Here is a 144179-nt window from a genome sequence, read left to right as displayed (position 1 = left end):
CCGTGAAATCTGAAATCATATTGCCGTGGGGGAGAATACTTACCGTAAATACTTACCTGGAACACACCACCTGTAAGAACAACCTAGAAAGAAGAAGTAATTATACTATCACTAAATCAACTTCATTACCTTCAGATACTGCTGCTTGCAAACTAATAAGCAGCTAGAAAGAGTTGAGAAGTTGAATGAGATAAGAAGAGCAGGAAAATCAATAAACGAAAGTTATTATTAAGATTATGTAAACACAATTAGTAACACACAAATGAATTGTAATTCTAGGATTTTTTTAATACATCTACTATTAATCAAACGGAATCGTCTGCTGCCTCACTCAACGTCACAAACTCACAGTGATAAAAATATGACACAATTTTGACAAATATGTAACATTGTCAAAATCATGAATGAGTTTTGCAGCAAAACGAAGCTTTGAAGACTCCAGGGTTTGAGAAATTCAAAAATGACCCAAATCTGAGGTCTAATGATTATGTATTGATTAAATTGCCTACGAGAGTTTTTGGTAGTTTTAAACACTTGTATTTTACTTCACAGATTGAAAAATGTAGACTGACATTCTTGTGAAAAGTTAATCACATCTTTATGAAAATTAGACATTTCTTATATTTCCGTTTATATTAAAGCTTTGCTTTCCCATTCAACTTAAAAATATCTTTTAAAGTATTGTGATGAAAATTGTACATAAATTAACACAAATATGAAACAAGCTCTAAGATAAGAGGACATGGCGCACTTTGCCCCGCCATGACATTTTTATTTAAAATCGCTAAAATAATATTAATAATAACTGAGTTAGGAAATATTTTGTTTTTTGATGAATGTTAAGACCCATGTTTATCATTAGAACAGATGACAGGCGGTTTTTTTGCTTTTAGTTGACGTTATTCCTTACGAGAAATTTGTAAAATTGCAAGAATAACTACAAAAATTTTTTTTTCGTTTTTCGTTGAATTTACGTGATATAAAAAACTCAGAAGATCACAGAAGGTCAGAGTTAATGAACACATAAAAGTGTAAATAGAACAAACTGGCATTATCAGAAATGTTGAAAAATGTTTGATAAGTGAAATACTGATGATGGCGCATTTTGCCCGCTCTGAGCAGTTCCCCTACTTTCATGATTAAACAAACACCCGCTAATTGCATACGTGGGAGATCCACAGTACTAAACAAAAAATATGCTCATACGCTTATGATCTTAGTTTTGTCATGTTCTTTCGCGTGGACAAGGAATTGTTGATGAAACATCAATAAGTCATACAAACGCAAGCAATGGGGAATCGTGAGCCACATTTTGTGGGGTATTTTGGGCTACCTATATTTTGTGTTTTTATTCACATTCAGAACTATCATTAGACTGAGTCAATTTGAGGTTGTGAAAATTTAATATTTTGTATTGAAAAATCAACATCATTTTTGCTTTTTATGTGGAACCGAGCAGACAAATAGATTTTTTGCCAGTTTTAAAATCTCTCAAGGAAATTTTCCGTTGAACAACTTTGTCCAAGACCATAACTTCGTATCTTATTTGACAAAAAAGTCATTAGCTGTTTGACAGGGGTATTTCTTTTGGCATAGATAAATACTTAATTTAATTGACAGCAAGTTCAAATTTACTCATGTAATCGTCACTTAAAAATTCTGCAAAAAATCATGGAGAACTTTTGAACCCAAATGATGCTTTCAAAACCCCAGGGTTTGAGAAATTCAAAAATGACCTCAAATTGACTCAGTCTAATGATACAATAATGATAAAAATTGGACGATAAAATTTCAATAACCTGACAGAACTAAAATAAAAAATTGGCAAAAAATTTACAAATTTTTGACACAATAACAACAATTTTTTTTTAAATAAAATCACAAAAATCTGACAAACATATGATAAAACCATAGAGAACATAAAACTATGAAAATTTGAAAAAACGTGGTAAAAATGTGGCAAAAGTTTGACATTAAAATGAAAAAATATTACAAATGTGCTATAATATGACAAAATTCTGTCAAAACTATAACAAAAATCTGGCAAAATATGAAAATTGGGATAAAAAACTACAAAATTCTGACAAAAATTGGTCAAAAATGACAAAATGATGACATAAACGACAATCAAATGACAAAAATTTAACAACATATGACAAAAAACCGGAAAAAAAATCAGAAAAATATGTTACAAAAACATGACAAATGTGATAAAAATATGACAAAATAATGACAAAACAATGACAAAATATGACAAAATCAAGATAACGCTAAATGCTTGAGATTTAAGTAGCACAGTTGGCAGTAATTTTTCGCAAACTGTATCGTTGAGAATGAGCAATACCTATTTCGGAAGTATTTTGCTCAGAAAAAATGTTTTAGTTTTGTACCTTGAACTTAACCTAAAGATAGAACATTTTCAAAAATCGCACTCAATATTCAAAGCCGATCATCTTGGGATAGGGTGGACAAAATTGCAAAATTTGAGTTTCTCAAAACACAATAAAATAAATTTGTGCAAAGATGTTAGAATGTACTTTAAATTAATAAAGTAGACACTTAAGGGGGGTGTAGGGTCTAACACTTTCAAAAAATCGATTTTTTTATTTTTTTATTTTCTTATTGTAAAACATTTCAAGAATGTTGTGTCAAATTTTCAAGTCAATTGAAGCAAAACTGTAGAAGTTATAGGCCTTTATCTCCTCCTATCTAATACTGCAAGAAAGCAAGAGCAGAAACTTCAAACGCGTTTTTCTCGAAAGCACATTTTTAAAGTCCGTGGACATCGTCATTTGAAAACGTCTTATCCGATTCTTTTCAAATTTGGAACATATTTTCTACATATAAAATACCAGACCCCAACGTTTTTCTTTTTTGATTTTTTTTACTTTGGGGAGATTTTACAGGTGAAAAATGACGAATTTTTAAGTGAAAAATCGTAGTTTTTACTTCAAACAGCCACAACAATTTCATAAAAATATTTTTAAGTTAAACAAAAACGTTGGGGTCCAGAAAAACATCTATTAAAAATATTTTGCTCTGATTTTTTGACTTCAGATGATTCTGTGCTGAGATACAGTGTCCACCGCAAATCCTGTTTTCTAAAAGGCATCCTCGAAAGCGCTCCGTCACCGGCTCATTTTTCAATATTTTTCTACGAAAAAATTACTAAATGTTCTTTTAACAATGCTTTGTATAATGCAAAAAATTTGAATACATTTGTTTGAACGATAGCTCTAGGAAAAAATCGTGAAAATGGTGTTTTTTTTATACCCGTTAGACCCTACCCCCCCCCTTAAGTTATCGTCCAAAGGTTTGGAAACCCCTTATTATGGTGTATTGGCCAAAAGTTTGGGATCATTTTTTAAAAACAAACAAATTTATCTCATTCATATCTTTCTCATCTAACATCGTATAACAGATCTGAAGGGTTCATTTGGAAGCTTAGGAATTGTTGTTTTTTTTTCCATATATCATTCAAAAATTATATTTTGAAGTTATAACCATAAAAAAATCACCTGAAATCTACTGTTTTTTGAAAATTTACACTTATGATTCTGAATTTTTATGATTATAACTTCAAAATATAACTTTTGGATGGATTTATGAAAAAAACGTCAATTCCTAAGCTCCATATGAACCCTACAGATCTGCAATACAATATTAGATGAGAAAGATATGAATGAGATAAATTAGCATCCCAAACTTTTGACCGATACACCATACTAAGGGGTGATCCCAAACTTTTGGACGATGACTTAAGTGTCTATTTTAATAATTAAAAGAACATTTAAAAGTAAAGAATAAAGATTCCAACGCAACTCAAATTTTGCAATTTTGTCCACCCTAGCTTTGAATATTGAAAGAGCCGTGGACTGTATTTTGCTCGTATTTGGGGACCGTTCGAAAATCCGAAGACACAATTTACCGGATGTGTTGAAAGGGATTTACTTAAATAATGAACCACTGAAATGTTCTCTATTTACACTTTTATTTACACTATATACATTCACTTAATTTAATAGGAGGAAACAAAACTTAAAGGAGGAAGGAAACTTAACTTGGAAGGAATTAAAGGAGGAAGGAAACTTAACTTAGCAGGAACAAACTCGTAGGAAGGAATCTTTACTTGGAGGAACACTCGGCTTAACTCAAATCGACGTCTTAACTTGTCGACGGATGGAATGGATCTGAATCGAGTGGCGAACACGCCGGTTGCTTGGATTGGATGATTGTTTTATTCATAAGCATACACACATCTGTGTGCGCAACGGAAATTTCCACTGGCGGCTGGCTGACGCAACTGCATGCAATTGTTGTTGTACGCCGGCCGGCGTTTACCGGCGTTTACCGGCGTTTTTTATGCGCACGTATGAATTCATGGCCTTGAATGGACAAACAACACACAGGCGGTGATCGGTGATGATTCTTTCGTTGGTGGCAAAATTGCGACGTTGCCAATTCTTCGAGTTTGGCTCGAACAAATATTGAGTGCGATTTTTTGAAAATGTTCTAACTTTAGGTTTAGTTTAAGGTACAAAACAAAAATATTATTTCTAGGCAAAATACTTCCAAAATAGCTATTGCTCATTATCTTTCAAATGAGATCAGAAGATTTGCAATATGTCCTAAGACGGCTGAGATATGAACGATCAAAATTTACATGCTGTTTAGCGGGTGATCCCAAACTTTTGGCCGGCAGTGTCGTGAACGACATGAAGATTGACAAAACGAAACAATCAAAAAATTATGACAATGAAATGAAAAAAAAATCAGACAGACCTATAACAAAAATTCGACAAAGGAAAAATAATAAAATCATGACAAAATTTGACAATAAATGACAAAAATCTGACAGAACTGTAACAAAGCTTCGTCATATTTTTTATCATAACTTTGTCATGTTATTGTCATATTTTTATTACATTTCTAATATTTTTGTCATAGTATTGTCAGACTTGTATCATTCAATTACCAAATTTTGTCAAATTTGTAACTTTTTATGAGTTATTATAGTTATTATATTTCTATCACCAATACTGATGTTATGAAATCGCTTGGTACATCTTTGTACCTGAAAATGATCACATTTTCATATGTGATGAAAGAAATTAGAGAAACATGAACTATCAAAGAACGAAAGAACATAAGCCGTAAATATCACGAAAATTTCGAAAAAGATACAACGGCTCACCGACAGGACTTGAACCTGCAATCTCCGCTTCGGTACAACGGCGCGTTAGCCAATTCCACCACGGTGAACGTGATGGAACCGGCGAACACGAGCAATCGAGCTCTGCCGATCAACTGCTGGACCTTCTATCGAAACACCATGTATATCCCGCATGTGATCTTTCCCACTTTTGATCTCTCTTGTTTCTCTAACCCCACCCATCGACTCGGGATTTTAGTTGTACCGAAGCGGAGATTGCAGGTTCAAGTCCTGTCGGTGAGCCGTTGTATCTTTTTCGAAATTTTCATGATATTTACGGCTTATGTTCTTTCGTTCTTTGATAGTTCATGTTTCTCTAATTTCTTTCATCACATATGAAAATGATTTCTATCACATTTATCATATTTTCAACAATTTTAGTCGAATTTTTCAAATTTGTAATTTTTTTGTAATTTTTTTTATTATTTTGTCAGATTTTTTTTTTCATTCTATTGTCAAATTTCTGCCATGTGTCAGTTGTTCGATAGATTAATAGTTCCTAATAAATAAATAAACTAATTAATTCATATTTTTTTATTTTTTCTATTTTGGTCATGGCTTCGTCATTTTATTGTTAAAATTTATAAAAGTTTTGCTTTAGTTTTGTCATAACTTTGTCATATTTTTATCACATTTTTCTTATATGTCTCATTTTTTTTCAAAATATTGTTATGTTTTATTTTGTTATATTTTAGTCATTAATTTCAGATTTTTTTTCAAGCGATTTTCAGTATTTTACAATATTTCAAAGTTGAGCGGAAACCGCCATATTGGATTTCAAGTTGGCGTACGATAGCATCATCCAACAAACATGTTTGCTGCTTAAAAATGCTAATTTTCTGAACATATGCTGTGTTAAGGTACTGATTGCTGTTTCAACTTGCTGGCTGAGTTAAGTAAAAAATACTTTTGTGCTCTTTCAGCGTGTAAGGAAGTTTTATTTCAGCGAATAAAAAGTTTAGGAGAAAATTGACTGAAGAATAACTTGTTCAGCCTTTGTTTACCCATTTTTGACATCATCTAAATTTGACAGGCGTCAAGTGTGCAAGGGTAACTTTGAAAGCGCTTTTCAACTACGTATTAATCAATCTGTTATTCTGTTATTGATCAATCAAAGCATGTTAGCGAATGTATCAAAATAAGAGTTTTCTTTATCTTCTAAATTTGAAATCTCTACTTTACCTCATTAAATGGTCTAGCCGAAAATTGACGTTTTATTCCCGAAGCATTTTGATTTCAGTTTCAATTTCTTCATATGAAATTGACCTTGGTTGGGAGATATTTCGGTCGCTTAAGAACAACACTTTTCACATGCTCCACACATTTCATAGTTGGTTCTGCTTTCTTCGGCATAAGACCAACAAGTCAAAGGTTCAAAGTTCGAGACATGTTTAAATGAATAAAAAAAAAAACAACAAGAGAGGAGAAAAGTTGCTGGTAAACATCGGAATGACGTCGGACATAATTCTTTTTGGTTTTTTTTTTGTTGATCCGTCAACTGACGTTTCATGTCATCTTCGCTGATTAATTTCTCCAAATCCAGATGTTTAAGAGCTGAACAGCTGCTTCTTCGTATATTTTGGTTGCCTTCTTTCAGCCAGCTAGTTGATTTAAAATATTAAAGAGATATTGTTTGTCTTGCAATTTTCAGTCATTTAAAGCATTTTGAAGTTAGGCAGAAATTGCCATCTTAGATTTCAAAATGGCTTTCAAAAACTATTTTCCGGTATCCTCCCAAGGTCCGGGCACCGTGTGTTCATTTCCTAAAGATTCTTCTTCATATCCCTTGCCGTGGAAACAATGGTCCTTGAATTCGCGAGGGCGAGGAATTAACGCGGATTGTTTTTTGTCCGTCCGTATGATTCATTTCAACCAAAAATCAAACCGACGACGAACCAATTTCAAGCACACCGGGACGACGGCTGACCAGGAGTACCTTCTGTTTTTTCTTTTTTTTTTTTTTTTTTTTTGATAATATTCGAAAATTGATTACTTTCTATCTATTTTAAATACAGTTTTTCTGAAGAAGGCTGAAGTTCAGTAGGCCGAAACGTAAAAACAGCAATTTCAACTTCGTCTTACATAAATCACCTGAAAAGGGAATCCAACGAAAAAAAAAAACAATTTTTTGAAATAATTGAAAAAACAGATAAATTTAAAAATATTTCTTTATGTTGATTTTATCTTCATTTTCAAAATATTCACCATCAACAAGAAATATTTTGGAAATCATACAGTGTATACAAAGCATGATCATTAACGTTACAATTAAAATTAAGAGCCAAATTATTCTTTAGTGCAGCATTAAAAAAATCGAAATTCAGTACGTTTTTTTTTCTTCATTTCATCAATTTTTGTCAGTATACTTACAATTTGGAATTTTATCACAGATGAAATTTTAAACCTTGAATCAAATTTGTTGTAATTGTCAGGTATTTTGTCTGAAGTTTCCAAGTGTTCAAGATTGGTATTTTTACTATAAAGTATAAAGTATATGAAAAGTGTCGAATTTTCAATTCTAACTTATAAATTAAGTTTCAGAAAATACTACTCGTACTTCGTTTGTTTCTCTGAAATAACTATCCGAATTTAATGTTGTTCAAATGGAAGATTTAAACTCCATTTCTGAGTTCGACGATTATTTGCAAATGAGCGTGCGTGGAGATAGAAGATCTTAGATTCTTTCCGTCATATAACATTGTTTCAACAGCGCATTTGTTTAGAAGGTAAGTTTGTAAATATTTTAATTACATTTTTAATAATGTTACAAAATATGGTTTCCTCTGCTGATTCGATCGAAATTTTCTAACAATTTTTTCATCCTTAGAACCCTTACCCTCTTTTTGTACTCCGTTTGTAGCGTAGAAAAGTAGATGCAGCCAGAGTATTGCTCATTGAACGCGTTTTTTGAAATTGTTTTCTTTTTCGATATTTGTTTCTTTTTCTGTCGTTTTTTGCCAAAATTGTAATTACCATCGCTGCTTGGTGGGGAACACGACATTCTGCCGGAATGAATCCTTCCATACAAAACTGCCACATCCCATCCATCCATCCATTGATCCATCTCATGAAACCGTCCACAAAACCACCCCCTTTTTTAAACTTCCGTAGAACCATTCCTTACGGACCGATTCGACCCATGTAGGACTTCCCCAATGATGCTACGACCTGATCTCGTGCGGCCGGTGCTGCTCCGGCCTCTGGAACGCGTGGGTGGATGCATGGCAGGGTGCTTCCGGTCCCGGTCAGCCGATCCACTCGACCGACAGCAGCCTCCTCAGCAATCAGAAGCCGAGACATTCTCTCAAACTCGATCACCTCCAACACGAACACAAACACCGACATCGATCTTTTCGAACAGCCGGAACAGCAGCAGCCGAGCGAATCACCGAGCATTCCGACGATGACGACGACGACGACAATGACGACAACTTTGATAGCAGCGTCGGTTCCCGAAGAGATGCCGTCAATGGATCTACGAGGAAGAAGCCTCGAAGACAGCAACAGCAACTCTTCGAAGACTCCTTTGTCGATCAGCCGATCATTATCGAAGCCGTCCTCTCGAATGGCCTCGATGATGGCGAAGGCCAGCAGCCGATTTCGACGGCGGATTCCGATGGCTTTCGTTCGGAAGAATCCCAACAGCAAGCGAGATTGTCCAAGGGATCGTCTTAGTGAGGTTGATCACGACGACGACGACGATGAAGATGAAGACGATGACGAAACAACGACCTTCACCAACACCTGTGATGAGTTCGCTTCGACGGCTACGGCTGTCACTTTTGCCCCTTCGACGGTATATTTTGTCGAAGGAGATGAGGCGGATCATCCAATGTAAGGTGCTCTATTGATTCATGCTATACGTAACGTTCTATCACAAGCTGGAACTTGAACTCAATTATTGAACGAACTTAATATGATGGGTGATTGATTATTTTTAGTGATTCTAACAATTGGAGCTAAAAAAAACTAACTTGAACATAAGACAAAAAAATCAACTTATTATTTTTTTCATCACTATAAGTTTTCTACCAACAAAAACATTCTTAGTAAATTAAAATTAACATTTCTTGCAGCATCAACCACATGAAACATTAACTTAAATGATAAAGAACAACCCTGTTTGCGAGTTTAATGTACTGTAAGGGAGATAAGGGCATAACGAGCACCCAGGGCATAATAAGCACTCCTTTTTTTCTACAAAAATACGTATTTTCTCAATCAAATTTTCATGGGGTTTTGTTTCGTACTACCTTTCATGGGGATTTGTTTCGTACTACCTAAATATATTAATTTTTCATCAAAAAAGAGATATCCTTTTCATCTTTACAGCAATATTAAATAATAACCAGCTAGGTTCTCAAGTGACGAAAATATTATTATTTTTGAGCACCACCAAATAACTTTTATGACCTTTAAATCATCTTGATCTGAAATGTACGCACTGCAACATGATTTACACATTGTTTCATAATTCATATAATCATAAAATTTTTGATTTTTCACTTTAATAAATTTTAAAACGCGTTTTTACTTAAAATTGTTGACCTAGGGAGAACAGAGCACTTTTAATCAGAGCACAATGAGCGTTTTCTGCTGTATAATCAAGCAGCGAATTCGACTCGGTGAAGTCAACTGAATAATAGAGCTACAGCTTGACTTGTTTCATCTGTCGATTTGGCCTATTGGTAAGATATCGGAGAGGTAATCAGTAGACTCGAGTTCGATTCCTGTTCGAGGGAATTTTTTTCCACATACCATTCATGATTGATAGTCGAATTATCAAAACAGATAGCAAAGTCCTAATAAAAACAGGAAAGTATTGAAGCTTAAGCCATATTTTTGCAACTTTTTTACAATACTCTTAAAAAGTGTTTCATTCAAGTTTAAGAAAAAAATTTAAGAGCTCTTTTAAAGTACACAATAAATGAGGTATTTCCTATGTTACAATAAAAAAGTTTTAAAAATTGGATGCTTTGGAAAAGTCTTCATAAAGCAATAATAAAACTCGAAAAAGCCAGTTTGCTTAATCTTCCCAATTCCCGTAGGTAAATTATACGTTTGGAATAAAAAGTAAATAAATGAAAAAAGGTTCAATTTATTAATATAGCTGAAACAAAAGACTGACCTAATAAGGGAAAGATTCGCTGGAAGCTGAATTAGAGAGCATTCAGATTTACTTTTTTATAACTTAAAAGAATCAATAAAAACTTTAATTAAGAGCTGCATTGAACATGAGGAATAAATTTTAAAAAAACCCACTTTCATTTGTAAATAACTTTTGGATGCTTGGATGGAAATTTATGAAATTTTACGTGAGCTGCCTATAGTATTGTGATGTGTACATGTGCAAATTTTCGTGACAATCTGTCAAGTTATTTTTGAGATAGCGTCCAATAAAGAAGTTTTTCAACTTTAATTTATGTGCACCACATACTCCGTCTACAATATTTAGGGGAAAATGAGAATACATGATCCCATTTTTTTTTATTTTTATCATTTCTTTTTAGAAAAATTTAGCAACCCATTGTCATTTTCTCACAGCATTTTCTGATTTCAAGTTTCTATGTTTCAAAACTTGGATCGATACTTGAAAACATAGATGAACTAGAAGAATTTTCGTGGGAGTAAAAAAATACAATATTTTTAATTGAACTAGATTTGATTTTTTATTCCGGGGGCCAAATTCCTTGGAAAAAAATCAGACAACATTTCGAAATAGAATGTCAACTGACTATTTCGGAATATTTTTACTCATTTCACAATTTAAAAAGGTTTGAAGAATAAAATTCTAAAGCTTTATCTCAACCCTTGCGTCGTTGCATACTTTAAGGCGCAATTTTCTAAATTTAAGAAAAAAAACAGTTTTCTCAGCACTTTTAGCCAGACAATTATTGGATGAATATAGGTGATTGGATAAATATTAGTAGTCTCGTAATCCGCAATCAAAACGATCTATTTAGAAGAAAAATATTCCTTTTTGAAATCTAGGGATCAATTGAACCCATAATAAACGTTTTAGAAAACTTAGTCTGTAAAAATGATGAGAGTTTACCATTGCTTTGAAATTATGGTATCATGGAGTTCTCATTACACTCTAAGAGCGACTGCAACGGTACAGACATATATTGTTGTTATATATACCAGTTTTAGCACAAATTTCAATTTTGGAATCGGCAAAAACACGCACTCCTCACCAAGGTTGCCGAAATCACAGAAAAATCTGTAATTTCACAGAAATTTGAGCAAATTTTCATCACAGAATCTGTGTCACAAAACACAGAATTTTCGAAATATTCACAGATTTTTTTTAATTTTTGAATTGATTTACAATATTATAATTTATTTGGCCAATATAAAATTAATATTTCTTACTTTGAATAAGAAAAAAATGATGAGATTGCTAATGTTAATGGATTTATCCCAAATAGAATGTAAAAAAAATACCCAATTTATCACGCATTTTGAATGATATTGAAGGAAATAGCATCACAGAAAACCATCACAGAATTTTTGGGTAAAATCACAGAAAACCAGTTTTTTTTATTTAAAAAAAAACTTTTTTTTCGGCAACCTTGAAAAATAACTTTAAAAAATTCATAAGTTTTAAGTTTTACGGTTTGATTGTCTAAGAATACATCTTAAGAATATTATTTTTGGTCGAACCATCATTTAATTTACTATATCAGGATTCCAATAACTATTAAGCCGAAATGACAGCACAGGTCAATTGAAACAAAACAAAATTTTATTTTATTTCATTAAATAAATCAAATTTCTTCAAATCAATGGTTTTAATTTTTTTTTAAACCCCAAATATTATTTCCTATGTACAAGTTATTTTTGACATTGATGAAGGCAATGTGACATTATTATCCCAAAGTCAATGGAAAAATCAAAAAATTTATGTTAATTTCTAAGAAGAAACAACTATTACACCCAATTTTAACCAAACATGTGTAAAATAATCATCATTTTCAAAAATTAGCTCACCGTGAACCCCAACGTCAAAATTGGTCCGTCCTATTTTAAAAAATTCTTTTCCAAATTTGCATGAGTTTTGAACAAAGAAGTATAACAGTTGGGAATTTTGAAATCGATAACTGTGCTAAAACAGCAATATAGACAAACCCGCGTTTTGCATACACCGTTGGGACCGGTCTAACGATCTATCTATTATATAAAATTCTCTTGTAACGGTGTTTGTAGTACTACTCCTCCGAAATTACCCAAAAGATACAAGTGAAATTATTTTTAAAATATTCTGTGGGCATGCGAATCGGTTTATATTTAATAAAAATAACAAAAAGTAGCATCAATTGTCCGTTATAATTAAATTTGTAGTTTTTTGAATGAAATTAAAGTCATGACATCCATTTTCGGAGATTTTCTTTACTCCGGGCGCCGGGTGATTTGTTATTTGTCTCCATGGTCGTCCAAGGCGTCGCAGGCAAACACCAAGAGAGGATGGTAACGATGGCATAGCATACTGATTAGTTGAAATATTTGGGCGCGTATTTCTAAACCAAGCATAATTTCAATGCATGTGCGGTATGAAGCCTAGATGTGTTTTTTTTTTCTTCTTGATTCCTAGATCATTTGTACAGCACATAGTAATGAATGACACCCAGATTGATATTTTGCCGATCAAATCAATACCATTTAAACAGTTAAAAAAAACTATTTTAAGTTCAGCAGAAATTGTTGTCTGAAAATATTAATTTAGTACTGATGCACATAAAATTATGGTATGACTCCTTGCGGACATTTGCAAAAAGAAAGTGGGAAGATTTACATACAATTTTATAATCCAATACCCCTAGAAACATTTTTCGAACATGTACAAATGTGCTTAACTGAAAATGTTTTGGGTGCTTTAAATTTACAGAGCAACAACAAAATCCATTGAGGATGATTAGACACAAGAGCCTGTCCTTTAAAAAAGATGATATAGGATTGATGTTTATTTTAAGGCCTAATGCAAAGAATTTTTTGAAAGTTATCAATAAAAATGAAAGAATTTTCAGTTAAAAGATACACTAGAGCAAGTGCTAACGTTCAAAATTTACAAAAAAAAATATAAATTACTCATGTATACATGTTCACATTATTTCTTCATCTTTAAATCTTTGAGCCCAATTAAACAATCTGACTAAATAAACTCAACTTTTTTTTTTAATTCATTCACAGAAAAACTGTTCACAGGTTCACTGTTTGTTTACACAGAATTCGAGTTCGTACTTAACATGAAAGTGTGTTTATGTTTAACATATTTTGGCTACATAGAAGAGACTTTTGATCCGCTTTTTTGTTGAAAAGTTTTTCTGTGATTGATATTCTAGAAGCATTATTTTTTTGATAGCAGAAACTTTTTATAAGTTTTTATTATGACCTGAAAATGTCGAAAATGATATTAACTCCTGTCATTTCACACGGTGAAACAAGTGGCAACGCTCCTTTTAGTCATGAATCATATACCTTTTAAGAATTATTTCTCCAAAATGATAAGAAAGGGTATACCGAATGTTAAATCTGAAGCGGATATTCAAAATTACTAAATGTCTTTGTAAATGAAGGTCTTATGGTTAAACAGTGTGCAGTGAAATTGAAGTACCAAGCATTATTTTATTCTGTTGAAAAACTGCAGATATATCAATGAAAGTTGATAAAAAAGACAAACAGGAAAATGTATTTAATTTATTTTAAAGTCTTTACACTGACGCATCTGAAAAAGAGCAATGTGTTTTCACTTGCATAAGTAAATGGGGAAAATGTACCTTTACTTAGATATTTTTTTTTGAAAGAATATGAAAGTTGAACTGTGATGATAGCCGAAAGACACATATATGTTTTTATAGGTTTCGAGGTACATGTACATGAAAACTTCCAAAAAAAAAAAACGAATGAACTCATGGAACTCATTGTAGCCATACTTTTTCCTTCTTTCAAACCCGATCGTTTTTTTTAATTAGGTAAATGTTCAAAGGAATTTAATAAGCATGTTTTGCTGAAATAAATAATAAAACGGTAAACTTTTTTTTTTACATGGTTTTGATGAAAATATGGATATTATTTAATTACCACTGCTTCCAAGGGTGAAAATAGTGAACAAAAAGCTGCTTGAAAATGGTTAGTAAAAAATCTTCTCTCCGAAGAAACTCGGGAGCTGAAAGTACTACGTAAGGCATAATATTGGGCAAATACTCCTTAAATGGTCCCGATATTCAAAATTCTTTTTCCATAAAGTTTCATGTGCAATAAATTCCAATTAATGAGAAACTTTTGATTCCGATTTCAACCTTAATGTGAACTCGAGCAAAGTGGAGTAAATCAACTAAATGGCATTCAATAAATGAAACATAGATATTATCAACATAAAGTTATTTATGGAACAAGCTACAAAGAGTGGATTTTTTAAGCATGCTGCATGAGGCTCGCCAAGTTTGATGGTCACGTTGAGTGTTGAAAAACTCAAATTTTCAACGGGAAGCTGATACCTGACACCATTCGGCAATAATCAAAGCATCCGACTCAAAAAAAAGTAGATTAAAAATTTTCCTGTAAGATGCATGTAAGATTGATTGAAGGTAATGTTTTGATAATCTATGAAAATACCCGAAAAATTGAGTTAAAATTTTTAGGGTTGATTCCGATAGAATTAATCGTGGCAATTCGAGTAAACGGAAAAAAGGAGATGTGAAAAAACTAGGACATGTTCACAAAAGCGAGACGCCAAGTTAAACATGGTAAGACGAAGTTTACCGGGTCTGCTAGTATCTATATATATAAAAATGAATGTTTGTCTGTCTGTCTGTTCCCTATAGACTCGGAAACTACTGAACCGATCATCGTCAAAACTGGCATCTGAGGGTTTTTGAGGCCGGGGATGGTTTCTGTAATAGTCAAAACTTCATCCGACTTAAGGAAGGAGAGGCTTCCATACAAAATTTGTAGTTTTTCGAAACAAATTAAAGTCATGACATCCATTTTCTTGAGATTTTTTTTCCTTTGGGCGGTTTGTTTTTCGTCTCTATGGTCGAGGCGTCGCAACAGGCATAGCATACTGATCTGTGGGAATATTTTGGCGCGTATTTCTCAACCTGGGGTTTGTTTTTCGTCTCCATGGGCGAGCAAACGTCGACGCAAGAGGATAGTAACCAAAGCACACTGTTCATTGATTGCTGGAAAATTTAACAATAAGGCGCCTGTTTCTCAAACACGTGGGGCGATATGCAACATATGTAGATGTGTTTTTTTCTTGCTTATTTGATTTGTACACAGCACGTGGTAATAAATGACGCCTAGATGTGACACGGATTGGTATTTTATCAATCGAATCAAAACCAATTGAAAGATTTGCAAAAGTACTTCCATATTTAGTTCATGTTAATGTAGGTAGCATTCGACTTTTCATTCAAGGAACATTAGAACATGTTCAAACGTTCAACTTTTTCTGTTAAATAAAATTAAAAATTATGTTTTCTTCTAGAAATTGTTACTCCGGCCCAAATACACTACTGAAACGAATTTAGAAATGAAAATGGAAGCTTTTTATTTTTAATAATTCTGAAAAAACCATCGTACTTTTTCCTTCATACCAATTCAAGTGCGTACTTAACATGAAAAGTGTTTTTGTGTTACATGGATGCATAAAAGTGACTTTTGATCCGCTTCGTTTTTGAAAAGTGAGACTTTAGAACTAATATTAAAATGGACGCAAAATTTTTAAGGGAAATTTGTAGTTTACCCTTAAAGTGTTAAAAACAATATTCCCTTCTGTCAACTTACACGGTGGGGCAAGGGCAAACGTCGAACTTTTAAGAAATTCATCTTCAAAATGATTCAATATGTTGGAAAGACCAGAAGGGGTATTCCGAATGTTGAAACTGCTGCGAATATTGAAAATTTCTTAAATGTCTTTGTAAATGAAGGTCATTCCCTTTGAACAGCATTCCTTAAAAGTGGAGTAACAAACATAAATTTATATTGCAGGAATACTGCAGATATATCAGTGAAACTTGATAGAACAAAAAACAGGAAATCGTATTAAATCCATTTTAAAGCCATTACTCTGACGCATCTGTAAATAAGCTTTGCATTGACACTTGCCCCAATATACGGGACAAATGTAAACTTAGACATTTGTTTTTGCCTACATTTTTGAATATTTGACTTTCAAAGAGAAAATTAAAAAAAAAACGCTGAGAACTTATTTAGTGATGCAACTGATATTTTTATTAAATATTTATATGTTTACCGTAGTAAATTTATTTAAAAAAAAAAAGAAATTTGCACTGTATTTAATACATATCTAATTTAATATATTTTTCATTACCATGATAAGTGCTGTTTGGGTATCGAGCCGGTTAAATTTGCCTACCTTCTTCAAGCAGTGGGGGACAAAATTGAAAAAGATGGGAGAGCTCCCATGTAAATTTAAGATAAAGAGCTTTTCAAAGAAGGGACCATATTTAAAAAGGTTTTTTAGGGTACAGAGTACAAATTTCAGATCTTGAAAAACAAGTTTAGAGATCAAGTTTCAGTAAATAATATATACCATTCCCAAGTAACAATTTTAGTTTTATAAGAATCTACAAGAGATCTATAAAACCTCGCCTGAAATCAACACCAAATTTCATAAGTTCCTTCAAAACATTTATAAAACGCTTATATATACAAAAAGGCCCACCTACAGGAGGTTTTCCAGACAGGAATTAAAATACTTTATAAAACCATGGGAATATATAAGGCCTTTACCAAAAACTCTTCTAAGACCATGAATTCTCGTGATAGAAAAAAACTTCTTGATTGAATCAATTCTCTCCAATAGATGGTTTAAAAATGTTTATAACAAATCAAATCATTGTGACTTAATGTTTTTATATTTTCTCTATCCAATAATCAAAACTCATAAAGTTACATTAGATTTTTTCAAGTTCTTCTCGCATAAAGATATTGCGCTTCTGATTTTATCGATTAATTTTTTGAAAAACTAGCAATGAAAATGCGCCCCACATTAAACCTTCGAAATTAACTAAAACAAATCAATTAATTTTCTTGATAATAGCATTCCGTTTTGTGAAAATGTATTTTTCCTTGTTTTCTTCGTCATAATTTGATTTAACATTCTGCGAAATTAATATTTTTCTTCAAAATACTGTAAAAAATTGCTTTTAACGCAATAACATTCAATAAAAAAAAATATTTTTTTTACATTTTCCCTTTAAAAAATGGGGAATGAACAATAATTCCTATTTGATTTATAAAAGTCAGTTATAAAACTAGATTGTCTAGATAAATTCCTTTTCTGGAATAATTGGACTTGGTTAAATCCCTTATGCATCTTATAGAACATTTTATCTACATTTTTTCTTGAAGAAAACCATATCCGGAGAAATTTGTTGGCTATAAAACTATTATGTTTTATGCAAAGCTTCCTTTTTTAAGGTTATTTGACGTTTAACTAGAGCGTACAGAAGAACCCAGATGGGTTTTGGTGATTTATCCGGGAAAATAATATACCAAAGTCCAGCCCGTTACTACGGCAAACCGGTTACTCATTTCGGACAAGTGAAGCTGAACGAACTCGGATCTTGGATTGTGCGCCGCGAAAAGAGTCCCAAAGCCGAAGCCGGGACTGTGGTCACTCGCGCCTTGTGGCGATGATAGCACAAATAGTGGCCACCAAAGCGGATGGGATCCGCTCTGTTTTTGAAGGCCATCGTTTAAAGAATGGTTTTACGGTACTACGGTAAACTGAAGCATCATCGGAACAACAAGTACCTCTAAAAAGGAAGAAATGGAGCACAGGAATGGACCAGTGAATGTGGGTGCTGTGGAGTCGATGTGTTATGTAAGATCAAGAACGTCACAGCCTTCCGGCGGGCATTTTCGATTCAAAACATGCTTGATGGAATCAATGTTAGCCATAATTGAAAACGAACGAACTCCCTAAAAGTTAGATTATACATTTTGTAACTGGTGTGAAGATAAAAAAGGAAATATTGACAATAAATTTTACAATATATCAAAATGCAAAAAGTTTGTTTACATTCTGTTTGGCGTTGTACATTTTTTTCTTGACGAAGACCTCATACGGAGTTATTTGCTACCTAAATATAAAACTATTAAGTTTTATTCAAAGCTTTCTTTCTTAAAAAGGGTTATTTAATGGTATTTTAAAAGACAATTTGTAATACTATTAAACTATAAGGTTTTAATTGGGACTTTTTATATTCATAAGGGTTATTTAAGGGTATTTTGACTGTCAATTTGTAATACTATTAAACTATTAGGTTATAATCAAAGTTTTCTTTCTTTATAAGGGTCACAGTCAATTTGTACTATATAAAAGCAATTATGATTTTATTCGGAAGATATTTCAGATTTCATAAGGAAGTGTGGAAATGGTTTTATAGAACTCTTGAAATCTCTTACAAAAACATCAAAAGAAACATAATTGACACTTTTGTAAAAAGTTTTATAAAGGTTTTGTAGCTATCTTGAAGAACGTTTTTATAGAGTTCTTATCGAAATACCTCAAAGGATAACAAAGACTTTTTGAATCTTTTATAAAACAACCTCATTTGCTTACAAAGCCTATTGGAATTTAAATTGTTACTGGGGATTGCTATTCAGAACTGCAGCTGCAGCTCTCATTTCAAAGTTGTTGGTTCCGAAGTATGATGAGGTTTGATTTAAAACAATGCTCTCTAAAATCTTAATTTTAATAAATTTTTACAAATTAAATTTATTTCCGGAAGGTGTAGCAAAGCACAACGGGTCAGCTAGTATTGTAATAAATATTTTTGTTATAATTTTTTCATGTAAGAGACATAATTGTAAAGTCATAAAAACATATCTTCAAGTCGCATTTTGTGAATTTTTTCACAAAAAAGTTCAATAACTCAAAAAATTGTGTTGTTTAAATTTTTTGAACAGATTGCATAAATGTTTGGCTCCGTTTGGCTAATTTTTCTAGAACATTTGATCCATGTAAGTCATTTCAGTTTCGAGAAGGAATCAAGGAATCAAGTATGCTCATTCTCCCCTACTCTGAATCACCGTTTTTTTTTTCAAATCAAGGTTGTTTTTGATAACGTTTTCTGCATTTTCATATGTGATGAAAGAAATTAGAGAAACATGAACTATCAAAGAACGAAAGAACATAAGCCGTAAATATCATGAAAATTTCGAAAAAGATACAACGGCTCACCGACAGGACTTGAACCTGCAATCTCCGCTTAGGTACAACGGCGCGTTAGCCAATTCCACCACGGTGAACGTGATGGAACCGGCGAACACGAGCAATCGAGCTCTGCCGATCAACTGCTGGACCTTCTATCGAAACACCATGTATATCCCGCATGTGATCTTTCCCTCTATTGATCTCTCTTGTTTCTCTAACCCCACCCATCGACTCGGGATTTTAGCCGAGCGAGCACATGGTCGATTGCTTCGGGTTTGCCGCAACTTACGGTCAGATGAAGAAGCAATCAGTGCCGCTCCTTCTTCATCTGACCGTAAGTTGCGGCAAACCCGAAGCAATCGACCATGTGCTCGCTCGGCTAAAATCCCGAGTCGATGGGTGGGGTTAGAGAAACAAGAGAGATCAATAGAGGGAAAGATCACATGCGGGATATACATGGTGTTTCGATAGAAGGTCCAGCAGTTGATCGGCAGAGCTCGATTGCTCGTGTTCGCCGGTTCCATCACGTTCACCGTGGTGGAATTGGCTAACGCGCCGTTGTACCGAAGCGGAGATTGCAGGTTCAAGTCCTGTCGGTGAGCCGTTGTATCTTTTTCGAAATTTTCATGATATTTACGGCTTATGTTCTTTCGTTCTTTGATAGTTCATGTTTCTCTAATTTCTTTCATCACATATGAAAATGTGATCATTTTCAGGTACAAAGATGTACCAAGCGATTTCATAACATCAGTATTGAACGTTTTCTGTTTCCTGATATATTTTTTATTTGGTCCAAATTATGACAAATTTAGCCGATTGTCCTCCTTTGGCAAAAAATCTACATATTTGACATTGTATCACTCCACTACAGTTTTCCAACCCAAACAGAGAATCCAATTTAATCGATCCATTGAAGTGCTATGCACGGAAAGCTCTCGCATTTGGAAGCTGTCTTCTTTGTATATTTTAACCATTCATTGGAAATGGTTATAATTGGTTGATTGATTTGCTGCTTCCACATATTTTGAGCTTCCTCTGGTACTAATTGTGTCCACAATGAAATTGCCTCACACAAAATTGATTCGCATAATTCGAGTTTTCATCCGATTGCCATCAAATTTTCAGGGATTGAAAACTAACTATTAAACTCAAGTTTACCATTTTACTCGTATTTTATTTACAGTTCATACGCAAATGCCTGCACCTTGGCCTTAAACCCGGCCATAAGGTTCTTCACAACCCGTGAATCAACTGATTTTTGCATGTAAACCCATACTTTCTTCAATTCCTCGACTACGTTCGGTCGTTTAAAAAGGTGCTGCTTCATAATCGCTCAGTACTTCTCGATGGGGCGGAGTGTTGAGAAGGTTGAAAATTTTCGGCATGAAATTGACTTCATTGTCCGCATACCACTTCAGCACGTCCTTGGAGTAGTGGAATGAGGCCAAATCCGGCCAGAAGATTGTTGAGACGTTGTGGGCTTTCAGGAGAGGAAGCAGCTGCTTCATTTTTTTTGTTGATCACCTAGGTGGTAAATCCTTTTTACAGATTGCATTCCAAGGCACGGCGAGCGACCGAGTCCCCCCAGTATGCTTCTCTGGGTCCATGGGTGGAATTGGACGACTCATGATACTAAGTACCCCTACGCCATAAGGTCCACCTGGGGCCGCAGACCTGGTTCCCACCTCGAGATGTTTAGTACACTATGCTTCAATAGTGAGAGGTCTATTCGCGCTAATGCGCTCCAAGGCAATACTCATTAACGAGACCGCTTTCAGCAAAACCACTTATCCTTACGACTCGACGCCTGAACTCTCCTCTAACGACTCGAGATCCGACCTCTCCTCGCATCGACTCGAGGTTAACCTCTCTTCTGCACGATTCAAGGCCAGATCTCTCCTCTAACGACTTGAAATCTGACCTCTCCTCGTAATGTCTCGAGGTGACCACTTGTACTCCTCCTCATGTTGATAAGGGGCCAGATCCCTCCTCTTACGACTCGAGACCCGACCCCTTATCATAAAGACTCGGGGTTGACCAAACAAACCTCTCCGCCTGAAGGTTTGAGGCCTGACCTCTCCTCTAATGACTCGAGGCCTGACCTCTTATCTTCAGGGTTCGAGGTTTGCCACCTTATCCGTCGTGTGCCTGGACTCCATTTCAGCGAGTTTTGATCACAGGACTATAAAACTTGCAGGATGTAAACAATGCACTATGAACTGAATCCACCCAAATTTTCATTCAATTTTACCCAACGGTTAAAAAGTTAGAGCATTTTCTTAGTGTAGCAATTTCATCGTGGACACCCTTTAGACATCAAATTATATTTTTTTTCCTTCTTGTTTTTCCTCTAAAGAGTACGTTTTACTGTCCATCACGAAATATTTTATAATATCTGCCTGCTAGCTTTCCATTTATTTTGAATTGCTAAGGTTTCTTTAATTAGCTTATGTGTGACTTTCAAAGCCTTAATTAGCCTAAGCAGATTCTTGAGAACACTTAGATAATTCCGTTGGGTTTGCACTTTCAAAATATCTATATTTATATAAAGCAATTTCTGTATGTTTGTTTGTATGTTTGTTTATTTGTTTGTCCTCTATAATCTCAACTGTCTTAAGAGCTAGAGATTTAAAATTTGGCATGGATGCTCATTAGGACCAGGAATGATGAAACAGGTTTTCAGATTTCCTGATGACCCCTACTAAGGGGGTCTTCCATACAAGACAAATATTGTTTTCGCGATATTGACAATATTTTTCGACGAATTTTGATGCAAATTTGCTCATAAGTGTTTCGGAAGACGAGCAATTGATTTCAGATGTCAAATTTGGTGTAAGGGGTCAGCCAAAGGGGTCGTCCATATTAACTGTTCGCTGTTTTTACGATTTTGACGTTATTATACATCGGATTCAGATGAAAATTGGTACACGAGAGTTTTGAGGGACGGACAATCGATTTCAGGTATTGAATCCAGTGCAAGGGGCCGGCAAAGGGGGTCGTCCATATTAACCTTTCAATGTTTTTGTAATATCGTCGTTATCAAATATCGGATTGGGATGAAATTTTGCACACGGTAGTTTTCAGAGACGGGCAATCGATTTGAGATGTCAAATGTTTTCCAGGGGTTGACGAAAGGGTCGTTCATATAAATTATTTTTTCACTGCTTTTAGCAATATTGACGTTATTACGCAATCGATTGCTTTAAATTTACATACGGGAGTTTTGAAGGAAGGGAAATCGATTTCAGATATCAAAGACTGAATAAGAGGCCACCGAAAGGGGTTTAACTTTTTAGCAATGATTACGTTGTAATACAACGATCGAATCGAAATTTATACACGGGGGTTTTTTGGCATGTTCAATTAATGCCTGATTTAAAATTTAAAAGCAGACGACAGAAAAAAGTGATCGTTCAATATTTTTGCAATTAGGTATTACTAAACAATGAATTCGGATATGCATCTGGAAAATGCTTGGCAGTCCGCTTATTCATACAAACTGTTCATGACATATTCTAAGTTGTAAGTGACGGAGTTCGTATGGGATCAGCTAGTACGTCTTATAAATTTTAAGTGGACTTACCGATTAAAACAATAAAACATAAGTCGTTCTCATACTGCCTATAAAAATGATTTCTCCCTTTTTCGTGAAAGATTCTTAACCTGATAATTGGATACCATTCATTGGTCAGCCTTCGTTACAAATAACCAACTTTCTGGGGATCATTCATTAACATATAATATCGAAACAAAAATTGGATTGTCTGGAACATTTGGCACTTCCATTAGCGTTACAGCAGCAGCTTTTACAACCCCACACTCGAAAAGGTCTTATTGAGGGTAAGCCGATTTAATTGAATAGCATGAATAATATCTCACTAGTCACTTAGAACAGTTTGAAACCCGTCGCTAGAAAACATGGAACGATCTTAACAAAACAAATCTGCTGCCGCTACTTCGTAAGAAATAAATGAAAGTGCGGCAAAATGGCTTGGCCGAAAGTTTCGTCATTAATTACGGATTTGATAAAGTTCCCTCCCTAATAGAAACTTCCGGCGCGGCAAAGGTTGAAACGGTTAATTAATTTTTCGGCCGAAGATGAGCAGTTAGCAGCGAGGATGGCGAGGAAAGGGAATCAATCGTCCAGCAGCCATCGAAACGCCCCACCGCAATCATAGCAACCGCAGCGGAAGTTTTCGTTCGTTGATTCATTTCCACGTGCCGGGAATTGAACTTCGATGCCGGGACTAAGAGCAATCGAAATTTATGCAAACATGTTTGCATGAGCATAACTATAGGGGTATTTCCAATGGTGCTGGATTGATCAAATCGATTTGAAGCATACAAGCATAAATGACTGAAGGAAGACAAATTTTTATTGTTCGAATTAATTTTTTTTTAAATTTAATCATTTGGGTTCCATTAAATAAACTTGACTAGTTCTGTTTTACATTATTTCCAAAAACATGGAATTTTGGAGGTTGATGCTGCATGAAATAATTCAGGAGAACAATCCAGTGAATCAAATATCTTTTACCTGACGCCATTAAATTTACTAAAATTCAATAGAAAACCTACAAAACTCACAGTGTACAGTGAAAGAAACACTAAAATTTCCGGAAAGGATCATCAAATCAAAACGAAGAGTCACAATTTCATACCACTAAACAATACTGTGATAAGTGAATGAACAAAATGGATGTAAACGAAAGAGTTTAAAAGGAAAAGTAAAGTATTACAAATCAACTCTTGTAGCGGAATACCACGAGGGAAAATAATCAAGTTCAACAATATGTAAAACAATACCAACTGACTAACCAGGTTGTTTGAACTGTCAAAAGAGACAGTTTTATCATGTCACGTAGAAAAAAAAAACCAAATATAAAAACTAATAAAAATTGCCAAGCGCATTACGCTAATACCTAAAACATCGTAGTTGAATCCAACCAAAAACGTAATTTTTCATATTTCTGTGTTAGCATCTAGAAGTTGAGCGAATGGCATCAGAAAAATAAACAAGAGAGAGAGCCACAATATTTACAAGGCCACCCAATGAAGAGACGTAGAGAACTACTGTGGAACTTGAGCTAGTAAATTCCCATTTAAATGCAGTATTAATTGTAAAAATAAATTTACAAAAAATACAAATGTAAATCAAACCCATAACGTAGTAAGAAAAAACGAACAAAAAATCAACGAGCAAGTTAGATGTTTGGTTTTGATATAAATATATGTGCTTATTTACTTAACGAGAGACGGAGCAATCAGCCAGGAGATGCCAAAACAAAGTTAAAATAAATCAGAAACGGGACAAGGAAATTGAAATTGATTCAGGGTTTGAAATACAACAACGGAGCGATGAAGTTAACTGTTCGGGTATGTAGTAGGTATCAGAATCTGATAAAGGAAAGCCACGCCGCACATATTGTGTGGAATTTGGGGTGTGACGGAAAAATATTTTGTATCAACTATTTATTTGTTTGTTACCAAAGAGAATAAAGAGTTTTAATAAAGGTAATGGTAAGTGGGAATCATTCATCCGAAATCCTTGATTTTGAATCTTCAACATGAAACTGTTGTGCTTTGATTGATATTAGAGATTTGTGTATCCAAATAACACATATTGAAGCTTTCTGTGAAAGGTTAGTTAAGTTTTGTTCTTCAGGTCCTTCAAATGTTTATAAATGTTACTGCATACAATCTCTTTTAATTTTTTTTCTAATGTCTTGCTTGGTTTGATCAAATTCCTTAAGACTGAACAAGGAAAAGGAAAACTCGTTTGGGAAAACCTTAATCGCCTCAATTTGTTTGTTTTTTTCCTTTGCTCAATTGAGTTCGTCTTGAAGTGCATTGTAGCACTTCGTAGTTCAGCCTACGTCGGGGACTCAATTCATGTTTCTGAAATTAAATAGACCGCATCTTAATGAATTTTTCAGAGGGGTTTTCGAAAAGTGATTAAAAATCACAAAACTGATCTCTAGGATTTTTTTTCGGAAATACATTGAGAAACGTTTAGTTCCATCCAGTGCAAGAGAGCCCAAAAATTGATTTCCATTCTACAATTCCCCTGGATGGAGCCAAAAATCTCTCGAAAGGTTCTTCCTGGAAGGAATGAAACTCTAAGGCTTCGCAAAATTGTCACCCTTTTAGCGGAGGCTCTTTGTAGCAGCTTTCCGGATTAAAGGCGGATGGGACTTCGGAATTCTGAGTTCAATTCACCGAACGAAATGTGCTGTCAACTGAGGGGATAGCTGGAAAATTGTGGCAAAACCTAGCAATGCTTTCTTTTTTGTTTGTTTCTCTACCAGACCCCTAAACAATTGATGGTATTTTTGATTGACAGCTGGGGAAATAAAGACAGGATTATTGATTTTGATATTTATTGTATTTAAGCTCAACTTTGAAGGTGTTATTCGACGAGCGGTGGGCGAAATGCGGGGTAGGATTTTCAGCAAATCCGGTCAACTTATCTGCTTTGCCGACGACATTGATATAGTCGGCGGATCATCTGCGGCGGATGCAGGAAATCTACCGCAAACTAAAACGCGAAGCAGGAAGGATTGGGTTGATGATTATTAATACGTCCAAGACGAAGTACATATATGCCGGCCTATCAACCGAACCCGCTTGTCCAGTAATAACAAGGACACGATCGACGACGACGAGCTGGAGATAGTCGAAGACTTTGTCTATCTTGGCTCACTGGTGCGGAAGTCCACAAGCAACTGAGGTCGAGAAGACTTAGCCCTCACACGAAGTGTATATGACGCTTATTAGACCGGTTGTTCTCTACGGGCACGAGACATGCATATTGCTCGAGGAGGACCTGCGTACACTCGGAGTATTCGAGCGACGAGTGTTAAGAACCATCTTTGGCGGGGTGCAGGAGAACGGAGTGAGGAGGCGAAGGATGAACTACGAGCTCGAGGATGCTGGAATACGATCGTTAATCCCGGGAATTTCCAAACCCAAAAAAGAAGAGCTCAATCTGCTGCTGATGATGAAGATAAATAGACATATACATTAGACTGAGTCGATTTGGGGTCATTTTTTAATTTCTCAAACCCTGGGGTCTTAAAAGCTTCGTTTTGGTACAAAACTCATTCATGATTTTTTGCAGAATTTTTAAGTTACGTTTACATGAGTAAATTTGAACTTTGAAGTTTGTATGGGAAAATTGAATATTTCGTACTGAAAAATCAACATCAATTTTGTTTCTTCTGTGGAACCAAGCCTGCTTATGGTTTTTGTGCCAATTTATAAATTCTCTAAAGGAAATTTTCCGCTGAACAACTTTGTCGAATGACATAACTTCGTATCTTTTTAGACAAAAAAGTTATTAGCTGTTTAACAGGTGCTTGTCTTTTTGCATTGATAAACAATAAATTCAATTGACATCACTGCTTGTGCCCCACGAAGTATTGCATGAAAAATGGTCATGCAGTACCTCGCTAGACACCCAGCAGTGGTGTCAATTGAATTCATTGTGTATCAGTGCCAAAAGACATACACCTGTTAAACAGCTAATAGCTATTTTGTCTAAAAAGATACGAAGTTATGACATTCGACAAAGTTGTTCAGCGGAGAAATTTTTTTAGAGAATTTATGAATTGACACGAAAACCATAAGCAGGCTTGGTTCCACAGAAGAAACAAAATTGATGTTGATTTTGCAGTACAAAATATTCAATTTTCCCATAAAAACTTAAAAGTTAGAATTTACTCATGTAAACCTAACTTCAAAATTCTGCAAAAAATCATGGATGAGTTTTGGACCAAAACGAAGCTTTTAAGACCCCATGGTTTGAGAAATTCATAAATGACCCCATATCGACTCAGTCTAATATACATATGCTGTACATTAGCTACTAAAACTAATACAACTCCTTCAATTCATATCTTTTTTTCTCCCACACGAGAAAACCGAAATTCATACAAATTTGCTCAGTCTTCTTTCCATATATCTACATGACCTTTATTGGAAAAATGGGTCAGATTCAGCAAGAAAATGATTGTTCTAACTTGTTTTGTTTTATCTACCTCGATATACGGATTTTGATTTATTATAGTAACCATAATCACTAAAGCTTTGCAAATTTTATAGCTTTATACCAGCATTCAAGTGCTAAACTACACTATATCAGCACATGAAGTGCAATTTTGCCTTACAACAGCCCTGCGACTGCTAAATCATGGGTCACGTTAAATCTGGACGCATTAAAAAGGATCTATATCGGAGCTATGTAAACGAAATAAAAATGTTTTGTATTCAAAATGTAGGATTTTTATTGCACTTTAAGGAAAAAATAACAAAAAAAAATTTCCGATGGTTTTTTTATGAAATTTTGAAATTTTTGTCGAGTACCACTCATCATAGTTTGGACACCCTATTCGCTGACCTCAGCAGCCATTTTGCTTAATGTTTAATGTTTAATGTTTATTGTTAGGAGTACGTGAGCCACAATCTCTTCAACTCTGTTGCATCCCAAGTCGTCCTACCATTCTTCTTCATCTTCTGCTTGACAATTGCCCAAAATTTTTCGATAGGGCGGAATTGAGGACAAATGAGTGGGTTGATGTTCCTTTCGACAAAATCCTCCCGTTGGCCCAATACCACTGTAGTACCTCCTAGCTGTAGCGGCAGCATACCAAATCTAGCGAAAACTTTACTGGTCCTTTGTGAGATCTAATGTACGAAAAAAAGAGTTTTTCAGGCATTCCTCCTTGTCTATTTCGGAGTTCATGGTCTTGTTTTTCACAAAAAAAAAACCGGGGTTTTTCGTACGCAGCTGCAAATACCTTTCCAGATCAAACACTTTCTTGCAAACTTATCGGCAAAAACGAATTTAATCTTTGCGGGGATATCACCCCGACCAGTGGCTTTGTAAAATTTTTGGCCAAGAAGCCGCTCAAAATCCATCTTCACGTACGTTTCGTCATCCATGAGGATGCATCCGTCGAACTTCGTTAGAACCTTGTAATATAACTTCCAGGCACGTCCTTTGGCTACTACATTCTGCTTCAATGTTCGTATTGGTTGCTTACTGGCCCGATAAGATCGTATTCCTTCGTGCAGACGAATCCTTCTGACGGTCGGCATTGAATTTCCTGGCGATGTGATAGTCCGACTGCCCTGGGTTTACCTTGATCGTTTTCGACACTTTCAAATGCAGTTTCCGATTCTTAGTTTCATTATGACGCTTGGTATCAACCTGCCGATCGAGTGTATGCATCTCATGGAAACGTTTAAGAAGGCTTCTGCTTTTCCAAATCCGAATTGCCGGGCCTTACGCCTCACCCCTGCCTTCAGATTTTGTACAGCCACCTTGTCCACCTTTTTCGCCGCAGAAAGCCAGTTTGCCTTGAACTGCTGCTCGTCCTTAGCATTTTTTTTCGGTCTTCTTTAGGTTCCGCTTGGCAATAGCCCAGTATTTCCAATTGGGGGGAGCTCTGGCGTGTTGGGCGTATCACTCCATGGCCTTTTTACCGTAATAGCAATATGCCAAATCCGGCCAAAACAGTATGGAACAACCGTGTTTCTTCAGGAAAGGCAGCAGACGTAGGTTTCGTCGTCCATTACCACGCAGTCAAACTTCTTCAGCATCGTCGTATACAGCCTCCGGGATCGCGCTTTGGCCGTCGTATTTTGTTTATCATTGCGATTTGGAATCATTACCTTCTTGTAAGTCGATTGTCCGGCTCGTTTTTTGGCTCGATTCACGTCTGTACACGATACACCCAGCTTATTTGCGGCATCTCGGAAAGAGAGAGGTTAGGGTTTCGCTTGAAACTAACGGCAACTCTCTTTGTCGCCTCAGCGGCTTCCGGTTTTCGATTTCTCCCCGATCCATACTTCCTGGCTGTCGACAAACCTTCCCCAAACACTTTAATTACATTTGTAACGGTTGATTTGGTAACTTTTAGCGATTTTGCCAGCTTTGCGTGCGAGTCGCTCGGATTGTCGCGATGCGCGAGCAAAATGTTGATACGCTGCTCTTCTTCCTTGGACGGCATTTTGACAACTGAAGAGTGAATTTCAAAATCAAAACAGGAGCAACATTCTACACACACACACACCTTCAAAATGAGGGGTGTTCAGGTTTTTAAATGCAAAATTGAAAGCAATTCGTCAAGTTGATATTGACCAAATTTTGACCGTATCACCCTTTACTGTATCTCCCTCATAATAATCTCTGACATCACTGGCAATCTTTGTTGAGATTTCAGTATTTCAGATGTGAACTTATTATGCAACTTTGTTGAAGACCGCAATACGTTTGACTTTTGGTTTAAGGATATAGGAGATTTCTTTTTGGTTTTATTATGCAATGTTTTTCTTCAAAGTCCCTAACTCTACCGACCGCCAAAAAAAACCTTCTATAACTTTTTTCAGAAAACAAAATAACTCGGTCATTTCAATTAGATCTTTTATTGAAATTGTAAAAGCATGGTCGTATGAACCTGAGGGGGGGGGGGGGGGGCTTGTTGGTTAAACTACTCCCTCTTACATGGAGATTCTGGAAAAGCAAGCAAGCTATTCTGGTCTGCCACACAGGGGAAAACGATGTAAAAAGGTGATCAAAATTGTTTACGCCAAAACGGAGCGTTTTAGACCCATAGTGTCTTCGGGACATTTTACCTACATTCAAAGCACTTTAAAATGAGCTTTTGATAAAAATGATTAAATCACCTAGCAGTGAGATAGAAAAATTATTTTTTGTATTTTTCATTTTAGAGCACTTATGTCTTTGGTAAGTTTTTAGATTGTAAAAAATGTAGCAATTTTGTTGAAAATGTCAACATCGTAGAAGCTAACCCAAAAAAGTTAGAAAGGCTCAAAATAAAAAAATACTTTTTTAACAAAATTTTCAGTATTTTAATGATATCTTTCCAGGCCGAGCTTATTCGAGCAAGATATGATGAATTAAAGTTTATCACCGGTACTTTTTATACGGTTTTTTTCTTATTGAGTTTTTTCGGTGAGTGAAAAGATATGTTTGAAAGAGTTTTGAGTCACTTAAAATCAAAGAGTTTTGTGGAACACACTTAATAAAAATATTAAGACTGAAACGAGTTAGATTGGAAAAACTAAGAAAAAATAGCTGTTTTCGAACACCTGTATCTTTCTAGTTCGGTTGAGTTCGGTTCATTTTTTGGTTGCATTTGAATCAGGCAGGTTTCAACGTTATAAAAACATGAAGTTTATAACGTTAAGTTGTTTATTTTGTAGCTTTATAAGTGACTAGCTGTTCCCATACGAACTCCGTTTCGCTTTCAACTTGGAATATGTTATGAACAGTTTGTATGAAAGTCAATAGCCAAATATTTTCCTAATGCATTTCCGAATTAATTGTTAAGTTATAATTGCAAAAATATTGAACGAACACCTCTTCTGTCGTCTGCTACATCATTTGAAATCAGGAATTGATTGCCCGTGCCAAAAAAAACCCCGTGTAAAAATTTCGAGTCGATCGTTGCATAACAACGCAATTATTGCCAAAAGGTTAAACTCCTTTTGGTGGCCTCTTATACAATCTTTGATATCTGAAGTCGATTGTCCGTCTCTGAAAACTACCGTGTGCAAATTTTCATCCCAATCCGATGTTTAATAACGACGATATTTCAAAAATATTGTAAGGTTAATATGGACGACCCTTTTGCCGGTCCCTTACGCTGATCGTCGACGATTGATCGTCCCTCAAAATGTATAATAACGACAAAATCACAAAAACAGTGAATAGTTAATATGGACGACCCCTTAGGCCGACCCCTGATTTTAATTTGGATAAGTGAATTCAATTGTTTGTCCCAAATAACCCCATATGTGCCAATTTTCAAACCAACCCGATGTATAAAAACAGCAAGATGACTAAGATATTGAAAACTTAATATAGAAAAAACATCATTTCTTAGGAAGCTTGAATAGATTTGGCCTAATAGTTTTATCTTCAAAAGATTAAACTGCTTTTTTATCTTTTCCATCCCTTATCTAATGAAAATATCTGTTGAAGATTATCCCACTTTTCAATATGGATGATTTTGTTGAGCATGTTGAAAACTCACTTTGCATGTTTTCAACTGCATGTGTGTATTTTTTTCGCTTTTCAATTTCGCACTGTTTAATTTAGTTTACCTTAAATGTTGGAAGTTCTACTAATAGCTTTTTGAAGTTATCGAAGACAAATAATTTCGAAAACACCATTTCTGTCTTATGAAAAAGGTTTTTTTTAGTTCTGTTTTTTTTTTCATGGGCACAAACATCCCAATAATAGATGGTAGAATCGACCACATTGGTCATCAATGATAACTTAGAAGTTAGAAATTGGTCAGTGAAATCGAATTGGATAAAACTCAAAAACCTCAAATTTTATTATCTTATCAATTTTCTAATCCCCCATCAAAATTCCAATTGAAGCATTAAAATCGCAGCCTTGAACTTATAAACTCTGAATCTATTTTTTTTTTCTCTATGAGGAATTCCAAAAATATAAAAATGGTTGACCTTCAAAGCCCCCCAGCAGCGGTAAAGAGCACTTTGAAAGCCACTACCATTCTAGTAAATATATTCCTAACAGGCTAGTTGTATTTTTCAATCAAAATGTAGGCTTATAATTGTATCCAAATATCTCGTACCGGTAGCATGTGCTTTGAACAGTAGAAGGTACAAAAAACACCCGCCAAAATTTCCACTTTCAAATTTTTAATGCTCAGCAAGCTTCGATTTGCTATCCAGTACATGTGAGCTCTGGATGGTCGTTTCTATTAGCTTGCCATGGTGATGGTGAAAATAATCCCGCCAACGAAACGAACGGAAACGAAAGTCGGTTCACAAAATGGGTGCCATGACTTTTGGTTCGGGGGAATAAAACCGTTGTTGTATGGACGACCGCCTTCAAAAGGGGTCATTCGAAAATCTAAAAACATTTTTCATCATTCCTTGTCCTAATGAGCACCCATGCCAAATTTCAGCTCTCTAGCTCTTAAGGCAGCTGAGCCTATTGAAGACAAACATACAAACGAACAAACGGAAATGACTTTTTATATATATAGAAGATTAAAGTTAGCTATTTTCAAGGAATCTAGAGGACAAATTCCAAGTTTATTTATACTGACAATTAGCAACCGTTTTCATTTTGGTGAAACTTAAGCCAAATCATTCTCTCGCTCGCGTATGACGTTTTTAAGCCTGCATTGACGAACCTCATCATCTACCTTTCCACTTACAATACAATATACTTGATGAGTTTGTTTTTCGATTAGCTAGTTTTAAATGCAAAAAAAAAAATTTCCTATAGATTCCTTGAAAATAGCTAACTTTAATCACTTATAAAGCTACAAAATAAACAACTTAACGTTATAAACTTCATGTTTTTATAACGTTGAAACCTGCCTGATTCAAATGCAACCAAAAAATGAACCGAACTCAACCGAACTAGAAAGATACAGGTGTTCGAAAACAGCTATTTTTTCTTAGTTTTTCCGATTTAACTCGTTTCAATCTAAATATTTTTATTAAGTGAGTTCCACAAAACTCTTTGATTTTAAGTGACTCAAAACTCTTTCAAACATATCTTGCTCGAATAAGCTCGGCCTGGAAAGATATCGTTAAAATACTGAAAATTTTGATAAAAAAATATTTTTTTATTTTGAACCTTTCTAACTTTTTTGGGTTAGCTTCTACGATGTTGACATTTTCAACAAAATTGCTACATTTTTTACAATCTAAAAACTTGCCAAGGACATAAGTGCTCTAAAATGAAAAATACAAAAAATAATTTTTCTATCTCACTGCTAGGTGATTTAATCATTTTTATCAAAAGCTCATTTTAAAGTGCTTTGAATGTAGGTAAAATGTCCCGAAGACACTATGGGTCTAAAACGCTCCGTTTTGGCGTAAACAATTTTGATCACCTTTTTACATCGTTTTCCCCTGTGTGCTGCGGTTCAAATTTAAAATTTTCAATGAAATTTTCAAAAGTAACAATCTTGGCTCAGAACTGATGCCAAAACCATCAAAAACGTATTCCAGGTTAAGAATTCGGCTAAAGTTTTTCAAAGTTGTCTCACATGTTGATTTAAATTGAGTTATTAATATTTTTGATTTTGTATACAGTTTAAGATTTTCGATTTTCAATTCCAATCATTAGCAAAAATAAGAAATAAATATCTTACATGTAATTTTATCTCGCATTTTCAACAAAATTTGATTCATGATTTCCAAAACGCAGAAACCATCCAGAGTTTTTGTTTCATAATCATATTCAAAGCATGATTCTTATGCAGAATTCCAAAATAATAAATCTTGTAAATGGCGATCCAGAAATATAGATCATCTATTGAAATTTTTACTTGAATTAAATACTGATTGAAACCCAAAAATTCAAACAGATTCAAAATTAAAACTTTGAATGCCGGCTCAAAATTCAGAATAAATATTGAAAATCAAAGATCGGATTCAGCTGGTAAATGAATATTAAAATCGAGATAAAAATTTCAAGTATTCGTTGAAGAAGCCAAAAGAACAAGATTGCAGACTTTAAATTTGGATTGTTTTTTTAGTTTTAAAATTTTAAAACCACAAATATGAAGTAGAATTGAAGTTTATTTTTCAAGTTTTGTTTTTTTTAAAAAGTCTGAATTTGAAACAACGAATTTTAACTATGAGTTCTACTATTATTTTTTAACTAAGTATACTGAAAATCACTTTTATTGTGAAATCAGGCACTAAATCCTAAAATGAAATTCAAAAAATCTCAGAAAAACAGTTTTTTAGTAATGCTCCCAATATGACATTTTTAAAAAATAAAAAAAGTACTTGTACTTACATTATATCGGACTGCGTCACATTAATTTGAAATCTCTTTTTTGCATATTAAAGGTGAATGAGTTTGCTATCGATCATCTGAACTTCATTTCTGCGTATGATCAACAGTATTGTTGATCTTTGTAAAGTTGTGATTGAAAAAAAATAATTAAAAAAAGGCAAATTTTGAGAAAAAAGGTTTTATTGACAGGTTTGGACTCGATTGTAACATTTTCTTAAACCTGATTTTCTATGGATCGAAAAAATCAATTCAAAACAAAGATTTTAAGTTGTTAAAGCTATGATCATTTAGTATTCGGACACTTCACTTCGGTGATAGCTATATTACTAAAGATTGGATATGCAAAACTTCAGTAGCGTTGTGCTGGTTATGACTATCTTGTCTATTTTTGTCAGATTTATAAGTACACGTGTGTTTGAGATATTTATGTTTCAAAAATACATGGTAAATATAATTTTGCACAAATTTGCGCCTTTTCCGCCCCAAAATTTCTTCATTGTCGACTTGAAAACTCATGAAATGTTGATTCTTTCTGATTTTTTTTTTGGACCAAACGGTTAAGAAGTATAAGGAGCCACTCTAGGATCCACACGAAGTTCAAACCAAGCATCAGAGTGGAACCCTTGATCTTAAATATGGTAAAAAGTCTATGATTATTTAGGAAAACTGAATGCAGACCCCTTAAATAATGCAATAAATCCATTTCAAGCAGGCAAAAATTAATGCCTAACTAGTAGACACCATGTATGTAAATAACTAGTAGGGTGATTTGCCAATCGTTGCACAGCTAAGCACATGATTTTGGTGTTTATGCTGTATTTTAGTCATTTCAACCAAATTCACTCGATTTTTTTTGTCGATGCACTCATACAGGATTGGTCAACAAGATCCAAAAGTTCAAGTGTTTGAAAAAAGTGACATAAAAATTTAAAAAATCATTTAAAACAGCTTGTCTGTGCCCAATAGTTGCACAGGCAAATTTGGTGTCGTGCATAATGTTGTCCGATTTTTTCCAATGGTTGCACATTTAAAAAATCAGTCACCATGAGGTCGAATAGGCTGATATTTGTTACGAAAGCTTATTTTGAGAACTTCTAGTTCAAATGCAATCTAATTTTTAGACGGCCCCTTCTAAGGGGGGGAGGGGGAGGGGGGTCTTCCATATAAACCGTCCAATGCACTTTCCAATTCCAATTCGGCCAAAAAAAAACACAAAGCCGCCGGTTTGAGTGTCTGGAATAGCATTTATCACACGTGAAGTTTTCTCAGAAACTCAAATCCACCTCTTAATTTACCCGAAGCCATTTGAGTGGAGTGTTATTTAACTTAATTTACCCAGTGTTGAGCTTTTTTCTTTATATGTCCTACCAACATAAAATTTTATGTCTTTCAAATCCCATAGAATGAACTGAAAAGTATTTAATGCTTAATTTTTAAGTGGCTATTAACAGGTGAAAAGATAAGAGAACGTGATCTGTTTTGCCCCCTTTTACCCCTATGAAGAAGATGCGATTTTATAAAACAAATGTTTTAGAACTCACTTGAAAGTCGATCGATTTTTACATAATGAATCTAAATTTAAAACTTTAAAATGGACACAACCATGCCCAAAGTTTCAAATCGTTTGACTGATTTATGCTCATGATATACAATTTCGTATAAGATTTTTTTTTTTCGAAAAGTTAATTGATTTAAACTTCTTTTTCATATTTGAGTTTATTTGTAATTAATGTAACCTCTGTAGCATTTCATCAATTTTCAGGAAACAATCACATCACATAGAAATGCTTCCCAAGAGTTGTCCGGCTGAAAAACTGTTTTGGATCAAATTAAGTTTCACAAAGCTATGACTGTTTAATTTTCTGGATGATAAGGGCCAAATAAAGCTACACATAGATGTCTCCAGTGACGGCAACTCGACGACAGATTCGAATTCCTGAGAAAATTGCACGTTAGATAAGTAATATTTCGGGTCTTCCAACCTTCGACTTCTGCTTTTTTGGGATTGAGGGTCGTAGTTTTCCTCATGTACAATATTCTGACAATATTAATAACAATATCAAGGGGATCGTTGTTGACATGGAATAAAATTCTTTTAGATATTTCGTCACGAAATTGGAGAAACAGATTTTTTCAGAACAGCTTTTAGATTCTTTGCATAAAATGTTGAGTAAATGGTCGGGATAAAGGATTTCAAAATAAATCTGATAAAAAAGTAGTTTCTCAAAGCCAATGCAGTTGAGTTGACTTTGACACTTTCCAGACAATGCAAATTGCCCGACTTTCATACATACATAAGTTTTTTGAACGAGTTTAATAATTTCAACACTTCATTTGCTTTACGGATTTTACGGTAGAAAAATAAACTTATGGATATATAAAGTGTTTTTCAATTATTGAATTAATTATTAAAAATCAACATTGAGTGCATAAAATGTGAAAATTCTGAGTGGAAAATAAATAATTGAAGCACAGAATTTACTAGAATTACTAGTTAAACATAAATATCCACTTATTCAGAAAAAAAACATGTAATATCAATAGACAATTCGAGTTGTTTTGCATGTAGTCAATGAACGTGTTTAATTTTGTATGACAATTTGTATGCAAGAAGAAATTTTCGCATATACAAGAAATTCAAATAAGTTTGAAATGAAATTGGTTTGAAGTTATTGATTTTGCCCATTCTTAAGATTAATTGTTTGCCAGTATAAGAAGAAGCAAAGTATTTCATGAAAAAAGTTATAACCATTGTGAAATAAAAAATCGTAATCCATTGAAAAGTATTGTAAAATGGCAGGATTTGCTTTCAGAAGCTTTCAATAATTTCATGACATGTTTTTGCGAAAGTTTTAAATCATCACACTTATTGGCTGTGCAAAGCAGTATAATGCGATTCTTATTTTCATCTGGTTAACCAGCTTTCAAGTTAGCTGTCAAAACACTAAAATTAAAAAATATTTACATATTTTGAATTTTTTGTATGACAACGAATATCATCTCTGGGGTACAAGTTAGGTTTAGTTTTTGTTCACATGCAATGTATTGCAAGAACCAAGAAATATTTTAAAAATACAAAATTATGTTTTTTGAACTTTCAGTACGTCTCTGATGGATTTTGAATGAAAATTTTGATTTTTCCGTACAAGCCGCCTTACTAATTAAAAAAACACGTTGTTATAATTCAGGACTTAATCAATCGCTTCCAAAATTTTTAATGCTTTTTTTAGCTGTTAAAACAACCAAACAAAGTTATTGGAGGCAAACGAATTAATAAATTTGAAATTTCCAAACCAATTTTGCAGCGGAATTATGTACAACAATGGGGCAGGAGGAGATTGAGCGGACTAATTGTTGCACGATCCAACATATTTTCTGGTTAAGTATGGATTATAATTTTTTTTTCAAAATAATGGTGTTAAAATTGTCCAACAAACGTTTCGTATAGAAAACTGATACGAAAGATGAAAGAAAAAAAAATTAAAATAAATACGATTTTTCCATTAATTAATTGTTGCAAATTTGTTACTTTATGAAACGAAAAGTTATTGCGGTTCAAATATTACGGCCAAGTTTTTTTTTTCAATCACAACTTCACAAATATCAACAATACTGTTGATCATAAGAAAAAATGAAGTTCAAATGATTGATAAAAAAATTGTTCACCTTTAATATGCAAAAAATAGATTTCAAATATTTGTAATGCAGTCCAAGATATTTTAATATAAGTTAGCACAAGTACATTTTTAATATTTTCAAAATCTCATATTTGGAGCATAACTCAAAAACTGTTTTAATGAGATTTTTTTAATTTTCATTTTCAGATTCAGGGCCTGATTTTACATCAAACATTTGGCCAAGTTCACGATTTTTTTTTTAATTTTGTAATCTAGTGTTTCTAATGAAATTTATTTGCTTATTAAGAAACATACAATTTTCACGTTAAAAACTTCATGAAATTTCATATTTTCTCGGCTCATTGTTTAACGTTGTTAATATTTTAGTCAAATTTAAAACTGAAATCTTAAATTTCGATCAATTACAAGAATTTTGTTACTTAAAGGTTCATTAAAAAAAATAGCTTACCATTTTAACGATGTTAGAACGTATTTTCAAAAGTTAAGATTTAATACGAAGCTACCTGACGTTAAAGTATTAAAAAATTAATAAACAAATGGAACAAAATACTTTTTTTTTTCATTAATGAAGTGTTTGAACAGAAACATCATTGATAAAAATCAAGGACAAAAATTTCCTCCATGAGGCGGTTCTTCCTACGGCCCTGTGCTTAAGTACATAATTTTTATCCAATTCATTTCCACGATAATTCTATGAAATTAAAATTTAAACATTTAAGCCCGTATAAGAATAGTTTCTTTGTGATAGACACATTCAATTTACGTGAATTTCTATTGGGTCAACGCGATGTACAATGGGAAATTAGGACACAAAATCTTAAGAAATTCGAAGCCGCAGGGCACAGAGTTGTACTTTTCTGTTTTGAAAAGTTCCCTGAAATTCAATTCCACCAGAGCCGTCTGAGTTGAGTATTATTGGATCTTATTTACCCAGAAATGAGTTTTTTCATATGAAATTGTTACGATAGTTGTATTGAAGGACTGTGATATATGAAACAAAGAAAAAATAATTTTTAAAATGACGTTTTATTTTTATTTTCACAAAGAAAACTTTAAACAGATATAAAATAAATTACAATCCATAGTTGGGAATATATTAGTTTATAAAACTCTGAATTTAGGTCAAAAAACAAAAGGTACAATCTTGCGTTTTCTTTCAAAACCGATCATCGATTGACAATATTTCTAATTATTTTATGACACAATATTTTCAAAAACCACTTTTTTTGTTGCTGTTCTGATCTGCTCTTAAATCTTTATTTTTTTTTTTTTTTGGGAGTTAATCTGACCTTTTATTAGACAGAGAAGTTTACAGAAAATTATGAATGTACATGATGAAGTTGTCTAATTTAAGTAAGTTGGATTGGATTTTGTATTTGCCCTTGACAAACCTTTGTTTCTTTTAATATTTGTAAGTGTTCTTTTTGTCTTACTGTTTTTGCCTAACTTTGTTATATTCAATGAATATGGCACAATTATTCGCCTTAAGAATAACTTAAGCTCCATTCGCTCCAATTGGGTTTTGCTATTGATTGATTCTGGATACCGCACCAGACTTAGGATGTCGAAATCCACCCTGGAAACATCCTCTGATTAAAATAGAAAACAATATCTTTTTGACACTCTTCAGGAAGGAAAGCTGAATTTAATTTTTGTTGACACAAAACGTTTCCTGTCGTCAACTTGAGGATTGATTCCATTAAAAAGACAAATTTAGAATGATATTTCATTTAAACTGTATCGATTTGAATGATGCTTCGAAAGACATGGCTACAAAAATCAGTTTTATGTTGACAAGGGGAGTTGTTTGTTTGCAAATGAAACATTAATTGTCAACAGGAATTCATTTCACTTAAGAAATCTAGGATCTGAACAATCCTATTGATAATGGAAATAAAATAAGAAATTATCATAGTCAAGCATCAACCAGCCAACGATTTTTTGGATAAAAAACTCATACTTCTGTTCGAGGTATCGAGAGAATTCTAATTCCAAGAAATCCTAAAGATCAACCAGTAGTAGTAAAATTAAGCTCCTATCAATAACCCTTCTGAGCTGCGATTTTACTTTTATTTTCAAATTCAGTTCATCGTATCCAACAGTACCTGGATTAGGTTGGGAATAAGAAAAATCTTGTATACAGTATCTATTCGTTTCTTGAAGATTGATGCTGACGCTGAAACTTTTCCAATGTGGGAAATGAAAGGAGGAAAAAAGCGCCCGGCTCCAAAGAAATTCAACCAACCACAAATTCCGTGGAAAGCACCTTCAAAGTTGGTCCTTTTTTTCCCCAGAGACCCTTGGCTTAGCCACACAAAACTCTCCACCACTTATTCAAACGTAACTCTCCTGCCGGTTCTTGTCCAGCATAATGATGCCCCCGCCATTTGGTCGATGCTCGATGGTTAATCTCGTTACGTAGGGATTTCGAACCACTGGAGCCGGTGTGGGAACAACCGTAACAATCTGATCCGATTCCTGGAAAGCTGAAGCGGAACCAGAAGAAGGTGCTGATCCCGCTTGACCTCGGCTCTCGTTCAAACGGCGCTGCAGGCAGCTCAGGTCCCGGAAATGTTCACTTCGATCGTCCAGCAGCTGCGGATGGCGTCCTACCCGGGCAAAGATGGGGACAATCGTCGATTCGAGCAGCTCGTCATGACCGCTGATGGCTCCACTCGCCAGAAGTCGGATAAGCACCTGCAGGATGTGCCGGATGGTTTTCCGCTGGGCTTCCGCCTCAACCCGACTCTGCTCCTCCCCAGGTCTCGCGTAGAACTTTTGGTTGAAAGTTCCGGTCAGGAAATGGATCAGCGGCCGGCTGTTGGCCAGGTGATGGTGGCACTTTTTGTTCGAGGACATGTTGAACAGCATCGCGGTGATTTGTTCCTGTCAAAGAGATAACAAGGGAAAAAAGCGGAATTAATTGATTTGTTCTTTGGGGGACTGGTGCACATTTCAAAATATTTGAACGTTTTGGAATTTCAACTCTGAGTTGTTTTTAATTTTAATATAAATTAATTCTAGAAATTTAAAGGAACATCTTTTTGACCTTACTTATTTTCTTTGACAATTGATATGAACGACTGATTGTTTAATCTTTGGTTTGTTAAACATATTGAATCAATCCCACGCGAGTGCCACTTTTGGCACTCCAAATAGTTTTGAATCGACTGATCCTGGGGGCATTGGAGAAAGTTTCTTAATGTGTAACAATTGGCTCTGAAATGTAACAAAGTAAAGCACAAGATCATGATTTAAATTTTAAATTAAAGCTCTGGAAGAGAGAAAAAACTCTTGTGTAAGGGAACAATTTTACTAAATAACCTGAAGTTTTTTTTTCAAAACCATAATAACAATGGTAAAACTTAAGCAGTTCAAAATCGTCTTATAATCGATAAAATTGCATTGTGTCTGGATTCCAAATGAAATCAACCTTCAAATGAATAAAAGTCTGAGGAGTAAGAAACAAAACTTAATCTGGCAACTCAGAAAAATGATTTTTACAGGTTGTACAGATTTGATTTTATTTTAAAGATTTTCCACTCCACTCCATTAAAATAACCAGATCTTAAAAAAATTATCCCTAATCGCCCTAATCCCATTTTTTTCTCGCAACGTTACGTTTTCAAGTAATAATTTGACTGAAAACCTCTCATACTGCATGTCAGGGCCGTTGGAAGAACCGACTTTACCGACTTTTACCGATTTTTACATATGATTTTTTGCCCAACAATGCATGAGTACAAAAAATTTAAACAAATTATATTTGTAACTAGGGTAGAAGCACTAGTTATTGAACAGGTACCAGATATTGAACACTAGTGAAACATTAACCGATTAAAACAATAATATACAGTAGAAAAATGAATCAAAATTCGTTGTGCCACTGTTGAAGCATTTTCTACCTCTCTTCAAATTTTTATCAAGAATCTCGGACTCTTAAAGCCAGAATCCCCGAAACTTGAATATGTGGTCAAATTTTGGCATGGTTTTTCGACTGGATTAAGAAAACAGCCTATTTTTGATTAAGGGAAAAATTGGATAAAAGACAAATAAACGTCTAAGATAATGATATGAGTGGTTTTAACTAAGTCTTTTTAAATGATTTCTGGAAGAGTGGCAGCCTTTATAATCCTAAATTTCTTAAAATTTAACAAATTAAAGTGTTCAATCATTGGATCACAGAAAACGCCAATATTTCAATTATTGAACGTTCAATCTTGCAGTACTCGTTTCGTAAAGAAAGGCATGTACCACTTATTGAACAAACATCGGTTGGTGTTTAGAAATGTAAACAAACTGTTTCTCGGTACGCTATCAAATTTCATCAGAAAAACCTTTCGTTATTATTTATTGGCCACAAATGTGTTGAATCCCAAAGATGGTGTTCAATATATAGTGTTCTTACCCTATATGATTAAAAGTTTAAATTTTTCGTATTAAATCCTAACCTTATAAAATTGGTCGTATACCTCGAAGGTAAGCTAAATTCATCGATGGTCAAAATGATTGAATTTGTTTATGAGTCTAGTAGATCAAACTTAGTTGGTTTGAGCATAAAATAAGCATTTTTTAGAAGAGCCTTCCATTTCTTAAAAAAAAAAACTTATTCTTTACTCAATCAAACAAACCCAATCTTCCAAACTGTTTTGTAAATTCAGTGACGGTAACCTTCGATGAAAATTAATCAAATTAAAAAGTAAGGGAAAAAATCTGATTTTTGGATCACTTTACTTGATGCAAACTTAAACCAAATCAATGATTATAGTTTGAAATTTGGCTTTGGAAAAAATTTAATATTAACGCATTGCGGACCAAATACGAGATACCTCGTTTTTTTTTTGCTTGCCGTTAATATGCTCCATTAAAAAGCGTAATTCAAAAGTTATGAATCTAATAATGAAACCTCATTCTACAATTTAAACACAACACTCCCCGTAACTCAAATGAATTGAATTAGCAGAACTTTGTCTGTTGATCTCTGAAATATAAAATGCCGAATTTTGGTGTCTGACTGTTTAGATTTTCTAGCGGTTATTAATGTGTTGATAATGTTAAGCAATAGACCGAAAAAAATATAGATTTTTTTTGCTGATTTTTAAGGTGAAGATCAGGTACATGTCTCTTTAACAACAATTTTTTCATAAAGAATCGATTCCATTATGAAAATCCTGTGGTTTATTTTTTAAAAGAAAATTTGGGTTTTTCGCAATACACAAAGAACTCAACTTCTTCGTTTTATTTGTGTTTTTCAGCTGAATTGTGTTTATAAAAATTTGAAAAAACTTTGAAATCTGGAAATTGAATTGACAAGCAATCTTAAGAGTATCTTGAATTTCTGGACAAATTATGTTGATTGTAAAATTCATTTTGAAGCTTAATCTTTTTCTGAATTTTGAATCTGCATCCTGAATCTAAATGATGAACCTAAATTCAAAAATTGCGCTTTGAATCTTTATCCGAATTTCCAAACCATTCCTGAAACGTACAAAAAATACGATTTTTATGAGCCAAGGTTTAAAGCCTCGTTCATGAATCTATTATTTTAATTCTGTAGTTCAGGTTTAATCTAAGTTCACAATTTAAATTGTTTATTTTTAATCTTTAATGGGAATCTGAATTTCAATATGGGATTGCCATTTCGAAGCTTTTAATTTTTGAATTTTGTATAAGCATTGTGTTTAAGAACTTTAATTGTGAATATAAAACCTTTTTTATCTTTTTTTCATATTCGGATAACTATTATCAAAATATTGAAAATGCAGATGATCTCGAAAAACTTAATTTAAATTTGATATGAAATGCTAAACCAAATTTGCATTTCATTTCTTATTTCTTATGATTATTCGGACTGAAAATCAAAAAGCCTGAACAGAATTCAGAATACGAAATATGAAAATAGGAAAAAAGTTTCGTTTATGTGAATTATGGAATCTCAACCACCGAAATGATTTAAGATTGTTTAATATTGTATGTTCAGATCTGCATTTCTATGAACAGATGAGAAAATAATAAAAAAGTGTAACAGAATCACTTTAGGTCTAAGATACTTCATTTTACGACACTGTTTGACGTTCACAAATTGAAACTGATTTTTTATTTTAAATTTCCAATTGCAATTCAACAAACTTTTTGTATTGAAAGTGAGTCTTAACCCTTAAAAACACTACCTCGTTATTGGAATGGGGTTTTTTTTTTAAACAATGTAACTAAACAAGTTCAAAAATTGAAATTAACCATTTCAACTTCAGAATTTACTCATCAAATACTAACAGCTCATGTTTTGAAATAAATTTTGGAAAAAGGTAAAAATCATTTAAAAGGTTTTGCACTTTGCTGTCAAAACAGTAAAATACTACAAATATTTTATAAATTAAGATTTCAAATCAATTAACAACATACCCGAAAACTGATTACTTGCGAAAAAAGTTATAGAAGTTATTCTTTATGTTTAATTTTACCAATTCTGTAAAATACAGGAATTTTAACGTTTTTTTTAAAGAATACATTGAATTTTAAATAATTTAAAACAAAGTCAAATCGGTTTGCAGGCTTCAATAATTTTACCTAATAGAATAAAACCTTTTATTCAACTTTTTTGGTAAAAACTTGTGATGATATTTTTAAACTTTTTAAACATTGTAAAATTATTCTTTTTTAGATCACTATTTCTCTGAAATAAGAATATCTAGGCAAAACTACAAAATTTCAAACATTGAAAAGTATCGAAAAGTGATACCTGTGAGCACCGAATTCAATGTCGGCAAACCACGTTGGATAAATTTACGACTGGCGCTGAAAAAATCTACTTTTTAAAACTTGCTGCATATATTAACAATTTTGAGTTTAAAAAGGTTTGTTGAAGCATCAGTTATCAAGATTCATTTCAGTCAAATGTGTTTTTAAACTTCTAAATTCCATATTACCAAAACTAGAACTGATAGACAAAATCTGTTGAATGATTCGAGTTCAGGACCATCTTCTACCAAAATCTTCTAAATCAGTTATTAAAACATAGACCCAAAAATCCTTTCCCTAGAGCTATCCATTGAATTTCAAAAATATGTTTTTGATATGATTAATAATTAAATGAAATGTTTGAAAACTTGTCATTTTCATCTGCATATTTTGTACTTTTTTTGAAACAAATTTTTTTTTTCAATAAGTTTGTATATGTTTTTTGTGTTCTGTAACCAAAATCTTCTTGGAAGTCCATAAATCGTAACATTGATTGTTTGTATCTTTTCTCCTTTTAAGGACACGAGATTTCAATTTACGGCGATGAATTATTCTGAGCTTGACATTTTAAACTATTTCTAAAACTGAGATTGAAAATTTACTAGTTGAATTTGTAAATTAATTTGAAAAATCAATAAAAGCCATTCAGGAAAAAGCATTGATTTGAAACTTTAATTCTGATTTATTTATTATCGCATCAGTAAAATTTATCATTTTTCGGGTTTTTGTGATGGTTACAAATAAAAAAAAACGGTTTCAGAAATCAATTTTCGTATTTACTGTTCATTTTTGGTATTGTTATTATTTCTAGCAAAAATTGAATTTTTAAAATCCTCCATTGTTAAAATCCTCTATAAATAAACAAAATAGAATAGAAAATCCTCCATCCCTTATGGTCGGGTTTTTTGCACGGGGCTGATTCAACCAACACCGAATTCAATCCATTGCAATTATTTCGAAATTCAGACATTTTAAACCGAATAAAAAAAACCCCTTTGAGTCCAAAACCTACCTATAGAAGGGGTTTACTAAAATCGGTAGAAAAATAACCAAAGCTAATCATCATTTGTGCTCTTTACTTCAAAAACTCTTGCAAATGAGGTATCAATCATGAAACAAAATGTTAACTCACTTTTTGCGCAGAATGTTTCAAATCTCGTTAATCTAGCAATCAATTCCTTTGGCAACTGTTTGACAAACAGTTATCGAAGGCATAATACAGCTTAGAAAAGCTTAAAGTTTTGTATCCAGATCACAGAAAATGGGAAAAACCGTTGTATTATTTTGATGCCAACTGACATAAAACTGCTTAAAACGTCGAAATCTGGTGTTACTCCGAAAACAAATTATTTTGAAAAAATCGATTTTAAAATTTCAAAAATCACCAAAGAAATTCAGAAATTCGGATTTTTAGTTTATATGCCGAATGACTTAGAAATGCATGAAACGTTGAGATCTGGTGCAATCTAGGAAAAAATGTTTGGCAAAATTCGACCCTCCTGGACTAAAGGGTGGAAAATTGCTGGTTTTCCGGAATACGGTTGAGACCCAGAGAGTCGATTTTTAAGCAATTTTTTTTTTCGAGATAACTCGTCATGTCGACGTTTCAAGCATTTTTAAGTCATTTGGTATTAAAATTTAAATTTTGATCTTCCGAATTTCCTTTGACAAACCTCCTTCACCCCCTTCCCCCGTTCTTTGGTTCTATTTGAAATTTTAATGTCAATTTTTGTCAAAAAAAATCTCGAGATAACACCAGATTTTGACGTTTTATGCATTTTTAAGTAAGTTGGCATCAAAATTAAAATTTCGATTTATTCGATTTCCTTTGGTAATTTTGGAGGGTAAAAAAACCAAAACTATGAGCGCAAATTAAATCCAATTGAGCTGAAAATTTGCATTGGTCAGTTTTTTGGGCCAATCTACAAAATGTAAAAGGTCGGTTTTCGAAATTCGACATGACACATTTGGCTCAAACCCTAATGTACCTACGTGTATGATAAATGATGATGATAAGTTGAAATATCTCAACATATTAACAACAATTATTTGGAAATGCAGCTATGAGACAGTCTTAATATGTTTTAAACTTTGCAATGAAATGGTTAAAGCGTGTAAAAACTACAACCAAAAAGTAATGAAAATAAAAATGGTAAAAAAATGTCTTCAATAATAAAGATGCTCATAGAACAAACGTGTTTTGTTGTTGTTATTTTGTGAGAATTCAAGATCTGTAATCACATTTTATAATAGTTATTTGTTGCCCTTTCCTCTAAAAGCTTTGCAGACTTCCAGGATCTGGCTCAACTAAAATGTCACTTTTAAATGTTCAATATTATTTTGGACATTAAGAAAAAAACGACCTAATCTTGAGTCTAGGATTATGTAAAGCGTAGTTCTTTTAGAAATGGGACAGTTACGAATGCGTGTATCTCAAAAACCATTCGTTTGATCGAAATACTTTCTTTGAAGAAAATGAAGGTAATGTTATGATATTCCATGAAAAAATTTCAAAAAAATTATTTATAGTTTTTTCTTAGAGAAATTTCTGTTTTATTCTTGGTATCTCCCATTGGCCGGCGCACACTTTTTTCAGTCATGGTATTGATCAGTTTTTCCAACTTATACTTCGTCAAATCTATATTTTAGATGGCTTCACCCTCCTTCTTCAATTTCTGATACTTTTTGATCCAATACTTCTCTTTTAAAAGAAACTGGAAGCATTTTAGTGGATACAGTAGTTTCGATATGAACAAATTTGATTATTTTCGACCACATTTTTGAACGTTTTTAATGGAATTTCTCCTGGAAAAATCTGACAATAACGAAGTAAAACCATCATAAGATGTTATAATAAGATAAAATCGGTTAGTATAAATCGTAGGTTGCGGGTGGAACATACAAGATTACTCTTTTTTGGCTTTTAATAACAGCGAAAACCAAAGTTTCGTTTTGAAAATTTTTGTTTTTTTTTTCGCAGGAGAAGAATTCTAGCAAATCATTATAATTTGATACAGAATAACCAGCAAATACATACTTTAATATACTCGGGATCTTGCAACGAGCAGACATGGTTAGGATTCAAACGCTGGAATTTATTTAAAATAGGGTATTTCATAAGTTTTGTCGTTCATCAGAAATCATCTGTCCCATAGCTTCGGTACCGGCTATACAGCTTACGAGCTCTGGAACTAGCAAAAAATGGTTGTTTGAGGTTGGGTTTGAATGAGTTATCATTAGGCAACACTTTCAGCTTATCGGAGAAAATTGTTTTAGACATTTCAGCGATCTACCCTTAGTTTTTCGTTTTTTGAAAATTAAAAATACTAGTATGAGACTTGACTTCCCAGATTACCCTCAACCGTAGTTGCCGATCTTGTGCTTCACTCCAATGCTTGATTTGAACTTTGTGGACATTATTGACGGTGTTTACATACTTATTCACCACAAAAACTCAGTAATTCTTTGAATAATCAACGGTTTTGTCAGCTAACAATTGGATAATGACGAATTTTAATGGAAACTGTGCAAAATTATTTTTTTCTTTTTCTCTTGCATCGTACATAATTCAAAAACGCGTCAATTTAAAATTTTGAAAAAAATAGGTCGAATAGTACTTTTTACAGGCAACAAAACGCTGTCCAAATTTTGAATATCCGATATCTAGTAAACGAGCTATTAGCAAATGAAAGTGTCCCATTTCTAAAAGAACTAAGCTTTATTTACAGAAAATATAAATTTAATAAATTTTTAAAGTATTTTAAGCCTCAAAAGCTGTGATACAAATAGCTTATTTAACACTAGAAGGACCGGCAAATTGAATATACCTATTCGGACCGTGACCAGTCAAAATGACTGGTAAAGGGGAAATTTTTTATATCAAAATATTTTAAACTTTTTTCTTTTGAAATTGTTTTGTTATTTATTCGATATCATTTTTGTTATAAAATGGAAATATTTTTTCACCATGGGTGCACGGAATCACCTCAATTTGGCATAGTTGACGAATGCGTGTATGTCATAAAATGAGTATGTCAAATAATTATCAAAAAATCAAAACACATTATCAATCTAATTGTAAAATCATGTTAGATGGCTATGGGTATTGACTATGGGTGCACGGTTTCACTTCAGTTTTGTTTTAGTAGATATTTTCTAGCATCCATCGCTCTGAAATTTTTTAACACGTTGCCTATAAATTATACCTGATATTGTAGGTTTTGAAGCATATTTTTTCTATAAGTAGAGCAATTTACCATGGGTGCACGGATTCACCGCTGTTCATCCAAAATCAATTTTTTTACATGCTAAAGGTAAAGAATAAAAACTTTTATAGATTCAAATAAAAATGTGTGTTATATACATGGTTTTTCACTATGAGTGTACGGATTCACCGCGATTTAATCAAATATTGAAATTTTTGCAAATTCAAAAAAAAGCATTTTTACAAATCTTAACTAAACCAAAGTCGAAACCATGTCTTTGATGTTCAGACATAATGATTTCAATAACGATTTTTATTTAAAGTTCCGTTTTTTCAATCCTGGAAAAGAAATATTAAAATTTTATCTTGAAATAATAAATTTATTTATTTATTATTACAAAACAGGTTTCTGCAATCGTACATTTATCTGATAAGATCTGAACAACATCCAAGAAATTGGAAAACGGTTGCCATGGACCGAGTGAGTTTTAGGGATTATATGCATCAAGTTATGTAGTGCGACGGAAAACAATGAAAATAAAAATAATGAATCAACAATGTCAAATGTAGACGTTGATTTGTTTTTCCTTAAAAGCTTTTTGATTGACAAATATTTCATTTCAAATACCTATCATATCAAACTCAAAAATATGTTGTGTTCTGAAGAAAATTGAAAACTATTTCACTCTTTATAATATGCAACGGCGAATTTGCAGCCATTCCGTGCACCCATGTTGGAATATCCGCATCCGATGTGGTCTATCAGATAGGCTGGCGCGAGTCTGGTCTAGGTATGCCAGGCGTACTGGGATCGATTCCTTGTATCGGCAAGAAAATTCTTGGGTTCAAACCCCATAAGTTGCCGACAGGTAAGATGTGTTTCCTCTTAAAATAAGAATGTTTAATCAGTTGCCAGCTGGCCAGGTATATACACGGGTACCGGAATACCTGTAAGTGAACTTCCATTGGAAATTTGTCGAGCCTAATAATCTAAGAATGCATGTGAATACATACTTGGGCAGAAACTGCGGTGAATCCGTGCACCCATGGTGGATAACCAACATATAAGAATATATCGTGCACCCATGTTGAAATATCATTTAAATTATTCAGTTTCATTGCTGATGTCTTCAAATTTGAATAAATAAGCACTCAATTCATAATAATTTTACTCATTCTAGTTTAGTATAAATCATATTGATCACCCAAAACTACTCGATTACTCGAATGGAAATGTGTTAAATCTAACATAACTTTTACAAATCTTGATGAAATTTCGCCAAATTTTGACAGAAAGTTCGATTATAGTTGAGCAACAAAACAGACCAAAAAAATTGGGAGTCAAGTGCTTGGAGCGCCACACAGTGGCCGATCCGAGAACTTTTTCTTCACATCTTCACGACTTCGCATCGAAAATCAATAATTTCATAACGAATGACACACTTCTGCCCACCATAAATCAACTAGGACTCATTGTCTTGAATGTAGCTTGCAAATGAAACCAAAAGCAAGCGAAAAAAATTTATCTTGTTTGAGTTATAGGGTTGTGAATTTTACCAGTCATTTTGACTGGTCACGGTCCGAGTGTCCATGGCGAAATTTTTCTCGCTTACTAAAAGAGCTAGTGAAATAAAAAATACACAGTTTTGTAGAGATTCAAAATTCATGAAAAGTCGTATTTTTTGCGAATTTTTAAAGCGAAGTTTGCAAAAGATATTCAACAAACAAAGTGTCCAACCAGTCATTTTGACTGGTGCGGTCTTTCTAGTGTTAAGGAATAAAGCACAGTTTTTAAAGAGCTTCTAAGGCTTTGGAACATTTTGGAAATAAAGCATATCGATACAAATTTTGGGCTTCGATTTTAAGCACCGTTGCATGAACATATATGATATATATGAATGCTTTGCTACTAAACACTCTACTGCATGGACCAAAATTGTCGTAAACGGAAATAACTTTATGGACCTTTTCCAAGCAATTAATGACGAAAAACAAAATATGCTTTTCCATATTTCTGATTGTTAAACGAAACGGTAAAGTTGAGTCAGTCCAGAAGCGGTTCCTGAGATAGGCGCTTCCAAAATTATCCATGGAATGAACCTCAGCGACTTCTCTCCTACCATGACTGATGTGGAATCCTGAACATCGAATTTATCGGTTCACGTGCTGTGCTGCTTCGTCGTCTGCTTAATATAATTTTGGAAGATGACCCATTTGACATCTCTTGCAGATTTTTAAACCAAGTATATGTGTGTTTTGATTTTAAAATAAGTAGGGATAGTTTTATGCTTAGTTTAAGTAACCAGTCTGTATGATATTGAGTTTTCAAAGACCGTGAACAATAAATAAACAATAATAAACAATAATTTAAAGTGTTATAATTGCTTATTAAATTTTTGATGCATTTGAATTTTCTAAAATTTGTTTACAGTACCTACTGTATTAAGCTCAAAATGTGAAAAACCTGATAGACAGCGTTTAATGACATTTTGATTAAATTCAATTGAGCATAGTACAATATTGTTTTTTTTCTGAGTACGTTCATTGACGCAGCATCCCACAGGACCACTAGGAATTTCAGCTAAAACGAACCATGTGGGTGTCAAATCACGTTGCATCATCGCATCGGATCAGATCATCGAACGTTTGACCACAATCCCAATCACTGGGGACCAGGTGCAGCACCGAACGGCTTCACAGACAATCATTTTGTCAACTGCTGCAGATTGTATTGATGAAAAGTTATTGATGCTTCAAAATGCTTGCGTTGGTTCCGTAGAAATCTGTCATCCCACCTCTCCGAATCAAAACGGCAGATAGTGATACCAAAGTAAACGTCATGGCTTTCAATCTTTGAGCTGTGTCGGGTGTTCGCCATAATTATCGAAGGCAACGCAAACAACTCCGGAGGGAAATTAATTCACATTAAGGTTTGAAGAAGCCCCACCCTCGCACATATTGGAGAGGAAGCTGCTTCAACTAGCTTAGGACGATGTCATCCCATGATTGAAGGTACCCACATTGTACCTATTTACTGGCTGCCACACCATGATGGACGGGTTTCGTTACAGATGGCAGGATAATGGTGATTGAAAACTATCGATTCATGGCTCAGCCCGATCGGCGACAGCAGCAGAACAATCCTTCTATGTCCTAGTTATACAATAAGGATGAATGAAGACAGTATAATGTATAATGTAGAACCGACCTCCAAGATTGAATGACAGATGCTTGGACTTGAGTTAGCGCTTATCTTTTTGGAACCAGAACTATTAGGTTATCAATTATTTAAATCAATTTGATCAATTCTCATGAAATTTATAAAATTAATCACAAATTTCTTAGGAATATGTGTAATATAGTATTCATCAGCCTCTTGTTCTGATATCCACTAATTATAATAATGTAAACTTACGAAGGTATCCGTAATCCAAATTTCTCTACCAAAATCCGGCTTTGTCTACCCACAGGTGTTTAAAATTTAACGTATTCCGGGGAATCCAGAACTAGTGGTTAGCAACTTGCGGCTCTTTAGCTAACCCTCTAGAACCCATTTTGTTTCGCTGAAAAATTCACAGAAGCTTAGTTTTATGAATACAAACAACTTTTGTTTACAAAAAACTTTAAGGATGAGAAACGTTTTTAGATTAATTTGCATAAATTGCTTAACTTCAGGAGCAAAGGAACCTTACTTTTAGTACTCTTTCGGTAATAGTTTTACACACTCCAGCCAGTTTTTCCTTAATTTTGAAGCATATCAACACTGACACTTAGCTATTTTTTACGTAGTTTTTGTTAAAATTGGCCTACAAATAATTGAGACATTTAATCTCACATGGAAATTTAATATTGTGTATATTTTAAGAATTGTTGTCGCACCCCAAGTAACACAGATTATGCCAACTAGCATTAGGAAGTTTTATTATGGTTTAATTATGGCATTTTTTTGTGCAGCTCGTTTTATGACGGTTTTATTATGGTCATGCAGAATGCTTATATTTTTTTTCGACCATATGTTTGCAGATGGTTTTGAAAACGCTAATAAAACTTTTATTAAACATACTGTTTTAGTTATTTTGAAAGAGTTATGAATGCTTTTTTAAAACTATAATAAAACACAAACTTAGAAGTTTGCTCCAAGCTTTCTTTTGCATGTTCTATAATAGCACTCAGTGCCTGATTATTAAACCGCCATAAAACTTAGTGACAGTTCTCGATCAAAATGTCAAAACAGGACACGCTCAGATTAGATAGCACATATTTGAATTGGAACTCCCATTTTTACACATTTTTGGTAAGTTATGCGTGTTGGTTTTGAGTTAAAATACATCTTTGAAAACTTGAAATCACCGAAAGTGGTATGAATATCTTTACAAATTGAGTATTGAGTGAAAGGGCCCAAATAGTAGGAAAAAAAAGCTTGACGCCATCATTAATTCAAGATGGCGGCTTCCTCTTTTATTATTAAAGCTGAAAATTACTGAAAATATCGTGAAACCTTCACAATATGGTTATAAGGTGAAAGTAATAAACGAGAAGAAGTCAAATTTCGCTGCCCGTCGCCATCTTAAATCCAAGATGACGGCTACCACTCAACTTAAAAATACTGTAAATGACTGAAAATCGCATAAAACCTATATTATAGGGGTATAAGTTAAAAGAAATCAACCGGTAGAAGTTGAATTACGCTATCTTACGCCATCTTGAAATCCAAGATGGCGGCTTCCGCTAAACTTTAAAATGTAGTGAATGACTTAAAATGACATGAAACCCAAATTGGTAGTGGGTGAAGGGGTTTACGAGTAGAAGTCGAATATTGCTATCTTACGCCATCTTGAAATCCAAGATGGCAGCTTTCTATAAACTTAAAAAATGCTCTAAATCATTGAATATCGCATGAAACCTCCAAAATATGGATATTTGTCAATTGGGATAAGCTATAAAAAGTTTATTTTTGCATTCTGACGCAATCTTGAAATCCAGGATGGTGGCTTCAGCTGAACTTAAAAATACTGTAAATGAATGAAAATAGCATGAAACTCCCAAATATATTGTATTGGGTGCTAAGGCTAAATGATAGAAGTCAAATATCTCTTTTCGCGTTTCTCTAAAAATCTGTAAGTGACTGAAAATCCCACAAAAACTACCACAATACAGACCCCGTTCGTTTTTGGCAACATTCGATTTTGGAAACATCGAATTTGGCACATGTGCCAAAATCAGACGGTTAACAGAAACAACTTAACCTTATAGTTTTCGCTAGAATAAGTCCAATACAATTTAGACATAATAGCATGACAGGAATAAAAGAATTACATAAATGGCAAAAAAAATCAAAAACTATAATCAAAACAAGAAAAGCTCTAAATGCATTAGAAACATAATGAAAAAATAATAAAAGTGATTTAAAATGATCTAAATTGTTTAAAAATAGTAGTTTTAATGTAGTATTACGTGAAAAAAAGTTGTGTTCAAGCGATTTTCATTGATTAACAGCATTTTAAATTCAGTGGAAGCTGCCATCTTGGATTCCAAGATGGCGTCGGAAAGAAAAAAATCGACATCTTCTAGCTTAGCCATTTCATTCAACACTCGTATAGTGGTGGTTTAATGCGACTTTTTGTCAGCATTAAGCATTAAAAGTTGAGCGGATGCCGCCATCTTGGATTTCAAGATGGCGTCGGATAGCGAAATTCGACTTCTACTCGTTTAGCACTTTCACCCGATACCCATTTTGTTGGGGTTTCATGCGATTTCAAGTCATTTACACCATTTTAAAGTTCAGCGGAAGCCGCCATCTTGGATTTCAAGATGGCGTCAGACAACGAAATTTGACTTCAACTCATGATTTATTCCACGGGTCATTGAAAACCAATCCCTTTTCATTCAAAAAGTCTGTCCTCATTTACTGTACTAATGATTAACAACTCAGAAATGAGGAACTCAACCTTAGCGTGTAATTGGTTTACTTGCGAGAGAAACGTCAAATCGTAGCTTTTTTTGGGGTCATCATTAAACCATAATAAAACTATGAATTGACGCACGCCATGTTGGTTGCAAAATCGAAGGGTACAAAATGACGCCATGTTGATGGATTCACAATGCCAGCATTGGAAAATATTTTTTCAGGCCTTTTTTCCATCAATCCCATCATGATTGACCATCAGATTTGACGAGGCGCATTTATTTTAAGATACTATTTCATATACATTTTACCTAAAATCTTGACTGGCAGTAGAAAAGACGCTCATTATATGGGTAAAACATTGGTTTTTTAGCTATTAATTTTACCAGATTCATATCCGAATAATGCAATCATCATTCATCAACCATTACGGTTGCTGGAAAAAACAAAAAAAAAACTCCGAGAACTGACAGAACCGAAAAAAACAAAAATTTCTAACATGTTTTATAATAGCTTTTTAAAAGCTTTGGTGACCAATATTGATGACTAACAATTATTGGTCATGATGACGTTCCTAGGATAGGGCCAAATAGCCTAATTTTGGCTTTATTAGAGTCCAGGTGATGTTATATCCAGGTGATGTTAGCTTTTTATGAAGATTAATGCTATGATCCAAACGACATTTTGCTGACCATAATAAAGCTAAAATTGTTACTTGGGACTTCCCCAATCCCACCTTTAGACAGGGTTATGTTTCATCTCTTCTACCTAAATTAGGATATTTTTTCTCCAAAATCATTCCAAAATGGTGGTAACCCTTTGATCTAACTGCCAATCAATGTTTTAGATCAAGGACTTCTGAGGCTACCTAATTGATCAATTTTCGAAAAATAAGTCCATTTACAGTTTTATCATGTTATAATCTTCTCATAAGTGTTACTTCTGACAACTTCATTAAAAAGTTTCCGGTTTGATAGATTGGCATATTTTCAATCATTTAGCGAAAGAAAAACATTTTTTCTTTTCAAAAACCAACTATAAGATGCGGTTTTATAACCGTTTTACTTTGAGTTGGACATTGAAGATTAAATATTTGAAAATATTGAAAATATTTGAAATTTACTAGATTAAACAGACTTGGCATAAACTCTCCTCTTTTTCAAAAGTAAGGTTTCTCAGAAACTACAAGAAAACTTTGAAAATCACTCCACCATGTTTTAGTTTGAAACGAAGGTGAGACTTTGAGTTAACGCTCTTCAACGAAGAAATCTGGCCTCAAGCGATTTTTCACTGAAGGTTCGTGAAAATTATCGTTGATCATTTTTCCAATGTTAAAATTTAATGAGAAAAATTAACTTAACATCCATGGCCGGAGTAGAGGAGGAGGGGAGGTTTTGTGGGTTGCCCCCTCCCCTCTCCCACATCAGGGTCCAGGAAAAGCAACGCTCAAAATTTAAAGTTTAAAATCTTTGTCAAATTTTTGTCAGATTTATTATGAATAACAAATCTTGGCACAGGACTGAATTCTTAACCTAAACAGCTACTCCCAGGTTCAGAATTCAGCTACAGGTTTTCAAATTTTTTTTTCACTTTTTGACAGTAATTCATTTCTGAATACTCAATTTAAAAAAAGATTTAACTCATTTCAGAGATTCTGGTTTCATATAATCATATAAGTTTCATATAATTGAGGCTCTCAGACCAAAAGGGTTAAAAGTGCAAAACGATCGATTTTAAGTTAACGGTGCCAAACGTTTCATCGTTATTTCTTAATTTAGAAATCGTTTTTATTTACATTTCAGATGACGTATTGGGATTCCTATACAGATTAAAAATTCAAACTTTGAATTCAGGCACAAATAACACACGACAAATAACACACAATAAGGACACGACACTTAACGTTTTTACTAACGGAAAAAGGAATTAAATTTACCTTTTTGGTCGACCGGTTTCGGGCTCGATGTTGCCCATCTACAGGACGATGTCCGACTGACTAGATGAAGGAAAAACACTAATACATGTTCATACTATCCAGTAGTATTCGTCGAAGGGTGGTACCCAAAAAAGGTAAAGTTAATTCCTTTTTCCGTTAGTAAAAACATTAACTATCGTGTCCTGAAATACGTTGTGTGATATTTGTGTAGCATAAGTATTTACGTATAGCACAACTAGTAAAATGTTTGAATTCAGGTTCAAAATTTAGATATTTTGGTTAAGAATTTAAATTGATTGAGACCGCTGGCTTATAATTCTGATTGTTAGTTTGATTTTTAAATTTTACCAATCGTTTTCTAAGTGCGAGACCATCTCAACTTCAAAAACTCATTATGCAAGTTTTTTTATTATAAAAAACTTATTGAAAAAAATATTCACAGGAATTGATTTAAATTGAAAAGTAATTGATGGTAAAGACAGTTGTGACTTAGCTTAAAGACTTTGAAAGGAATTCCATATGATTTGGCATTTGGTTCAACATTATTAATATTACAGTTTTTTTTTTCAAGAACCAAATTTCGAACCAAAATTTTTAACTAGGATCGAATTTGCATAAATGAGATTTAAGCCGTAAAATTTTAATCTTTTACTTTGAGTTTTGAAAATTGGATATAATTTTAGAAATTTTTCAAATTAAAGGCTTTCTTTAAAAAACTTATTGTAAGTTTAAATCTAATAAGCAAAATTAAACTGGCCAGATTACCTGGTTTTACCCGGACTTGCCCATATATTTGATAAAACATAAAAAAATCCTGATTTTGTCCAAATTGATTCCAAATTATGAAAATAAAATAAAACAAAAATCAAATTACATCATTATAATTTAAATTTTGTCGCTTAAAAATAAGATTTTTCAAGCTAGATTTAATAAACTAAACAAATACGATTTTTTGGCACTCTGAAATACGATTCAAAATCTGGTTAAATTTTCCGATGGAAAAATATTGTTTCGAATGTTTTTTTTTCATGATTTTTGTTAAATAGTTTCTGAATTTTTGTAAAATTTACAGATCAAATCTCATGAAAAATCCTGGAGTAGTGGAAAATGGGGAAACAGAGAAAAACGCTCTTATTGACGAAAACTTAAAATGGCATATACGTCACTCTGGCATATCACAGCAGTTATAAAATTTTATCCCACCCAAGCAGACTTTGATACCCAGTTTGATAGCAAACTGAGAGCATAATAAGGTGTTACGACAAACTGATAGCATCGGTTGCTGTTGCAAAATGAGACCACATTTAGGTGTCAACAGCAAACAGAAAGCAAAATTTGGTGCAGAATTTAATTTTATATTAAAATTAGACATAATTGAGGTGTCAATTTTGTAATACAAATACAATACCCAATAGCAAAATTAGGCGTCATTTGGGCACCCTTGATATATGTGGATAATGCTATGGGTGCACGGATGCGCTACGCTAAACTGCATCCTATAGATTAATATTTTGGAAAATTTTCAATGCAAATCAACGCATCCTCTTCACCAAGGCATCATTGGGGCATCCTTTATTTTGTAAAAATAAGAACAAATCTAAATTTAAATAAAAATAAAAATTTTGTTCAAAACTAGGCATCAATAAGCTATCTACAACTTTTTGGAATCGTACAATTTTTCGGTGTGATAGCAAAATTTGCTATAGTTTTGTCATAAGATTCTGCTTGGGCACACATTTTTAAGATAAAAAAGATATTATTGTGTATTTTCAGATCACCGAAAATTATTTTATCAAAATGATAGCATTTGGTGTGGAATACAAACAAATAAACCCTTATGTATTTAGGGTTATCAAAAAAAAAAATGAGAATTCAGTGGGTAGAAAATCTTGTGATAGTTGTTGTTTGCATTGTTGTGGAAACTTTGTAAAATCATGTCTAAATTTTTAAATATTTTCCAAAAAAAACGCATGAAAAGTCTACATAAAACCTGAGAAATGATACATGCTATCAATTGCTCCAAGTTTCCGATTACAGTTTTCGAATGAAGCCACAAAAATCTGTGACGCAAAATGTGAGATAAGATAATAGAACTGAGTTCACGTAACGGTGAAATATGTCTTAGGGATTATTATTTTTCAAAATCAGGTTTAAAAAATGTTGGCTTTTTCAAACTTTTAAATTATCTTAATTATGATATTTGACTTAGAAGGTCCCCTGATAATTAAGTATAGGGGAGAGTGAGGATACTTAATCCCAGAGGATACTTGATTCCTTCGCTATATCTCCAAACAGGAATGTCTTACAAATATCAAATGTTCTAGAAAAATGTGCCAGAAAGAAAAAAACAAGAATGCTATTAATGCAACAAACTTTAAAAAATTCATTTTTCGAGTTGATGAACATAGTTTGAAAAATGTAACAAAATGTGATTTGAAAATCTTCACTTTAAAATGTTTCTCACACGAAAAAAATATAATGAAAATATTTATTCCAAGATGTCAATCGTTAAAGTATAATTTGAATTTCATTGTGCCATATTTTCAAAGCAATAGGAAACTCTCAATTTTTTTGTATGAAGAAGTTTTCTTAAATGTATGCTGTATATTACAACTGGTACCCTGAAATACATCTGCGTACCCCCGATGGTCGAGACGATGATGAAGGCATGAGAGAGAAGAGCGTACACGATCGATACCAAGAGATGGGCAACAACATAGCGAGAGATGGTCACCGAGCGATGGGATACGAGAGACGAGCAGCGAGAGAACCAACACCAGGCATTACCACCACAGCAGCAACCGATGGCAAAAACAATACCACCCCCTACCCCAGGAAACCACCCCAATAATACCCTAATCCGACGGCGATCGGGTCAACCCGGCCTGCTCAAGAGTTTAATTTGAGCTGGCCCTTCAGTACTTATCGGAAGGCACCAAGCAACCATCCAATCGATGTTCGAACCCCTATAGTTTATATTGTTTAGTTCGTTAAATATAATTATGTAGTTTTAGTCGAATAAATGTCTTATCACTAGCGTCGCGTTTTATGAAAAAGTATGTCCAGTTAATGTGCGTCCGGAACGTCCAACCTAGGGAACAGTAGGAAGTTGAGAACAACTCCGCAGCCTACTCCATACAGTCCATCCTGCATCGGATTCAATGCCAAGGAGCGCAGGCATAGCCCACACCCAACATCGGTCACCCAGGCAATACATCCAGGAACCATAGAGTCCACTCCAATCATCGGATATCGAAGTAAGGTACTTACCCAACATATGCTATGGGTATTATTGATCCCTAGAGTCCAAAATGATATATTTTTTTCTGAATGGATCTTGATCATTGGTTATCATGAAATAACTAATATCTATCCAATAACTTATGTTCATCTAGAAATCATCTGTTCAAAATGACTAAAAATACATAATTTAAATAAAATCTAAAAAATTGATCCTTTAAGTACGCAATGCTATTAGGGTAGTACACAAACTTTTGGAACTCTCTTTGTCTGATACTTACAAAATGTGAAATGAGAACTAATACGGCAAAAAACAGTTGACGGACCTTTTATCTAAGGATTATACTAGAGTTTTGCCAAGAATCAGGGCACCCTGCGTTAAGGATCAAAGTCTCCTCAAGTAAAGGATAAAGTCTTCTATAACATAAAAAAATATCACAATTTTTTAGTCTCACGAAAATGCTTCTAGTTTATCTATGAGTTCATGTATCGTTCTAATTTTTGGAGCATAAAACTTGAAACTACACGCTGTCAGAAAATACAAAAGACGGTGAGTTGAAAAATTTTCCCTAAAAGATATGATGAAAAGAAGAAAAGGGTATCAAGTATCCCCATTCTCACCAAAGTATAGATTCAAGCGATTTATTTGAACAAAAACCAGAGAATAACATAAGTATTCAAAATATTTACATTACCTCTTAATATCTTACAAATAAAAGATAAATTCCATCTTTACAATTTGATTGAAAAAATAAAAATAACTCATGATGGCGCTCAATTAAGACATCTCTAAATACTTACATATAAAAATATCGAAGCACCGGGGCCTCGTCGCTCCACGGCCAGCCGCAGCTTGTTGGCCGTTTCGTGGGACATCAGCGAATAGAGAGCGGTCGATTCCAGGCGGGTCATGTTGTTGAGACAGGCCGAACATAGGAGCAGTGTCTGGCAACAGGTCGTCCTATCGACGAGTGCTGTGGAGAGAAAAAGAGGTGAGAAAAGACTTTATTAATGAACAATTATAAACATTAACCCCTAGAACTATTTTTGTTTATTTTTCTATTTCTACTCAATGCATTCAGGATGAACAGACAATTTCAAGAGTTTTCCTTTCAATCGCCCATCTTTCATTAACAGAAGACGAATTCAGGGAAACAATCAAAGGATATTGACGATGTTCCTTTTATAGGGCCCAGAAAAACCTACCAAATGCCAGCCGGAAAAAAACCCTTTTCCAATCTCCGGAAGTGGAAAATTTTCCACCTCATCGAAATAATTAAGAAAACGGAATACTCGGCGAATGGCAAATACAACAGCCATCAGCAGGCAGCAGCAACTACGCGGCGAGTAATTATGCTCGGCCATCATCGAAACCCATCCCATTTCTGCTTAAATAGTCTCCGGAAAGGCACAAACGAAACATCATCTGAGAGACCTCAGATAATACAACGGTAATGATAATGAAGAATTTCCTGCCGAGATAATGACCATAACAAGTCTTCCCTTCACATCCACTCTGCGCTTCTTTTCTTGAAGCAAAAAGGATCCATTCTGGTAAAAATAGTGCAGAAGGATCCAAGATGTCCCCAGCTAGACAAATAAAAGCCAGAGAGCGGGGGAAAACTTTTAGCAGCTTCAATTGCTCGCGCGAAGCACTTCAATAGTTTTTAATGACGATGGCGACGGGCAAAGACGACGTTCAATTGGTTTTCTTCGCCGCGACGCCCCAGTCGGTTTACTTTTCCCAACTTTATGGTCACTCAAATGGTATTTGTTCCTGAGACTGGCGCCATTCAAACGGACTGATAATTGTTTTCTCCTTCCGGACCTTATGGTGCAAGTAATTTGCTCCAGATGCAAAGTAGCAGCTCATCAGCTGGGTAGCTTAGATAAGTTTGAAAAGTTCAAATCCCAAAAATGAGGATTACCAAACTGAGAAAGAGAAACATAAAGCGATTCTAATTCTTAAAAATCGAATCAAAGCAATTGAAATATTTCTGTTTATTTAACCACAATATGAGAAAAGTTCAGGTACCGGTTTTTCGATAGTCACTTACTATTATCTTCAGTGTGCGTTTTCAATTATTAGATTACTCGAAAACTCTCACTTGAGAAAAAAAAATTTCTTATACCGCGGTTGAATTAAAGGGAATCTTTCGATTGCTTTGATTCAGTAGATTTATTGAACCAAGTAGGCTTACAACACATATTAGAGTCAAAAGCATTTTCTTGAAGTTTAAAACTCGATCAGCCATTTTTTTACGGTCGCCATCCTACACCTAAAAAAAGACTGCAAAATTTAAATGTCGTTCGGCTCTAACACTGTTCGAAACTGTGCTCAATCATGAATTGAAACAAAGATGATACGATTGGAGAATCACAACTGCACCCAAAGAAGAAGTTGTTGATTGATGGTTTTGCAATCGAAAGAGTACCTACATCAAGTCAAACACTTAGGAGTACAGATAGATGAAAATTTAAATTTTATAGCTCACATTGACTACACTATTAAGAAGATTGCCATGAAATATGGAATACTTTGTCGGATAAGCAGATATATGACTTTCTGGTCGAAAATTATTTACGTGAAATCTGTAATTATGTCACATTTTGATTATTGCGCTACAATATTGCTTCATGCATCAAATACGCAGACAAAGCGGCTGCAAAGAATACAAAACAAGATAATGCGAGTGGTGATACGATGCAACCGATATACTCCTAGTGCTCTTATGCTTGATATGTTACAATGGTTGTCAGTTAAACAGAGGATTGCTTACAACAGCTTGATTTTCATCTTCAAAATGAAGAAAGGAATGTTACCATCTTATTTATTGGACGGTCTGCAGTACGAAATGGACATACACGGATACAATACAAGGAGAGCTCAAGACTTCAGATTACCATACACGAAGAGAGATGACCAAACGTTCTGTGTTCTACAACGGACTGAAAATGTATAACAGCCTACCACAGAACATCAAAGAAAGTTCAAACTTGAATATTTTTAAGAGGTTGACATTAAATCACATAAAACAGACCATATAAAAAAGACTAATTCTAAAAAGGATCATATAATAGTGATGAAGATCTGACGAAGCATATGAGGAAGGACCCAAATGGGCCTGTGGGACCATCACAAAAAAAAGTTGCAAGATTTCAATGCCGATCAAAGCTAACTAGGTGCCGAAAATGCTCAGAAATGTGCATCGCGCTAAAGATGATATGAAGAACCACTACATACAAATATTCAAGCGACACAACGAAAAATATTTTAGGGGATTTCCATCCTTTTGGATAATTATTCATCTCAGAAACTGGAAAATGAAAAAAAAAATTCTATCGGTGAGAATCGAACACACAACATTTATCTACCTCAATCTCACCCACCCCACTGTACCACCTGAGGCAGATGGAGAATGATGGTCAATTGTCATAGTCTTTCTAATCATTAGGATCAATACGTGATTCGTTGATATATTAACAATAAATAAATAAAATAGAGAATCCGTGTGGAGCACATCTTTCAGATCTAAGCTTTTTTTTTTGTCAGACTAAGCTTTTTATTTCTCAGATTTAAGCTTTCACCTCCAATACTCTCAAGGCAAAAAAAGCCTAAATCTGAGGAAATAAGCTTAAAAACGAGATACACTAACACTTAGCACTAGCAAATAGATGTTTGTCACACGCAGATTTCAGCAACGTTACACGATTTGTCTATGTATCGTGTGACCAACATCTTTAAATAAGTGCTAGTGAATCTCTTTTATAAGCTTTTTTTCCTCAGATTTAAGCTTTTTTGCCTTGAGAGCATAGGAAATGAAAGCTTAAATCTGAGGAAAAAAGCATAAATCTGAAGAAAAAAGCTTAAATCTGAAAGATGTGCTCCACACGGTTTGTATAACGTTGCCGAGACCTGGTCACGCGATACACAAATCCAACGGTATATACAGATCCCGGCAACGCTGCAGGATTTGTCTATGTATCGTTTGACCCTCTAACTAAGTGTTGGAGAATCTCGTTTTTAAGCTTTTTTTTCCTCCAGAGCATAGGAGATGTAAGCTCAAATCAGAGAAAAACAAGCTCAAACCTGATGAAAAAATCTTAAATCTGATAGATGTGCTCCACACGGAGTGTATATCGTTGCCATGATCTGGGTTATTGGCGAAAATTTGGCCTCAGCTATAACCTCAAATTTTGATTTGCTGGCAGCCTCACCAGTGACATCTGAAATATCTTTCATGTAGATACTGCTTGGTAGATTAAAAAAGAGTTATTTCTAACTGCTAAACGAATGCGAACTCATTCACTGTTACAAACAAGTAAATTAGTGAAAGCCCGTCTATGTTGACTTTGGAAATAATAGTCTACATGCTCTGATTATTTTAAACATATCCACATAATTCGCAACATCGTTTAAGTGTGCGATACAGTAAGTTGCTATTTCGTTCAGATAAATGATGCTTTTTATCTCACATTCAAATAGAATTCTACGGGAAAGTTGCAAATTCTCAGTTCTCATGAAAAGGGTTTTCAATAACAATGCAATTCAATTAATATAATCATTTTCCAAATATCAATGCACTTGGCACCCCTGAACACCCAAAAAATCAAAACACGAACATCTGTGTATCGCTTCTCCACAGGGCGAATTTGTCGATATTAGGGGAGATGAGGCCATAATGGCCACCTTAAGGAAAACGCTTATTTAACCATAGAAAACAGCTATAATATGGAGGTTACATTATTGTTTCGTATTCAGACACTTGAAAAGCCTATTTCCTAACGGGCTGAAACGTGAAAAACTAGAAGAAAACGTAAAAAAATGCATTTGAAAAATTTGCCAAAAGCTGAAAACCAGCCACTGTAGGGGCATAATGAGAACCCCCCCTGAGGCAGTATGAGCACCATAAATCAGGGCAGGATGTGCGTTTTCTGTCGGGGAATTTAGCAGCGAATTCAACTCGATGAAGTCAGGTGAGTCGCAGATTCATCAAACAAAGCAGTAACAAAATAATCTAGGTCTTTTTGTAGAATACAAACAATTCACGCACTATGCTACTAGCCGTATAATGTAACAATAAAAAAATCGATCATGAATTGTAAATGGAAAAAGTCACCTCGAACAGAAATCGAACTCCAGTCTTTTGATTACCTCTCCAATACCTTACCAATAGGCTAAATCGTCGGATGAAAACTAGTCAAGGTGTGGCGCTATAAATCAATTTTAATTCGCTGCTAGATTCTACGGCAGAAAATGCTCACTATGCCCCGATAATATGGTGCTCTATATGCCCCTAGTCAACAAATTTAAGTAAAAACGTGTTTTAAAATTGATAAAAGTGAAAAATCAAAAATTTTATGATGCTAAAAATTGAGAAACAATGAGTACATCATGTTGCAGTGCGTACATTATAGATCAAGGTTATTTTATGATCATAAGAGCTTATTTCGTGGTGCTCAAAAATTATAATATTTTCGTAACTTGAGAACCAAGCTTGTTTTTTTTTTAAATATCTCTGTAAAGATGAAAAGGAGATTCCTTTTTTTGTGAAAAATTAATACTATAGGAAGTACGAAACAAATCCTCATTAAAATTTATTTAAGAAAATACGTACTTTCGTAGAAAAGCGTAGTGCTCATTATGCCCTGGGTGCACGTTATGCCCTCATCTCCCCTAAAGATATTTTAATTTATTTTTCTCATTTATCACAAAATATTCAAAATATTTACCCCAACTTCTCCTCCTCAGTAAGTTGCTCAAAACATCGCATTTTTTGAAGATTTTGATGGATTTGAGATGCGCTATCATTTTTCTTTAAAGATAAATATCCAACTTTTAATCAAAAAATTAAAATTTGGTTTTGTCTAAGTTTTTGTAGGTTCTACCCCACTGCGCGGCGGTCACAAATCAAATCATCGCCGCTGGCATTCACATCTTATGACAATGGCGTTGAAATATTGACCGCCCATGATTGGAGCAAAGGCTTAGCTTGCGGATGTAATTTTTGATTTTTGCTTCAAAAAACGATATTTTAAACGGTTTTTTGGAAGTCTAAAATACGATTTAAAATCTGTGAAGAAATGTCAAGTGTTTTCCTTCCCTTTTAGGAATAGTTTCTGAAATATTTACACTATTTCTTCCTACTTTAAATATTTTTTTTTTATGTGAATGGCTGAAATTCATCATAAATCAGCAAAAATGTCGATTAAGGAAGAACTCAAGAAAGAGCGGTGGTCAAATCCAAGCAATCAAAAAATTTATGTTTTTGAACATTTCCGTAAGCTTGACCAAATTTGCCCGGATTTCGGATTAAAATTTTTTTCAGGTTTTAGATATTTTCAGGTTTAAGTTAAAATTGTCTGGATTAACCCGGCCGGATACGTTCGGAAAAAAATAAGCAACCTCAGCTTGCCGCCTTCAAAGATTTTTCAGCTTTTTTTTTATTAAAATAAACCTTGAAGCGGGGCGTTAGGAAGAACCGTCTAATGGCGGGAAGAAAGGGGGTTTAGTGGATGATTTATTTGTATGATATTTTTGCTCAGACAGTACATGAACTAAAAAAAACACAATCAAACACAATTTAAAAGCACATACTTGATCATTCATTCATGAGTCCTTTTCCATTAATAGTTTTCAAGTAATAAATAGTAACTTTTGAATAAACGTCCTCAAATTTTTAAAATGGTTCCAGTTAAATTTGTTTAGTGGCCTTCAGTATCAAAATAGGGAACTTACTTTATCCATTGATAAAAATTTTTGAATTTGCTCATAAATCTGAGATATACATATGAGGTCATTGATTTTGTTAAAAAGCTAGTTATTTTAAAACAGCTTTAAATTTCTTTTAAAAAAAACTTTTTTTTATACTTAAATCAAGTAAGATAAATCTACTCGTCTTGTGAGCAAATTTAAGATTTTTTTTCCATCGATGAAAATTGTAAATCAAATTTTTACGGTTCAAATTTGATTCCAGCAAACTCGATCCAAATTTAAGATTTTAGTTCGAAATTTGGCCCTTAAAAAGTTACAATATTAAAAAGCTACTCAATTCAGTCAGAAAAATATGGCATTTTCTGCCGGTTTTTGACGTTAATGTTTCATTATGAGCGTTAACTGTTCTTTGAAAATCGATTTCAGGAATTAAATTTTGTGGTTAATTTAAAAACAATAAAAAACAGTTTTTTCATTAGACAAATCTTGGAAATATACTCAAATTTATTCGTGATTTTCAGCTGAATTGTGTAATCAAACTGGCTGTGATTCAAAATGTGAAACTTTGAATTTGATTTACCCAACAATCAATATAATCTGTCTACGATTTCCTGCTGTTTGAATCTCCTTACGAAATATTCATTTTGATGTTTTTAAAACTAAACTCATTTCTGAGCTGAATCTGAATAATTCTGAATCTCTATTCTGAACCTTTTCAACATCGATTTTCTCTTATCTATTCCCTGAATTTTCATCTAAGTTGGATTCATTTCTCTACAAAAAAAAAACCTGAATCCAAAATTTTAATTTGCATTCTGTTTGCAAATTTCAAAACGATTTCTGAAATTTATAAAAAAAACCATTTCTGCATCTGAATTGCAGGTCAGAATTTCCAATATGAGTCAAGAAGTGAAATTTGTTTCAGGGCCCTCAATCATGAATCTTTAATTTAAAGCCTTATGTTAAAGGTTTGAATCTGAATTCATTGTTTCAATTTTTATTTTAAAATCTGACTTGTGAATCCAAATAAAAAAATAATTTTGAGTTTCAAATCGATCTGATCCTGAATTTTTAATTCTGGATCGCCAGTAAGAAGCTCTGTTAAGTTGATGTTTTTCATTAGAATTGAGATTGAGAATTTCGTATCTGAAAAGTGAACAAAGAGTCAGGATGGTTTCTAATATTCTTTTTTTCATGTTCGAAAAACTATTATCTGAATAGTAAAAATGCATTTGAGTTTCAAAAATAATAAATTTTGAACAAAATGCAAAACCATATTTGAATCAGAATTGCAGAACAGTATTTCGTTTTTTTTCTCTTATGATGATTCGAACTGAAAATCAAGAATCCCAAACTGGGTACAGACTCCGAAAAATGAAAACAAAAAAAAATTTTGATTTGAAAACTGGGAACCAAAACCTTCGAAACAAGTAACAATATCGAATAAAAATTTAATATTCCGAACAAAACTTTTTTTAACATGTGAATTTTTTTTAACTGTAGCAGAATTCTGAACCTTGGATTAGTTTTCGGGGCTTTGTCATTCGTTTTGAAAGAAGGACTATTACTCTTGAAAAGCCTTACTAAATCATTTAAATTTAATTGGAAACCAAAATTTCGAGTGAAAATAAGAATTTGAATTGAGAAAATAAGTCTTTTTTTAGCTCAATTTATATTTTAAACATCTTTAAAGAAATGTGGCTTAAGCCACCATTTTGAGATCATAAGTATTAAGATGTATGTATCAAGAAGTAAAAAAAATACATCTCTGAAAATTTTCCGTATTTTAAAGGAGACTCTCCCTTATTCAACACTTTTATTCATAACCTTAATCACGGAAGAAATCCATCGAGAAGTCTAGAAGACCTTTGTTTTGAAGCATAACAAACAAGTACAAGTGTCAATTTTTCGATTTTTTACTAATAATAATCCTTTAAAACTCCAATCCCCAAGCTAAATATTCTTGATTTTCAGGTCAAATGTTAAATAAATTATGTTTTGAAATCCTGGTTTTTATAAACCATGTTTTAATTTAATTTTGCATTTCATACATACGAAAGTTATTTGCACTCTCAATATTCAAATAATAATTTTCCAAATGAATAAAAACTAGAACTTATCCTAAGTTTTTGTTAAATATTTTGATTCGAAGTTCTTAAACATAAATTTGAGGCAGAATAAAAAAGTAACAAAGCTTTAAAATGGAGAATCAGAACTGAAAACTTTGAATTATGATTCGAAATTCATATTTTAATTAAGATCCTCATGTCGTATTATTTTTTTTCGAAATTTTAAATTTAGATTGAAACCCAAAACTTCTTAATTTGAATAACAGATTCATAATTGAGGGTTCTGAAACAAATTTCACTTCTTTTCTCAAATTTTATCTTCTGATGGGGAATTGTGGGATGTGGGATTGTGCAAAATGCAAATGAATTCAGGTTGAAACTTCGGAATCAGAGTTATTATTTAAAATTAAGATTTTGATTCAGCTCTTTCATCCAATTCAGCTCGAAGAAAATCCCAAGAAAAATATCAAGTTGACTATTTTGTCGAGAAATTCAAGTCACAAGAGATTGCAATTTATATTTTATATTGGTAATTCAATTTCTAAATTTCAAATTATTTCAAAGTCAGTTTGTAAAAAGATTCACCTGTAAATCACAAATATTAATCTGCATTTGAGTTTCTTAAGCAAGTTTTAAAAAAGTCAAAACCTGAATTTTGTTAAAAAAAACATCAACACATTTTAATTATGGAATTTGTTTTGAAAAAATAAAATTAAATTATCATATCATCATCACGCATAAAAATCTGCAGGGAATTCAAGTTTTTCTAGGTGTATTGCCAAAAAAATTTAAATTTACAGGTTTGTAAAACTCAAATTTCCAACTACAATCTTAAATTTGGATCAAGATTGCGAAAAACAGATTTGAACCGCAAAATGTTAATCTGTTACTTTTACTTTTGAACATTTTAATTACTTTCTGCGATGATTGAAATCTTCTTGGTAGATTAAACTAGTTTTAAATTGAAGACTTTCTTTTAAAAAAAATTGATTCTGTACTCAAATCAAATGAGCTTATCCTACCAGACTCTAGAGCAAATTCAAAGATTTCATCAAGCCATGAAAAAAACGTTCATTTTTTGTAACTTATTATACAAACGTAGATTTTAAAGCGTTTTTACAAAAGTGACGATTTAATAGAAAACTATTTACGTAAGAGTACTTTAAAATGGATCATCCATCAAATAATACAAACATTTTTTTTAATTCTTGCATTGTTTGATTAAAATTTTTTACCAAAAAAAATCAATCTTTCAACCAATCCCCCCCTTCTTCTTTTCCCCTGAGAAGATTCCTCCTACGGCGCTGATGTATAGTTGTTTCTGAGATTGAGAATGCCGAACCAAAGTGTTTTGAGTCTCAGATTTCTACGTCTACGCGGTCCTTTATTTGTTTATACAAGCTTCAAAATTCATATTTTCAAAACAGTTAACAAAACAAAACAGTTAAGGAATTTTATGTAAAAAATCGAAAAAATTCTCGGTACGTTTATTTTTCCCTTTTTTTTGCTAGACTCCCTGAAGGATTTGTTTCATAATAATGTGTTGAAAAGAGCAGATTCTCCTGTATAAAGTGGCAGAAAGTTTTTGATGATAAAAAAATACAGTGGCCACGCGTGGGTGTAAACGCAATAAAGGTCAAAACTATGGCATCATATAATTTCCAAAATATCTTAGTACCTACTCCTACCCTTGACAAGTGTTTCGTCAATGTGCAAAGTTTAGAACACATTTCGAACTTCAACTCACCAGTCACGGCTTCTACGATGGCGTGCAGATGCTGCTTCAGCCCATCGATGCGGTGATCCTCGCCATGCCAGGGAGCGGTAATCTGCGTTAGAACCGACACCGCCTCCCTCAGTTCCGGCTCGGCTCGTTCCGAGGCCGACCTTCGATCTGAGAGAATATCCCGAAGAACCTCTATTCCGTCAGCTTTCTCCAGCTGCCGGATCGTTTCGGTGGTAGAACAAACCGTTGCCAAGGCTCTCAAAGCGAGAGCTCGTATTGAGGAGAACTTGGACTCGATACAGACGATTAGCAGTGCTCGAACGGCTCCGTTCGAGATGAAGGCGTCGTTTAGGGATGCTAGGCCCTGGTAGTCGAGGTTTGATAGGTTAGCGATGTAGGAGAGGTTGGATCGAAGCATTAGGTCGCACCGAGAGTCCTCGATCGCGTCTACAATCACTTTAACCAAGTTTTTAAAGATTAGCCTCGTTGTTATGAGGAAGTACCGTTTGATGATTTGGATTTCTTCTTCGACGGATCGGTAGTCGAAGTCTTCACCGTTGGCGGAGGCTATCCGAAGATCTGTAGTCATATCCACTAGGGATTGAGTGTTTTCGCGGAACTTTTTCAGATCTGCTTTCTCCTTTCCGAAATAGTCGTTCGATTTCTGCTTCTGCACGAAATCGTAGATGTTGTTCGCCAAGTTGAGGACTATCGGGGCAACCTGTTGGTAAATTTCCTTTTCGTCATCATCTTCGTCGTCGTCTTCCTCAAGCTGCTGTTGGTAGCGTTTGATAGAGGAGAATATTTTTTCGACCCGTTCGAATTCCCCTTGGAGGGTCATGACTTTGGTTTGGAGGTGCCGGATTAGTTTGACGGCGGTTGCCGAGGTCATTTTGAGATTTCGGCCAGCTTCGGTGCTGATAGATTTGGTCTGCAGGATTGACATAACCTCACTTTGGTAGGAGAAACGAAGCCCGTCTAGCCAGGACTGGACAGCTGGGGTGTGGCCGTTGAGTAGAGGATTTTCGTAATGGGTAAAGTTTAGATCGTCTCCGGTGGATATTCGATTGGTAACGTCATGCTGGGGTTCCTCGTAGAAGTTGTCGATCAGTTTGGTTGGTCGAAGTTTCATGGGTGATCGCTGGGTTCTGGTTGGAGTCTGAGGGAGCGATCGGTAGAATTTGGGTGGATACATTATGGGTGTTGAGGTTCCGTTAGGGTACAGTTCTGAGTAAGTTGGTAACTCCTTGTCTCTCGTAGGTATATTATCGGGATCTTGATCTTTCCGTGTGGCATGCTCTGGAGAAACGTATCCGAACACCACAGTTTCATTGTTGTAGCTCTCCGAGGATTTAAGTATACTTTTAGGGGTTTTGAGGGCAGCTAGGTTATCTTCATTCGAAAGTGTTTTGTTAAGGATATTTGAAAGTTCACTGCTGTCCAATGAAATCATTTGTTCGTCGGAATCACGAAGCTGATTGCTTAGATCGCGTTTTACACGAAGCACACACTTCGTAATGACTCTGCCTCTTTTGAGAGAGCTTCCACTACTTCGGGTGGGACATTGGCACTGTGTTGAAGAGCTCGGAGATTCATCCTCCTCGCTCGATTTGGCTGGCTTTTCAGCACTCGTATGACTAGAATCGATTAAAGGTGATGTGTTGTTAAAGTTGATGCTATCTATTTTGGCCATCAGATCTTCTTCGCTTGGAGCAGGTGAACTGGGCTCACTACTGTACGATATCCTACGGATGGGAGCATCGGGGCGGGAGTGCTCCGATTGCGGGGCAGGTCTTCGGATCACTGTTGGTGGAGTGGGGGCTTCACTTCCGATCGAGGGGGATCGTTGCTGGAACAACTGTTCGTTGATCGTTCGTTTCGGCGTTAACTTATCCGGTGTGGAAAGGTTTTCGTTTCGATTTCGGCTCGTAGACGGCATGTTCGGCGATAGTTCGGTGTCAGAGAATCCAGAGTCCTGATTAAAACAAACAAACAAAAATCAGATATTTGGCTTACTATTCTCTCCTAATTTTTGAAAATAGAGTAAACAATTAAAATCAAATTTCTTTCCTCTTACCTGACTTTTATGACTAGCGGGGCTTCCCTGACGTCCATTCCAATTAAGATTAGTAGCGCTTCTTGTACTGCTATTATTGCTGCTGCTGCTGCTCACATTTCCATTCGCCTGTTTCTCCGGCGTTCGCTGCAGACTGAGCTCATCTTCTTCATCCAGTTCCGGAAAACTGCTAGGCAGATTCAGCCTCCCACCTAGTGGTGTCCTAATCGTACCCTGGAAGTAGTATCCACTTCCACTAATCCCGAACAAACCGCTGCTGGAAAAGGCTGGATTATCCTGTGGTGGGCCATTTCCGTACCATACCCGGCTCTGGGACCGCTTGAAGTTCGATTGAGACATCTGTAAGTGAAACAGAACCAAAAACCCGATTTAATACACTTGACAGTGGATTGTAGCCTTTCTTACAGTCTGTAAATTATATTGGGATATATGGCACAAAATGAATTATGAATTATGATTAAAGAATTTCATACGCAGTAAATCCAAAAAAATAAGGAAATTTAGATTCAAAGTTTTTTAAAGGATAAAAGTATTTTTATATATTATCCTAATTTTCATATTAATAACATTATTTGCATCTAATCGGAGATTTTTGAATGACTGGATTCTGGAATATCTTGTATGATTCCGTTTCTATGACATTATAATCTAACTCAATCTACTCTTTTTTGAGTTACAGCATTTGGTAAATTCAAAATGAAAGGTATAAAAACTAAGAATACAAATTGTAAAAAGGCAAAAAGATATCTGATTAATTATTTCAAATAATTCAACCTCTCAAGTAATGGAAACAAATACATTAATAAAATTATTGGAAAAAAATTCAATTGCTAGAGTAAAATGCGATACCGAAACGTGGAAAATCGGTAAAATTAATTCTTAAAATTAAAAATATTGGAAATTTTGAATTCGCAATGTTTTTAACTTAGTAATTTAGACATTTTTGTCTGTTTTTTCACTTAGTCAATTTCGTCAATTTTGTTAAATTTTTCAATTTTGTCAATTTTGCCATTTTTTCAATTTTGTCAATATTGTCAGTTGTCAGTTTGTCAATATTGTCAATTTATCAATTTTCATGATTTTGTCGAAATTGTCAGTTCAGTCAATTTTGTCGGTTTTGTCTACCATTTTATCAAATTCGCCAAGTTTGTCAGCTTAGTCAATTTTGTCAATTCTGTCAGTTATGTAAATTTTGTCTATTTCGTCATTTTCGTAAACTTTGTCAACTTTGTCAAATTTAATCAATTTTGTCATTAGTTTAAATTTTGTCAATTTTGCCAATTTTGTCAATTTTTTCAATTTTGTTAATTTTGTCAAATTTGTAGATTTTGATTATTTTGTCAATTTGTTTTTTTTTTAGGTTTTGGAAATGTTGCAAGTTTTATCAATTTTGTTAATTTTGGCAATTTTTTCAATTTGGTCCACATTGACAGTTGTTTAACTTTTGTGAATTATGTCAATTATGTCAATTTGGACAATTTTCTCTATCTTGTCAATTATATCATCTTTATCAATCTTATAAATGTCGTTAATTTTGTCAATCTTTTCAATCTTTTCGATTTTGTCAATTTGGTCGAATTTGTCAATTTTATCACGTCAATTTTTCCAATTTGATAAAATTTTTCAGTTCTGTCAATTTTGTCAATTCAGACAATTCTGTAAATTTTGTCAATTTTATTATTTATTATAATTTTGCCAACATTTTCAGTTTTGTCAATTTCGTCGGTTTTGTCAATTCTATCAATTTCATCAATTTTGTCGATCTTGTCAATTTCGTCAATTTTGTCAGATCTGTTAATTTTTTAAATTTTGTCAATTTTGTGAATTGGGTCGATTTAGTCAATTCTGTCAATTCGGTCAATTTTGTGAATTTTGTCAATTTTGTCAGTTTTATCAATCTTGTCAATTTTATCAATTTTGTCTGTTTTGTCAATTTTGTTGACTTTGTCGATTTTTTCACTTCTGTCAATTTAGTTAATTATGTCATTTTTGTCGATTTCGTCAATTTTTGCAATTTGGTCTATTTTGTTAATTTTTTTTCAATTTTGTCAATTTTGTTGATTTTGTCATTTTTGTATTTGGTCATCTAAATGGTTAATTTGGACAGTTTTTTTCAGTTTCTCCAACTTTGTCAATTATTATTATTATTAGGTTTTTAGCTTTATGCATGTTCAAAAAAAAATCCCAAATGCTTTAGACTCTATTATGAAGGACTTGGTGGCGCTACTGTTTGGTTATTATCTTCCATTGGCGCAAGTGAGAATTCGGATTGACTCCCAAGCCGTCATCGTTTTTGCAACAACGCAACAATTGCACAGGTTTTTCAATGCGAACGAAAAGTTTTCATCGCACAACGTTAGATCTTAAAAGAGAAAGAGAAAAGGGAACAAAAAAAACTAGCCCGAGAGCTTAAAGCTCGAGAGGATTTAGAAGCATTTGTCTAATTGGATTAAATTTGCTTACACGGGCGAAATTCTCTCCTGTCGTTCGTGCATACGAAAAAGCTTTCTGAGCACGAACGGAACGAGAGAAGATGGGATGGTGTACATGCATAGTCCGCGTCCCCGTCATCACCGTGTCGTTCAAAATTATCTGACAGCTTTCCGCTTGCGTCGTAGTATCAAAGCCAGCCATCGCTGCAGAAAACTGCGGTGTTGAACCCTACACCCATCGGTTTGATCTGACAAGTCCGGGGTCGTACCCCTTTATGAAAATCCATATTACTACAATATGGTTTGGGAGCTTCGGCTCTTAAATTTTTGAGACCGGTTCGGTGAAAACTGATCTGGTACATAAGTTAAATTTAATTAAAATAATTTTCCTACTATTTCTTCTTCCCGCTCGTTTCGTCCTCATGAAGACGTCATGAGTGGGAGTGAAGCGCGCCCATCGTGTCTATGACGTCATCTATATTTGACGTCATTTATACGATAATCTTGATTTTAGTGATTGCTGGTTGTGGCTAGCCAGCCAAATTGACACGTTTTTTGGAGTGATGATTTGATGATAATTACTATGAAAATTTATTTTTCAAACTATTTTGTTTTTTTTTTCTTTCTTTTATACATTGAAGAGGGAAAAAAATCAAATTTTTTAAGACAAAAATCATTTTTATTGTACTTCCCAGTTTCGCAAAAACGTAGTGACAAAGTTTATAAAAAAATCACACCAATACATACAAATACACTGACATCGTCTGAACTCGTCGAGCTGATTCGATAGGTACCTATAAAGGTATATCTAAGACCCATAATTAAGGATCTCCCAAATCGACCGATAACTATACCTTTCTGTAAGAAAGGCAAAAAGGCGTACATTAAAAACATGGCAGAGGATGGTGATATTTACACCGTCAAGTGTAAAAGGGAAATAATCGATCAAATCCAATTAAAAACCACATGTCACTTGACTAGACTAGTAAACGAGCAGATGCTTCGATGCGGCTCGGTTTACATGGGAGCTAATCTGCTTTTAAGTATCGCGTTACAACTGGCTATCATTCAATTTGTTGAGGGATATGGAAGTGGAACTTTCCTTCGGCTGTGATTCGGTTCAAAGGAACAGATTTCACATTTTATGAATACTGTGCGTTGTTCAAATTCATTAGTTAGATTTTTTTTTTCGTTTATTAAGGACCTTTTTAGCATTCGGTCCGAAGTTCAACCTTGAACCATTTGCTAAAGTTTGACGGTTTTCTGAAAAAGTTTTTTTTTATAATTTTTTCGCATTTACAGGAGCAAGTTTAGTATAAGTTTTTTATGGTCGTTGATGTAGCTGAAATCTAACAAGAATACTAAAATTAAAAGATTGACACTCAAGCACTCAAAATATATTATTTTTAGTGGATTAATTTCTTGTTCGATCAAATAAATTGCATATTTTATACTAGCTGACACGGCTAACTTTATTGAGCCTTTAAATTTCGCAAAAATAATGTGCAGATATGTATAAGAGCAGAAAGAAGGTAAATAGTGATACTTGTTCAAGAAACTGGATTGGTACCGTAAAATGGGGTGAATCGAGACAGCTGTTGGACTATTTTCGATATATTTGTGTCATATTATGTTAAGTGTACCTTAACAACTTACATTATCTTGAACGTGGATCAGGGCGCTGTTTTCGCTTCGCAAATATTGTATAGCAATTTAACCCATGAAAGTCAGGCTATTTTGTTTTATTTGTTAATTCCAATTCCCCAAATTAACCTTTTTCGTCACCCAATTAGGCTGGAACAAATGTTAATTTCTTCTCTTGTCACCCCCTGCCCCCACCATCGAAATTTCCAAAAAACCTGAAGGGGGGAATAAATAAAGTTTGAAATATTTAATGTAAATTTCGATTAAAAATGCAAATATCCGAAAGATTACAAGACCAAAAAACAAGTTGTAGAATATGGAAGTTATTTCACTTTTTATATTCTTGGCTTTATTGAATTTTTCAATAAAAAATTACAAAATTTAGAGGTTTGGTGCAATGATATTGTATGCAATTTCGTTGCATACAAGCTTTCGGGCAATTTATTTCAATTTATTTGTTTTTTGCATTATTTTTTCCAACTCTGAGTGACAAAAGAAGGATTTGAAATTTGTTCCGGCCTTATATTCAATGAAATGTTAATGGTGGTGCCTACCTCCAGGGGCAAAAATTATCGAAAAAGATTGATTTCCAGTGAAACGAGATGGGCATATTGGCCCAAGCCAACAAACAGCAAAAAAAAAGTTTCCAGCGAAAGTTAAAAACGAATATCTTCTGGAATAAACTTAAAAATGAATCATCTTCGGTTTTGCATTATTTTCTTCATTTACATCCTAGATCCTAGAAACTGATAGCATTAACTCTAAAAAAATTGTCCAAGGAATGTTTTGTTGAAATGTGTCGTCATTTTTAGTTTTTCAGCAGCTGTCTTACTTTGTTCGCCAAATTCGCCAAATGTTATCGGAATTTTTCACGCACATATCTAGGCAAAGCTTATCCGGGCTATTTTGTTTTAAAACATAACAATATGGGCATTTGATTTAAAAAAATTCAATCCACAATCCGAGCAATACTTAGCAAATTTGAGCAATGTTCAAGAACTTATTAATAAAAACCAAAAAGAAAGGCACTTGATTTTTTTTCATCGAAACGAACCAGCATATTTTAACTAGTATTTTAAGCATCCAGAAACCGTTAATGATTACTATGTTAAAACTTGCTCAAAAAATTAGTTTTAATACACAAAGTTTAAAAAAAAATTGACTTGACTATATTGAACCCTGCAAGAGTAGTTTGTGTACGTACACTGCCGACCAAAAGTTTGGGGTCACCCCGTCAAAAAAAAAATAATAAAAAGTACACTAGCCACGGTAGGAGATGAGGTGAATCAACGACTAGGATTAAAATCCCTGAAAAAACACCCTCAGTCTTCAAAAATATTTCAACTAAATGTTGATAAAGAAAGTTATATTCATTAGCTTCAAATCATCTTACCAGATAAACAAACACGATGTTTAATAATAGAGATACGCGTGAAATAAAAACTTTTGGCCGTTACACCATACTGAGGGATGATCCCAAATTTTTGAACGATTACTTTAGAAGCTGTTTTATTTATACTTAAATGTGTTTTGACAAGTATTAAAAAAGGGTTCGAATGCAACTCGAATTTTGAAATTTGGTCCACCTCATCCTGAGATAATCAGGTTTGAATTTCAAGTTCAATTTTTGGAACAGGTCCCAATTTAATTATTTATTTACATAGCATTCCGTCTCACGATATAACTTGACGAACATAATTCCCAAATTTACAGCTCAGGTCCCAAATTTAAGCAAAATTTGGGTGATATAAATACAATATTTTAATATGTAAAAAATAAACAAATAAGGTTTTCATATACAAATAAGGTTTTTTTTATAATTGTCAAAATTGTCAAATTTGTCAAAATTGTCAAATTTGTCAAAATTGTCAAAATTATCAAAATTGTCAAAATTGTCAAAATTGTCAAAATTGTCAAAATTGTCAAAATTGTCAAAATTGTCAAAATTGTCAAAATTGTCAAAATTGTCAAAATTGTCAAAATTGTCAAAATTGTCAAAATTGTCAAAATTGTCAAAATTGTCAAAATTGTCAAAATTGTAAAAATTTGTAAAAATTGTAAAAATTGTAAAAATTGTAAAAATTGTCAAAATTGTCAAAATTGTCAAAATTGTCAAAATTGTCAAAATTGTCAAAATTGTCAAAATTGTCATAATTGTCAAAATTGTCAAAATTGTCAAAATTGTCAAAATTGTCAAAATTGTCAAAATTGTCAAAATTGTCAAAATTGTCAAAGTTGTTAAAGTTGTCAAAATTGTCAAAATTGTCAAAATTGTCAAAATTGTCAAAATTGTCAAAATTGTCAAAATTGTCAAAATTGTCAAAATTGTCAAAATTGTTAAAATTGTCAAAATTGTCAAAATTGTCAAAATTGTCAAAATTGTCAAAATTGTCAAAATTGTCAAAATTGTCAAAATTGTCAAAATTGTCAAAATTGTCAAAATTGTCAAAATTGTCAAAATTGTCAAAATTGTCAAAATTGTCAAAATTGTCAAAATTGTCAAAATTGTCAAAATTGTCAAAATTGTCAAAATTGTCAAAATTGTCAAAATTGTCATAATTGTCAAAATTGTCAAAATTGTCATAATTGTCAAAATTGTCAAAGTTGTCAAAGTTGCCAAAATCGTTAAAAATATCAAAACGATCAAATTTGAAATAATTATTAAAATTGCTGAAAATTTCAAAATTGTCAAACACATCATGATTTGTAAAACTCATATCAAGAAAACAATGTGTAAATTTTTCCGCTGAATTCTGATTTTTTTTCCTTTTTATTTATTTTTATTGGTTTAAAATCAAATTCACGGCTCATTAAATATTCATAATCCATTTTGTCTACATCAAATAGAAAAATTCCGTTCTGTCTGTATTCATTCTATAATCTAGTCAATCATTCTTTTTTCGTTGATTTTAAAAAACACGAAGGCTTCAGTGCAAGGCCGTGCGAACGGGGTGGGAGGGGGTTTATGGATTTTTAATTTTTAGCTCACAAAATTATTAACTGTCGTAAAGTAAAATTTATTAATCCCAAAAAGTGTTAAAAAATAAGTGTTTACCAACATGTCAGAAAATTGGCTCACTTTCGACGGTATTTTATCTTAACTCAGTCTAGGCCTAAGACATTTCATTCTATGACATTCACGAATTGAAACTAATTATTAATTGGCAAATTCGATTGGCAATGTTTTGCAAACTGTTTGTATTGAAACTCAAATTTTGACAAACAAAAACTCTACCTGGACTTTGAAATTGGTTTTTATTACGAAGTGTATCTTGACAAGCTCATCCATAACTTTAAATCCAATCACTTTTAAAATTGAAAAAAAAACTATAGATATCATTACAGATTTTATACAGATACGAAATATTCTTCAAGATACCAATTCAAGCCTTAATTTTAAAAAATGTTTTATATTCTTTATCTTGACATGATATATTACACAAGGGCACATAATTCACATTTTTCTGATGTGCAAAAAGCTAAGAGCTAATTTTAGAGCCCTGAAACTTTTGAAAATTGGTAAAAATATTTCCTTAAATTATTTTATCGGCTGTATTGGTAAAATTTTATATTCTTTGAGAAAGTATATTAAAGAATTGAAAAATAATAGACGGATAGAAGATTAGAAAAGATTACAACTATTGAAAATGAGCGAAAGGGTCATTTTAATTTGAATCACTTTTCATCACATTTTATCTTTTTGTTCCTCTTGTTGTTTTCCTCCATAGGTAAAACTATTTAAGAAAATTCTGAAAATTATAATAAAATTAAAATAAAGCAAGTAATCAAATAACTTACTTAAATAAAACTAAAAAGTCCGGCTTCGGGATTGAACCCCGACCTTCATGGTGCCAATTGAACACGCTGCCTAGATGGGGTTGTAGCCGAATCTTAAACTCGAGGCAAAGATAGTAGATATAAAGATACCCAGCTCTTGACATTTTTCATATAAATGCCAACAGACATTCTTTCTACAAACATCAGCACCACCTGTTGACGGAAAAGGTCAACATTTCTCACAAATTGTGTTTAAAGATACGAGCGTGCAGATCATGATGCACTCTGATATGTTTTCAATAAATTTAAAATTATTCAAAATGCACTCTGAAGTAATTTGATTAAATTTTGCAGAAACAAATGCTACTGACTCAGTAAAATTGAGCTAACCGCATTCAGATTCATCGATTGTGAAAAAACTCAAACTTAAACAGTTAAAATAATAATGAAAACATTAACGTTCACAATGTTTTTAATTAGATTATTTATATTAGCAATGAATAAAAAAAGTGTATAAAGAAAATGATAATTTAAGAATACTTTACAATTTATAATTTAAGAACATAGTGAAAAGTTGAATTTCAAGCCAGTCTCAGTGTTTAAAACTTCTTAAGATTTTATTTTTTGATTCCCTCAATGTGATAACATTCCTACGGTTAAATCAGAGGAATCGAAATTAAAACATCTTAGGAGGTTTTAAGACCAGTTCAAAATTCATCTTTCAACTATTTTTAGTTACTGGCTAGAGAAGATTTTTCATTTTCACCTGAGGTGTACCGCTACCTTTATTTACTCTGTTAAATTTGTACATAGAACTAAATTTAGCTAAATGGCCTGCAAGAAAAAAGTTAGAAAAAACACAATACTGAAAGTGCTGCATGATAGAAACAGCTGGATCAACTTATAAAACTGTGGCATTTTACTTTATCTGAAGTGTCGTGTTAAATTTTGAAGAATATTATTTTATTATTAATTTTGTTAATTTTGCAAATTTTGAGTCTTCTTCAAAGTGAAACAATCATGCTGATATTTTTTTTTTTTTGGAAATTTGAATATTGTGCAATCTTTTGCTGTCACAAAAAGCGGTTAGCGAGTAGAAAAATTAAAAAAAAAATAATTTCAATAGGTACTGATTTGAAATATAGCACAAATGTCACAATCCACAGATCTAAAGTGTGCAGTCCCATTTTGTGGCTGCGCATAAAATAATCCACACCCTCATTTCTGACACTGGAGATTTGTGAGTGCACAAATTAGTTATTGTTAATGAGACTTTTGATTGCTGTGCTTAATAACTCTCAATTGAGTACATGTGTCCCACCGTGTGATAAAAACTGATTAACATGAGTTTTTTCTGCTAACAGTGTTCACTGTGTTTTAGTTGCATTTCTGCCGTCATATTTGATGGTGGCGCTTATTTTTTTTGTCTCCCGGTTTTAATAAGAGTTGGGAATCTTTATATAAACTATTTTTGCTCGAGGTGATGATGAATTGTCAAAATTTCTACTATTTTGGCTCTGCTCTGTGTGATTCCGAAATACTGATATAAATGCAAAATGTTTTTTTTGGAAGAATATGTTAACATGTTTCTCTTACTCCATTTTCCATTTCATCCAAAATGCGCTGTCAAGTTACAATATTTATTCGCAATAACTTACGAATGTAGAATCGGTGTTGCAATTCCTGGGACACACACGACAGCATGCATGTTATTTGTTTCATTATTATACTGGAAATTTCCCAATCGTGCTTCCGCCATCTCATCCCGGGGAAACCGGAACACAGAAAAAAATGTCCCCAAATCGGTGGAAACGACGACGAAAGGCAAGGCTTGAATCACAGTTTTGTCACTATCCTCCCATACAATCGAGAGCAGGCTGGCACATCTTCTTCCGGCTCTCAGGGGAAGTGGTTGAAAGAATTCATGCTCGATTTTGCTTTCCTTCTATAAAACCATCGAACGACAGACAGACAGCCGTAGCCGGTCGAGACTTTTATTCCGGTGAAATCTTTATTGTAGCCGATGTTCCGATGCTAAGTAAGGCGAATTTACACGCGCAAGCATTCGGTGTCTCTGAGAGATTCCGACAGGTTCTGGAATCGAGAAGCTGTAGTGGCACGTGTGCGAATTTGCTCGTTGTATGTTTTTAAAATAAAAAATATTCGATTTGAAACAAGGTCAGGACATTTTACGTGATGGTTCCAATGAAGATGGGAAGAAAATACATGTGACAAAAGCTTGTGGAAGCTGTGTGCTGAGTTACATAAAAAAATGCATCTTCCAGTAGGTATAAATACTACGTACTTAGAAGGAGCCCATTCTACACCAGGCTCTATGCCAAAAATGTACTGGAACATGCATTGCGCCAAAGATGACATGATTGCCTTTGTGACAACTGACATAAAGACTCAAACTCTCGAGCAAAATAATGCATTGCACCACTATACATGCAAACATTCGAGCGAAACAAGAATTTTTTTTCAGGGATTTTCAGTTTATAGTCCAATTTGCCGTAGGTAGTGTTTGTGACATTTATTAAGCTGGTTGTTTTACACACACTTTTCAGTTTTGGGAAAATCAAGCTCAAAAACGACCGTGTTTGTCTACCGACTGCCTGTTTGCAAGTGTGCGTAAGAAATATCAAAACAACTCAATAGAGTTGTTTTTGACATTTCTTTGTTGAGCGTGTACAGATGAGACGGAATAGTTAACCTCAAAAACTCTCGGTAAAAAAAGGGCAGCCGGTTGACACACATGGTCGTTTTTGAGGTTATTTGTCCCAAAACTGAACAGTCTTGGTGAAACAAACAGCATAAAATCACGAACACTACCAGCGGCAAATAGGACTATTGGATAATTCATTCCAGAAACATGAAAAAAAGAATGCCGAAAGAGAGTGAGCATTGATCTCAATACTCCTTTGTCTTGTGATGGGAAAGGGTGAAACGAGAATCTGTTTTAGGCTTCTAAAAAGATGTTTGTAGAACATAAAAATTAAGAATTGAAAAACGAAGGCAAACTTATGAAAATGTTCCGAAAGGTGTCATAAGTTTTATTATAAAACTAGTTGACCCGGTAAACTTCGTTTTACCTTTTACAAAATGAATCGTTAGAAAATATTTAACTCCATCTACACACCTTTATCATATTCGTGCTCGTGAATTAGTATTCATGAAAATCGTCTTGAAGTTGTTCGATTTGTATCCCATTTCACGTGGATTTTGTATGGGAGTCCCCCTTCCACAAAAAGTGAGATTTTCAGGGCTATTATACAAACCATCTCTTACCCGAAAAACCCTTGGATATCAAGTTTCAATTCATTCTGACCGTTCGTTTATACGTGATGGTGTTACAAAAAAAACGCCTCCATTTTTATATATAGGATTCCATATAAAATAAAATGTAAATTCAGTTTATCGGACTTATCGGTAAAAGTTATGTTGTTTTAGTAAGAACATTTAAAAATTATTGAAATGAAAATTCGGTATTAATACTTGTTCATTGCTCCTAACTTCCGGTTCGCCTGTAACGTTCATAACTTTGATATATTCTTATTACTTAATAAAATATAATTTCCTCCGATTAGGTCGATAAAACAAATCCTCAAACATAACTAACGGTGGTTGGTTTGATAATATTTAAAACGGAATATAATAGGGAAATTTAAAAAAAAATTTTTGGTGCCTATGTTTTAATGATGGGTTTGGTAGATTTGCGTTTTGAACTTGAATCAGATTTTTCAATCGTATCAATTTAGGAATAAAATTTTGATGGAGTATTATCTGGGAAAGTAACATTCTGCAGTTTTTTTAAAGTTTGGGGAGACAAGCATTGCTGACATTACTGAAGAAAATTATAAAAAAAATCATAAAAAAACTGTTCAAATCGGCAGAACGATTTGATTTTTGCTTATAAAATTATCTTGAATTCAATTTAGTACGGTTATACTTTTTTATCAAATTCGTTGAAAATCCTTCATTTCCCAGAGTTGGAAAAAGTAAAAAAATAGAAAACACCATTTTCGAGGATGTCAAAATTACTTGAGCTCTTAAAAAGTAAATAAAAACCTTTAGTAAGTGACCAGCTTGATGAAGGGAGGAACCAACCTATCAAGTTTGTCGTATTTTACTGAGTTTGGGATCCGATCCGGCGCGCGGTAACATGGCAGCATCAAGAGAAGAATTGAAGCCCTTGGAGCTAAAGGGGTATAAGTGCATGAAAGTTTGTTTCGAGAAAGCACGCTTTAAAGTTTTTGTATTTGGCCATTTTCCATATATTTTTCAAAAAATTGTATTTTGCTCTCGAACTTAAAATTATGTAAATAAAATTAGAAAAATCTGAAAAAATCAGCTAAATATAGTTTGAAATATGAAAAATCGTTTGGCATCATAAATTCAAAATCGACTATTTTGTCACTTATACCCCTTTGGCTCTGAGGGCCTCAATTTATATGAACCTATGCTTCGAGGGTTTAATAGAAGATTTGGGTGAGAAGGTTAAGCTTCGAAACGTAGCTCATTTAAATATTTTTGATCACTGGAAGCTGAATAGAAGGTCATTTAGACATATTTTGGAGCTTTAAAGTATCAGTATGAACTTAAATTTTGAGCTACATAAATCGTACTTAAGATGTTGAATTTGATTATTATAGACAAAGCTTCGTTGGTAATTACAAATATTTAGTTGGTTCAGTTTTTTTCTGTTATCGACCTTATTTGATGTTTAATCTTATATGTTTTATTACTTTTTGGTCTAGGATTTCAAGCAAACAACTTTCATTGAACAACTCGTTAACTTGCTTTGGAAAAAAGATTGTAGATCAGCTTTCAGAATCACTGGTTCCTTTTATATGTTATCACTGATTGATTTTTCTCGGTGAGTATTACAACTATTTGATTATCTTTACGTAATGTTTCGGGTAACTTCTCTTCACCCATCATCAGACGTAAGAACAGTAAGACAGCACAAATTTACTCCACTCAGCTACTTGTCGGTTTCGTTTAACAAACCGACATGCAGCTGAGTGGAGTTAACTTTCCAACGATTCGATTTCCTCACAAAAAGAAAAATAAACGATTTCAGGTAATTTGAATCAAACGAAAAAAAAAATCCGCGACCGAGATTTGAACTTTAGCCCACCGTGTTCGCTCTCCGGTATCTGACCACGATACCAACTCATCAGTTGATATGAACCACGCTATAGCTCTATATATGAGATTTTCTTTTAACGAACCGGTCAAAGGAAAGGAGAAACCGAATAAATTGTCAAGGACCGCCCATTTGTCGTAAATCAGTTCACTCAAATCGTAAATATCGAATAAGCATATTCTCAACTTTTTTTTAGACATATTTACGAATTGACTAAACTGCTATACGATTCAACTTTTTGTTGGCAAAGCTTGTCGTAAATGAATGATTGAAAATCACTTTATACCAACGTGTTTACGATAGTTATTAAAAATGTCATAATATTCTATTTGGATTAAAGGGTGATACGGTCACAATTTGGTCAATATCAACTTTACGTATTTCTTTCAATTTTGCATTTAAAAAACCTGAACACCCCTCATTTTGAAGGTGTGTGTGTGTGTGTAAAATGTTGCTCCTATTTTGAATTTTGAATTCACTCTTCAGTTGTCAAAATGCCGTCCAAGGTGGCTGTACAAAATCTGATGGCGGATTTGGAAAAGCGGAAGCCTAACTGAATATTTTTCCTGAATTTTATACTAATTAAACTTGAAAAAGTCATTGAATTTGATTTTTTAAATAAACAATTTGCCCGATTTACACCCGTTTTCCCTTGACCAAATTTTGACCGTATAACCCTTTATCATTTCAATTACGATTTCATATTAGCTGGGACTGAAGCTGAACTTTTCAAACGATTTTTTTGAAATTTTTTGTCGGATTGTTAATCACAATAATTTTTGTAACTAGGCAGTTAAAATCATGTTTTTTTTTTCAAGTAGAAACTAAAAAAATGCTATGTCGATAATTGGGAACACTTTTTTTAGCATGTTCCTAATGTTGGATAAAGTAAAATTTTTCCAACCATATTGAAGTTTTTTTAAATGAATATGATTGACGTAAAATAAATAATATAATGATTGACGTAAATGTTGTTAAAACTAATTTTATATTAAGTTTATTTCAACTTATTGTAAAATAAATGGTTAAAATTTGTCTGTGGTTATAATTTAAAACATGGTATTTTTTTTCAACTATAGTATATTTCAAAGCTTAATCTAAATATCGAAAATCTATTTATGAAAATTTTAATTTTTATTGAGCGTTGTTGAGGAAACCCGAAGAAGTTCTGGAAATAGACCAGAAGCTTCACAGCTTAGGGAAACCTTGGCTATAATTGAATTTAAGGAAGCTTTTAATAAAAACCATGTGTCTATTCCAAAATCAAAACTTATCCATATTCATGACTTGATGGGTATGAGCATTGTACAAATGTTCAAAGAAAATCTTTGTTCGAAAATTCAAAGAACTAATTTGAATCATTGAAAAATTTGTCTTTAATTTTAACAACTTAATCGTTTTCTCGAAAATTGCAGGAGATTTCAACATAAAAACTATTCCAATGTATAGAAACCAGAAGTCTGCTCATGTGTAATTAGAATTTTTAAACACATATTTCAGCTGACAATTTCTCAAAGCGGAGCATATGTATTGATATTATCGAACTTCTAATAATTGAAGAACAACAGGAAAACTTTTTGGAGTCTGCTACAAACCAAGAAAATCTGAATTCGTCACAGTGTATAGTGCCATAGTGGGCAATGATAGTCCAAAGCTTCTCAATTCGTCCTCAAATCGAAGAACAATCTGAGAAACCTACACGCGATAGAAAAGCGCTCAAAGGTAATTCTTTCATCGAAGCAAATTATTTAATTCTGTTTTTTTTTAAATCATGGAACATGTAACAAACTTGCAAAGAAGAAGGTTTTTCGCAGCTCTTTAAGTTACCTCAGTCGCCACGAAAAAAAAGGAACATCGACTACAGAAAAAATATTTTCTTGTTCTATCAGCTGGAACCCGAAATGACGAACTTACAAAAGCACTGGATGCAAACAAGTGTTCTGAAGAGGAAAAAAAAAGAATTGAGGAAAGTCTCAAATATATTAGAAAAGTAAGCCATCATGTTTCAAAGAGCTTCTCAACGAGAACAGAATCGAAATGGAAAATTGAAAAAAGAGTCGTTGTATACTTATTTGTACCCATTACTTTATTTTTTTACTTATTCAAATATGATTAATGTTAAATGAAAAAAAAAACGTTGAAAAAAAGCAAATTTCATCTTTCCGAATTGAAAAAATGAAAAGTTTGTTTTTATAAGCCACTTTTTTCTTCAAAACTGAAATGAACGAACTTGTTGTAGAATTTTAGTAGGCATGTTTTCTCTGGTCTATTCCAAAAAATATAATAAAAGTAATGATAAAAAGGTGTGTTTTAAAAGTTTTCTCATCAAACTAAAATGAATGATAATCATATGCAGAATTAGGAGAAAATATTAGGTACGCTGATACACTTTTCCTTAATATGTCCATAATTAGGAACACATATGTTAACAATTAGGAACAATTAGAGCCAAATTAGGAACATCGACACACTCTGAAAAAGAGATTAGTTTTCGAAAATTAAAGCTTAAAATGATTATTTGAAGCTTCAATCGAGTGCCTTAAAGAATTTGGAACTTAGTAACCTAAAAATTATATACCTTGCAATCGAAGATTTGGCTTACTCTTATCTAATCTTAAAACCCCTGACAAAATATAGGGAAATAGGGCACATTTACCCTACGGTTTCCACAAAACTTTTTTGCATTGTTTTGTGGACATTATTTTTAAAAAAAAATCAAAAAAGTATATATATCCTAGTATTCAGCTTCCAACTTATAAAGAATATATAATATTTTTAAAATACGTTACGAGTTTTCCAAAACTATAAATTTTGTAAAAATCGGTTGAGAAACAAGAGAGATATAGCGGTTTTAAGCGAGGGGTGTCAAATTGACACTCAAGGTCTGATAAGGGCGTTTTTTATATGCACCCTAATAAAGATACAAGCCGCAAAACTCTCAATAGTGTAATATTGACACTCAAGAGCGGATTAGGGTTTAATTCCGAAAGAACGTCTCCATTTCCGGGATAGCGAGGATCGAAAATTTCTCCCCTAAAAAGAAGACATTCACCAATTTTCCCGGTTCCGGATTGGAAATGGACGAACTCATTCATTATGTAAAATTTCAACCAAATCTACAAATTAGTTTCCACCAGATCACGCAGCCCCGTTCCAGGAACACTTAATGGAAGATAAATTTCCGGCATTTCCGAGATTTATTTCCAATCCCTGCCGATTGCTTAAAAGTGGGAATGAACAGCTTATTTACCCTTCCCTTATAATTCCTGATAAAGATGTTGGTTGGGGTAGATGGTTCAGAAACACAGATGTAACTTGCTTTCTTTTTTTTTTCAAGGAAATTTTAACAAATCAATAGAATTGAAGGTTTACTCTTCTGAAAAGCCTTCCGACGAAGAGTAGAACTTTTCACTTGAGTTTCAGTTGAATCCGTTTACCCCATCCCATTCCGGCTAAGTATTTGGGAAATGAAACATCTGCTGGCCAACGAACCGGAACCCCATTTTGGATCAAGTTATTTCCCAACAGCTTATCACTGGAATCTCTCACAAACGAAAAGCAACAATCGCTATCGGGTTTCATCAGGGCATGATGCCCTGCCATTAGCCATCATGACAATGACCGAAATTCTCCGGGTAGGTATCCAAAAATCACTACAATGTATGTGTGTGAATGTCAAAATGGCCAAAATAACCTTATCCTTCCGGAAATTGATACCCTCGGAAAAGTTCCAGACACCTTCGGTCGTTGTTCTTGTTTTCCCCCGGGGGGCTGGGCATAGTTGCGATGCGGTTGTCGGTTTTCAGGTTGCTTTTGGGGATCAGGTCCTGCTAATGGAATGTCACCGGAACATCGAAAACTCCAAAACGACAAATCCAATAAATTTCAACTTTTGACCCCTGAAACAAAAACCAAACAAATGTTACGGTACCGTCATTGTTTATTTTTTTTGGAAGCTAGTTTTGGGGTACGTTTTGGTTCGCTTTTTCTGAGGAAAATTCTTGAGGCGGGCTCGGTAGAAATTCATTCGTTTCTGGAAAAGGGTCATGAGACGATTGGAGTTCTTCAGAATAAGCTGGCGAACATTCTAGTTTTGGTTTGTGTTGGACAGGTAACGAAAGCTGGTGTTGATATTTATGAGAAATCTGGCATCTGAGTAGGATGTTTTCTTCTCAATGGTAATTGAACGTTTCTGTTTATTTTATTTGGTGCCAAATTAAGTCGTGGTGCATATACGTTTAAAAGTCGACAACAAAGAAAAACAATTGATTTTTTTTTTATTTCTAGGGTAGGGGAGATATGGGCATAATGGCCACCTTAAGGAAAACGCTTATCCATACAAAACACTTAAATCGTCAACATGAAACACGTTTCAACTTCAATAGCTTCTTAAACTTTATGTCCACAGATTATCATACAACTTGTACATCAACAATTTTAAGGTTGATGGGACATCGAATTGACGGAGTTGAAAAAATTGTTGGTTTCACCTGTTATTTTTGAATTTACAAAAAAAAAAAATGCGACTTTCGTCATTCTAAGAAAAAGGCAACAAATCAAATAAAAATATTGGAAAGTTTATAATTTTTGATATATTTGTGATGACATAACGCATTAAGCACCAGTTGCAGTAGTTTTTGGATTTGTTGAAATTAAAATTAACATTTTTTCTTACAAAAATGTATTTAAAGAAAAAGCATAAAGGTACTGCATACATTTAGGGGTAAAAAATTCTACAAAAATTCTACTTGCTGAAATCATAAAAATTATGATTGGATGGATGAAAATTTGAAATTGACAAACGCGTAATGCAAAACAAATTTATTCCAGCATATTGAAACGACATTTAAAAATTGAATCTTTGATCTGAATTTTGATGCATATTAGCCCAGACTGGTAACTGTATCATAAAATATCTATTTAAAAAAAGGTGATTGTCCGAAAAATATTCCTCCACCAAAAGTGTTGGTTTGAGCTAAAAGAAGCAATTTAAAGTTTGTAGGCGATATCCTTAAGCCAACCCGTGATACTGAGTAAAGTTATTCACGGCATCGAAAAATTCAAAAATTTGTACATCTATTGCTCGATTTTTTTAAATTTTCTATGAGCATCAAAAGCTTTTTTAAGCTATGTGTTTTGGTGCCTCATCATAAACTAGTGTTAGTATTGAGAGTGTATAACAGTTAGGCATACGTCAAAAGTACCCATCCGAATGTGATCTAATCGAGCTTTCGGATGGATAGAAGCTCTGTTCACTGCTCGAACAGATGCGTTTTCCTCTCTCAAAACAACACTCAGATAAATTGTACATGTGTTGATAGGAAGAATAGGAAAGATTTTCATGTTTATATTAGTTTCTCCTATTCGCTTCTGAGGCTATTTATAGTAATAGAAAACACTTCAAACCAAACCGCCGCCGTATTCACTTCGCTAATAAATTAGCCCCAAATCGTGCCGAGAATAAAGTGTCGTTTCTAAGTCCGAACAAAGTGGATTTTTAATCGTCGCGTTTCTACGGAAGTTCCGAAAGTGTTCCGGTGCCATAACATTTGGTCCTTCGAGCCGGATGACCGTCCGGAAGGTGGTTCCCGGAAAATTTCGGACTTAAGTTAAGTCGACAGCATAGACTGAAAAGTGAACCATTTTGGACTCGTGAAATCGCCATCGCATTTGAGCTCCAAAGAGCTAAAGTGATTGTTGTCGGGAACAAATAAAAGTGCATCCTTTGAACATTGAATAGGCCATAGCTTGGCTTGGATGCAGTTGGTGCATTGTGCTAAGGAGTCAGCCATTTCGATTTGGAGGAACAAGGAGTGAACCCAGGACAATTAATTACAATTACCACCCGTGAAGCGGCGTACTTCACTTCAGCAACCAGCACCAGCAATCGACGCAGAATTTGCAAAGCAGTTGTAACCAGAATTAAGGAAGTATTTTGGCTTGATGCATGTGGCCAAACTGATGCTAAGAATTAATAAAGAATTGAATGTGAATTGATATTTCAGTTGCATGAAGTGTGTGCCCTGTCCGTTTTCAACATTGGTCTTGGTAATTCATTGGCATTTTTCACTTTGCTGTTCATATTGGTTGTGCCCACTCGCTGCTGTCAACATTGGGTGGTCTCGGAATTCGCGTCGCGAACGGATTAAACGTTGAGTCGATCTTAAGTAAGTGAATTTACTCAAAGTCGGAAGCACATTAAGGTGCAAAAAGTCAGTAGCACATTAAGGTGCATGTCAGAAGCACAAAAGGTGCAAGTCAGAATTGTTCAGTACTGGACGGAGTGGGTCCAAGGCATCTGAATTGAGTCAGAAATTAAGTTTGTCAGAAATCTTGTCTGAATTTGTCAGAAATATCGTCAGAAAATTAAGTTTGTCAGAAATCTTGTCTGAATTCGTCAGAAATATCGTCAGAAATTAAAGTTTATCAGAAATTTTGTCTGAGTTTGTTTGGAATTGTCAGAAATAAGTCGATATCGTCTGAAATCGTCAAACATAAAGTCAGTAAACAATTTGCTTGGAAAATTGTTGGAAAATAAGCGTGTGTCAGAAACTTTAAGTCAGTTAAGAACTTGTCTGAAATTGCAAAGCTCAATTTGTCGGAAGTTTGAAGCCTGTGTCAGTCATCATCGTTTCTGTATTGGACGGATTGGGTCCAAGGTTGCCTGATTTCTCAGAAAGTTCAAATCGTTTGTCGGAATTTAAAAATCAACTCCTGAACGTCATCAATAAGTGAGCCATTTTAAGTGTTTGGTCAGAATTTCGTCAGTTTTGGACAAATTGGGTCCAAGGGTGTCAGATTGTTCAAAAATTGAAAATTATTTTCTACGCTTTCCCCAGTTTTGGGTTGAATCACTACTTTTTCAGCTCTTTTGAGAGAGTTTTTTGAATCTAAAGTAGAAGTTGGTATAATTTTCAACGAAAATGGCTAAAAACGTTCAGCTGAAGTCATTACAAAGGAGAGAGCGACAAATAGTGCTTCTAATGGATAGTGTAGAACGATTTGTGCAAAACTACGAAGCAGAACGTGATGAGTGTCAGATTGCTTCAAGGCTTGAAGCCTTGGAGCCTGTGTTTGGTGAATTTCACGAAGTGAGAAGCAAAATTGAGATGATAGTGTTTGAAAGTGAAGAGAAGAAAGACAAGGAGCTCTACGGCGAGGCAAAAGAAGAAGCTGGATTCCAGCGGGAAGAAGAAAACGACAAGATACTGCTTAGCTTTGAAGATCGTTTCTTCCAGCTAAAGGGTGCGCTTTCGAAGTTGCAGAGCATCCGGCATCAACCTGTAAGCTTGAGCGAGTCTTCTCACAATCATGAGCGTGTGTCCATGGGATCAAGAGTGAAGCTGCCAGAGATTCGATTGCCCAGTTTTGGTGGAAAGCTTCGCGATTGGGTTTCGTTCCGCGATAGCTTCCAGAGCCTAATCCACAACAACGAGCAACTCGCACCCATGGAGAAGTTTACCTATCTGAGGTCAGCTCTCTCCGGCGATGCACTGAAGGAGATACTCTCTATTGAGCTGTCAGATGCTAATTACATCATAGCTTGGGACATTCTGACAGAGCGGTATGAGAACAAAAAACTCATCGTGAAGGCATACTTAGACGGATTGTTTTCGTTGGAATCGATCAGAAAAGAAGGTTATGAGAGCATCAACTACCTTATAACTGAGTTTGAGAAAAACCTAATGATGCTGCAGAAGGTTGGCGAAGACACCGATGGTTGGAGCACCATACTAGCGCATATGCTCTACACCAGGCTAGACTCTGTCACTCTGAGAAATTGGGAAACTCATCACAACAGCACCGAAGTGCCAAAATACGAGGACATGAGGAAGTTCCTACGCAACTACTGTTCCGTTCTGCAGTCAGTAGCTCCTGCCAAAGAACCCCGCTCCAATATCGCCGATCACAAGCAGCCTAGAGGTCAGTCAGTATGCCATACAGCGTTTAAGTCACCCAATCGATGTCCATTTTGTAACGAACCATGGCATTCGCCCTTCCACTGCCAAAGATTCCTTCGAATGAAAATTGCAGAACGCCTTGAAGCCGCCAATCGAAGTAGAGTCTGCCGAAATTGTCTGCAGCCTGGACATTTCGCATCGAATTGCAATCGTAGCAGTTGTCGGTTGTGTCAACAAAGGCATCACACTATGCTGCATGCTACGCGATCCTCCGTTCAAAATCCGTCGATTTCGAGACCCAGTCAACAGTCAAATGCACAACCTATTACCCAAAGAAGCACCCAAGTTTATGCACAGCAAACTCACCAACAGCAAAGACAACACGCCAGACCAATAGTTACGGAACACCCACACACTCAAACACACAATGCAACACACAATTCACACAACACAACAACACAATTCAATTCACCCATGCCAAGCACAAGCCAAAATTATGTCGCACTTCCTGCTAAACCTACAGCGAATATTCTGCTTTCTACCGCACTTATCAAGATTAAGGACCGTCACGGTAATGCTCTGATTGCTAGAGCTTTGTTGGATTCCTGCTCGCAACATTGCCTCATGGCTCGAGAGTTTTCGAGAAAGCTGAAGTTCAAAGAATCGCCAACGTTTTTGTCAGTCCAGGGTATCGGTTCGTCTCAGTCAGTTTCGACAAAGAGCATAAGTGCTGAAGTTGGTCCACGATCGCCGAAAATCTCTGAATTCCAAGAAACTATGGAGTTTTTCGTGTTGCCAAAACTTACCCTTCAACTACCTACGACATCGTTTGATCCCTCGTTTATGTCGCTTCCCGATTCCGCTTTGCTAGCTGATCCCTACTTCCACGAATCAAAGCGAATCGACATCATAATCGGTGCCGAATATTATTTGGACTTGTTGAAGGATGAACGTAAGAAAATGTCGAAAAACGGTCCCACGCTTCAGAATACAGTTTTTGGTTGGATTGTGTCAGGTCGAGTGGTAGAAGCTCCTTCAGATGTGTCGCATACCTTAGTCTGTTCTACAAGCGACTTACAAAAGCAGCTCACGAGATTCTGGGAGCTAGAAACATGTCGTGTCACTAGCACTCATTCCATTGAGGAGTCTATGTGCGAGAGGATTTTTAAGCAAACCACAATGAGAGATGAAGCAGGACGTTTTGTTGTTACCCTACCGAAGAAAGAGTCAGTTTTGTGTCAGTTAGGCGATTCGATGCACTCAGCTACTAAACGTTTTCTAGCATTGGAAAGGCGTCTGGATGCTAATCCAGAGTTGAAGAAGGAGTATGCAGCTTTCATCCACGAATATCTCGATCTTGGTCATATGAAAGAGATTTTAGAAAGCGCTGAACAAGAACGAAGTTATTACATGCCTCACCATGCTGTCCTGAAGCCCGACAGTACCACTACTAAGTTAAGAGTCGTTTTCGACGCGTCTTGTCGAACATCAACCGGAATTTCGCTCAACGATGCGTTAATGGTCGGACCTGTGGTACAAGATGAACTGGTGGACATCATTCTGCGATTCCGGCTTCATCGATATGCCGTCGTTGCAGATGTAGCTAAAATGTATCGAATGGTTAGAGTTCAAGAGTCAGATCAACCTCTTCAGAGAATCCTATGGCGTGATTCTAGTGATGATTTCATACGTATTTTCCAACTTACAACCGTGACGTATGGTACATCATCAGCACCGTATTTAGCGACAAGATGTTTGCAAGAGTTGGCTAATCAAGAAGCCGAAAATTGTCCGATTGCGTCAGAAGTGCTTAAGAAATCATTTTACGTTGATGATATGCTCGCAGGAGTTGGGTCTGTTGAAGAAGGCAAGCTTCTTGTGAGAGAAATGATGAAGGTTATGAAGTCAGCTGGAATGTCATTACGAAAGTATGTGTCGAATGAGTCAGAAATCCTTGAAGAAGTGTCAGTTGATCTTCGAGAAGAAAGATCAGTGTTAGAACTTGATTCCTCCCAATCTACAGTTAAGACACTAGGCCTGAAGTGGCAGCCTAGCTCAGATGAATTTCAGTTCAGCACCATTAAGTGGGATGAAGCGTCAGTAATAACCAAGAGAAAGGTTTTGTCAGATGTTGCAAGATTGTTTGATCCCCTGGGTCTAGTCGGACCAGTCGTGGTCCAAGCCAAGATATTTGTTCAGCAGTTGTGGAAATTACAGTGCGATTGGGATGATAAGCTTACCGATGATCTCTCAGAGCAATGGAGAGAGTTCCGCAGAAATTTTGTCAGTCTAGATAGTTTGTCAGTTCCTAGATGGGTCGGTTTATCTGTCAGTACTCAGTCAGTTGAAATACATGGTTTTTGCGATGCGTCAGAGAAGGCGTATGGAGCATGTATTTACATAAGGTCAGTCGATCAGAATGGGTCAGTTTTAGTCCGTCTTTTAACGTCAAAATCCCGAGTTGCTCCTCTTGAGAACTTGAAGCAGAAGAAAAAGAAGCAATCTATGCCCCGTTTGGAGCTTTCTTCCGCCCTTACACTTGCGCATTTGTACGAGAAAGTTCAGAGTAGCATCAAGTTGACGTCAGCGAAATCGTACTTTTGGACGGACTCCATGATAGTGAAGTGTTGGCTAGCATCTCCACCTTCTCGATGGAAGGAGTTCGTAGCTAATCGTGTGTCTGAGATACAACACATCACCGATGGAGGACACTGGAATCACGTGGCTGGAATTGAGAACCCTGCCGATCTCATTTCACGAGGAACGACGGCAGAACAACTGCAATACCAAACGATATGGTTTCAAGGTCCAACATGGCTTCAACTTGATGAGCAACATTGGCCAAAGAACGAGCAGAGCCAGGAGGAAAACGTAGACGTTACGATGTTGGAAGAGAAACCAGCTACTACTGCAACAGCTCACACGAGCGAGCACAACGAGATTTTTGGTTTAAAATCCTCTTTCACCGAACTTGTTCGTCTTGTAGCTTGGATGCAACGTTGTCGGTTCAATTCGCAAAAACTGAACAGGGAAAGTCGCAAGAGTGGTCCTCTGAAGGTTACCGAGTTAGATGAATCGCTTAAGACACTCGTGCGCATAGCTCAGCAAGAAGGTTTTGCCAAAGAATATGCCGACTTGTTGAACAATCGTCCAATTTCAAATTCATCTAAAATAGCATCCTTAAATCCTGTAATGGTAGATGGTTTGATTCGAGTGGGAGGTCGACTACGCAACGCTGCAATCCACGAATCTCGAAAGCATCCGTATATTCTCGATCATCAACATCCTTTCACGATGACTGTGATGATATACTACCACCAAAACCTGCTGCACGCTGGTCAACAGCTGTTGATAGCATCTGTTCGAGAACGATTCTGGCCAACGAACATTGGAACGCTTGCTCGAGCAGTATTATTCAAATGTGTGGCATGCTTTCGCGTTAAGCCGAAAATTCAAGAGCAACTTATGGCGGATTTACCCCAGCACAGAGTCACACAATGTCCAGTCTTCCAAAAGGTCGGAGTGGATTACTGTGGACCTTTTCTCATCACCTACCCTCAGCGCAAGGCTCGACCTATTAAGGTATTCGTCGCAATATACGTGTGCCTAGTAACTAAAGCGGTTCACTTAGAAATAGCATCAGATCTTTCCACCCAAGCATTCTTGGCTACGTTCCAACGATTCTGTGGTCGTCGAAGCGCTCCAAGCTTAGTGATGTGCGATAACGCAAAGAATTTTGTAGGCGCAAAAAGAGCACTTGACGAAGTACATCAGCTATTTATCAGCAAATCGTTCAAGAATTCTGTAATTAATCATGCTGCAGATCAAGGAATTGACTTTCAGTTCATTCCTGCCCGTTCTCCGAACTTTGGTGGCCTGTGGGAATCTGCTGTGAAGTCATTCAAGACCTTGCTGAAAAGAACGGTCGGTTCACGTTCGCTGAATCATGAAGAATTTCAAACGATCATCATAAGAATTGAAGCAGCTTTAAATTCTCGCCCCCTAACAGCCTTAAGTAATGACCCTGATGATTTTGAGCCACTTACTCCCGGTCATTTCTTGGTGCAAAAACCAATGGCCGCACCTCCCGAACATGACTGGAACGAAGTCCCAGAAAACCGGTTAAATGTGTGGCAAAGAATGCAGCAGATATCACAAACATTGTGGAAAAAATGGTCGACTTTGTATCTCTCAGATCTCCACAATCGTACCAAGTGGTCTAGGCAGAAAGAAAATCTCAAAGTTGGGATGATGGTCGTCCTAAAGGAAGATAACCTCCCACCGCTTAAATGGCCAATCGCTCGAATTAAGGAAATTCACCCTGGACCAGATGGCAACGTTCGAGTCGTTTCTGTGCGTACACAGTTTGGTATTTATGATCGAGCAATATCTAAAATATGTGTGCTACCTATCAACGACAACTTTGAAGTAACCGATGATCCAGTTATGGATCCCAACAAGAACTAATACAAGTTCCTTAAGCAATTTCCAACGCGCTGGACTAATTCCTCATAAGTTAAGTTCAAAAATCTCTACGTAAGCTCAATCCTCACTTAATAAAGTCAGTTTAAAGAAACAAGCCTCATCAAGTTAAGTTAAGCCCTTCTTAAGAAAGAACACAAGCCTTGAACAATCAGTTGAATTGTACAAACCATATCAGATTAAGATTCCAAAACCATTCCTCAAATTTGCATGACAGCATGAAACGTCCGATGAAATGAAGTAGTATGTTGTGTCCGCATGAGTATGAATTAATCGTTTCAAAATGATCGTCTGTTCAACAAGGACAAGTTTACACCTCACCCAAACCCCAACCATACGCTGCCAGACTGCAGTGTCCTTCAAGAGCTCTATGGACAAAGGCATCATGAAGGATGTCTTCATTAAGTTCAACTCAGCATGATGATGGAAGAGTCATCCCAACGGTTCTCCAGCTGGAGAAAATAATACGCAACTGCAAGTTCTACGTTTGGCCATCCTTTATTAGCTCAACCTTTTAATGAGTTAATGCAGTCGCAAGTCTCGACCGGAATGTCATCAGCTGCCAAGGAGGCATGTGCGGGGGCCCAGCGCCTCCGCATCCAGGGAAGTCATGATTTCTAAAGACTGTTTCCAAATAATCAGCACTTTCCCCCGCATTCAGGTCATTCCATCGATCGAACGTTGGATCGAATAACTCCACCGGCAAGGCACCGCAAGGGTTCGTTTCGGCAAATCGGTTGCATTCCGCGGTTCAGGTCACACGAGTCAATCAGCCAATCCAGCAGAACCACGTACATCCTGTGAGCCACACTACATACCACCGAGCGGGTTATGGTCAACGAGGCGATTTGGTCCGTTCCATGGTACACCAGAAGCTGACCGAGGTTCAGCGCACACTGGACACTAGAGCTGCGTTCACGACGACCCTCCAGCATCAAATCGAATCTGTTGTCGTGAGAAGGAATTCATTCAGTCTTCCACGATCGCGATGAATTGAATCGAAAACCTACCTGGACAGCTCCTGCTGTTCAATTCTGGGCAACATCAAAACCGTCGTATAGGCCACCGTCGATTCCAGTCACACGGGTTGCGAAGTGATCGCAGGTTCGTCATCGATGGTCTCCGTTCCAGCAAACCAGGTGAAATGCTGCCATCCCGAAAACTACCGCCAACCATCTGAGAACTGCAAAAGAAAAAAAAAATTACTCTACGACATCATCCTGCAAAACAAATTTGATTCCAATGCACAACAATCGCACTGATTTCTCACTGGAAATTCGTCCCGATGATGGTTTTATCACTCCGTTTGTGCAGCATAACAGCAGCAGCGAAACTAACACCGATAGGTCCCGAAAAACCGAAAATTTGGTCCGCTCAGCAGCTCCAGCCAGGTGGTCCAACAGCATCCAGTCAACACACTAGTCCTATAAGAAAAAGTGAAACGAAACTAGAATAGTATAGTAAGAAATGTAATCAAAACAAAAGTGATAATTACCAGGTAGATCAGGTTTTGAATGTGTTGAAATTATAAGACAGAATTTCAAGGCGGGCGGCAATGTTTTGGTGCCTCATCATAAACTAGTGTTAGTATTGAGAGTGTATAACAGTTAGGCATACGTCAAAAGTACCCATCCGAATGTGATCTAATCGAGCTTTCGGATGGATAGAAGCTCTGTTCACTGCTCGAACAGATGCGTTTTCCTCTCTCAAAACAACACTCAGATAAATTGTACATGTGTTGATAGGAAGAATAGGAAAGATTTTCATGTTTATATTAGTTTCTCCTATTCGCTTCTGAGGCTATTTATAGTAATAGAAAACACTTCAAACCAAACCGCCGCCGTATTCACTTCGCTAATAAATTAGCCCCAAATCGTGCCGAGAATAAAGTGTCGTTTCTAAGTCCGAACAAAGTGGATTTTTAATCGTCGCGTTTCTACGGAAGTTCCGAAAGTGTTCCGGTGCCATAACACTATGCCTTAACCTTGGAAAAGCGAAATAATATATAAAAAGCTCGGTTTGAATTTGAATCTATCGCCGCGAATGTTTAGGTTTAGGTTTAGGGGTTTAACAACCCCCCCCCCCCCCCCACATGGAATTTTCAGATCAAGATATGAACTTACCGTAGTAACAGGAAATGACTTCATCCCAAAAGATATTAAAAACATTTTTTAAATGCCAGAAAATTGGCTTGCTTTTGGCGGTATTAAGCCCGCCTAAGTCACAAGTCACTCTACGCCTCTACAAATTTTATTCTACGACACTACATAACGATCAAGAATTCTTATTTTTAATTGTCACTTTCTATTAAAAATTTTATAATCCATTTGTACTGAAGCTCAAATCTGGAAACACAAAAACATTACCTTGCCTTAAAATTTTGAATATTTAAACTAAACTAGTTAATCCATTATTAATAATTCATCACTTAAAAAAAATCTTTTATATCATTAAAAATTTATGCTCATATAAAATATTTTCAAGATGGCAATATTGGCCTTCCTTTCAATTTGTGTTTCTTGATCTTCTTAATGTTCAACTCAACATTCAAAGGGGTTTAAACAATTACTCAAGGTCACAATGCACATTTTTTTAGGTAAAAAATGCGAGCTAACTTTCATTAATTTATGTACCCCGAAACATTTCGAAATTGGTCAAAATTATTTCAAATTAATCTGCACTTGACATAACTTTAAAATAGAATAAGGAAAATTAAATAAAATTTTGTTTTTTATCAACTTTCTCAAAGACCGCTATTAATTTTCACTTATGCAAATGAAATGTATCTATAAAAGTTTTATATTTGTCTGCTTTCCCCAACTCTGCAAAATAATTAAATTTGACCGAATTCTTAAGAAGTAATAACTTTGTTGAATTTAAGATATTTTAAAGCGAAAAAACAACTTGTTTTTTCAGACTTTAAACAGTTTGTTTAACGAAATAAAACTTTTTTTTTTCTATTTTGTTCAATTATGTCAGAAACATTTACTCCAAATTTTTCAAAACTGTAGAATTCAACTTTTTCAGATCATTCATAGTCATAATCATAATCATCAAAATTATGTCCCTTAATTGACTACAGCGTAGTAAACAAATTCAAAATCAGTGTTTTTGCTTTCAAATTTGTGAGTAAATCAGTTATCATTGATGGATTTCACTCACATACATTTTTAAACTTTTAATTTTTTTGTATCACTAAAAGAAGAAATGATAGACAATATCTAAGAAAAAAAAATCGAGTCCAAGACGCTAAAATCTATCAAAGACATTTAAATGCTATCTCTTGAGATAACATAATTGAACTTCATAAAAAAAGGTTTTAAAAAGGTAAGATGTCTTTATAGAAAAAAAATTCTTTTAAAATGTTAAATTTACATTTTTATGTTATGATTAAATTTGTAAAGAATTTAATCACCATAAGTTATAAAGAAAAGGATAGAAAGTTAGATGTTGAAACTGTTCAATAGAAAGTTTAATGAATATTCACAATGAGCGGGTACAATTTTATTAGAAGCATTTTCATGATTTGTCATCAAATTTTTCCTTATGATACACATTTTTTTTATTTTTAAAATCTGGAAAAATTCTTACTAGAACATTACTTTTACCGATAAGGCCGACAAATTAAATAAACATTTTATATTTAAGCCGAAACAAATTTCAAATCCTTTTTTTGTCACTCGGAGTTTTAGCATCGCAAGGGGGAGATAAAAGAAAGGCAAAAAAAAACTAATGAAATTGCACGAAAGCATGTATGCAACAAAATTGCATACTAGGTATATCAGTGCAAAAAATCTGCAAATCAAGAAATTTTTTATCAAAAAATTCAATAAATCCTAGAATATATGCAAAAGGTGATAGAACTCCCCGCTTCCACAAATTGTTTTTTTGCTCATGTAATCTTTCGGATATTTGATAAATTTTTCGATATTTTCATAAAATGTTTCAAACTTCATTTATTCTCCCCTTCGGATTCTTTAGAAATTTCGAAGTGGGGGAATGTAGTTTTATTAATTTTCAAATAAACTTACCAGCTTTTATAGTCAGACTAATAAAAAATTTAAATAATTTTCATAAGTTTGCCTTTGTTTTTCTACTTTTAGTTTTAGTGTTCTGAAAACATAATCTTTTAAGGCTATAAATCTAAATTTTTAATAAGAAAAACATAGGTTCTAGCTTTCGTCCTTTCCAGGACCCAGTATATTAATTGACGACGAGAAAATATTCATAGCTAGAATTTTGAACTGGAAATTGATAAATGTTTTAGTAATGACTCATTCCACGCGCTTGTACCACTCACAAGTAATTTTTATCCGTTAGCGTATCAAAAAATATCAAACTTAAAAATTACTTTGAATTCAAATCCCACAAAACCAACGTAAAAAAAACATTTTTTTTACTTTTTTATACAATATTGAAAATCAAATTTTTTGTAAGAAATACTGTAAATGTTGACAACTTTAACAAAATAATTAATTGAAATATATGGATAAATTTTTTTGTGGAATTTTTTTTTTATGCGTTTAACAGCTACAATGCGTAGAATAAAGATTTTTTTTAAATTCATTGGGATAGTTTTAAAAAGCGAACTAACTAAAACAGTCGCAAATGAGTGAATTCACGTAACCAAAAAAGGAAACCTTTTAATTTTACGAGAAAACTTTGACATTGTTAAGCAGTAAAAAAAAATCTTTTTTGCAAATTATGACACGATTCTGAAACACTTAGTTTTAAAGAATCGGATGGAATCCAGCTGAGTTACAACAGCGCGAGTAAGTGAACACATGTCACAAATTTAGATATTTTGTAAAATTTCATAAGAGAAATATACTCTGAAAGCTATTTTAATCTTTCAAATGGTAGGATTTTTACAAATTAAACATATTTAAAAAGATTTTTTTTAATTTGTTCGTTATTTTCAACTAAAAACAAAAATATTTTTTTGGTGATTTAAAAAAAAGCCTGTGAGAAACAGTATTAATTTCAACGTATGATTCCTCAATATGATACTATTCAAGTGCCAGTCAAAATGAGGAAAAAGTTAAGACAAGATACTGAAAATTTATGATTGTATATGAAGGAATATAATGTTACTTTTTGATGTGAATTTAAAATTAAATGGCTCCAAAGAATGTTAAAAAAAACATGACATTTCGTGACGTGAATTCAGTCCTCAACTTTATTCTGTTCAAACTGGATGAATTCACGTCACAACTTTTAAGAGGTTTTAACTTTGTTCGATGTTGTTCAATCGAGAAACTATGGATATCAAATTGGGGGTAATTGTTTTTTCTACAACTTATTTGAAGACACCGATATACTATTTCAACCGAGAGAACAGTCAATTTAAGTGGTATTTATTGAAGTCATTCTAGCGTGAATTCACGTCACAAAAGTAATCGATCACTAGGCAAATAGCTTAATTTTGAAGGAAATTAAATTAGCAACCGTTTGCCACTATATTTTTGAATTTTGAAATAAATCGGTTGACTTCTTGAATGATAACAGTTCCGGAAAGTCCGGAAAAGCGATTTCACGATCTATTTATCTATGAAAAGTTCGAAAAACGACTCTAAGAGGCTATTTTTAAGCTAAATTTTAATGTGTTATGTTAGCTAAATTAGTATTTGCATTGCGCTTTCAATATGTATTTTCAACAAAACTTGGAGTTCCTTATTTTCGTTTTTATCAGTTTCATATTTGATCATTCAAAAAACCACCCATTTTTAAACCTGTAGTTTTTCAAGTATGATAAATTGAACAATTTGTATTTTAAATATTAAAGTTATTTTTGTAAACTTCAATCAATTATGTCTTTATGTAGTCTTTTATTTTGATCTCTATGTGTTTTGAATAAATTCTCTAAAGTTCAAAATGGATATTATTTATCTTTATCGAAAAATAGATTCAAACTCAAAATGATACAGAGGAATTTTTAATCAACTCATCAATTGAATATAAAGAAACGAAATGTTGCAATGAATAAAAATTAACAGTGTTCGGCATCGCTAACTGAAAAAATAGCGCCGCTAATTAGATCGCTAACTCATTCCAAGTTAGCGATCGCTAATAAAATACGCTAGATGTGCCAAAAAAGTTATCGCTTTAAGCTTAAAGCGCTAATCGCTAATCGCTAACTGTTGAACAACATAAAGACCGGAACAAATATCAAATTCTGCTTTTGTCACGCTCCCCCCTCGACTTTTCCTACTCCTCAAGGGGGGAAAATAATGTTTCAAGTATTTAATTTAAAATTAAATAAATTGATCAAATTTTCATACAATAATATAAGCAAAACGAAAACTGTCTAAGATGGGCATTTCAACAACTCTCGGTGTTCTACTATTTTGAAAAAACGAATTTTCAAAAAACTACAAAACCAAAAGAACAAAATGTGGAACAGGAGACATACCTCCTTTTTTAATTTAAATTTTAGATAAAAAATTTGCTCGATTTATCGGTTTTGTGCAAAGTAGATAGTATGCAATTTCGTTGCAAACAATCTTTTGTGCAATTCATTTCTATTTGTTTTTTTTTTGCAATATTTTACATTCTCATCATTTAAAATCTTTAAACTGTTCTCCCCTTTTCCAAACTTGCAGGAGCATTGTCAAACGTAAACATTTATACAATTTCTATTTGATATGAAAACCAATGCTACAATGGTAATATAATCTTATTTTTATATGAACTGATCTGTAAAATCTCTAAAAAACTGTTTTGTGAAAAGTAAATATCTCAACCATTTGAAAACAAATTTCGATGAAGGGATGTTAAAAATAGTTTTATATTGTTTAGCATTTTTTATTGTTATCTTCTTCTGTTGCGAAAAAAAAGCGCTAGAGAATAGAAAAATGACACTAAATACATCTTTTCTCTAACTCGAGTACACAATCCTCCAACATATCCAATTAAGCAATCAGACTGAAGCCCAATGTAACCATAACCTGATTAATGACAAAAAGTTTATTCTGTCACTTATAATTCGGGAGATTGATACAAATATATGGGAGTTAGCGGTCTTCAGTTAGCGCAACCAAAAATAGCGAAACTTTTTAGTTCGCTAGATCAATCAAAACTTAGCGACAAAATTAAACCGCTAACGAAAAGTTAGCGAACTAACTAGCGAATAGCGGATTAACGCTTTTGTGCCGAACACTGAAAATTAACAATGATTACCATTTTACTAAAAATAATTTTGGGTATTTGGGTAATTTCTGATTAGAAGTTCATTCTAGAGTTCGAATTTAATTTCTTAATTTCTCATGTCAAAAGTTTTAAATTCTGGTTGTATTAGAAATTTTAGTTCGCAATCGTTTTTTTTGTGTTTCGAAAATATTGACTTGATATTTCTCTCGAATTCTCCTAAATCGAATCATCGCCGCTAGTGTTTACATGTTATGCCAATGGCGTTGAAATATTGAGAACTCATGATTGGAGTAAAGGATTAGTGTGTGAAAATCTTTGAAATTTTGATTTTGTTTTGATAGAGCCCTAAGTTCTTCCGTGTTTTAAGTTGTTCATAAATAAAACCGTTTGATTTGTCTGGCAACTTTTTCATTAGAAATTAAGGTATCAGTACTCTTCTGTCGAGCAACCAGAAATTCTTTCATACAAATGTCACAAAAGCCAAAACAAACACAATTGGCTCCCTTTTGTTTATCTCGAACAACTCACAACGATTGATTTTACACCACCGGAGCAGCAAACTAAACAGCTTCCCTTGTTTACTTTTTTTTTCTCTGCTCAACCCGTTAGATAAACATGTTTCCATGAATGCATGAATGAGCCCACAGCACAACCCTAGACAGACAGGCTTGAATGAGAATGATTCGCGCGCACCCGGAGAGGATCATAAAACTACAACAAATGTTTTACAGACATTCGTACTTTTACACACAAACCGGCTTTCAGTGTTAAGGGGGGGGTAGGGTCTAACGGGTATAAAAATAACACCATTTTCACGATTTTTTTCTAGAGCTATCGTTCAAACAAATGTATTAAAATTTTTTGCATTATACAAAGCATTGTTAAAAGAACATTTAGTAATTTTTTCGTAGAAAAATATTGAAAAATGAGCCGGTGACGGAGCACTTTCGAGGATGAATTTTAGAAAACACGATTTGCGGTGGACACTGTATCTCAGCACAGAATCATCTGATGTCAAAAAATCAGAGCAAAATACTTTTAATAGATGTTTTTCTGGACCCCAACGTTTTTATTTTACTTAAAAATATTTTTATGAAATTTTTGTGGCTGTTTGAAGTAAAAACTATGATTTTTCACTTAAAAATCCGCCATTTTTCACCTGTAAAATCTCCCCAAAGTAAAAAAATCAAAAAAGAAAAACGTTGGGGTCTGGTATTTTATATGTAGAAAATATGTTCCAAATTTGAAAAGAATCGGATAAGTAGTTTTCAAATGACGATGTCCACGGACTTTAAAAATGTGCTTTCGAGAAAAACGCGTTTGAAGTTTCTGCTCTTGCTTTCTTGCAGTATTAGATAGGAGGAGATAAAGGCCTATAACTTCTACAGTTTTGCTTCAATTGACTTGAAAATTTGACACAACATTCTTGAAATGTTTTACAATAAGAAAATAAAAAAATAAAAAAATCGATTTTTTGAAAGTGTTAGACCCTACCCCCCCCTTAAAGAAAAAAAAAGTATCACGCATTGGTAGTAATTCGCATCAACCAGCGGCGAGTGACGTTATGAATTCCAACCATTCATGCGAAGCTGCAAATTTTAAGATAAACACAGAGGACCTTGCCGAGTGATTAATAAAGGTGATTCGCGAACAAGTGTCATAGAGCTAAAAGCGATGCCAGGCACTTCCGCGGAATCTTCTGCTGGATGATGATTCATCCTTGGGATAATTTAGTTGGTGAGTCGACGGCGACGCCTCTAAGTCGGTGTTTTAGCTGAAGCAGCTTTAGTCCGTTTTATGTAGATGTTTATTTTTTGTCAGGAATTACTCAAATGTTTTTCTTTGCACTTTTCATTCAGAAACAGAAAGGGAAAAATCAAGTGTTTCTTAAACATAAACCAACCAACTGTCCCTCAATAATGCTGCGATAGGGATTACTCATTTCTGGGGTTGTTTGCAAGCTCATCTGGATTAGTCACTCGACTAACTACTCCTCAATTTGTTCTCTCGCTAGCTGCTGCCACTGTAAACTCCAACGTTGTTAGAACGATTAATTCCAATGGAATCCCTTAGCTCGGGCAAATGGAAACATTTCCTGACTCCTCTTGTTAATAGTTTGTCATGTGAGCTTTGTCTGACTTTGTATGTCCTTTTGCCAGCTGGCATTCCACTGGGGTGGGCATTATGCCCCCCTCTTATGTAGTGAAAGGGTCAGGAATTTCTAGACCTGGCGAAGCATTGAACAAAAAAAACCACATCACAAACCCCCAGCAGCTTCAACTTTGGCAAATAGTAAAAGTGAGTTATTGTTACAATAACAGTCCTACATGAATGTTTGTCATGCTTGGCTTATTTAGGTTCACAAGGCGGAAGCTGGCTGATCTCTTCTAGTTGTTGGTCGCAATAAATGCAATCGCTGGTGACTTTAATGCCAGACACACGTGTGCACAGTTTGTGGCATGACTTACATACATGGCGATTTATATTAACATTTGTGCCGTATCGAGGTGGCTCTCATCCGCTTTGGACAAACAAACAAATTTGCATTAAATGGCAATCAAATGAATCCCGGAGAGTTGGGTGATAGAAATTATTGGTTACAGTGAATTATAATGTTGAAAACGGACTTGAATTAAGAATGTATTTATGATAGCTGAATATTTTAATTTGATCTCTTCTACAATAAACTCGAAAATTAAATAAATAAGTAACATAAAATGAAAAATCATGAAAATTTATATGATTATTAGGTGAACAACAACGAGAAATGAAATAAAGTATCATTTCAAGAGATATAAATTGTTAAAAACTTCTAAAGGAAAAAAAATGGTTTCACCATGCTCATCTCTTCTGAGAATGGAGCATTTTTTATTATTTTTAAACAGTGAAAAATTCACCTATTTATTTACTGTTGCAACTGCCTTCTCATGATCTTAACTCTAAATAAAGAGAGAATTTTCAAGGATCAATTTCTACATTTCTCAGAATGAAAATTCTGAGTTAAAGTCTTGATTATCAAATAGACAGAGTCGATTTGGGGTCATTTTGAATTTCTCAAACCCTGGGGTCTTAAAAGCTTTGTTTTGGTTAAAAACTCATCCTTGATTTTTTGCAGAATTTTTAAGTAAAGTTAACATGAGTAAATTTGAACTTTTAGGATTGTAGAGGAAAATCATCATATCTGGGGTTTGTGATATAGCTCAGTTGGCAAGTCTGTTGTCTCCTGAGCCGATGTCTCCGAGTTCGAGCCCAAGAGTAAACATCGAACACAGTTGTACCGGATAGTTTTTAATAACGATCCGCCAACTGCAACGTTGATAAAGTCGCGAATGCCATAAAGATGGTAAAACGACTATAATCGAAAAAAAAATATCATCATATCAATAAATCACCATCATTTTTATGTCTTCTCTGGAACCGAGCCAGTTTATGGATTTTGTGCCAATTTACTTATTTTTTAAAAGAAATTTCTAGTGTTCAGTGATCAGAACAAGAAATTTGGGAAACAAATGTAACCTGCTCACTTTTATTTTTTCCCAGATATTGAATCAATTCCAAATGCTTCCACCAAACAGACCCCGAATCTAGACGATTGTGAATAATTTGCTGTGGGCACGTCTGTTAGAGGCAATTCCTGGGCGACAATTGTAACAATTTGCCGTGATGACGGGCGCTGAGAAAATGAAAACAAAAACCGAAGCCAATTTGTTTATGGAACGTGTGAGACGTGATCCCGTGAACAGGACATTTGCTCGAATTTAGCCGGGCGCGATTGGGCTGATTTGCCTCTTCCGGGCTGGTACTGGTGTTGAATTATGATGACGGATATTTTTTTCTGTCTGTCTGGTTCTTTAACCCTCATCCGCATTAGATTTCATTACCCTAATCAGCACTTGTGGTGTCAATTTGACACCACAAGCTCAAATCGTTATAACTTTTGGCGTGTTAGACCGATTTAAACAAAACTTACATCAAAAGAAACCTTGTAATGTCAGTAAAATATGTCTAGAACATTATATTTAGCTAAAGTTACTAGTTTTCTCGTTATTCAGCATGAAAGAAAAAAAATCCGAAAAAACATGCCTCACGAAAACTGCTGTAGTTCATATTTTACACGTCCAAAAAATATTTGCCTTATGCATATGAAAGCTGAAGTTAATGCCTACATCATGAAGACAAGAAATATTTTTTTAAATTTTTTTTAATGAAATGGTCACAAAAAGTTCAAAAAAGTGGTCTAAAAAACCTACTTTTCATTCGATTGCTAGTAAATATTGTTTGAGCAATAGTAGAGTTTTGTAAAAAATATGACTACAAAATGTATTAAAATTCCAACATTTTGCTGTCTTTAGATTTTTGATGCAACAAAAATTGAATTTACTGGAATTTTTCAAAGTTCACTACTTTGCGCGATTTTTTTACAAATTGAAATTTCAACTGTTTTGTGGTCCACCGTCAGGTTGTACCCGGATTATCAGTGCTTTTACTTTGTTTGGACCAACCAAGAGTATATTCATTGGAAAGCACATTTAATCTCCATTCTAGTGAGGTGCTACAATTCACGCTGTGAGATTTCACAAAAATATAAAAATTATAAACATAAAATCATTCCTGAATTTCTAGAACTACAAGCACCTCGTCCACCAAAACGTGTTTGTTTGCTCTCCGAGTAGGTACGGTGGGTGGTGATTCGGGCAGAGAGCGAAGCCGACGGACGAAATAATGATGCGTGTCGTACGTTTCTTGGTTGGAAATTTTCTATTGATAGCAGTTCACGTTTGCTTGTCACGACACGCATCATTATTTCGTCTGTCGGCTTCGCTCTCTGCCCGAATCACCACCCACCGTACCTACTCGGAGAGCAAACAAACACGTTTTGGTGGACGAGGTGCTTGTAGTTCTAGAAATTCAGGAATGATTTTATGTTTATAATTTTTATATTTTTGTGAAATCTCACAGCGTGAATTGTAGCACCTCACTAGAATGGAGATTAAATGTGCTTTCCAATGAATATACTCTTGGTTGGTCCAAACAAAGTAAAAGCACTGATAATCCGGGTACAACCTGACGGTGGACCACAAAAACAGATGAAATTTCAATTTGCAAAAAAATCGCGCAAAGTAGTGAACTTTGAAAAATTCCAGTAAATTCAATTTTTGTTGCATAAAAAATCTAAAGGCAGCAAAATGTTGGAATTTTAATACATTTTGTAGTCATATTTTTTTCAAAACTCTACCATCGCTCAAACAGTATTTACTAGCAATCGAATGAAAAGTAGGTTTTTTAGACCACTTTTTTGAACTTTTTGTGACCATTTCATTAAAAAAAATTTAAAAAAATATTTCTTATCTTCATGATGTAGGCATTAACTTCAGCTTTCATATGCATAAGGCAAATATTTTTTTGGACGTGTAACATATGAACTACAGCAGTTTTCGTGAGGCATGTTTTTTCAGATTTTTTTTCTTTCATGCTGAATAACGAGAAAACTTGTAACTTTAGCTGTATATAATGTTCTAAACATATTTTACTGACATTACAAGGTTTCTATTGATATAAGTTTTATATGAAGTTCATAATAATTCAAACGACTTAAATAGATTTTACTGTTGTGGTGTCAAAATGACACCAAAAGTCGGAAAAGGGAGTTTTTTTGTCCAGGCTTCCAGGGTTCGTCCATAAAAAAAGTAAAGAAGCAATATTGAAGAACTTTTGAATTCATTTAGGGTCCCCGAAGAAATTTTTGTATTTTGAAGCTTCTGAAAAAAGTTACAAGCCTTCAAACTTGCAATGGTGTCAAAATGACACCCTAATGCGGATGAGGGTTAATCAAGCATTTTGATTGAATTGCTTCATCTGCTTGAAAGTAGAATGTGAATTATATTGTGTGAAACATGGTTAACCAATTTTGTAATTAGTGTTTAACACAGTTGGAATAAAATCTTTTAGTTACACATTATTTGATCAGATCTCTCTTTCTTTCTTTTTTCATTGAGTTTTCAGTTTAAGTCATCGTGTTATATTTAAGGTGCAACCAATGAAATGTTACATTCGCAAGTACTAATTATCGGCTGTCAAGTATTTCATCAAACTACTTCAGTGATCTGTTCTCTTATCAATGTTACAAATGACAGTAGGCCTTGGCGAATTCGGAGCGAACGCTTTTTTTTGCCTTTCGTCGAGTTTCGAAAATTTTATTTTTTTTGTTATGTTAAAAAAACAAAATCTTCAAAAAAATAGCACTTGTTTATACGTCAAAGTTAGCAGTTGGACGTGTTTGCCACTAACAATAAGAAAAAGTGAAATATCAGGCGAAGAATGTGGTTTCCGTTGATTTAGACCCTTGGATTTTAGAAAGCCTTTTAATTTTGAATTTGCCCTTTCGTTAACATTAAGTAAAGAAAAATCTAAACTTTTAGAATTAATCAAAGGGTCCCAAGATGATTTCATGGAAAAGCGTCAAACCAGCAATAAATTTTTCCCCGCGGTTAATGAGTTTTTTATTATTTTAGATTGCTTATGATCATTGAAAAAATCGGAAATAGTTATATTCATATTATCAGAAATTGCCTTAATTAGCTGTGAAGATTTTACTTGAAAAAAGGCTTTTGGGGTTAAAAAAAGGTGTGCTTTTGAACAAATTGTTACTCGGAAACAAAATATAATACGATGGAAGTAAACGCTTGTTTGTGTCATTTGTCCGTGTAAGAGGTGGATGCCGTTGAATTAATTATAACAGAGTAAATTTGTTTAAAAAATGAACGAATATTAAATGGTCGCGATTCGACCAGACCGAACTGAACGCCATAAACTTGATTTCGAGAAAATCAAGTTCAAAGTTCACAACCCTACCAATTGATACCATTTTATTAGATATCTCATTTAATCATTTTACCATCACATTTAGACTCTTATAAAGCCGTCGAGCATATACTGGTCGATTTCTGATTACACAATAATCCTTAAACTGAATTTTTATAGCAATATGTTTGCACCCAGTTCACTCTGGTCGAACCAAAATGTTTGAAAAATTGCCATGCGCTATCATTTGACTGGGCAATTTATTCTAAACGTAGGAGCCTACTATTAGGCGCTTTACGAGCAGCACCCAACAAGTATGGCTGATGCTTCGAAAATGTTTTTTTTCGTTGAGCCAGAGTGAACCGAGCCATACAAATTTCGTACTTTTGAAGTCCGGAACATCTTTGATTGTTACTTACCGGTTGCGTTCAGAACGACAGTAAGCAATAAAATAAAGTATCTTTTATCGATAAATGTTAAAAATTCTAACATCCTCTTGAGTAAATTGGAAAACAATACTCAAGGGATTCGGTTCAGTCTGGCGAAGCGAAATTTTAACAAATGCCTAAAAACCGAAATATAAAGTTTTTAGCCACGGGGACGTTTTTTATCATTTAATTTAGCAGATATGAGTTCGAGACGAGCAGAAAAACTGTTTTGAATAAAAAAAAAACCAACACAAATAAGATTATTTCGCACAAAATTAGTTTTCATAACCAAATCAGACTTTTTGTCTTTACCTCTAAGGTGGCTCTCAGTTCACTTTGGCGCAACGCATTTTTGCCATTTCCACTGTCTACAACATTGAAATTTTCTAATAAAATCAGAAAAAATAGGAAAAATGTTCTGATTTTCATTGGACAGGTAGTTTATCATGTTTCGCATCCACTGCAATAGATAACTCAATTTTTTTCAAATTGGCGTTCAGTTCGGTCTGGTCGAATCCCGGCCAAATGCGGTTGAAATAACTAATTTTATGATGTGTTTGCCGCACGGTTGTTTATAGGTTGCAAAACGGAAGCTTATGGCATGCTATGATTTTTTTCGGTGGTTATTTTCTAATGGCACTTTCTGGAAAACCAAAGAAGTTTTGAGGAAGATAAAGAGAGATAAGTTTCAGTGATTACAAGCCTCGGCCTAACTCTTTAATTTAACATATTTTCAAGATGCCATATATATTTAATTTACCGATGGGTCTGATTATCTAAATTCACAGGAAACTGTATCTGTTAAATACTTTTGAACCTGACTTAGTTTCGAGAGGTTTTGTGATCTAATTTTTTTTGTTCCTCTTATTTTCAGGAACGGGGAATGGCGTTTTCACCTTGATAGAAGACCAAAAATGATGGGACACACAAATCCAAAACAGTGCCAAATAAAAGGATCAAAAATATTTAATACACACTGATATTTTGCATTGTTTCGCGATTCCTGCTTACAAAATAACTCATTTCCAGCCGCTGAAGGATGGATGACAATCCCATTATTAAAAAGGAGCACTTTTCAGCGTGCTTTTTTTTTTAAACGAACACAAACACATAAAGGATCTCAATGAACCTTGATGTTTCCTCGAAGAGATTCCCTTTTCTTAACTCTAAGCGTACATCTTTCGAGGATATGATGGCTAGCATCTTACAAATGCTAAAACCACCAACCCAAAGAAAGTGTACTATGTATGCCGGGACCGGGATTCGATCTCATACCCGTTGGCTTAGAAGACTTGAAGGCTATCCTCTACGCCACGGGCTGCGGCCAATGAATTGTCCCACGGAACGTATGGCACTGGTGGTTCACGCTTCTGCTTTCATTTGATCCTGACGTCTCTGCGTTCTCTGCTGCACAGTGAGCCTGGCCAGTTTATAGTTTCTATTATAAAATTTATTTTATGTTAACAAAATATAAAGCATGAACTAAGATCAGATGAATGATAACAATCTTTTATAATTATCCGGGATCAGACATAAGTTCTTGCTGTTCTAAAAAGTTAGTAGGTAAGTACGCTGGTGAGGTAAAGCTTAGTTCTTTTATAAATGGGACAGTTACGAATGCGTGTATCTCAAAAACCTTTCGTTTGATGTAAATACTTTCTATGATGGAAATGAAGGTAATCTTATGATAATTCATGAAAAAATTTGAAAAAAATTTTTTATCGTTTTTTTGTAAGCATATATTCTACTTTATTCTTGGTACCTCCCTTCGGCCAGCGCACACTTTTTTCAGTCATGATAATGATCAGTTTTTCAAACTAATACTTCGTCTAATCTGTATTTTAAGTGACTACATCCCCCTCCTTCAATTTCTGATACTTTTCGGACCAATACTTCTCTTTTAAAAGAAACTGAGGCCACTTTAGTGAATACAGCTGTTTCGAAATTAACAAATTTGATTATTTTTCAGCAACTTTTGAGCGTTTTTAATGGAATTTCTGCTGGCAAAATCTGGCAATAACGAAGTAAAACCATGAGGAGGTTGAACTTAAAGTATAATCGGTTTGTATAGATCGTAGTTTGCGAAGGGTACATAAAAGATAACTCTTTTTAGGCTTTTGAAAAGAGTGAAAACCATAGTTTTCGTTTTGAAAATTGTTGTTTTTTCCACAGGAGCAGAATTTTGGCAAATCATTATATTTTATACAAAATAACCAGCAAATACATACTATAATATTCTCGGGACCTTGCCACGAGCAGACGTGGTATAGGATTCAAACGCTGGAATTTGTTTAAAATAAGGTTTTTCATAAGTTTTGTCGTTCATTAGAAATCATCTGTCTCATAGCCCCGGAACCAGATAAACAGCTGCTTACGAGCTGTGGATCTAGCAAAAATTTTTTGTTTGAGGTAAGGTTTGAATGACTCATTACGAGGCAACACTTTCAGCTTATGGGAGAAATTTTTTTTTTGTAAATTTAAGCGATCTACCCTTAGTTTTTCGCTTATTGAAAATTAAAAATGCTGGTATGAGACTTGACTTCCCTGATGACCCTTAGCCGAAGTTGCCGATCATATGCTTCACTCCAATGGTTGATTTGAACTTTGTGGACATTTTTGACAGTATTTTCATACTTTTCCACCACTTACATACAGTAATTCTTCGAATAATCAACGGTTTTGTCGGCTATCAATTTGACAATGATGGATTTGGAATGAAAATGTGCAAAATTATTTTTTCCTTTTTCTCTTGCATCGTAAATATCTCAAAAACGCGTAAATTTAAAATTTTGAAAAATATCGGTCAGATAGTACTTTTCACAGGCAACAAAATGCTATCAAAATTTTGAATGTCCAATTACTAGTAAACGAGCAATTAGCAAAAAAAAGTGTCCCATTTCTAAAAGAACTAAACTTTAGTAAGTTAGTAAATTCGTTAGTTAGCGAATAAGTAAGTATGTTGGAAAGTAAGTATGTAAGTAAGAAAGTTTGTAAGTAAGTAAGTCAATAACTTATAAGTTAGTAAGTTAGTAAGATAGTTAATTAGTGAATTGGTATGTAAGTAAGTTAGTAAGTTGGTAAATAAGTAAGTTATTAAGTAAGTAAGTTAGTGAGTTAGTAAGTAAAAAAGTAAGTAAGTTAGAAAGTAAGTATGTTAGTGAGTTATAAGTTAGTAAGTTAAGAAGATAATAGGATAGTTAGTTAGAAAGTTAATAAGTTGGTAAGTCAGTAAGTTAGTAAGTTGGTAAGTTAGTAACTTGGTAAGTTGATAAGTTAATAAGTGAGTAAGTAAGTAAGTAAGTAAGAAAGTTAGTAAATTATTAAGTAAGAAAGTTAGTAAATTAGTAAGTAAGAAAGCTAGAAAATGAATAAGTTAGTATGTTAGTAAGGTAGTGAGTTTGTTAGTTAGTAATTGTAAGTAAGTCAGTTAGTAAGTTAGTAAGTTAGTAAGTAAGAAAGTTAGTAAGTTTGTAAATTAGTAAGTAAGTGAATAAGTACGTTAGTAAGTGAGAAAGTTAGTAAGTTAGTAAGTTAGTAAGTGAGTAAGTTAGTAAGTGAATAAGTTGGTAAATTAGTAAGTGAGTAAGTTTTTAATTTGGTAATTATGTTATCTAGTAAGTTTACTTACTTAATTCGTAAGTTAGTAAGTTAGTAAGTTTTTAAGTTAGTAAGCTAGTAAGTAAGTGAATAAGTAAGTAAGTAAGTAAATAATTTAGTAAGTTAGTACGTTGGTAAGTTAGTGAGTTAGTAAGTTAGAAAGTTAGTAAGTTATTAAGTTGGTAAGTTAGTAAGTTAGTCAGTTAGCAAGTTAGTAAGTTAGTAAGTTAGTAAATTTTTAAGTTAGCAAGTAAGTAAGTTGGGAAGTTAGTAAGTAAATAAGTAAGTTAGTAAGTTATTAAGTTAGTAAGTTCGTATGTAAGAAAGTTAGTAAGCTAGTAAGTTAGTAAGTTTGTAAATTAGTAAGATAGTACATAAGTAAGTTGAAAAGTTAGTAAGTTAGTAAGTTAGTAAGTAAGTAAGTTTGTAAGTAAGTAAATTTGTAAGTTAATAAGTTAGTAAGTTAGTAATTGAGTAAGTTCGTTATTTAAAAAGTTAGAAAGCTTGTAATTTAATAGGTGAGTAAGTAAGTGAATAAGTTGGTAAGTAAGTAAGTTAGAAAGGTTGTAAGTGAGTAAGTGAGTAAGTGAGTAAGTTATTAAGTTAGTAAGTGAGTAAGTTAGTAAGTTAGTAAGTTAGTAAGTAAGTAAGTTAGTAAGTAAGTAAGTTAGTAAGTAAGTAAGTAAGTAAGTAAATAAGTTAGTAAGTTAGTAAGTTAGTAAGTTAGTAAGTTAGTAAGTTAGTAAGTTAGTATGTTAGTAAGTTAGTAAGTTAGTAAGTTAGTAAGTTAGTAAGCTAGTAAGTTAGTAAGTTAGTAAGTTAGTAAGTAAGTTAGTTAGTAAGTTAGTTAGCTAGTAAGTAAGTAAGTTAGTAAGTAAGTATGTTAGTAAGTTAGTAAGTAAGTAAGTTATTAAGTTAGTAAGCTAGTTAATTAGTAAGTAAGTGAGTAAGTTAGTTAGTAAGTTAGTAAGTAAGTAAGTTAGTAAGTAAGTAAGTTAGTAAGTCAGTAAGTTAGTTAGTTAGTAAGTTAGTTAGTTAGTAAGTTTGTAAGTTAGTTTGTTAGTAAGTTAGTAAGTTAGTAATTTAGTAAGTTACAAAGTAAGTAAGTTAGTAAGTTTGTTAGTAAGTTAGTAAGTTAGTAAGTTAGTAAGTAAGTAAGATTGTAAATTAGTAAGTGAGTAAGTTTGTAAGTTAGTAAGTCAGTAAGTTAGTAAGATAGTAAGTAAGTAAGTAAGAAAGTTAGTAAGTTAGTAAGTTAGTAAGTTAATAAGTTAGTAAGTAAGTAAGTTAGTATGTTAGTAAGTTAGTAAGTTAGTAAGATAGTAAGTTTGTGAGTAAGTAAATAAGTTAGTTAGAAAGTAAGTAAGTTAGTAAGTTAGTAAGTTAGTAAGTTAGTAAGTTAGTAAGTTAGTAAGTTAGTAAGTTAGTAAGTAAGTAAGTAAGTTAGTTAGTAAGTTAGTAAGTAAGTAAGTTAGTAAGTTAGTAAATTTGTAAGTTAGTAATTTAGTAAGTTAGTAAGTTAGTAAGTTAGTAAGTTTGTAAGTTAGTAAGTTAGTAAGTTAGTAAGTTAGTAAGTTAGTAAGTTAGTAAGTTAGTAAGTTAGTAAGTTAGTAAGTTAGTAAGTTAGTAAGTTAGTAAGTTAGTAAGTTAGTAAGTTAGTAAGTTAGTAAGTTATTAAGTTAGTAAGTTAGTAAGTTAGTAAGTTAGTAAGTTAGTAAGTAAGTAAGTTAGTAAGTTAGTAAGTTAGTAATTTAGTAAGTTAGTAAGATAGTAAGTTAGTAAGTTAGTAAGTTAGTAAGTTAGTAAGTTAGTAGGTTAGTAAGTTAGTAGGTTAGTAAGTTAGTTAGTTAGTAAGTTAGTAAGTTAGTAAGTTAGTAAGTCAGTAAGTTAGTAAGTTAGTAAGTTAGTAAGTTAGTAAGTTTTTAAGTTAGTAAGTTTTTAAGTTAGTAAGTTAGTAAGTTAGTAAGTTAGTAAGTTAGTAAGTTAGTAAGTTAGTAAGTTAGTAAGTTAGTAAGTTAGTAAGTTAGTAAGTTAGTAAGTTAGTAAGTTAGTAAGTTAGTAAGTTAGTAAGTTAGTAAGTTAGTAAGTTTGTAAGTTAGTTGGTTAGTAAGTTAGTAAGTTAGTAAGTTAGTAAGTTAGTAAGTTAGTAAGTTAGTAAGTTAGTAAGTTAGTAAGTTAGTAAGTTAGTAAGTTAATAAGTTAGTAAGTTAGTAAGTTTTTAAGTAAGTTAGTTAGTAAGTTAGTAAGTTAGTAAGTTAGTAAATTAGTAAGTTAGTAAGTTAGTAAGTTAGTTAGTTAGTAAGTTTGTAAGTTAGTAAGTCAGTAAGTTAGTAAGTTAGTACGTTAGTGAGTTTTTAAGTTATTATGTTAGTAAGTGAGTAAGTTAGTGAGTAAGTAAGTTAGTAAGTTAGTAAGTTAGTAAGTTAGTAAGTTAGTAAGTTAGTAAGTTAGTTAGATTGTAAGTTAGTTAGTTAGTCAGTTTGTTAGGTAGTAAGCTAGTAAGTTAGTAAGTTAGTATTTTAGTTAGTTAGTGATTTTGTAAGATAGTTATTTTTTAAGTTAGTATGTTAGTAAGTAAGTTAGTAAGCTAGTATGTTAGTAAGTGAGTAAGTTAGTAAGTAAGTATGTTAGTAAGTAAGTAAGTTAGTAATTTGTAAGTTAGTAAGATAGTAAGTTAGTTAGTTAGTAAATGAGTAAGTTAGTTAGTTAGTAAGTTAGTAAGCTATCAAGTTAGTAAGATAGTAAGTTGTTAAGTTAGTAAGTTAGTATGTTTGTAAGTTAGTAAGTAAGTAAGTAAGTTAGTAAGTTAGTAAGTTAGTAAGCTTGTTAGATAGTTGGTAAGTTTGAAAGCTATTTAGTCCATTATTAAGTAAGATAGTAAGTCAGTTAGTCAGTTAGTAAGTGAATAAGTTTGTTAGTTTGTATGTTAGTTATTTAGTCAGTTAATAAGTGTGTAAGTCTGTAAGTTAATTATTTAGATATTTGTTTTATTTGTTGTTTAGTTAGTTGTTGTTTAATTAGCTAGTGAACCTTTATATGTAACTTGGCTAGTTTGTTCTCTTTTTTTTTAGTTTGGTTATAAATAAACTTATGAGTTAGTTTGTTAGTTTGATGGAAAGTTTGTTAGTTTTTAAATTTGTCAAATAGTTTTAAAACAAGTGAATAATATTTGAAGATTAAAATGATTCAAATGGCTCATTTCTCAAAAATGAGATTGAATTTTCAAGAATGAAGAACTTGGATAATTTACACTTCTAGTTTCATTAAAAATATATTATTGTATTTAATATTCGTAATATAAATTTCTTATATGAGTGCTAGAGGTCTCACCTAATATGCATTTAAAGGGCATTTTTAAGTAAAGTAGCTTTATTATGGCGTGTATTCGATTAAAAACTGCTTTCTTTGCAAAAAAAAACGAAAGTGTACTCTTCAGGTATAAAATAGCCATAGAGTCTGCAACTTCCATATCTTAAAACTACCTGTCTAGCAATGCAAATCTGTCCTCGAGTTAAAGATGAACCCCATATGAAAAGCAAAATAAATTGCAAAAAGGATAATCTTCATCCGTCAAGACGAAAGAGAAAAGATGTCAACATGAAACAGGCACAACCGCTTAAATCTATGCTGCCTCAAATTTTTTTTTTCTCTTTTCAATGGATTTTAGAAAAAATCTATTGATCTCTGGATTGTAATCTGTTTCTCTTAGATTGCTTCAATCAGAACAGATCTTAAAAATCACATGATTTTAATAAATATTGAATATAGATAATGTTTCACTTACGGAACTCATTTCAGCTACACAACCTGCGGCGAGATTATTCAATCAAAACTAAATATTATTAATCACTTGCACGATTCATTGATTAAATATACACACACACACGTGCAGCAATCACATTACTGCAAATGGACTTTGGCACAATGAGCTTCCAGCAATGCTATAATATATAAGGTAATATCAGCGAGATGCAATCTTCGAATCAATCTCGCGTTCGAATGGCAAACGAATTCAAATCGTTGATTCGTCAACAAATGGAACAATTTCACATTATACTCGGTCTAACCGAATCACTGTTTGATTCAATCAGGCGTAATTCTTCGCCAAAACGCTTTATTTCCACAACACTCAACAACAGCAAAGCCTTAATCCAGGTGGCCAAACGCTGCTAGTTCACTAGCTATTATTGGTGGCACTTTTGAAACCCCTCTCAGAAGTTTCCTTAACGGTTTCGGTTAACGATTACTTATCGAATGCTGGTGTTCCGATAAGATCCCCAATCAAAACGCACTCGGGCTGGAATACCACCATAAACCGCGGTGGTACTCCAATGAAGATGACGACGCTACGCGCTATGTAAATTGCGTTTAATAACCACCACATTACACTCGTCAAAAACACCTTTGCTAGTCGTTGACGCCGTCGATTGAACCGCGCTTATCGCCTCCAATCACCAATAGTAATAATTCTAAAGTACAAGTACCTTCTAGTTACTACTAGTACTGCGCGCCTTCGTTCTAGAGGAGAAATAACCAGCGGCTTTTCTGTCCTACCGGTCGGTCGTCCGTTCGTTCGGTCGTCCGTCTTCGATATTTACTGATTCAGTACTGACTGGCTGTCAACTCCGATGAATGAGGCAAAGCCGGTAAGGCACCTCTTGCTCAATCGACGTCGCCAGCCGGCGCGGGCATCGTATATGCTGTTCTGGTGTGCTTTGAGGTGGAATGGGAAATGCGCCCCTAAAAATGAAATAGCTTGTGAGTCGATGACTCCTATCGGGGATTAGGAACTCTATCATCACGGAGACTAAAGACGACAGTTGTTCCAATTATTCCAGCTTGTAATACCAATCATCTAAGTGTAGTTTATTTTTTCGCATTCAACTGTAAATACAATTGATTCAACTACACACTGCTGATTGAACTTACACAATCAACTATGATTATAATAGATTCAACTGTAAATATGATATGAGATTTAACTACAATTGTATGATTGATTTCAGGCATTCAACTATTAATTTGTCTTTGAGCTTATGCATTCAAGTAAAAATATAATAGATTCAACTATAAATATTGATTGCTTAAAACATTCATATAATGGATCCAACTACAGTGGTATGATTGAATGTCTGAATTTAACTTTAAATATCATAGATTCTACAATAAACATTTTATACAGCTGAATCTCAATCAGTTTGATTAATACCGAAATTTGAGATTCCGTGCTCAGGAGTGTAGTGTTTCGGCAGCGAAAAAAAAATCGAAAAAAAAACAAAAAGTTGGATAAAAAAATTCACAATTTTATTTAACAACATTATTAATCTTTTTTTCCTCTGTAGGTTCATCAAAAGATCAAAATTTTGATCACTGGTACTCTGGTTCGGTAGCAGCCATGGACTACTTCTATGAACAGCACCGGGTGACAGGGCATTGTACCAGGAAACGCAAACCTTTAGGGAACATCGTTGGAGCTGCAATCCTTTAATATTCAATCTGCTTAGCCGAGAAGACCAGCAGAACCAGTAACTAATGGAAAATGTGCGAAAAGGAGCAAGGAAAATCGCGTGGTGAGGGCCAACTACCGATTATTATGGAATTCGTAAAATGAAGTGGCTGCTGGCTAATTTAATCCCTTGTGTTTTTAGGTTCTCCAGTGACGCGAAGGGAAACAGTACAACGGCGCGTTAGCTAATTTCGCCAATTTAGCCAATTTTTAGGGAAGAATGCCACGATGTGGTAAATGTGGTAATCAATCTTTAAGAGGCTGTCCATTAGACTGGCCCAAATTTGTATGGGATGATTTTTTCAACATTTTTTTCAACGCGGCACCCCCTAGGTTGGTGCATTTAGGTGAAAAAATGACTTTCTGAAAGTTTCAGGTCATTTGGAAGAAGCACGAGCTGGCGCAAAGGACTTGAAATTTGTATGGAGATTTTCGGAAAAATGTATGAAAAACCGACATACTTTCACTCGTTGTGTTCTAAAGTATTTTTCCAGTATGCTAGAAAGCTCAGAATTTTAGCAATTGTAATTCAAACAATGACAAACAAGTTTGTAGAAGATTGTGACGCGATATGAGTTGACTGTGATGAGTTATCCGCAATTGAATGTGTGACTTTTTTCGCATTTCATTGATATATCGTGAACGGTGTATGGACTAATAATCGCACTAACTTGATCGCGTAGTCGCACAATGCAGCAGTTTATAGTTTTTCAAACCATTCTTTCATTTTCTGCAAAGATATTTATTATAAAATAAGCTACAACTTTGCCGAAGACACAAACTTTCTATCTGTAATTCTCATTGTGTGACAATGCGATCAAGTTAGTACTATAAATCCACCTATGCACCGTTCACGATATATCGATAAAATGAGAAAAAATCACACATTCAATTGCGTATAACTCATCACAGTCAACTCGTATTGCGTCTCAATCTTCTACAAACTTGTTTGTCATTGTTTGAACTACAATTTCTGAAATTCTGAGCTTTCTAGCATACTGGAAACATATTTTAGAACACAAAGAGTGAAAGTATGTCGATTTTTCATACATTTTGCCGAAAATCTCCATACAAATTTCAAGTTCTTTGCGCCAGCTCGTGCTTCTTCCAAATGATCTGAATCTTTCAGAAAGTCATTTTTTCACCTAAATGCACCAACCTAGGGGGTGCCGCGTGGAATATAAGGATTTTTTTTGTTATGGGCCAGTCTACTGTCCATATTACCTGACGGCAGGGGCGACCGGTTCCAAGGAGGTTGGGGAAAAGAATGAGATGAATATAACTGAGTGAGTACAGCCCCTTTTTGTCAAATAAGCGATAATTGAGTCAGTTGCTTCCTGAGACGATGTTCGTGAGTTCGAGCACAAGAGTAAACATCGATCTCAGTTGAACCAGATAAGTTTTTTAATGACTGTCCGCCAACTGCATCGGTGATTGCAAGTTATGACATTCTCATCATGGTGTATCCAAATCGGTTAACTCGAATGAATGATTAAATAAAATAAATATATTTTAATAAAAACTGTAATTAATTTTAATGTCGTGGTGGAACAAAGCTTAAATCCAACCGTACATGTAGTAATCTAAATAATATAAGTATAAAGGGTGTACGGAATCAACACACAACTATATTCGGCAAAATTCAACCACCTTCAAACATTCAGGAAGTAAAAAAAAAACATGTTATGAATATTTTCCCATGATGGCTTTATTCAATTTCAATTCCTATCCAAATTCACGGAATTTCTTCTTTACACATCTTAAAAGGTCAATATGAACTTGACGTATTTCTTTCAATTTTGCATTTAATAAACCTGAGCACCCCTCATTTTGAAGGTGTATGTGTGTAGAATGTTGCTCCTATTTTCATTTTCGAATTCACTCTTCAGTTGTCAAAATGCCGTCCAAGGAAGAAGAGCAGCGTATCAAAATTTGCTCGCGCATCGCGAAAATCCGAGCTACTCGCACGCAAAACTGTCAAAATCGCTGAAAGTTGCCAAATCAACCGTTACAAATGTAATTAAAGTATTTGGGGAACGTTTGTCTACAGCCATGAAGTCTAGATCGGGAGGGAATCGAAAACCAGAAGCAGCTGAGAGGAAAAAGAGAGTTGCCGGTAGTTTCAAGCGAAACCCTAACCTATCTCTCCGAGATGCCGCAAATAAGCTGGGTGTATCGTCTACAACCGTGCATCGAGCCAAAAAACGAACCGGACTATCGACTTACAAGAAGGTAGTGACTCCATCGCGATGATAAACAGAATACGACGGCCAAAGCGCGATCTCGGAGGCTGTACACGAAGATGCTGACGAAGTTTGACTGCGTGATACTGGACGACGAAAAGTCAAAGTTGACTACAAGCAGCTTCCGGAACAGGAGTTTTATACGGCAAAAGGAAGGGGAAAGGTAGCAGATATTTTCAAGCACATGAAACTTTCAAAGTTCGCGAAGAAATATCTGGTTTGGCAAGCCATCTGTACCTGTGGCATGAAAAGCAGCATTTTCATAGCTTCCAGGACTGTCAACCAAGAAATTTACGTGAAAGAGTGTTTGAATAAACTTCTGCTGCCTTTCCTGAAGAAACACGGTTGTTCCGTACTGTTTTGGCCGGATTTGGATTCTTGCCATTACGGTAAAAAGGCCATGGAGTGGTACGCCGCCAAAAACGTGCAGGTGATTCCCAAGGACAAGAACCCTCCCAACACGCCAGAGCTCCGCCCAATTGAGAAATACTGGGCTATTGTCAAGCGAAACCTAGTTAAAGACGACCAAAAAAACTGCTCAGGACGAGCAGAAGTTCAAGGCAAACTGGCTTTCTGCGGCGAAGAAGGTGGACAAGGTGGCTGTACAAAATCTGATGGGTTAAGCGTAAGGCCCGGCAATGCGGATTTGGAAAAGCGGAAGCCTAACTGAATTTTTTTTCTGAATTTTATAGTTATTAAACTTGAAAAAGAAATTTAATTTGATTTTTTAAATAAATGATTTCACCGATTATCACGCGTTTTCCCTGGACCAAATTTTGACCGCATCACCCTTTACTTCCATCAAGAAGGCTTTCAAAACAGCCAATCTGCTCCGGTAAAAGCAACCTAGTAATGTGGTACGAAAAATGCCACCATGCAAATTTCTAGGCATAAAGCCACAATAATCAAAACCAGTCCTTCTCAGCACTGTTTGCTTTTAATTAAAAAAGTTTAGAATAAGGTTCTCAGATTGCCCGGATATTGCTTACAAAATTTGAGAACAGTCTGGCCCGGCCCGGATGCTCGAATTTCATCGAAAAATGCCCGGATTTCGCCCGGATTTATTCACTTTATTTGGCAAATCAAACAAAAAAAATTTTCATTCATGCCTCCAAAAAAAAATTTTTTGGGCAAGTGCTATAAAAATAATCATGGAAGGTTATTTCGGAAGCCTTAGAAATGATTTAAAATCTGTCGATGAATTTTCTTGAAAAAAAAAATTATTTAAATAATTTTTTCTTGATCTTTGTTGGGCAGTTTTTGAGATTTGACAAAATTTTCCCGGATATTGTCCAAACTTTTTGTCGTGAATTTTAAAATCAAATGGCCGGATTTTGCCAGGTTTTTATATTAAATTGCCCGAATTTGTCCGACCTGGATACGTACTGAAAAAATTCTGGCAATCTTAGTTTAGAATGATATAATATAGCCATTACAAAAAACAAATGTTAAATGCCTCAGTTATCATTTTCTTTAGTTAATTATATGATTATAATTTTAATGGCATGTGCGGCGGAATGTAAACTAGAGAGAATTTATTTTATAGAAATTTGAAAAAAAGGTGGATAGACAGGCATTAGTGCGCCAGTAGGAGAAAGCTTGATAGGTGTGGAAATTTTAGGCTAGAGGGCATGTTGATGAAAAGCTCCCATGAATTGCTCCCGCCTTTGCTCTACACTAGCTAACTATATATGAGAAACTCAGAAAGAGAATTCCCATGTATACACTTCCCGGCAATGTTATTCAAACCGTGTGGAGCACATCTCTCAGATTTCCCCTTTTTTCCCCTCGTTTTGACAGATTTAAGCTTTTTTCCTCAGATTTAAGCTTTCGTCTCCTATGCTCTCAAGGCAAAAAAGCTTAAATCTGAGGAAAAAAAGCTTAAAAACGAGATTCACGAGCACATATTTAAAAGATGTTGGTCACACGATACATAGACAAATCGTGTAACGTTGCAGGGATCTGCTCAAACCACTGGGTTCGCTATACATGCAGATCCCTGCAACGTTACACGATTTGTCTATGTATCGTGTGACCAACATCTTTTAAATATGTGCTCGTGAATCTCGTTTTTAAGCTTTTTTTCCTCAGATTTAAGCTTTTTTGCCTTGAGAGCATAGGAGACGAAAGCTTAAATCTGAGGAAAAAAGCTTAAATCTGTCAAAACGAGGGGAAAAAAGGGGAAATCTGAGAGATGTGCTCCACACGGTTTGAATAACATTGCCGGGAAGTGGGTTTGAGAGCGTGTTTTTACGCACACTTCAAACGAGCAAAAACGTAGCAACCCATGGGCCTACTGAGCTTTCCTTATGCGAGAACAGTTCTAGCGACGTTGCCATCTCTTCAGATTCGCTGCGAATAGTTGCTACTTGTCGATTTTTTCGCATTTCACGTTTTATCTATTCCGCGTTCTTACTTTTTGGCCAAGTGTCAATTTTTGAACCGTATTTTCTTGTTGTATTTTTTCTTTTTGCCAATGATTGTTTGTTATATGATTTTAATCGCCGTAATTTGTATGATTATAATTTTAATGGCATGTGCGGCGGAATGAAAACTAGAGAGAATTTATTTTACAGAAATTTGAAAGAAAGGTGGATAGACAGGCATTAGTGCGCCAGTAGGAGAAAGCTTGATAGGTGTGGAAATTTTAGGCTAGAGGGCATGTTGATGAAAAGCTCCCATGGATTGCTCCCGCCTTTGCTTTCACTTTTCTTTATAGATGCATATTCCACCACCATTCCTATCACGATCATTACGAATAATATTAAAACCATCAATAGCTATCATTCTGTCACTAAGCACATCACTCAACCATGTATCAGTCATAAAAATAATGTCGACCTTACTTTGAGTAAATATGTTTTAAGCTCGAGGAATTTGCTTAATCGAGAGCTGAAAAATTTCTATTTGGAAATTTAAATAAATTTATAGTTTTTATTCAACAAACAAGTGCGAAAAAGTTCTTTAAGTGGGCCACCGGAAGTGGGTGTGTGTGTGTTTGAAGCACGCAACGGGTTCATAGTTATCGGCTTTGTTTGGCGTTTTCCTTGGTCAACTGGACAATTTCGAATAAACTTGTAAGGCTTTCAACAACGTTTCTATTCCTGGAATATCTTCACGGGAAAAAATAAGTTGTATGCAGAAAACCGAAGCTAAGTATTTCTAATTTTTAGATCATTTTTTATAATATGGCAAAAGATATTTTGCGACGGATTGCAATGAAAACTGAATGCGTTAACTTATGGTTATAACTTTGAGATCTTGATTTATTTTTAAAGTTTTTATTAAAGGCGCATCACATTTCAAAATCAAAGTAAAGCTTGCGATCTTGCATTTCAGTATTTTTTACCATATATAATTATAGCAGCTTACTTATTCAAACAAGTTTATAGATCGAAACTATGTTTAGATCTGTAAAATTGAAATTAAAAAAATATATATATGAATACTGATGTCAAAAGTAGGTATATATATCCAAATTGTTATTTCCATACTTTTCTGATGTTTTTTTTCAGTTTTGTACTAAATTTTAATAAATTTGCAGTTCAAATTTTGTTGAGGTATTCCTTCAAAAAAAGTTATTTTTATTTATTGAAGAGATGTCCACTTTTCCCATATTTATAATAGGGTTTTCAAAGTAACTTAAATTGATTCGTATCAGTATTCAAAGTTATGCATGAATTGATTGTTTATTGAAAGTATTGAACTGGACAGCAAGTAGACGAAGATGATTGAAATTGTAACACGAGTTTTAATAGAATTTTATCTATAATAGAAAAATATTTTTTTTTAATATCGGGAATAATAAAATTTGGTAATTTATTGAAATCTTTATTTCTAAAATTTACCAGAATAAAATTTTTCGAATTTTAATTTGGATAAGAAATATTTAAAAAAATTAAAAATGAAACTGGAAAATTTAATCATTTCAAGTTGGGGAAAGTATGAAAATTTGGACCGTTAGAAACTTGAATATATTTTGAAAATTTAATTTTTAAAGATGTTGATAGTAAAGAATATAAAAAATGAAACTCTAAATTTTTGTGAACTATGAAATAACTTGGAATTTTGAAAACTTGAATAACTACCTGAAAATTTTCAAACTGGAACATTATGAAACATTTGTACGTTCTATGTAAATTTAGAATTTTGAAGCATTACAAATTTCAGAAATCAAAAATTTGTCAATTAGTGTACTGATTAGTTTCCAATTCAATATAGATTTTTTCCGAAGATTTTTCTGAAAATACTGATTTGAAAAAAATGAAAATATTATAACTAATTTTTTTGTTTCAAAAAATCAATTGAAAATTTTCACTATTCATATTCGTGAAAAAAACTTAAAAAAATTTGAAATTTGGATTACATTGGAAGTTTTGAAAGTTATGAATTTTTTCTGAAGAATTTTGTCAAAATCAGTGTGCAGTAAAACAAATTGTTTAAATGATTTATAGCTTATTGTAAGTTATAGGAAAGTTATCATAAAATCAGTCATTCTTTATTTTAATATTTTTTTTCCCTGAAAAATGAGTTCAAAAGAGTTATATTAACATTTCAAGAAAACAGATATTCTAAGAAATAATAGTCTCATCTTGTCAGCGTTTCCTACTTCTTAATTAATTTAGACGATTGACTAGGAAACCGTGGGAGTGCAACAGAAGAAAATAAAAGTTTTCATTAATTTCTCGTGGGAGCGAATTGAGATGTGATTATAAACAGCAGGTCTAAAGATACACTGAAATTGGTTTTCTTTATCATGTTTTTATTATTCCTGATTAAAAATGTCATTAATAAACTTAACTTATTAGAAACATTTTTTGACTGATAAAAATGCAATAGAATATCTTAAAGATTTTGGAATTTTATACCAAACATATTCGATGATTTACTACTATTGAGATTGAGATTGAGATTGAGATTGAGATTGAGATTGAGATTGAGAAAGACTTCTAAAATGTGAGGCAAAGGAGAGCAAAGAATCAAAGAGTTTTCAAAAAGGCAATACATATTCATAGAAAAACAAATTGGAAAAATTTGTGCAATTTTAAGTCATTTCATTCTCTAACCATTAAAGCCCTTCTGCAAACTCTTTGTTTCAACAGGGATTACGGTTAGGAAAACGAGCTAGTTTATTAAGGAAGAAATTTGGAGGGTATTAATTTGCCTTCAATATTTTACTCGATCCATTTTTATTGGACCTTTATCAAATGCCTCATAGAAATAGGAGTTTCCTTAGGAAATGTCTAGGAGCATAGGAGGTGTAGGAAACTCATGATCGCACCATTTACCAAAATGGATCCTGATCTCTACCTTTCACCAACTAACACAACCCATCCTTGGATACTTGAATATGGATTCGCAGACGTATAGACGGTTTCCATAGTTGGTGATACTAGCTTATATCTGGTTCTGACTATTTCAAAAAAATTTTTTTTTAACTGCAGTAGCGAGAGGTTGCTAGTTGAACTTAAAGAGTATCTTACTAATAATCCTTCCTTTTTCCCCATTGACTACTAGGACGTGGCCGGCGCCGTTATTAATCATTTCAAAAAACGGAGAGCATGAGTTTTGTACATTGAGAATGAACTGCTAATCCCAAGCACCATTCTTTTGGACTTTGTGCAAAATTGATGGCCTCGATTAATCACGGAGTAGCAACCATTGGCGACGTGGAACTTGTTCTGCTTAGCCACGCCAGCGATCATGGAATTCGAAATGTAAAGTTTGAAAACAAATGTAAAAAAATACGAAGTGCCTCTAGAATCAATTTAAAAAAAACTGTAAGTGAAGCATTTCGAGTTCAATGATTTAAGGTGGATATGAGTAGTCAACCAAGCTAAGCTAAGCTAAGCTAAGCTAAGCTAAGCTCGAGGAATTTGCTTAATCGCCGGGCGCATAAACTTTGAACATTCATGCGGCATATGTTAAGTTTATCACTCAAAAGGACGCTTTGCAAAACTGTTCTGGTAACATAGAAGTTCGTGGAGGCATCATCCCTCAAAACGTTATCCATCAAAAAGAATAAAAATTTCTAAGTCTAAATTCAAAAAGGATTCAAGAGCAGACCCTACATTTAGAACGACAAAAATCAGCAAACTACTTAATCTAATAACTATATTTTTTGGCAATTTCATTCTGCTACTATCAATGGGCCTCCAGTTCAATTCGACTTGGAACAAATACGACGATTCGTGTAACTAACAGAATAAGGGCTAGTTTACTTTTAAAGTATGATTTAAAAAAAAAAATGCATTTAAAACCAAAAAAAAACTAAAGCAGGTTACACAGCAAGAAAAATTCGTGTAATTTTAGATTGAAAACGATGCACGAAAACGGAACATCGATTTTGATCTAAAATTCTACCACTGTGTATTTTTTTCAATGATGTAATTTTGGGAGCGTGTAATTTTAGATCGAAATCGATGCACGAAAACCGATGAAGAAAGATGCGTGTAAAAATACACAGGCATGTAAATTTTAAGCCTTTCCATCGTTAATATTAAAAAATATTCATTAAAAATATATGGTTTTCAGTGTTGCGATTCTAATTAATTAAAAAATTATGGGATCTAATTTTCATGTGGTATATATTTACTAAATAATACTTAACAAAAAACGGTCACCCATTAACACGAGAATAATTATTGTATTCTTCTTCACAACACAGGGCTAGGCTGGAGATGTTGTATCTGATGAATTTTTAGTATATTTACGGGTCAACCATTGTATACCGGACTATTATGATTATTACACCCTTGACCTTTGATCACACCAATTTCCAGGTCGATTCTCGAAAATTGGCTGTTTCTGTAATTCAAAAAGAATTTGTATAATTTCTCATTAGAATACTTACAATGTTTTTATTTCATTTCACTTACCACTTCATAATACACATATCCGACAAAATTTTGCCTGGGCGGAATGCAACCGAGACTTCCGAGCGACTTTGACTAATCATAAAAGAACCACCATCTCGAGTTAAAAGTAAACAAACGTACCTATGCCGCGAAAAAACATGGCATCTGTTATGTTTCACATAGTTTTCGATGTAATTTTAGATCTTACTTGTAATATCTTATTGAACAAATATAAATTTACACTATTTGTAATATAAATTTCATCGATCGTTTGAACTTTGCATTACGGAATGTAATTTTAAACCAAAACAATTTGTTTCTATTCACTTTGTGAAAAGAGACTAAAATTACATAAAAAGGAGTTGAAAATTACATCTTTTTTGAATTACACTTGTGAAAAAATAGATCGCTCGTGTTTTAGATTGCGTATACTTTTAGAAATTTTTTGCTGTGTAGCATAGATTGTTGCTGGTAACGAATAGGTTGGCCAAGAGGGAAAATAGAAACTAAGTAACTCACAGTCATCGTGTATAAGTGTATAATTCAAGGGCATCCAAAAGTGTTTGCAAGGTAAAAACACTTCTTTTTTATTCACAGATGGAAAAATGTATTGCTACGCGCTGTGCTGGCAGATATACTGACGTTCTTGTGAACAGTTAATTAAATCTATATTAAATTTAGAAATTTTAAATATGTGCGTTTATATTCATGTTACATTTTCCAATTCAACATATAAATATCCTTAAAATTGTTGTGATAAAAACTGCATATAAGTTTAAACAATTATGAAATATTCTTAAAGATAAACGGACATGGCGCATTTTGCCCAGTCTAGACATGTTTATTAAAAATAGTTAAAAATAACAGAAAAAATAATAAAATAAGAAAATTTTTCGTTGTGTGATGATAGTCAAGACCAATGTTCATGATTGGATCAGATGCCTGGTAAATGTTTTGCTGATAGATGTCGTAATTCCTTACGAGAAAAGTTGAAAAATTGCAAGAAAAGCTCCCAAAAAAAATTGTTTTCGGTTTTCGTCAAATTTACGCAATATAGATATCTTAGAAGGTCCTCAAATGTTTATAAACACATAAAAATGTAAATAGAACAAACTGGCATTTTCAGAAATGTTGAACAATGTTTGTTTAGTGAAATACTGATGGTGGTGCATCTTGTTTCGACTGCGCATTTTATACCCAGTTCCCCTACATGTTTTTCAGTCGTTTGCAGGAAATAACTCAATTTTGATAATGTTGGTTCATACGAACTTATCAAAACAAACTTTCTAATTGTTATGATAAACTCCCATAAACTTTATCCAAATACGTCATACACATCATTTCAATCTGCAAACAACCAGTTAAGGATTGATGTAGCGCAGATAGAGGGAATAAAATTAACAGCTGACAAAAGAAAGTCCCATATGAGGCACATGGAACATCTTTGCGGGTACTTTTAGTGCGCATGGAAAATATACTCGCATCAGTATTTTCTATTCTGTACCAGCAAATTTCAAATAAAAAAAAAATAATGGCAATATTTTACGTTATTGAAATCCACGAAAGTATTAATAATCTTAAGGCCATTCTTCTTGATTCAATTTTTACATATGGAACAGTCTTGTCAGGAGCAGCAGTTTTCTTTTGGAGTCTTTTTCAAATGAAAAATCAACATATAAATCGTAGAGCCAGTTAGGAAATGTGATAAATTGGGGTGCAGCTATAGTAAGGGTACATTGTGTAGAAGTTTTTGCTTATTACTACCTTATTATTACATAGAAAAATATTTCTATGATTTATTCAGGGACAAAACTCCCTGCCAGCCTCTGAATCACTCTCATACCTTCAACGGCCGAGCGTTCTTGTATGCTGAGTCAGCTCCTACTCGGTTGGCCTATAGTTTCATTCCCAAAAGGTAGGACTTTTCGAAACCACTACTCTCGCTCAACAAAGTCAGAGGGGGAAGGACGGAACGCTCGTAGTAATTCCCATATTGCAAGCCCTTTAGGGAGAAGGAACGAAGCGAAATAAAAACACAACAAAGGTGGCAATAATGCAATCAGCAGAAATGCGCTCCTTTTATTTCTGGTGGTAGGACACCAATCCAATACGCTCAGCTGGGAGAAAACGTGAACGAAGCGAAGCAGCCGGCAGCTTTGGCATGACGCGCGCCTCATCATCGAAGCAGCAGCAGCAGCAAGCAGAAGTCGCAGCAGAGTCCTCCCTTTAAAGCGCCACGGGCAGATGTTTCTGATCCTCATTCGTCGGATCGGTATCAGCTGCCTGGTTGCCTGCTTTCTCGCTTGACAAGGGAGAATATCCGGGCCAAAACAAAACACGACGAAGCATAACGTACGCGCGTCCTTTTTAAATGGATACAATTTATGCTGCAGTATGGATCGTCCTCCTGAATGTGTGTAGACAAACATAAAACGGTATACATACGTTCATACATAGAATGTGCATGAACCAAAGCATTGGACACAGAAAACCGTCGCTGAATGATGATGCCGGGAACCCACAAATCGATCATCGAAGTGCGTCCGTTCGTCGTTGGCCTCTTATCATGGTTTACACTTCTCCCGACTAACCCAAAAAGCTGGGGTGGTTCGAACCGAGCCGAGCTCAAGGTAAACATTAAAAAGCAAAATATGTGGTGCTGTTTGCTTTCGTTTATGGGCGAAGTCGTCAAGGCTTGGCGCGCTCATGAAATGACAACGGAACAAGCTGATAGAAGTTTTAATGAGAAATTCAATTTGGGAGTATCTGTCCCTGTTTATTTTTATATCGGTTAACCAAGGTTTTCGAAACCGCCTCCGATAACAGGAATATCAGAGCTACGATATAAGGGTATGTACATAGGTTTAACCCTTTTCTTGGTGAAAACTGATAAGGATATGGATATCGCTGGTTATGTTCATTACATGGTACTCTTTCGCTTTTTCTTCAGCATTTGTTATCACTTATCTAACAATGATCTTTAAAGTGTTCTGAGTTAAAGTTGAATTTTATTCATTTGTTGATAGTATCATTTTGTGCGTATTGAGAAGAAGTTTTAAGCTTTACAATTTAAATTCGTTCGTCAATTCAGAGACAAAAATCAAAAGAAGTAAGTTTCAAAAACCCTGATTTTTGTTCTGTGCAATTTTTTTTTAATATCTAGTAGTTCAATAATTTCAACTTGAACTTCCGAAATTCAAAGCTTCAGATTAAAACTCACAAAGTTCAATTTTGTCACTTAGTCAGACACACTGGAATATTTTTTGTAAGCATTTATTTTTTAGGCATTTTGATGATGCCTTTTCTACAACTAGTCTGTCAATTGACCGAATGTTATGGTAATGTGTGATGTGTGATATTGTGCTTTTTTGGCGTTTTTTTTTAATTCCAATGTATGTAGAATGCGTGTGGAGAAGTTTGTCAACCAAGAAATTTACGTGAAAGAGTGTTTGAACAAACGTCTGCTGCCTTTTCTGAAGAAACACGGTTGTTCCGTACTGTTTTGGCCGGATTTGGCATTTTGCCATTACGGTAAAAAGACCATGGAGTGGTACGCCACCAACAACGTGCAGGTGGTTCCCAAGGACAAAAACCCTCCCAATACGCCAGAGCTCCGCCCAATTGAGAAATAGTGTGCTATTGTCAAGCAGAACCTAAAGAAGACCAAAAAACTGCTAAGGACGAGCAGCAGTTCAAGGCAAACTGGCTTTCTGCGGCGAAGAAGGTGGACAAGGTGGCTGTACAAAATCTGATGGCAGGGGTTAAGCGTAAGGCCCGGCAATTCGGATTTGGAAAAGCGAAAGCCTGAATTTTATACTAATTAAACTTGAAAAAGAAATTTAATTTGAATTTTTAAATAAACGATTTCACCGATTTACACACGTTTTCCCTTGACCAAATTTTGACCGTATCACCCTTTACATATAATACATTCAATTATATGTGTATGTTTGATTTTATGCATTAAAAAAAAAAATAAAATAGATTCAAATGTAATCGTATGACTGATTTTCAGTAAACTTATTGTGAAGTACATTAGACTGAGTCAACTTGTTGTCATTTTTGAATTTCTATAAACCCTAGGGTCTAGCTTTGGTTTGGTCCAAAACGTAACCATGATTTTTTGCAGAATTTTTAAGTTACTTTTAATCAACAACATTTTGGTTTCTTCTGTGGAACCAAGCCAGCTGATCGTTGTTGTGCCAATTTAAAAATTCCTTAAAGGAAATTTTCCGCTGAACAACTTTGTTGAAGACCGTAATTTTGAATGTTATTAGACAAAAAAGTTATAAGATGATAATCAGGGGTATGTGTTTTCGCATTGAAAAACAATAAATTCAATTGACATCACTGCTGGGTGCCTTGTTTATCAGTTCGCAAAGACATACCCCTGTTAAACAGATAATCACTTTTTTGCCCAATAAGATACGAAGTTACGGTCTTGGACAAAAATGTTCAGCGGAATACATTAGGGAATTTATAAATTGGCACAACAACGATCAGCTGGCTCGATTCCACAGAAGAAATGAGATTGATGTTGATTTTTCAGTACAAAATATTCAATTATCCCAATACAAACCTAAAAGTTCAAATTTACTCATGTAAACGTTACTTAAAAATTCTGCAAAAACTATGGATGCGTTTTGGACCAAGACGAAACTTTTTAGACCCCAGGGTTTGAGAAATTCAATAATGACCCCAAATCAACTCAGTCTAACAGTACATTCAACTGTAAGGGTATAGTTGAGGCCATCTATAGATACAGTAGATTCAACTTTATCAATACAGATGATTTGATACCAGACATGAAAGATTCAATTATATTTTTATGATTGATTTCATGAGGCCAACAATACAGATATAGTAGATTCAACTATAAGGGTTTAGTTGATTTAACTTTAGATATGATCATCGACCAATCGAAAACGCTCGCTGAATAAGATAGTAAGTTTGTATCAAAATACCGTTATCTGTCTTTTTTTACCGTGATTGAAAAATTAGAGAATATCTTTCGATAGGCTCACAATCGATTGATTCAATAATGGATTGATATAGTGATAGATTCAATAATATTTAAATGATTGATTTCATGAGACCCGAGAGATTGCCTTGTTTTTATAACGCTACTGCATTTCTTTTAAGAATATGAATTTTAATTTAACACACAATTTATAAACTTTTTCAATCACTTTCTCACATTTAAAGTTGTTTTGGGCGCCGTTTCCATAAAAAAAATACGATCATGATCATGTCAGCAGCTTGAAGATGGCCATCGTTTGTGTTCTGCCTGAGTGATTTTTTGTCACTGCCATGATCCTGGTATTTGGAAATTACAGATAATAATCACCTCGGTGCTATCGAAGCTTTTGCTTCCCTAGCCTTGTCTGCAATTGCCCGTCAAATTGTGTTTTTCGTTCTGCTGCTTCCAAGCTTCACAGATCCTAGCAGCAGGATTAGGCACAAAAACAAAAAGCTTCAGCATCCGACGGTGATTGACCTAAAGGGTCGAAAAAAATCCCCCGCAGAAAGATTCTAAAAGATGAAAACATCTAGCACTGGTTGAATCTATTATATTTATAGTTGAATGCGTACAATCGATCATACAATTGAAGTTCAATCTATCATATTTACTGATTAGTGATATATACCATTATAGTTGAATTTATAATATTGATAGTTGATTGCAGGAGGTCAATCAGCAGTTTGTAGTTGAATTTATCAAATTTATAGTTGACTCAATTGTACCATTGTAGTTGATTTTATTATATTTATGATTGATTGCAGATTGCAGTCAATCAACAGTTTGTACATAGTTGAATCTATTACATTTATAGTTGAACGCCTTAATTCAATAATACAATTGTAGTTGAATTCATCGTATTTATAGCTGAATCAATCATACCATTACAGTTGAATCCATGATATTTATAGTTGATTACATAAGGTCAATCAGCTGTATATAGTGGAATCTATTTTATTTATAATTAAATGCGAAAAAATCATCTACACGATGATGTAAATATGAAATAATTGGAACAACTGTCGTCATTTTTTCGTGTACACACACTTCCATTCAATGATGATGATTGGATTGAGACTACTTCCATATGATGAATGTGTATCTTTTTTAAGCAGTTTTTGGTAGTTTCCAGTTATAGATTGTAGTGTAGAGTTCGGGTATTGAATATTGATTCTGGAAGTCCTGAGATTTTCTCGAGCACTCGTCGCGATAAGAGTTTAACTCCCGGTGCTTGTTTTTTATTGCTTTTAGGGAGAATGGGGATTAGACTGGCCCAAATTTGTATGGGATGATTTTTACAACATTTTTTTCAACGCGGCACCCCCTAGATTGGTGCATTTAGGTGAAAAAATAACTTTCTGAAAGCTTCAGGTCATTTGGCAGAAGCACGAGCTGGCGTAAAGGACTTGAAATTTGTATGGAGATTTTCGGCAAAATGTATGGAAAATTGACATACTTTCACTCTTTGAGTTCTAAAATATGTTTCCAGTATGCTAGAAAGCTAGAATTTCAGGAATTGTAGTTCAAACAATGACAAACATGTTTGTAGAAGATTGTGACGCGATACGAGTTGACTGTGATGAGTTATCCGCAATTGAGTGTGTGATATAATAATGTAATATAAACGCCAATGATCAATGACCTGAAACCTTCAGAAAGTCATTTTTTTCCACCAACGTAGGGGGTGGCGCGTTGAATATAAGGATTTTTTTTTGTTATGGGCCAGTCTAATGGAGATATTTGATCCCCTTTTCGTATTTTGCTCTTATATTTTTGGAAAAATTAAGCATCTCACCGTCTTTGTAATGCAAGTTGTTATGCCCCAAAAGTTAGTACGCTACATGAACCCATAGATGAACTAGAGGCGTTTTCGTGAGGCAGAAAAAAAATTATTCTTTAAGTTAAAGGAGCCTTGATCCTTTATTCAAGGAGCCTTGAATTTTGGCAAAAATCAAGCAAAATCCTAATTTTTTGGCCATTAGTTCTCATTTCACAATTTGGAAGTGTTAGACAAAAAGAATTCTAAAAGCTTTTCTTCTACCCTACCGGCATTGCATACTTAAAGGCGTATTTTTCTAAATTTTAGATAAACCAGTTTTTTGAGTTCTTTTTATCAGGTATGGGTAAATATAAGTTATTGAACAAATATCACTAATTTCGAACTTGGCAATGATCATGATCCATTCAGAAGGAAAATATATCTTTTCGGACTCCAGGGATCAATTGAGACCCATATCCTAACTTTCGAAAAACTTTTTTCTTCACAAAAATTTAAGATGTTTATTTTTCCTAATAATACGGACTAGACTTTACATATAATTCAAATGTTCGATCAATTGTGAGCTGGCCAGGTATTTACACGGATGCCGAAATACCTGTAGTAGATTAGCCCACCTAGACTAGTTCTTCCAAAATATACTTTCATCAATATACACAATACATTCACTACATAACAGTTCATACGAAGCCATGGGGCCATGGGTGCATGTAAGCACATTCTTAGGCAGAAACAACGGTGAATCCGTGCACTCATGGTGGATAACCAACATACAAACAAACATACATACAAAAATACATACATACAAACATACAAAAATTTAGAGTTGACTATGGCATTAACGATTTTCATATTGGAGTAAACATTTTTAATGCGATGAGGGAAACATTTAAAAATGATAAAAAAAAAAGATCTTCAAGTCACATTTTCTTTTAATTTTTCAAGCTAAGTTCAATAACTCAAAAATCAAATGTTTGAAAGTTTGTTGAAATAACAGCAATGTTGTTTGTTCTATTTAGCACATTTTTCTAGAACATTTGATCTCTGCAAGACATTCCGGTTTAGATATAGCTAAGAAATCAAGTTTCCCCAGGGATCAATTATGTTCATTCTCTCCTATAGAAATAGTAAGGATGGGTCTGCCATCGCTGCAGAACCCAGCAAACATTTATGTAGCTATATTCCTATGCTGTTTTGATATACGTTCCATGTACATTCAATAACAGATCGCATGAAAGTTGAAAAAACAGCATTTACTCATTAAAGTGGAGGCTGTATACATCCATAAATTTCATTTCTTTTTTAACAAGTTCGTCGCCATGGAACCCAGATTCGGGTGACGGGTGTATTTCGTGGGTGGCCCCGTCACATCAAAAAGCGTGTGACGCTCTCTTACTCATGTTAGCCGCTCAGTTGAGCCACACGTTGCGAAGCCGGGAGCTCTCCTTCTTTATTTTGTCGCTCAGAGAACTTTGGGCCCGGCAAGCAAAACTATCAAAATGAGCGGAGCGATGAACGTGTTAAAGCGACGAAAACTACACCAATTGGGCATCATCCAATACTTTAGTCATACATATCGGAAGAATGCAAGAGAGTGCAAGATTTTGCTTTCATCGCCTTCAAATCGTACCAACGACAATATTTTACAGTTCTCTCATTACTCAATTCCCATTTGATTTTTAGCCATCTGGAAGCATTGCTGGTTCTAGAGAGAACAGGGCGATGATTTTCTCCTTGAAGCCCGCGTGGGAGCAAAATTATTTCAAATTTACAAACATGACGAACTTTCTATCATATCCGAAATTAAACTGACTTCAGACGACCTTTTCACTATGCAGTTTGAATTGCGATTCTGAACACCATTATAAACGACTTAAGTTATCATTTCTGATATGATTTCATGATTGCTGGGATGCTGTGGTTTAACAAATTATCGCTTGCAAGTCTTGTTACTGAAGTATTTGAGACAGCCAAACCGAAACAGTTCAGGAGACATTGGTACTGTAGAATTGAATTTTCGTTTTCCTTATAATATGAAAATAGGTTACCGGAGTCTGCCTTGGAAAGATGTGTTCAATTTGGTTTAGAAATATTGAAAAACTGTAGTTTGCAGGTCTGTAGGTCAAGGTCAGATCAACTTCAATATGATGATATCCATCATCGTCAGTGTTACATCTCATGTTAAACTTTATATCGAACACTTCCAGTGCAACACTCAGGAAAGTCCGCCCCACTTAAGTTGTGACAAAACATGAACAGATTGAAGAAGAGGAACTAGATTTGAATGGTTTCTCAGACGTCGTCGCTGATGCTGCAGCTACTGCCTCGTCTTTCCCGGACATTGATATGGAAAGTCATCAACATAATCTTTGGACTAATGATTGAAATGTGTTTCAAGCAATGATTGAAGGCTTGTTAAAAGTTGGTAACCTTTTTTCAATTCTTTGAATAAAATTGATAAATTTAAAATAAAGATACATTTTTAATCAAATTTCCAAAACTTTATCCCGGGGGGAGGGGGGGTTTATAAAAACGTGACGTAATGGAACTAGGGGGGGTTACGAAAGTTGTGACAATATGTGACAAGGGGGGGGAGGGGGTCTATTTTTTCCAAATTTTGCGTGACATCATTTATGGACGGCCCCTAATTACTATGACTATAAGGTTGCCAGATTTCCATATTTTATCAAGGTTTGCCTGGGTTTTTATTATAAAATTTGGGAAAAGTCCGGTCCGGCCTCGTTGATTTTATTGGAAAATCCCGGATTTTGCCCGGGTTTAATCTCATTCCCATTCTAAAATCAAATTCTTTAACAAATATATTGTAATTTATTTTAAATTTATGCGCCCAAAACGAAATGGTTTGAGCAGGTTTCATAAAAATTATCAGGAAAAGTTTATAGAAGCCTTTATTACAATTTAAAATCTGCTTATAAATTTGGATGAAAAAAAGTTTTTTTAATCATTTTTTTCTTGATTTTGTTGAGTTATTCCTGGGTTTTGACCAAATTTGTCACGATTTTGCCCGGATTTTTTTACTCACATTTTTTAAATCAAATGCACGGGTTCTACTAGCTTTTATGATGAATTAGCCCAGAATTGTCCGGCCCGGATAAGTGCTGATAGAATTATGGAAACCTTGATAAGGTTGCCAGATTTCCCGCTTTTATTCAGGTTTGCCAGGATATTCAATGCGAAATTTGGGAACAGTCCGGCCCGGTCCGGTTACCCAGATTTATTCACTGTATTTATTTGGCAAATCAAACAAAACCCAAACAAATTGCGTTGAACAATTTTATATGTATGCCTCCAAACCTTAATAAGTTAGTTTTATAAAAACAATCATGAAAGGTTTTTTGGAAGCTTAAAATACGATTTAAATCTGTCGATAAAATTTGATGAAAAACTTTGTTTTCATTATTATTCATGATTTTTGTTGAGTAGTTTTAGAGCGTCCGTTTCCCAGCTATTTCAGCGTTCCCGGGAATCGGGAAATCTGACGATCCTTTCCCGGGAATTCTCGAGATCCCGGGAGAAAAGGAAAATGAAGATTTTAATACTCTACAGTACACGAAACCCTATGTATATGATATTTAAGAATTTTGAACTAGTAATGTTGCAAAACATTTCAAATTTTTAGCAATCATAAAATCCAAGACCCAAAAACTATTTACTTTAACCGAATCACTTTGCTGATTAATGCTGCAATATTTGAATCAACAGAGAAAGATTATTCACTATCGATAGAAGCCGGTTAGCTAGACTTCAGGTTGTTCATCCAATCTCTTAAATATTCAGATAACTATCATTTTATTTCAATATACATATGTTTTAGCGTTTTTTATTGCAATTCAAAGTTTTTTGTCATTTTCATTTTCATACTAAGTTTTCGAACGAATTTTTTTTATCAAATTATGAAATAGCTTAGCTTAGCTTAGCTTAGCTTGATTGACTACTCACATCCACCTTAAAACATTGAACTTGAAATGCAACATGAAAAATATTCTAAATCAATAGTTCCTTATAAGCTTCGTCAACTTCGTCAAAGTACATTTAAAGGTATTTTTATCGGTATTAAAACAAATGCATTTCAAATTCCATGATCGCTGGCGTGGTTCAGTAGAACGGATTCCACATCACCAATGGTTGCTACTCCGTGATTGACCGAGGCCATCAATTTTGTCCAGTGGCCAAATGAATGGTATCTGGGATTGACAGCACATTCACAATGAACAAAACTGATGCTCTCTCTTTACACATCAATAACGGCGCCGGCCACGTCCTAGTAGTCAATGGATAGAAGGAAAATAGAGAAAAGGGATTGAAAGAATAATAATTCATGCTTTAGGACCGAGGTCACCTCTGCATCCTAGCAAAACAATTGTTTGTGTGGATTGGGTAAAAAGGATATTATCAGGAAACACTTTTGACTAGTGTTATGTAATCTGGGTTAAAATCATATTCTACTAAGCTCCTGTGATTTCGAAATCAACTAGATCACCTATTCTAGCAACAAACTCGTTTGAATTTTGAAAATTCGTATTAAAATGAAAAATATTTATTTCCTACCAAGAAATGAGAGAATGAATCGTTTGAATAAGTAAAATGATATATAAAACTGTATTCAATTAAATAGTGTTATAATCCTTTCAATAATGCGTTGCAAAAATCTATTAAAAACCTAACGAAATTTCAGGAGATAGTTCTGATAACTGCATAACTTTTCTTATTGCAAAATTTTGTTTATTAAGACATCGTTAACCATGCACTAAAACATCTTCATGAAGGAAAACTGATCGAAAAATATTTTCTTTTTGCAAAAATATTTGATGGAAATTCTATATCTAGCACAATCGAAAAACAAAAGCATACACTCACATTTACAAAAGTAAATTTCTAGCACGGGTCGGTTTTAAAGTTTTCATTTTAAAATACTACCATTTCTGAATGATAGATTTTAATTCAATAACATTGGTTCTCCAAATAAAAAAGTTCCTACCAGCAAACCGATTTTAGCACATCTTTAAGATTCCTGAGCTTAAAAATTTACACTTTCCACTTTCCGTACGAAACAGCATTTCAAGATACTTTTAATATAAAAAAAAATACTTTTTATAAATCAATTAATCACCAATTTTAGTATTCATTAAGATTTTTCGTTGATTTTCCGTTTTCAGATATATAACCAAAGTTATCACTTCAGGAAATAGTATTCAACTGCTAAAGCTTAGTTCTTTTAGAAATGGGACACTTTCATTTGCTAATAGCTCGTTAACTAGTTATTGGATATTAAAAATTTGAACAGCATTTTGTTGCCTGTAAAAAGTACTATTCGACCTATTTTTTTCAAAATTTAAAATTTACGCGTTTTTGAGATATGTACGATGCTTGAGAAAAAGAAAAAAAAATTTTTGCACAGATTCCTTTAAAATTCGTCATTATCAAATTGATAGCTGAAAAAACCGTTGATTATTCAAAGAATTACTGAGTTTATGTGGTGGATAAGTATGCAAACACTGTCAATAATGTCCACAAAGTTCAAATCAAGCATTGGAGTGAAGCAGATGATCGGCAACAACGGTTAAGGATCATCAAGGAATGCAAGTCTCATACCAGCATTTTTAATTTTCAATAAACGAAAAGCTAAGGGTAGATCGCTGAAATGTCCAAAACAATTTTCTCCGATAAGCTGAAAGTGTTGCCTAGTGATGTCTCATTGAAATCCAACCTCAAACAGCCATTTTTTGATAGTTCCAAAGCTCTTAAGCTGTAAAACCGGTACCGAAAAAAAAACGTTCAAAAATGTGATAAAAAATAACCAAATTTGTTCATTTCGAAACAACTGTATCCACTAAAATGCTTCCAGTTTCCAGTTTCCAGAGAAGTATTGGACCAAAAAGTATCAGAAATTGAAGAAGGAAGGTGAAGCCACCTAAAATATAGATTTTACAAAGTATAAGTTGGAGAAACTGATCAATACCATGACAGAAAAAAGTGTGCGCCGGCCAATGGGAGACACCAAGAATAAAGTAGAAATTTCTTTTACAAAAAACGGTAAATATTTTTTTTCAAATTTTTTCATGAAATATCATAACATTGCCTACTTTTCCTTCATAGAAAGTATTTCGTTCAAACGAATGGTTTTTGAGATACAGGCATTTGTAACTGTCCCATTTCTAAAAGAACTAAGCTTTATTCAAAATATTTTCTGGCTTCCCTGAAGGACGTTTCTTAACTATCGATCTCAACGATTTATTAACCAACTTTTTTGAAAACCGTTTTGGCTCTAAAAATAATGGTAAAACTTTTATTTGCTTTAAAAATCCCCGAGATTCAGTATGATAATGGTTCATCAGTTTCCGGGTTTTGGCAATGCATAGGTATCACAAGATTCATGGACAAATTTTGGTAGATTGCAAAAGTTTTCTAAAGTATCATCCTTTGACTCCTGTGTTCTTAATAATATAAATTGATAAAAAAAAAACTAAATACTTTTTTATTACTTTTTGATTGATAAATGTTGAAAATATCCATAGGGTCCTTTTTTTTAATAATTTGCATCTAAGCAATCATTGAAAATAATGACAATCTTGAAATATACATTTACATCATACATAACGTGTACATACGAAATTTAACAAATTTTCAATCGGATTTCACTAATTGATAAGCTTTTTAATACGATCAACACACAAATTCCTTCGGTCCTCATTAAATATATACAACAACTGTATGAACTGTTGAGAAAAGCCAATAATTACTACAACATGAAATTTTCATCTCAGACACCCGCTGAATCTCCAAAAATTAAAACTATAATCAAAGGCTCGTCTTTCAAAACTTTAGAACATCAAAACTTGTCCAGTTTTGTGATATTTTAGAGATCAAAAACAACGATGATTAAGGAAAAAAAATTGGAACGCGCTCACCCAGTTGATTGTTGG

At 34.1% G+C, this 144179-nt stretch overlaps 3 protein-coding genes across 7 annotated transcripts in view; 1 reads left to right on the top strand and 2 right to left on the bottom strand.

Moving 5' to 3' along the window:
* The window catches only part of LOC129744217 (trissin receptor-like), a 198567-nt gene extending 190072 nt beyond the window's left edge, over positions 1 to 8495 (top strand). For 3 of the 4 annotated variants that reach the window (XM_055736629.1, XM_055736630.1, XM_055736628.1), the window contains one exon: positions 8324 to 8465. In XM_055736629.1, the coding sequence (XP_055592604.1) occupies positions 8324 to 8371 (48 nt within the window). In that variant the 3' untranslated portion in view covers positions 8372 to 8465. Of the gene's footprint in view, positions 1 to 8323 lie in introns of all 4 variants that reach the window. The other variant, XM_055736631.1, reaches the window with a different exon arrangement.
* Positions 8496 to 38887: 30392 nt separating this feature from the next.
* Positions 38888 to 120434, bottom strand: LOC129746597 (uncharacterized). Of its 2 annotated transcripts, XM_055740333.1 has the most exons (6): positions 120317 to 120434; positions 119617 to 119773; positions 72473 to 72811; positions 70417 to 72370; positions 60687 to 60859; positions 38888 to 40748 (listed from the first exon to the last, which is right to left on the bottom strand). In XM_055740333.1, exons 2-6 carry the CDS (start codon positions 119623 to 119625, stop codon positions 40197 to 40199), a joined length of 3027 nt encoding a protein of 1008 aa, XP_055596308.1. In that variant the 5' UTR covers positions 119626 to 119773; positions 120317 to 120434; the 3' UTR covers positions 38888 to 40196. The 2 variants fall into 2 exon arrangements, with proteins under 2 accessions (XP_055596308.1, XP_055596309.1); XM_055740334.1 differs by lacking the exon at positions 119617 to 119773 and having other exon boundaries at positions 120317 to 120403.
* LOC129746598 (uncharacterized) lies at positions 98455 to 99237 on the bottom strand. The gene is made up of 3 exons (XM_055740335.1): positions 99128 to 99237; positions 98868 to 99040; positions 98455 to 98802 (listed from the first exon to the last, which is right to left on the bottom strand). Exons 2-3 carry the CDS (start codon positions 98900 to 98902, stop codon positions 98520 to 98522), a joined length of 318 nt encoding a protein of 105 aa, XP_055596310.1. The 5' UTR covers positions 98903 to 99040; positions 99128 to 99237; the 3' UTR covers positions 98455 to 98519.
* Positions 120435 to 144179: the final 23745 nt, after the last annotated feature.

This window comes from Uranotaenia lowii, chromosome 2 (genome assembly GCF_029784155.1).
Source record: "Uranotaenia lowii strain MFRU-FL chromosome 2, ASM2978415v1, whole genome shotgun sequence".
Taxonomy (NCBI): Eukaryota; Metazoa; Arthropoda; class Insecta; order Diptera; family Culicidae; genus Uranotaenia; species Uranotaenia lowii.
Note: the sequence above shows the minus strand (reverse complement) of the source record. Positions and strands in the feature narration are given on the sequence as shown.

Coding starts and splice junctions, on each gene's coding strand:
- LOC129746598 (XM_055740335.1), bottom strand. CDS start 98,902: ATGTTGCCCAGAATTGAACAGCAGGAGCTGTCCAG. Junction 98,803..98,867: donor GAACAGCAGGAGCTGTCCAG/GTAGGTTTTCGA, acceptor TCACGACAACAG/ATTCGATTTGATGCTGGAGG.
- LOC129746597 (XM_055740333.1), bottom strand. Junction 72,371..72,472: donor CCGCTAGTCATAAAAGTCAG/GTAAGAGGAAAG, acceptor TGTTTTAATCAG/GACTCTGGATTCTCTGACAC. Junction 60,860..70,416: donor CATCGTAGAAGCCGTGACTG/GTGAGTTGAAGT, acceptor TTCTCTCCACAG/CACTCGTCGATAGGACGACC.